This window comes from Ammospiza caudacuta, chromosome 1, assembly GCF_027887145.1.
Source record: "Ammospiza caudacuta isolate bAmmCau1 chromosome 1, bAmmCau1.pri, whole genome shotgun sequence".
NCBI lineage: Eukaryota > Metazoa > Chordata > Aves > Passeriformes > Passerellidae > Ammospiza > Ammospiza caudacuta.
In genome coordinates, this window is record NC_080593.1 from 64,550,717 (window position 1) to 64,657,146 (window position 106,430).

General features: G+C 38.7%; 1 protein-coding gene across 2 annotated transcripts; it reads left to right on the forward strand.

Annotated features, from left to right (window-relative positions):
- Nucleotides 1-1,505: 1,505 nt before the first annotated feature.
- KIF13A (kinesin family member 13A) lies at nt 1,506-104,959 on the forward strand. Of its 2 annotated transcripts, XM_058800499.1 has the most exons (40): nt 1,506-1,684; nt 1,901-1,991; nt 41,105-41,117; nt 47,141-47,201; nt 54,538-54,630; nt 55,119-55,299; nt 56,306-56,393; nt 57,619-57,753; nt 58,260-58,372; nt 63,335-63,446; nt 63,802-64,014; nt 65,570-65,680; nt 66,896-67,030; nt 68,197-68,327; nt 70,068-70,154; nt 70,263-70,429; nt 75,598-75,808; nt 80,282-80,444; nt 81,080-81,220; nt 82,846-82,995; nt 83,146-83,310; nt 83,886-84,059; nt 84,594-84,745; nt 84,859-84,991; nt 85,084-85,230; nt 86,203-86,241; nt 87,528-87,627; nt 87,719-87,845; nt 88,982-89,037; nt 90,154-90,278; nt 91,350-91,526; nt 91,927-92,019; nt 92,844-92,996; nt 93,428-93,505; nt 94,018-94,065; nt 94,531-94,642; nt 95,590-95,741; nt 96,311-96,394; nt 101,713-102,784; nt 103,668-104,959. In XM_058800499.1, exons 1-40 carry the CDS (start codon nt 1,630-1,632, stop codon nt 103,952-103,954), a joined length of 5,925 nt encoding a protein of 1,974 aa, XP_058656482.1. In that variant the 5' UTR covers nt 1,506-1,629; the 3' UTR covers nt 103,955-104,959. The 2 variants fall into 2 exon arrangements, with proteins under 2 accessions (XP_058656482.1, XP_058656472.1); XM_058800489.1 differs by lacking the exon at nt 96,311-96,394.
- Nucleotides 104,960-106,430: the final 1,471 nt, after the last annotated feature.

Here is a 106,430-nt window from a genome sequence, read left to right on the forward strand (position 1 = left end):
AGTCCATGTGCACCAGCTACTCCTGCTAACATTCTCCAGATGCCCGGCTCTATTTGGTAACCTTTCTCTTCTTCTGTGCTAAGTGTATGTCTCGTTTCCTTTCAGCATTCCTGCGAGTTGTGACCATTTGGGACAGCCAGGCCTCCTCCAGAAACAGTCCTCTCAGTGGCTTTGCAGGGCTCTTCTGCTTTGGTGTGCTGGCAGCTGGGAAGAGGTTGATCTTCTAAGCCTCCCTCCATTGTTTCCACCTCTGTTTGAAAGGTCTGCTCTTTCTCAGTGCAGCTATCTATTCATCACTGGTTGTTCAGCCCGTTCTCCCAACAGTGGTTTAGCCCCAGAGTAGACAGAGTAATCCCATTTGGGTTTGAGCCTGTCTTCCATAAAGAAAATGTTACACACATCACTCTTTTGCACTGGGATTCCTGCCAGTTAGCTGCATCGATAATAAGGATTGATTCTTTGGAAGATATTTTACTGAAGTTAAGGAAACACTTCTGGGGAGTAAAGGTTTTAACAAGACAATTTGAAAAGAGCCCTATTGCATTTTTAACTAAAAACCTTTCTTGGCTTGCCCACTGGAAGCTCAGCCATCCTTGGAGCTCTTGGTTGCTGGATAAAACACCATTGTTTGTAAGGCTTTCCCCGAATACTGAACTGGCCACCACCCTGTCCTGAGTGTTTGGGCCGGCATTCGTCAGTGGTGGCCAGTCGCTGCCTGGAAGAGCAGGACAGCGCGGGTGATCCCGGCACTTCACAGGTTGCCCTTCCTAGCCAAGGAGGCGAGGCTGGAGCCCGAGCAGGGCTCCTTCTCCATCACCTCGACGTGCTGCACCGCTTCCAGGCCTACGTTACACCCAGGTCATCTTGGCTTGTGCATATTTTGTCAAAAGAGCATCCCCTGACGCTATAACATTTTTTCCGTGGCAGATTGCGGCTGTTCCTTTCCTTGCCCCAAGGAAACTCGATGTGCAGTGGGGCAGGCCGGTGTCTCTGCGGTGGCGGCGTACACCTGCACAAGGCAGGACGTTGGCTGTCGGCAGGGCCCGCGGGCGGATCCCGCTCCCGGCGCATCCCCGCTCCCGCCGGCGCCGCCTTCCCGCGCAGCGCGCATCCCTCCGCGCCTGCGCCCTGGGAAGCAGCGGCCGGCCGAGGATGGGGCGGGGGCAGAGGGAGTCTCCCCACGCCCCCGCTCCGAAGGCGCTCGGGTATTTCCGTCGCTCTCCGGCGCCATCGCCTTTCCCCGCCCTCTCGCCGCCTGCCTGGGCGCCCGCACTCCCGGCGGCGCGGCGGGAGGAGGCGGAGGCGGAAGATGGCGGTGGGGATTGGCAGGGAGGTGGCGGCGGCGGCAGCGGTTCTGCGAGCGAGCCCGTCGGCAGCCAGCGCCGGCGCGGCCCGCGGCTGAGCGAGGAGGCGGCTGGGGCTGCGCCGCCACCGCCCTCCCCGGCGCCGGACCCTCCTCCTCCTCTCCGCTCCTTCCCTCCCTCGCTCCCTCCCTCTGTCGCCTTCCCCGCCTGCCCCGGCCCTCCGCCCTCGCGCCCGGCCCGGCATGGACGCTGGCGCTCCGCCGTGTCGCTGCCGCCGCCGGCGCTGAGCGGGGCCGCCCGCCCGCCGCCCCCGGGAGCGGGGAAGATGTCGGACACCAAGGTGAAAGTTGCCGTCAGGGTCCGGCCCATGAACAAGAGAGGTAACTGGGGTCTGGGGGCATCTCGGGGCGGGGGCGGCACCGGGGCGCGGCGTCCCCCCGCGTTCTGCCCGGGCTGGCGGAGGACGAGCCCCCTCGCCCGCCGGCCCGGCCCCTCGCTCCCGGGGAGCCGGCGGGGGCCGAGCTGCAGCGGCGTGCCGGCAGAAGGGGGGTGCGCTCGCTCGCCCTGGCTACAGACCCCGCCGTGTCGCCTTGCAGAGCTGGACCTGAATACCAAGTGCATCGTGGAGATGGAAGGGAACCAGACCGTGCTTCACCCGCCGCCTTCCAACGCCAAGCAAGGAGAAAGGTAAAACCCCGAGTCGCCGTGCCCCGAGTGGAAGCCCAGTCCCGGCTCCTCCGCCTCGCCCTCGCAGACGCCTCGCTTGGCTTTGTCAGGGCAGTGGCGGGGTCCCCAGGGTGTCGCTCGGTGCTTTTCGGGACTGCAGTGGGAAGGACAGGCGAGCGCTCACGGGGCTGCCGCGTTGGGATTGCATCCGTGGGAGGATAGGCTAGTTTCTTTACCTGGCTTCCTGGGGGAGTCGGAGGTACCCGGTATGGAGACAGAAGATCCCTGTTAGTCTCCTGGGTCTAGAAGTTGATTCTTGATTGACTGCTCAAAAAAGAAACTGTTGAGTAGGTAAGGATTTAGACTGTGTGTGCTGTTTTCAGAAATTTCCCTTGCGTGTAGGCTGTTAACAACTTGGTGTAACCTGTGGGGGAACAAAAAGCAGAATCTGATTTTTATGCTACTGATGTTTTTTTTTAATATGTAACTTTGTTTACTAGGCTTTAGCCTATTTGCATTTGAAAAGGCTGTAATTGCTAGATCCTTTATTAATTCAGTGTTGTTCTGTGAAGTAGCCTATGAGAATATGCTAAAATAATTTTGAAATCTGGCATTTAGTTGTGATGCCCCAGTAAAGAATACCCTTGGAAAAAATCCAAAATACCAATGCACTAGACTGTAAAAATAGATCAGAACAGGAAAAGATTTCTTTCCTTTGAGGGAGTGTGGGGAAAGACAGGGAGGTGCAAGGGGAATAGTTGTGTTGTATGCTCGTGTGTTCAGTTACCTTGTATTCTTATCTGCTCGGTTACCTGTTGACTGCTCAAGTTCAATTGACCTATTTAATGCCAAGGAGTGAGAAATCATTTGAATGGGGATAGAGATTTTCAACCTAGCACCTTCCTACTACTTAAGCCTTTTAAAAACATTAGTTTTTACTCAGTTCATAATAATTATGAAGAAAATGTAGTGTGAGAATATTAATTTTTTTGCAAAGGCAGAGTGTTATGCTTTTGTAGCTTTCCAGCAGAAAAGGCTGAGATGTTTTGTATTCTTTCATGTCCAAGGTGTGAAGGTGCTTCTCACATTAACCCATGTACTAGAATATAGCAGTAATCACACCAGTTTATTTTAGATCCAACTTGCATTGTCTTCAGAACCACTGTTGTAGCTAAAGTGCTGGTCTGCATCATGAAAGATCTGTGTTTGTTTCCTGCTTTTTTCAAAGATCTTTGTGTGATCTTCTATAAGTTGTGCTGCCTCTCTGGGTCTTAGCAGCTCATCTGTGAAATGGAAATCTTGGGGTTTTTTAAAAACTATTTTGTTTTAGAATGTATGTTTGTTTGTTTTTTCAATAAACAGGAGTTTATTGAAGAGTGTACATAGCTTCTATCACAACACTGGTGTGAAAAGATTCAAAGTGAATGGAATTGACAAGTATGAAACATAAAATATACATAGTTTTTAAAGCAAAACCAAAACTAAGATTAAAAAATCACTTTTTCAATAGACTCAAGAGACTAAGAGCCAGGTAGTTTAATGAAGATCTGGTAATGGGGCAATTTTGCTTGTTGTGCACATTGGCCTGCAGGTAATCAGTGAGAATGTGCAGTGACTGTCTTTTGACAGCTTGTGTGTCCTGTGTTTATCAGGCTTTAATATTTATAAAATATATAAATTTTCTTGTTGGGAACTGGCTTCTGTTTCTATGTCAGGAGCCTTATGGGTGAGCTGTGACGCTTGTGTGCGACCTCACTGTCGGCAGCTGTGCTGGCAAGGGATCGCTGTCCTGCCTGCAGCTCAGTGTGAGGTTGGAATTTGGCTGGCTGCTAACTTGTGTGTTTGAAACAACTGCCAGATGTGTTAGTGGAAAGAACAGGCCGAAATACTGATCAGAAGTAACTCTCATTAGTGCAAACACAGTTTGGGTGCCTGCTTAATGGCAGACGTTGTGTGTAACCTGTCAAGATGCCAAATGGGCTTTCCAGTGCCTCGTGAACATCCTCACCTTTCCTTCAGTGCTTAACTGCTGGTTTGTTTTTTTTACTCAATATAAATAGTTTAATTTCTCATGATGAGGAATGGATTCTGTTCTTCTGTGTGTACCCACCATAGAGTGTCTGTATAAACTGGCTCTGAATTGCTGAGTAGTTGCTGCTTGTACTTGGATTGATGCCTTGGCAGGGTTAGAGATGTCAAACGGATTTTTGGTTTTCTTTGTGTAGCTTGTTTTTATATAGCTTAACTGGATTTTTCTTTCAGAGCAACCATGTCATTGCAAAAATGATTTAATTTGTTAGGGTGATTAATTGGTCTTTCTCTATTCTATGCATTATTTTAATATTCTGTTTAGTCTTACCTTTTCTTTTTGCGTTTTATCTTTTTATATGGAAATTTCCCTTTTCTAGCTGAATGGAAGTACAAGTTTGTGCTGCATTTTGGAATAAGAATAAGTAGCCTTCTAAAGCAAATTTGGTTTCCAGGGCTGCTTTTTTTAATTCAGCTGAAGCCAAGAGACTATAGGGTGTAGGGAGTAGAATTCAGGACCATGCTCTTTATTTGCTTTGTTCTCTCAGATATAATTTAAAAGCTACTGACAAAATTTTCTAAAGTAAAATTAGGTAACTCTTTAATAACTATAAAATTATAAAAATTTGCTCTTGGAAGAGCATCCAAGGTTAGTTAAATCAGATTTTACTAGCTTTTTCTAGGCTGTACGGAGTTTTTGAATTAAATCTAAATTCAGTTGCATTATTTTAATTAATCTTTAGGCACTATTAAGGATAGTTCTGAAGGATTTTAGATGGGCAAGTAATGCTAGTTTTACAGGTGATGTAAAAGCCCTAAAATCCCAGACAGTGCTGTCATTTGTCCAACTTTCATTATGTATTAGAGGTAAAGTTGTAACCATAAATTAGAACAGGATTCTGACTGCGTCTTCTGCTAGACCACACAGCACTCACACGGTAACAAACACAGCTACAAAATAGTAATTGTTATTGAATGCAAGTGTTCTGTCTTTTTATAAGCAGCAGGCCTGCTGTTGCCCACAAGCACATGACTTCCAGTGTTCTAAACTAATGAAGGAGGAAAACCAGAACATAGTAAAACTGAACAGTCAGAGTCTGAAAGGCACAGGAAAATCTTTATCAACTGAAATAATAGGAGACAGAGTTCAAAAAGGAATGGTTTTCATTAACTGCTATCAGGTATAATCTCTGGTGCTGGCAGAGTATTGGAAGTTCGTTGTTGGACTTCATACCTTTAACCCATGTTTTGCTTTTACTGGTAGCAGTAGTTTCCTTTATATGTGAAGTGTACTTGTGTGTTCTTTTAGTTACCACTCATGTCTCTCAGGCATTTCCTTCCCAAACCAATATAGATTGCCATTTCTTCCCAAGAAGAAAGTTTCTGGGAGCTCTGATTTTTCTCCTGTCTTTACCTAGCAGCCTGAATTTCCTTTCTCAAAGTACTCTCTTCACAGAAAAAAAAACCTATTGTAACTTACAGTCTTTTAGAAATGGGTATTATGTTTCAAAGCCAATTGAATACATCCTGTTGTCCTGCTATAAATGTTTGTATTTGGTTGTTGGCAACAAGGTGCCGTATTAAAATGTAACTATGAGATAATTACAGAGCCACAGACAATCCTGCAAAATGATTGAGTAATTTTTTACAATAGAGATTTCACATCTCTATATCTACCAAAGATCTGACTTTACATTACGGATGTTATTTTTCAGTAGGACAAATGAGGTCTTGCTGGGTTGGTTTCTCCTCTGTTTCTGATTGTTAAAATATGTTTTCCTTCTTTCCTTCCTTTCCTTTCAGCTACACTTTCTAACACATAGGATCTGAAAAGTTTTATTTTAGCTCTCTGATAACAGTTCTTCATGACATGATTTTTCCTTTAGTAAGCAAAATATTTGTCTTGACAGAAATAAACAAGGAACCATGGAAACAGTAGAACTGAAATGCTATTTCATCTGTAGTTTTAACTGAAACACAAATTCGTTTATTGGGCAATTCATTCCATTAGAGCACAGTAGCCTGTTGCAAACTTTGCCTTAATAAAAATCTCAGAGCAGAAAATAAGAAATCCTCAGACTGTAGAGCTGAACTCAAAATCTTACTTTTTTCTGAAAGTATCTTTCTTGCCTGTCTTAACTCTTAAAAAAACCCCACCATTCTGTGACTTGTTTGTTCTGTCCTCTTCCATCCTCATTTTGATAAGACAAGTAGCACCAAAGCCCAATTCTACTTAAAAACCCCCTCTTCTTATAGTGCTAAATGACTGAAGATTCCACAATACATGGGGGCTTTCTTGTTTTTTTCATGGGTTTAAGCTCTTTAATAAAATAAATAGCTGGGAACAGATGTGTTTCTGAGTTTATCTAGTTTTTGTAGGTCATAATACTTTCAAAGATTAATATCTGAAGCACAGATTTCATCCCTAGGCAGCTTGTCCTAAAACTCTTGTTTCCAGAAAACAGCTGTTGCACCTTCTGCTTTGGAGAGAACGTGATTTTGGATGGTCTTTAATACACAGTCCTTCCCTTGGTGGTAGCAGTACTTCATGGTTTTTGATATCTTGCTTTGAGTAGCATCAGAGGTGAGAGAAAAGCGCTGTTGGAGGCCTTCATGATAATGGTAACTTTTTCAAACTGAAACTTCTGGAAGCTGAAATAGGACAGCTGCTAATTAGTTCTGTATCTGAAGGAATGACTAACCAGACCACGCCTTTGATGTGTGCACTTCAAATTATCACCTGTCAGAGGTGGATCATAAAATAGTAGAAGGCAGCAACTTTTATCTTTGCAGGAAATTGTAAAAGTAATCTGACTTTGACCTCTGTAACTTTCCTGTTAGACATCAGTGTTCAGGATGGGAACTGTTAGCTTTGAACCTTGGCAGAGAAGATGGATTTGAATTATGTGTGGTTGAAAAATGTCATTTTGGGAGCTACATTTGCATTGCTTTAATCCATTCATGCCTCAGATGCAACACTAGATGCAGTTCCTTGAAACTGCTGTTCTAAAATTCCATGTAATTTGGAACACAATGAGACACAGACTTGTAGCCCAAAATACTGTATGGTATGGTTCTTGGTTCTTCATGAGGTGGCCTGAACTGTGAGTAAATGCAACATCCATTATTTTAATATGTTTATAAAATCCAGACTGCTGATTGGACCTTGTGATTTGCTCTTTAAGTGTGATTCCTAGAGGAAACTACTGTTGAAAGCTGTTGGGATCACGGGTAAGCAGCCTGTAGTTTGTAGCTGGCAAAATTTCAGAATAAAAATAGATAGCACGTTTGAGGAGAAGGAAAACTGTTCTTTGAATGACCATGTTTAGGCAATTGTTGCTTTGTAGCTGTTCTGTACTTTTGGACTACTGAGTGTTATGTTCAAATATTTCTGAGTAGAACACAGTTGAATGAGGTGCAGCTTCAAACCTGCCCAGTTTTTCTCTTTTGCTATGTTTGAAGTACCTATGTTGTGGGACAGGAAAGTATGTGTAAAAAGATCAGTAGGCCTATGGATGTGCTTAGCTACTGTGTTTAGAAGGTACAGCTATGCGTGCATATGTTTATTTCTGCAGCCAGGGGTGTTTTTGAGCTCTGGATTACTAGTCACTACACCTTGAATATGTTGTCTATTGAAATGAAATGTGAATTTTAAAAAATTGCAGCTCTCTTAAAATGGAGGAGGATTTTTGTCCATTTTGGGGGGATGTAAGGCCTAAAGGAAAAAGTTTTATTTTTGCCTCCTTACCCTGTTAGTGTAAACAGTTGTCTTGTTTTGAAAACAAGATTCTCTGTTCTGTTGTGCGTCTAGTAGGTTTATTAAATGTGCACGTGGTAAGACTCCAGACTTCCAATTCACTGTACTTCGATAGTTAAAAAATTAGAGTTAAATGATGCTTGTAAACATGGTGTAACCCAGGTGTGGGTTAGATTCAAGGTACTTCAGGAAGTGCTTTAGAAGCGCTGGTGCTGCAGAACCTGAGCTCAGGGAGCAGCAGTGCACACCAGCTGCCCTTCCGTGCAGCTCTGTGTGCCAGCAGAGCTGGGGCGTGAATCTTGGCACAAAGCGTCAGGGACAAAGCGAATCCTTCTCAGTCTGATCAGGCCTGCAGGGCAGCATGTGCAGGCAGGCAGCTGCTGTTCAGGCATTCAGCATGGTGCTACTTCTAGTAGTAAGATTAGAGCTAAATCTTTAAATTGACAAATGCACTTGTTGCTGTTGTATTTGAGACTTTACCAGATTTAAACTCCTGTGCTCCTCTGTTGCAGACTGAGTAGTGGTGGCTGCCTCTGGCTGCAGTGCCAGTGTCTCCTGCACAGACACACTGTCCTTAATGATTAGAAAGTACTGCAGTGCCTTTGCTTATTTGGCCTGCCCTGGGCATGGTTTAAATCTATTAATGGAAACAATTACTGCCTGCTCTAGCGAGATGCCAACAGCTTGTGCAGGTGCTCTTGCTTAACTGAGTAATTTCTCTGGTTCTTTGATATTTGGGGAGATTTTCTGTTACTGGTGGCAGACTGAAGAAGGCTCTTTAAGGAAGTGTTAAGTGTTGGCTGGAGACAGTGAGTGCAGCCTACAACAAAAAGGTCCCTGCTGTGCAATGATGTGCACCACAGGACTCAACTCTTGAATTAACTTGTGACCCAAAGCACCAAGTTAACTAAAACAGTTGTGTCCTTGCCTGGAATTAATTTTGCTCTGTGTGTTACAAGAGGCAGTACAAGGGCCATAAGTTTGTCTAGCCAGTACCTGACTTTGTATGTTGATGTGAAATTGGTCATTAGAGTGTGAGGTCTGATGGAGCTTGATGGTGTGTGCCTTTGTGGTTCTTCTCTGTGAAGCTTGAGACTGGTGTTTGCTGAGGGCTGATAGAGAAGCTCAGTAAGTTGTCTTAGAAATGAAGGTCAACCAGAAAAATGCATTGCTGACAGGAGTTGAAAATCAATGACTTCAGCTCAAGATATCCATGTTGATGAAGAGCAGGAGTTACACAAGCTGTTTTCAATGCCAGAGGAGAGTGTCCCTTTATGTAATTTCTCATTTTGGGAGAAAAGTGAGTAAGTGGCTTTCTTATAATTTTGTGCTTGGTTAGTGTTATCATCTGTAATTCTGGCCTTTTTTTATGATAGTTGCCTTCTAATATAAAATTGTTAGTTAAAAAACCCAACCCTCAGCCATCAAAACATCTATAAATTCATAATCATATCCTTAACTAGTATATTTTGTAGTTACCAGCCACACCCTTAATTTGGCATTTTGTTACATCCTAAATAGTGACATCCTGTAGAAATATTCCTGCATCATCTTTGGATAATTTGAAGCTAATGGCTCGTAAGGTGGAACTTTTTCAATAGGAGGTAATTTGAATGTTTTGTTTCATTTCACTTGGATCACCATAGGGAAATCTGTAGTCACAGCCCCTCATGAAGTCCCTGGCAGCTTATCATCCTATAGTGACTTATTTCTTATTTAAGTGTTATAACTCAGGACAGAAATTTATACCACAACTTCTGTTTTGATGAGTTAACCCATGAATATATTTTGGTGTTTATTAATGGTACAGCGCTTATTTTGAAGTGCATCAGTCAGCAGAGCAGTGGAAAGATGTGCCTGAAACATTTCTGGGTGCTTGTGTTAGTGCATGGTACCTAGCATGGTTAATGATGATGCTGCAGTTGGGTGCTGAGAGGCCCACTGTGCACTAGCAGCAGGTTCTCTACTCAGCTGTTTCTTAAAAACTCTCTTGGTCTCCACCAAGCCTGTGCTGCTGCCTCTTCATGCTCAGTAACAGCATAGACAGCGGGCTAGTAGTGACTGGAGATTCATGGTGTCACTGCATCTTCTTTTTGCAGTGTGTATGTATATTCCAAGAATTTTAAGCATTTCATAAACATGAATCAAAGCAGCTGCTGTGGCTGGAATGGCATGCTTATCTCTGCATGTACTTAGGGAGATACTGCTCCATATGTTTCAAAAAGTGCCAGGGTGTATTGTGAACTGTAAACTTTCTATAAAGTAACTCGATGCTTTGTTTTTAAAACACATCGCTGAAAATGTCAACACTTGAATATTTTTTCCTGAAATTTCTTTGTATTAGAGAATGTTTTAGGCTTACAAATACAATGAAAAAAATACACATAATATTTTATTTATTGAGCTTACATTTCAGTTTATTCCACAGTCTCTTTTCAAACACAAATGTCAACCCAATTAAATAGTGTATGAAAGCCTCTCGCCAAGATTATATTTTCTTCTAGTGTAAGGCTTCAAAATTCTGAATCTGTCTCTTGAACTACTGCAATAACTTTTCTAGTGTTAAATACTAGTATGTGGAACAGTCTGTTTTGCTCAATAATTCTTGAATGATGACAAGGAACAGCAGATCTTAGGTAAGAAACTGGACGATTTGATACTTCTCATTTGGTTTCCACTTTCTGTCTGACTTCATTATTGAAATTATGTCCCATGTAGCTGAGGTGGACTTTCATAAACTTGATTCTTTCAGAGCTGAAGCAAAAAGGATTGGGTGAGGTTGAGGGGGCAATTTATCTGCCAAATAAATTGACTTGTATGCTTACTGGCACTGGCTGCAATGTAATTTTTAAAAGTTCAGAGTTCTTATTCTTGTTGAATATTTACTTTAAATTCAGTTTTACTTTGTGATTCAAAAGTGCAGACTTGTTTTACAGTTGACAAGCTTTTGCAAAAGATAAATCAACAGAGCATTCCAGTGGAGGCACAGAGCTGGTGGAAGTTCTCTACTGGCAAAGCTGCCTTATGGCCCTGAATGAGCAGCGTCCTGTTCTGCTTTGGAAAGTTTCTTTGTCAGCATCTATCAATGTGAGTTTTTAGATACACAGTGAGTCTGCAGTGCTCCAGACTTGTTTTGGCTCAGTAGTGCCACCTCCCTGAATGATGCAAGTCCTAAACATTTTGATGAGTTTTGGTATTTTTTCCTTCCAGTCATACTGTGTTGTCATTCTTTATTTTGAGATACTTCTCAATTTCTTTTGGACTTCAAATACACTTTCAGATAACTTTATCTAGCAAAATCAGACTGAAATAGAAACTGGCTATTTGGTAAAACAGAGAAACATTCATTTATTCACTACAGGTAGCTGGAGACATTAATGCATTACTTATGTATCCTCTGAATGCTCAGCAACAAGTAGTTGCGTTTGAATATGTTTTTTTAAGAGACCTCTGCAGTTATGTAAGGGAGTAAAAGCAAAATGTATTTGCAGACCTCCTGCACTTTGCTGTTTTATTACATTGAGATAAACATATGGTTCTGGAAGTTTTAAGTGTGTAATGGGCCATCATCCCAACACTTTGCTGTTTTGGAGCTTCTTTCTGGGTCCACAGCAGATATGCTATTCTGAAGCAAACTCTCTGGAAGACAAATACTTTTCATAGTGCCCATGACATTTAAAAAGAAGGAATTTTTGAATAGTTCTAATTCTTCCAGTGTAAAACTAATGCTTGTACATGCATTTTTGATAGGAGTGCCCTTGAGAATTGCTGCTTCAGGGTCTGCAGAGAAACTGACACATAAGGTAACCCAAGAGATGGCTTGCTAATGGATTTGCTGCTGATGTAGTTGAATATATAGGCAAAGGATACCTGGGAACCAGGACAGTGAAAAGCAAAAGAGAGCTGAAGAAATGTTTTCCAACAACATGATGAAACTCCTTAAAATACTTGTTGGAGAAAATCAAACCAACCAACAACCTCTCCTGCCTCCCCCCAGCCCCCTGGAAAAAAAAAAAAAGCTTCTTTTCATCCTCATGAAAACCTGGCATTCTCTGGGGTGGTACTAGTCTTCATGGGTGTTCTGGTTGAGATCCAAGTTGAAAACAAAAAGGAAAATCAGTTATTGTAAACAGACCATTGAACATTGGGTAGCTTGCATGTAGCTTCCTTGTCAAGAGCTTCCAAGTCCTTAGAATGTTTATTGTTTGAGGTGTTTATAACATTGTAGCTAAGTCCATGGCATGTTTTAGTGCATGGCTATAATCCATATTTTAACACTGAATTTTTACTGTTTATTACATTAAATGTCATGGATGAGAACCTTTTAAAATTGACTGTGAAGTAATCTAATGGGAGACAACTTGTGTGTCCATCAAAAGGATGATGAAGTGTGTTTGAGGATGAGCTTTCAAGTGCTCTCCTCAGGTTCCTTTCAATGGAGCAGTAACTTGAATCTTTTAATAAATTTGGTAGATTTCTGTCTCTCTTAGCATTGCAGTTCCATGATTGGATTCCTCTACTGTCAGAATTGCTGGGTGCTAGAAGAGGGAGATGTCCGACTTCCACATGGTGAAAGTTAGAAATTAGCTCTTGACAGTTCTATTTTCAAGTTCTCAGCAGGGTGTGGTGGATGAGTACTGAACCAGGATGGAAGTCAGTCTAATCTCTCCTTCTTTGTTTGCTCCTTGGGGCATCCTGCATCCTCTCAAGTTGTTCTTGAAGTTTCTGTTTTGCAGTTGTGAATGTGACAGTGGCACTCTTTTTGTCAGAAATGCTGATGCTGTCCTTGCTGCCATCTGCACTCACAGATAGAAGTTATGTGTGTGCTCTGAGGAATGTGGTGTACCTCTGTTTGGAATTTCAGGATGTCCTCTTGCAACTTTGGGCTAGTTGAAACCAAGAAATACAGATTGGCAGTGCTGAGCAGGCTGAATGCCCTTAGTATTTTGCAACATGTGTATTTTCTAGTTATGGTTCTTTTGACCTGTACTATTGGTGGCTATTTCAGAATTTCTTACCTGAATGAGGAAGAAATCCATGGCTCATGTGCAAGATAGATCAAATAGACTTTGAAAACACTCTTGTACTCACATAACCAAGATGTGAAACTAGTTTTATTTAAACCTGTTTAAATCAAATTGATCCTAATCTGTCATCCTTTGTCTAGGAGGTTGTTGTAGGATGACTCTGAAGGATCTCATGCTTCAAATGTTTTTCCCAAGGTATGGGCCTCTTCATCATGGTTCCAAAAAGAGAGGCAGATGAGCTTGCCTTTGCTCAGATGGAAAAGGGAAAGTAAATGCTGGGTCTTTGTGGACTCTGAAATGGGATATTATAAAAGGAATTGCAGAACTGAATTTTGAGTGAGGAATTTTTCATTAGCAATGTGTAGCAAGGAAAGAAAGTAGAAATACTGGCAATAAGCAGTTGTTGTGTAAGAAATGAAAGTCAATCGAGCTAATTTCATTAATTTCAAGAAATATTTGGAAGTGATGAGTCTGACAGCCTGTTGACTAGTGGCTGTAACAAGCAATGTCAGAGTTTAGTGAGCTCAAAGTAAGTGTTTGATTTGACTAGGAAACTTGCACATTTTTTCCCAAATAATGGTGGAAAAATTTAATATTTTAAATACTTTTGTAATTATCATTCTACTTTGCTTCCAAAATAGAAGTTATAAATTCCCTGCAGAACTTCTCCTCTTAACAGAAGGAGCAAAGGCTGCTTTGTGTTGGTCTCCTATGGCATTTTTCATTGGTTGGGGTTATTTTTGTAGTATTTTTCTCTTAAAGTACCGTTAATCGAAAATTGTTTGAAATAGGATACCTGCCTTAGCTGCTGCTTCTCTTGTAGCGTGCTCTTTCAGTTTCATGTCTCAGTTTGCAGGTGTAGTAGATGAAAATAAATTAGGCTAGTGTGGAATTACTGATCAAACAACATGTCTTAGCCTTTTTTTTTTTTAGTAGAATGGCTATTTAGGCAAAAAAGGAAACAGCTGATTCCTTATTATACTGAAAATTGAGGGTTGCTCTGACTTAAAATATTAGTGATGATGGTCGAAGTGGGAAAGCTACACTGAAGAATCAGTGTGATAAACGTTTAATTTTTGAGCTTAATGCTGTATTCAAACCTGAGTTTTGTTTGCAGTATTATTCCTTACCTACTTTGCTCCTTCACATTGTTATCCTAGTGTTACTAACCCAGAACTGCTGACCTCATTAATGCTGCTCCCTAATTAATGCAATCCTTATCAGAGCTCAGGACCTGTGTTCCCTTTCATATGACTTTTCAGGGTGTTTCAGACTGATCTGCTTCCTCAGAGCCTTTCTTGTTCCTTAATAAATGGCTTCTCATTCTCTTCTAAGAATTTTTGTCAACTTTTTGGGAGACCACGTGTAATTGTGCTTTATTTCTTGCTTGTTTTGTGTAACTCTATTCACTATGCAGGCAGATCCCTAGGTAGATCATTTAGGCCGTGGGTTATTTATGGCAGAGATAATTAGCTGAGTTGCAGCTCCTGAAACAGAAGAATTGCGGCTCAGTGTCGTGGAAGTTTAGCTGATAAGCTTTGTGGGGCCTCAGCTCCTCCCTGATGTGCAGAGTCACATCAGGAGACTCAGTGCTGCACTCCCACTGTCTGGGTGTCTAGCAAAGCTTCCACAGCCTGTGCTGCCCATTCTATACCTGGTGTTTGTGGCAGTCTTGGAGTCAAGAGCAATGCCAGGGACAGGAAAGGGCAAAAGGTAGCTGGGTGTGGGCCTCCACTGCTGCTCTCCTGGTTCAGGTGCAGTGCAGGATGAGCACGTGTGCAGGTAACAAGGCAGAACCAGTAAGGAGTCTCCTAAAACTCATGTGTGAGGACTGGCTGTTTAGAGATATCTAATGGACACCATGGTGTTGATTTGGTGTTTGGGAATACCTCAACATGCAATACCACAACATGCCTCTGAGTGTACACTCTGTTATCTGGGATTTTCTGTTTCCAGAGTGGTTCAGCCTACTCCCATCATGAATGGTAGAGCTGGGTGCAAATGCAACACAGATGGTACTAAATGGAACTATAAAGCTGTGTCAAGTAGTATTTAAAATATTTTGTTGAATACCAATGAAGTAGTTGAGATACTTTGCCAAAAAGTGGGGTAACACTCACAGATTGATTTAAATACACCTGTTGACCTTACTGCTTGAGCTGAATGTTAATTTTAAAGCACAGTCATTTGCAGTATCAGGAGGAAAACAACCATCAGGGTGGAATACATTTTTCATGGTTCTCTCTTTCTGTGAAGGAGACTTTCCATTGTGTAACTGCAGTACAGCATCACTGGCGAACACTTCATATCCTGGTGCAGAATCCCAGAATTCCCTTTTTAGCTGCCTCTGAGTGGGTGCCAGCACAGGCCATAGGCTCTCCTGCAGTCTCTGGGTCAGCATGCAGGGATCTGGGCCCAGTAGCCAGGCCTGACTTACCACCCTGCAGGCTCTTTAAACATACTCAGCTAAACTAGGTACTGTAATTTCTGTGCAAGCAGATCCATAGATAAAGTTTATGCTTTTTTCTGTTCTCCTCAAGTTTAACTTCTGCCTTTTTCTTCCCTTTATTCTCCTGACCTTTTACCTGCATTCTCCATGCTCTTTAAAGATACCATGTAAAATGTTATTTCCAGAAATGACGATGCTTCAGAATAGAGCTTGAATGCTGTTAGCAACTACCAGCAGCACGCTGCTGCTTACTCTAGATTGGAAGCTTTGATTACATTTAATCATCTGTAGTGATTATAGTAGAGTGTGTATGTCACTCATGTCTCAGCTCTTTTGTCTGCTTTCTGTGTCTCACTCCTCTGAGTAACTTCCCTTATAGCAAGTACTCATTGACAGGGATGGGGTTTTTTCATATTATTAACTGATTTGTATTTATATTTTTGTATGCTAATTGGTAAATATCCTTCTCCTGCTCTGAAACATGTCAGGCCTGACAGCTTGATTTGATTGTAAGATGTGTAATTTAGAGTTTGGTTGTTTTTTTTTTTTTTTTTTTTTTTTTTCCTGCTGCAATAAGACAAATCTTATAATGGAATAACTTTTTTCATGTTGCAGCTGTGCTTAGTATGCTGCTGCTGAGTGAAAAGGCCTCTGCCTTTCTGCAGGGTGGTACAGGCTCTCCCATTCTCGAACCCTCTCTCTCTTAATCTGGAGTGTTCCTTGGCTCACTGTATCAGTGCTGAAGCTGGGCCCTTTTTAGTACCTAATCAGGCACTTTCCTCTGCCTGAAAGGGTCCATGCACCTTCTCTATTTTTAGGCATTGATTTGTCTCTTTGCCACTTCTTTGCTTTGCTTTATGCCCTGAGTTAAAAAAAAAGAAAAAAACAAAAAAACAAAAAAAAAAAAAAAAAACAAAAAAAAAAAAAAAAAAAAAACCAACCAAAAAAACACCACCCCAAATCTGGCTGGACTCAGTGTCTGGGTGTTTTACCTGCACAATAAATCTGCAACATGGCTAAAATCCTCACAGGTAATGGCAGTGGGAAGATATTTCAAAAAAACTTCTGCCTTTCAGTGTGATAGCAGTGTTTCACTCTATGTAGACAAACATAAAAAGAGAAACCTGTCTCTGCAATCTGAGATCACAGCTCAAAATCATTTTGATGAGGTATTGTTAGGTGCAAGCCAATGAGGGGAAAAAAGATTCCAGTAGGAGTTAAAGAAGAACGAACAAGTTTTTAAGAAAGAAGAATTATCATATCTTTAAATATTTGAGCTGTATGTAGGCTTTGGGTAAAATTCCACTGGGAATACTGCATGTTGTTCGAGCATGTGTTTTTAAATGTCAAAGCGCGTGTAGAGAGAAACAAATTGTGTAAGGAAAGAAGTATTTTCTGACAGCAGCACGCTGTGCAGGCTGCCAGTCAGAGTTCCTGTGATGTCTGCTGTCAACAAATGTGAGAGTTGCACAGTGTAGGAAGTCAGTTTGGGAAGGTGATTATGATGACTGGCAGTCTTTGAGTAAACTGTGTCAGGAACTAGGTGGCAAAGTTGTTGATTTTGTCAGTACAACCTTTAAACTATGATAGAACCTGAAAAGATGTAGAATCAATTTTTGTTAATTATTATAGCCCTGTGGAATTTTAGGGGCTAGATTCTTTACCTCCCTATTTCTTGTTGTCAGTTCATTGTGTCTGTACTGCCTGTCACTGTATCTCTTGGAGCTTAACACCAGTTGCAGTGGTAGAAAAGAGTAGATGTATCCATCTTTCTTTTAGTGGCTTTGAATATGAGAATAGTAATTTTGCCAAAGCCAGCATGCCACTGCAAATTCACTGGACAAGTTCTGTGGAGAGAGAAGCTGTTAATCCTAGCTAGACATTTTTCAGAGCAAAACCTGCTAGGACTTGTTTCAAGCACATTGCAGTGTTTATGTGCAGAGCAACGTGTGGAAAAAATTGGTGATCAGAGGTTTGGTGAAGCATGTGACAGGAGTTACAGGAGTAGTTGGGCTGGGCATGCTTTTGTGAAATGTGGTTTTGGGGAATGGGACAGGCTTGATTCAAAATTAAAATAGATTTTTAATGTTTCTCTTAAATTTACATTTGAACTGGGTTTTGTTTTGTTGGGGTTTTTTTTTTTTGGTAACAAAGGCCGCAAAAGCTTAAATACTTATTTTCAGAGTTTTAAAGTTTACAAGTCAAAAACCAAAAGAAGAATCCAGATGTTTTAGTGAGCCAATGTAGTAATAAGTTGTAGATCTCTGTAGGTTGCATACCAGTTGTGATTTTAAAGTGCTGTAAAAACAGTGCATTACTGGTTTTAGTTTGGGCTTGATTTTTTTCTTTTTACATGATATTTGATGTAATGTTTTTAAAGTAGGCATCAAATAGCTCCTATTTTCCATCCCTTTGTCAGAATTGCCTTTTCTGAGCACTTAATTCTCTGGGACTTCAAAAACAGGTGAGTATTAATCACTTCTGAGCATGTTCTTGTTGTCAGAAGGATATTTTTCATCATGTTCCCAATTTTCTTGAACAAAGTGTTCCAGCTGTCTTCATTCAGTAAAGCTACCATCAATTACAAGTAATTAACAGGTCAAATCAGATTATGATCTGTGGGTTTTCTTTTTGAGAGGTAAGATGATTAAAATGTCTGTTGTGATCTAATAATTCTGCATATGGCAGATCCAACCTGAAGTAGTTTCTGAAGAGGAAATATGTATTGTGGATGCTTTTTCATATTGAACATTAAGAATTTAAAAGGTCAAGATATGAATGAATGCTGAAATTCAACAAATTGATGAGAGGCCAGATTACTTTGGTTTAGTAGTTAAATCTCTCCCATGCACCTTCTTACTTCTGGCTTTTTGAAATGAAGCACTGTATAAGTTACTGCTGAAAGTTGCAGAGCTTTTCCACAGAAAAGTGAGTGAAACTGTAGACCATTAACTTGAATTGGATGAACAACTGACCTTGAACTCAAGAGTGTGATCAGGTAGTGCCTTGCACATCAGGTGAGGTTTCATCAGAAGTTACTTTCCTTCAGCTGTTTAAAACTGTGCCCTGAGCCTGTCAGTATCAATGAGATCTTTCTATTTCAGTTAATTCTTTTTTCAGCTGTAATACTTAGGTTTTAAATAAAAAGAATAAAAATTAGGTATTTTACTATTGCTAATGGTAGATGGATAATTTCATACAAGGAACAGAAGGTTTCATAATGTGCTAAAGACTAATAGCAGAAAGCTCAGGTCCAGTGAAGGATTTGGGGTGGGGAAGGGGAGGACAGAAGTGCATTTACTTTGTTATTGGAAGAAGCTGCTAAAGGAAAGAAGGAACATATCTCCTGACTTGAGGAAACAAGATAGGTGTTTCCTTTTGCCTTTGATCACCCTGTGCTTCTCTTGTTTCTGGATTGTATGGTGGGTGAGACAAGTCAGTATCCTTCCTGAAGTGTGGAATACTTTGACCTCCTGCTGTTTGGACAAAGCTGGGATGGTGGTTACCATCTTCCAAGTTTCTGGTATCACAGAAAAATCTTCAGTCTTCAAGGCCTGCACTAAGAACTACACCTGCAAAATTTTCTTTAATACTGTGTCTCAGGTTGCTGGTGGGGTGGAATATTGGTCAATCAAGAGAATTATAGTAAGTAAGAAAACTTTTAAAATGTGAACAGTTTCTTCTAAGTCTCAGTATGGGATTTCCCAGGTTTGAGAGAAAGTTTGTGATAACACATTTTACTAAACATCAAATACATGGTGGCAATTAACTTCTTTTCATTGCCCATGCCTATCAGCTAGGAACACCTTTTAAAAATAACTTTTCCTTTGGTGTTTGTATGCCCTGTGTATTTGAGCACAGGAGTTGAATGAAAGATAAGAATTGGGGATGACTTTGAAATGTGTAAAATTGGAGTCACTTGAAGGCAGAGGGCTGACCACTGATATGAGTACAGCTTTGGACAGAAGCTGTAGGAGGACAAAGGATAAAGGAGCTTTGTGTATTATGAGCTGTGTCAAGAGGGCTTCTCACAAAATGTGTAGGTGAGAAAGAAAATTCTTGGGGAAGCATGATAAAATCAAAAGCCGGTAACAGTTCACAAGAGAATTTCTACTGCGTTTGTACATTTCATAAGATAAATTAAAACTGTTCAAGTTATGTTTCCTTGGTGCTGGTGCTTATTGATGCCTACAGTAAAGTTGCTGTGACTTCAGAGAGAAGGGAGAATGGAAAGCCCACTACAAGTGTTGTTAAATTTCATCCTTACTATCTCCCAGATTGTAGTCCCAAAATTCTGCAATTTGCAAGCAGAGGACCATAACATTTTCCAGTGTATATTTAAGATGACAGATTGCTTGAGCAATCCAGTAGTTTGTCTCCTCTGTTTAAATTATAAAATGACATATAAAGTCTGAATCATTGTGCAATTAAGTGATGGTTGAGTGATAAAAAATTGTTTCCTTAACACTTACTTCAGACATGCTCATTTTTCAGCTGCCCCTAATAGCATTAAAGAGGTCTCTGATTTTAGAAATTTATTTTGATTTGTATACAGGAAGCAGTATATTGCCTTGATGGAGCAGCTTTTCTTGATGGAGCAGCTTTTCTTTTTTTTTTTTTTTGAAGTAATTTTGGCTCATTTGATAGGCATATTTGAAAAAAACTCCAGCATGTAATTGTGAGGCTTTTTGTGATTGTTATTAAAAACAGGTGCCAAGTAAATAGTCATGGGGTTTTTTTCAATGGTGAAAAGGTTCATGGAGATGCTTAGTCGTCTCTCTGAGGTAAGCAGAAACTTTGCTATGCAAGACTGCTGTTAATGAGCTTGACTTTTATTATTGCCAGCTGAACAAGCAGCTCAGAGCAGCTAACAGAATTTTATATTAGTCCTATACCAGCTGGAGTCAGCACAGATGGCAGTAATAGTTTCCATCACAGTGCAAAGATAAATGGCTGCTCTGTTGTGCCACGGTGGAGTGTTAAATAGAGATCCCAAGTAATGCATTTACTAGTACTTATTAAGATATATTGAGTATCTGTAAGACCAAGTCCTGAATGTTGCATTTATCTGAACATTATTAACTGCTGTGATGTGAAGAGAAGCACCTTATTAATAAATAATAAACTTACTTCAAGAAGGAAGCGATGTATTTGTAAAGAGACAAGGTTTATGGATCAGATAGTGAATATGTGCAGTTACAGTAAATTAGAATCATCAATGGCTTGGATTTGGAGGACAGAATTGCTGGGAAATGTTTTCTTTTTCTTTAGCTAGTGGCAAAGGTGCAGAACAGAGGCAAGGTTTCACACAGGGGCTGCCGGAGGTTGTAAATAGAATGGTCAATGTTTAGCATTGAAAGGAAAATCCTGTGATACAAATTGAAGCTTAGATGAGGTGATTTAGTGGGAATTGGGTCAGAAGGCACTGGTGCTATTGGAAAGGGAAAATTGCTGTAAATCCCTTATCACAATTTTCTGAGATTATGGAAGTAATTTACAGTGATGAAGAATAGATGACTTTTAAAAGCTCTTCAGGAATTAGTTTGGAAAAAAAAAGTTCACAAAAGTAGTTGTCTGTTTTGACTTTCTGTGAATGCAAAAACATTTGAAACTTGTTCTCTGAAGAAACACATCTGTTGTTTGGGGTTTTTTTTAAAGCTTTTTTCCAGACTTAACTATTCTCTGGGTTATGGCATGGAGGAGACCAAACCATTAAATAATTGCTTTGACTGTGGAGCTCTTTGCAGGATGTGGGTAAAGCAAACAACTGAGCAAACCTGGAGGGCAGAGGGTTTTTTCATTGTTCCCTGCCAGGGTCACCAGGGCTCCCCTCACTGTAGGCAGCAGGCAGAATCTCCAGCATCTCACACAGTTTTACCTACAGGTAAAACAAAGTGAGCATGTCTTTGGAACAGCTTTGGATTACAGTTGCTCACATAAATTGGTTAATGGGGTGATATACTGGAAGAATATTTCTAAGCTTGAGGTATTTAAGAATTCTTAGTGCTTCTTCCACTGTTGCTGTTGGCAGCGAAAAAAGAGTGAAGGTAGGCTGGGTGTCGGTGTGTCTGCTGGTGTTGAGTACCAGAGACAGTCAAATGTTGCCATGCTGTGCCTCCCTTCTGGAGAAGAGCTACTGTCAAGGAATAACATTTTAACTTTGGTTTTATGTGAATGTGCCTGATTGCCAGTTTTTGATACCAAATTAAGATGTGTAAGAACAATAATCTTTCATTCATGGAAATCTGGGGTATATTTTATTGTGGTGAACAACTCAGGTCTGACCTTGAAAATACAATTGGCACTCGCAGATGGCTGAAGCATAGACAGTGCATAGAGTATAGTTTCTTCTTTTCATGTGATTTTTTTCCCTTTTTTCTTCATGTGTGAGGTGTGTTTTTGGAATATAGTTACTATTAAAAATGAATTTTTCTTAAGAAAAACTTTTTTGAGACAATTCTTAAAATCGGCCAAGATTAAGCTTAGTGAGATTTTAGGTATGCAAAATCTACTTTTAAGCTGCTGAGTTGGTTGGAAACAACCATTTCACCCAGATTTTCCTGTATTATTTTCCCTGCTATTGGCTCCCCCAATAAAAACATGCATTTCCAAAATCTCTCTAAGTTGTTTGCTTATTTGTCTCTCAGAAAGCTTAACTAGGAGATGGCTACTCATAATGCAGCAACAATTGTTTTACTTTGGTGTACTAAACTGCTTCCTGGGATTAGCATTACATGGATTTTATTCCTTTGGAAAATTACTAGGCAAAATACCAAGTTTACCAGGGGTGCTGTCATTAGTCCATTGTTGTTGTTTGTCCCAAAGCATGAAGTAGATAAAATGCAACTTTAAATTAAAGTTCTTGCTGTTTTGAGATCTGATGCAGACACCTTTGTGGTCCTGTGGTTTTACAGGTAGGTGTCTGTCTATGTTGGAATTACTCTTAGAAGCAGGAATGCTGTGTGCCAGCACTCATTGTACTACTCAGAACTTAGACCTTTTCCTGAAGTTCTCTGTTTGTTTCTCTACCTTTAAAACAGAGAAATTTACAATCTCCAGGGTTGTTTTTTTCTAGGCCTCTGATTAGCATAGTAAGTATTCTTGAGTTGTGTCACTTTTTTTTAACAGGTTTGCTGCATTTCCACGGAGCTTCCTTTTTACTGTAATTTAGTGTTATGTTTGACCTGAAATGTGAAACTCATGGGTACAAAAGATCTGGAAGACTGGTTCAAGGACTGGGCTGCTATTGAGGCAAGACTCCTGGTTAATTTTCATGCCAATAGTTAGAAAATACAAATAAGGAAGCAATTACTTTTGTTAGTAATTGTTCCTTCAAATGCTACTTTGAGGCTGTTCCTTCATGAGGAAGGCATGCGCTTTGATGGAGAATATTACAACATATTTTTACCACTGTTTTTCTGAGGAGAATCTTTGGAAAACTATAAATTACTGAAAAATATTAATACAGTGTAAGAAAGAAGAGCTCTTCTCCTGTGCCTCATGTATTCAAATGATGCTGAGTGTGCAGTTTTGCTGTTGTTTGTGCTGTGGGTTGAGCACTAATGTGCAGTATATACATGTAACATGCCCCAGGACACAGACACATGACTTGGTTAATCCATGGCATTTCAAGCACTCTGTTTTGAAAGATTGCAGACACACCTCGTGAAACCCCTAAAGGTGAATTTGTCTATAGAACTATGACTGTGTGTATCTCTGGATGGATTCAGGCTGCATTTCTCATGCTGAAGTTCCTGCTTTTCAAGGCACAGTCCTCTGTTTCTCCTATTTCTGACAGTGTCTGGTTGGCATACGCACCTGAGTTGATCTAAGGTTATTACTTACACCTTACCCTTTCTGCTCAGGATTCATAAAGCATTATTTCTCTAAGTTCCTGAGAAATCTTGTAGTCAAGTACTGAAGGGTGATGTGTCTAGCCAGCCATTGGATTATCATTCACATTATTGCAACTCTAAGTTCTCCCTGTAGAACAGACCAGCTGATTTAGACATTCTTTTCATGTATTTTGGAAAAACACCCATTCTCTCACCTTGTATTCTCTCACCTTGTATTTCTTTAATGTTGATCCTGTTATGTGAAGGCATTCTTGCAGACTATGAATTTCAGAATGATTTTTGCAGAATGCTGGGTTTCCCACCAAGATGACCAGTGAGTTGCAGAGCTCTCCCCACACACCCTTATCTTCTGTTCATCACATCTAACTGGACTGTTGCTTTGGAAACCGTTGTAATGTCACAAGTGACTTCATTATGATTAAATGAGGGGAAAAAAATAGAACAAAAGAGCACATTCCTGTTTCAACATGCAACTTGGAAACTAAAACTGTCTCACATACATTCTCTGTATTTCAGAGCACTTTTTGGTAATGGCAGAGATCTGTCCTGCTAGTCAGGAATAAAATCTATACTTTGAAATTCCTGTTATTTATTTCCTTTAAATAGAGTCAGTAATCAACTGATGTAGTTACAAGAATAATTGGCCGATACTCTATTAAAAGCTGTGCGTGGTTCTGTCAATGAACAAAACCATTTATTGTTTACACTTCTTTGTCTATCACAGAGACTTAATTAGTTGTCTTTAATACTGAGTTTCTTGCTCTGTCTGGGAATATTTTCTATTTATTTCTAGTATCTGTATAAATATTTAGGTTTCTGAAGCAGGTCTGTAACTGCAGCTAAACAGAAGATTATAAAATTGTGCCAGGATGCTGCAAATTTGACACTGTCTCAGCATTGTTACTGATCTAAAGCGATTTCCATGTATTTTGTGGTTATGTTGGAGGCTTTTTTCTCAGTTTACACTTAATAGCTTGTCTAATAAATTTAATCTTTAGTGCTATATGGTAAATAAATGAAACTTACTAATGACTGAAGAAGGAAAACCAGAGTTATGGTTTCCTTGACCTGCCCACTTCATGCTCTGGAAGCTGTTTGTGGAAGGTTGCATCTAGTTTTCTAAACACTGAGCTCTTCTTTCTGTGCAGCTTCCATTCAAAACCACAGAATGGTCAGGAGCCAGGTCAGTGATTATGGCTTGGAGGTGAGAGGGATGGGAACAGGAGGAGACTGCAGGAACTCCCACCCTCCTTGGCACTATGATGTGTGTGCAGTGCTGCTTGGATATCCTGCTGGTTGACTCTGGTCCTCAGCATTGTTACTGATCTAAAGAGATTTCCATGTATTTCGTGGTTATTTTGGAGGCTTTTTTCTCAGTTTACACATAATAGCTTGCTCTGGGCCTCACAGGGGAGGGGCTGGTGCTCAGAGCACTCCTTGCTATGCCTGCTCCTGTGCCAAGCTGAAATCACTAGCAGGTCTGCAGAAGTTTAAAGTGCTCAGCATGGGCAGCTTGATTAATGCCACAGCAAGTGAAGATAGTTTGGGATGTGTTTAAATCCAATTCTTTTCTTCATTGTTCTCCATTCAACTTTATTGTCACTGGTTTGTTACAGTGAATGAAGTGGTTGGTGTGTGAGACAGTGTTACAGAAGCTGGTGAAGTACAGAAAATAAGCAGGGTGTGCGACTTGCTGCAGAGACACCAGACCAGTATTTTTTTCTTTGGCTATATCCACATGAAGTGCTAAAATTAACATTTACAGTCACTGATAAACTTTTAAGTCATTAATACTTTCAAGTAACTTGTCATTTTTTTCCCAACACCTTCCTTTTTTGGCAAAGCAAAATGAATAAGCCTATCCTGAGTAATCCATTAATTATCTTTTCCATTATCTCTCAGGAAGTTCTGATTGTTTCTGAAACGCTGCGTACTACTGATGTGCTACCTGAGGAATGTGTCCACTCCCTCTATTGTATAACTACGTGGTGTAACCATTAGTATGAATCTGTTGTTCTCCTGTTCTGTCTGGAAAAATAATTAACGGTATTGAAATAATACGGTTTCTTGTACAAAAAATGAATTTTTTCTGAATATGTATTTCTATCATCTGTCTAGGTAGCTGCAGATGAGCATCTTATCCCTAAGATCTCTTCATAATTATGTCTTTTTGCTTGTGTGGCTGGAATCCTAAATTAATTACTGAATCATAAATTTTAATCTTGATGTTGATCAAGACAGCCTCTTAGTCATGATATTATCAAGGAAAGTAGGGATTTATCCAGAAATATATGCATATTCATGGGTAAATCAGATACTGGTAACATGGACATACAAAGTATGCACTTGTTCATTTAGATGTCCATCAGAGAAGTCCATTGTGAGTTATCATCAGCCAAATAAAAGAGATAGGATGTGTAAATAGGTACTTCACAAAATTCAGAGGGACCTACTGTACTGAACATATTTGGGTTTTTTTAGCAGATACATGTTGAACTGAGGCACAGTATTTGTGAGGCCAGTTCTTTCTGAATTCTATTTATACGCTGGCCTGGAATGCTCACATGATGATACTGTTTGTAATCTTGGGTATTTTTATTGCCAGTGATGCTATGGCAAAGAGCTTCTCAGTATTTCCATTATACAGTTATTTTCTAAGCTGTATACCTAGTGCCTAACATAAAGCTTGGCTTGGAGATTGAGGATGTGACTCCTCTGCAACTGGAATAAATCCTGTCTCTGCATTTTTTGAAGACTTATGTGATTGCAGTGACTTGTATACTTTTCATTATCATGTTGCTACAACAAATATTAAAACACATGGTAGTTAAAACAAGATCTGAAAAGTATCCATGGAAAAATGGTCAAAGAATAGACAGAAAACTGAAACTGCAATGCTGCAATGTTGTAATTTGTGAGTTCGCTCTGGTACAGTGGAGTTTAATCCAAAATGTTCAAGGCATAAATGATTTTAAGCTCAGTTAGTGAGACTCTGATAAGGATACTGGCCAAAATTAATGTTGGCAATATTCCAGATTTTTTGTTTCTATGTTCTTTGGTTTTATTAGGTTCACTCCAGTTCATTAGCACAGTGTTTAAAAAAACAAACCAAAAAACCCCAATCAAACCATTTCATCTGAGGAGAGTAAAAAAGGAGGAGCAGAAAATAATCGAACTGGCAGGAAAAGAATACCACTTATGTGTAGTTAAAATTAAAAAAGTCAAGGCAAAAAGGAAAAAAACCCAGTTTTTTGTTTACATTTTGTTTTGGTCAACTGCCTAAAGGGAATATTTCTGTCTTCCACCTGATGACCACTGATGATCATTTTCTTCTATAAGGAAAAAAAAAAATCTTTCTCTTCCACTTCCTACAGTCTCTCCCTCTTTCCTTCCCTCCTAGGTAGAATGTGATACTATTGCCTTTTCTTGACAAGGAGAGTTGCATTTAATTAAGTGTATACAATGGTATTTTCCCCAAGGATTTTCTTTTTTTGAGTGAGACAGGATTTAGAAAATGCTTGATACTTTTTGCAGCGCTGTAGAGTAATTACCATAGAGTCAAGAGTTATGGTACTCAGAGTAACTAAAGGAATTACCCTAAGTGCCTTTTGTGGATTAGTCTAAAAAAGTGCTATTTGGAAAAACTGGGTTTCTATTGAAAGGTTACCACTTTTATATATTATTATGTTGTGCAGTTAACTTACATTTGCCTGAGCTTGACAGTAATTTTTATGCAACTGATGCATTACTAAAGGAAATGTTGTATTGAGCTTTTGAGGTTTGGTTCACTTTGTTAAGGATAGGTTCCATTGCCTACAAAGAGGTTTTTTAATTAGGAAAGACACAGTAAATATGAAATTATTGCATTTCTTCTTTTGTATTGACTAGTTACCTACAGATGTTGCACAGAGGAGATGGTACATGTTTGTTCAGTAGGGCAAGCAAAGAACATCCATTTTTGTCAGAGGTAGCACAATGTACACTAAATAAAAACAAAATTGCAATCCCAGAATGTAGTCACTCAGTTTGTACTATAATAATAGATATGGAAAGATGTATTTGAAGAAAGCTTTTGTGTGTTTCGCTTGTGAGGAATAGAAAAGATAAGATGTTTGTATAATATTCTATTGCAACCTGTTGAGAAGAAAACTGAAAATAAAGCAAATACTTTTAGTCCCTTAGATATGCTGTCTCTAGCCTTGCTTTTTTTTCTCTTGGAATACAATTTCTTGGACGCAGCTTTTGTATTGGATGATGCCACATAATTTGTTTGCAATATATTTAAATTAAAAAAGAGTACTGACCATTGCTTCATGTCCCAAGCTTTAGATTTGATTGTATGTATAGGTCCAAAGGTAGAAGGATATTTTGCTTTTGAAGGTTATGTCAAAAACTCAGTATTGTCATTTTGATTTTGGACTTTTGTATCACTTTCTTTTCTAAGTGCTGCATGTTTTTAATCTGCATCTTTTTCTTCTGAAACAACAGCAAATGGTGTTCTACTTATGGCATCATTTCGGATAATTTGGAGGAGCTGACCAAGAGGTTCTGTAGTTAACTTATCAACACTTAATTTAGTGTAAAAACCTAGTGTCTAGCAAAAACATTTTTAAGATTCAAACTTATTTTCTACATTGCTTTTTGGCAATTCCTATATGAATGGTATTGGGTATAGTATAGTTTAGCCAAGGTTTTGTACATTGTTTTGCTCCATTTGGAAGGGATGTGCGAGTTTCCTTAGCCTGTTTTTATAAAGGCTTCTGGAAGATTCAATACTCAAAATAATTTTACAGTTCCAGTGATTTATTTTAAGCTATCAAGGCACCGATATTTGTGCTTAAAGTGTTTTGGAAGAAAAGAAGCCAGCCACAACCCACAGACTTGTGACTTTTAGCTTCTTCCACTTAATAAAAGTAACAGACTCAGCAGGCATGAGCCACGTATCCAACCAAAATCCTTTCTTTCACCCCTGAACATCTTGTGTGGAGTCTGAAGAGTCTCTGCTTGGTCTGGTATTTCTTCTTTTATAAACGAAAGGCAAAAGGGGTGGATATGGGTGTGATGGAATATATTGGCAAGACAGCGTTGATGTGGTTGCTGTTGGAGCGTGGCAGCCACAGAAAGCTGTGGGATGACCTTCAGGTGGGTTGTGGCTGAATGATAAAGGGATACATGAAACTCACTGTGAAACACAAAGCTCTTCTGACCTTATGTACCCAGCCATGGTTTCTGGGCTCCCTGTTCCCAGGCAAATTACTTTGGAGTTTTGCTCATTTGAGAGGAACCTCAGCTTAGTGCTCAGCAAGTGGGTGAGAAATGGCAAGAGACTGACATGACCTACTGGAAAAGCATGTTGGGAGAGAGCAGGGAATGAGGGAGGGAGTTTCATGTCTCTGGACAGCTGCAAAGGGCTCTTCACCATTGTGTTTTATTCTGGCCCTCCTGTCTCAAAAAGGTCTGCTGGAACTGGGAAGAGAGAGAGAATGGCAGTGAGGGTGGTGAGCTTACAGAGCACTTTTGCATGAAGAACCAATAATAAAGAAGTCTTTAGTCTAGAAGAAGACAGCTTGGGGAGGGAAAAAGGGATATGGTTACAGATCTCTACATCCATGAAAAACAGGAGAAAGGATTTACTGCCCGTTGCCTTACAAGAACTGTGGGACTTAAATTATCAGAAGGTGGATTCAGAGCAAGTACAAAGATATGTCTATAATTAAACTATGTGCTTTGCCACAGAATGTCAACTTTCAGAAATCTGATTAAAAGTAAATTAATATATAAAATCCCAGTCATTGAAGGCCATTAAGGTTAAACATACCAGTCAATTCCATCTGTAGTTTCTCACTGTCCATGGCTGGTGAGAACACCTGTGTTTTGTAGCTGCACTAAGCTGGTGCTGGGTTTTCTGCTGTGTTCATCAGGTGGCTTGATTAAAGGACCTGATGGCTGTCAGAGGCAGGATGTGCCCCTTCTGTGATATGGCAGTGGTCTAACAACCACTACAGCTTCACCCCCTCTCTCTGGGTTCCTTGCACATTGAAGCTTGCTGTGTACATTCCCTGCATTGGTACAGCTCGTTTCTGGTTCTGTAAAACCAGGATAATTTTTCAAATAAAAAAGCATCAAAGCAAATTAACTTTCCCCCAATCCTCTCATTGCCTTGCATTTTTCTGGCAGAAGTAGAGCAGAATGTGAGAGGCTGTGGCATGGAGCTAGGAACAAGAGGTTGGAGGAGAGCAGAAACTTCTTAAACTGGCTTTGCCTCTTGGGCAATTACATTGAGGTATTCTTAGAGCAACTGTTGCCAATGTCTTAGTTTGAAGCTTACTCATTCTGCCTCAGACCTAAAAGAGTGTACACACATGAAACCTTACCTGTTTTTCCTCCTCCCCCATCTCTTGCAGAGATAAAACTATTTCACCTGCAGCCTAATTAAAGATATAATCTCTGCTTTCAAAGTTTTCATTTGTCTGAGATATTCTCAGAAAAAAATTGCTAGCTAAATTTCCTAAAGTTTTTTTCTAGCTTCAGATTTCTAAAATACAGCAATTTCTGTAGTTCTCACCTCCTTTCTGGTCTCTAATGCAAAGCAAAATGTGTCATGATTCTTCCATTTGCAATTCACAGAAGAGTTAGGCAACAATTCTTCAAGAGTGCTGAAGGAATATAGCAAAGTCTGGAAAGAGTTATGCTTTCTGTGAAGGAAGATTTTTTTCCTGTATTTTCCCGTTTTTAAAAATGCAAATGTTCCTTCATGAACAGCTCTATAAATGTAGCATAGGAACAATGCCATTCTAAGAGACTCTTGGTAGTATTGGACTTGGTAATTTTTGGGCTTTTGCTGTATTCTCTGCATTTTAGGTTCACTATGCTTAAGAAGTATAAATTCAAACTGGTTTGGAGAGGAGAACTGCAAAACCTCCCTATGTAGAAATGTGTTTTGAGCTGCAAGGGAAGTGCAACATATGACAGCATGTGTAGAAAGCCAAGTTTGATTGAAGGGTTAAATTACAGGACAGTGTTGGTACAAGAACAGAATAAATGGATTCAATTTCTTCACTATCAACATTTGGGAAAGCTTTCTGGACAGCAGGAGAATGAGTCAAAATAATTCAAAGTCAATGCTGTTCTGCCTCATGGAAGGCTACTCAATCTCAAAAGACATTATGGCATCGTTCCCTGTGACAGTTATAGATTATATGACATGGAGATTCTTGCTCTCTGTTTTATTGCTTTATTCAGCCAGCTAATGTGTATTGGCAGATGTAAACTCACTCTTTAGCTGTAAGAATAGACACAAATATTTTTTGTTTCTGTCTTTTCAGGAAATACTGAAAATCCATTTTGGTTCCCAAGTGTCTGATCACATTAATGACTTGTGTACCATTATATTGTGACCTCTTTCTAGACTTTCTAAAAGCCATCAGTGTCTGTGAGGTCTGAAATGACTTCTTCTACTATCTTGTAAACTGCATTCTTGTTGTGCTTGTAATCCTGTGTGTTCACATTTACTCTTTGAAATCACCATTTCTTATATTGAAAACTGCATGTAATACTTAATCAGGAATTTTACTCTTGACCTACACTGTAGTATTGCTGTTGGTTTTCAAATGAATTGAAATTTTTATGGGACAGAAGCCAACTCTTTTGGGTATTGTAAAAGTGAAGTCTATTGTAACAAAACAAATAAATTATGCTGCTCTTCTGTTTTTGAGTTAAGCACTACAAATGCTGGCATTTAGCTGTGGACTCATTCTCCACTGAGGCACTTCAAAGCTGTAACTGTCTTCCCTCTATAGGAGAGTCTCTGTGTAAAGTCAGCAGTAAATCAGCTTTGTCTGTTTTACCCATTTACATTGCTGACTTGCACATGCAAATCTTTTAAGATTTATTCTAATTTGTATCTTATCCCTTCTCAGTCTTACTGAGTATTTTTTCAGAGTTTGTCTTTAGGCATTTCTTTTCCACTGCAGCTGTACTGTCACTTTCTTAGTAATGGCTGTGACCATCTGCTTAGAACTGGAGAATTTATTCTTCACAGAAGACTACTTGTATTTTTTAGAGATGTGGAAAAAATTTGGTCATAAAACCCAGGTATGAAACCCCCCTGAAGGTTGCTGAGCTGCCACAAATTTTATATTACGTTGACTTTTTTTTTTTGTGTGTGTGAAACTGCTATATATGGGTTGGTGCGGGAACACATGATTAAGGACTTTTAGAGGTGTTTTTTAATTGATTTCTTTAAAATTGGCACAAGTCTGGAATTATAGTAATGGTTAAAAGTTCCTGAGTATCAAGCCTTGCAGATTATAGTTTATACATTTATATTGTCATATATTTGTATATGTAGCATCTATGCTACTGCTGTGTACCACATCTTTAAAAAGTGATTTTAGCTTTTTTTACAGCTTTTTTTTCTTGTGATTTTATTATTCTTCATTCATATCAAGCCAGGTTTCTTTAAGAGCACGAATCCAACCATTTAGAATTCAATTAGATCTAGCAAAGGAGTTCTCTTAATATTGGATTGAAATATCATTTGGATCTTTTAATTTGTTATCTGTTAAGTTAATATATTTCAGTCATAAGATGATCCATGTTTCTTTAGCCCTGCAAAGATGTTAGACTTGTAGGGCTGCTACAAGTCTAAATATTTCCTATTTTGTTTTACAAAAGCAGTGTGTATTTCATTTTTCAGTACAGGAAGACTTAGGGATCTTGGCTTTTTTTTCTATGCTTGTTGTAGTGGTTGTTTAGAAGGGTGGTGTGTTTGTAACTCCTGTAATTTGTGATTTATTGTAAAGCATCTGACAAGGAGGTGGTTGTCATTTCCACCAAGTACATGTTACATACATCCCATAATGCCTGCTAGAGGGGCCTGGCCTATGAGCTTTGATGTAAAAAATTGAAATGCTTGTGGCTCAAAGTAACATAATATTTTTGGAAATTGTCACAAATTCACAGCTCACTGGAGACGGGGAGCCTGTTAAATACTTTTTTTCCTCACATTCCTTGTCATGTAGGATGTTCTCTTTTACGTTTCTGGTGTCTACTAGAAAGGCATCTAACCTCTGTCAGAGGTCCTCAGATGCAAAAAAAACCAAAACAACCTCTGAGTGCCATAGCAATTGCCACTCATCTGTGCTGGGAATTATCTATTCTCAGATTGTAGAAATGCTCTCAGGTTGTACCTTTCCATGATAGATTCAGTAACTTAGTGCTTGATGTCATCTCTCTGTAGAGGTGGTTACCTGCCTGATTTGTAACTGGTACACTTGGAGCTCACACCATGAAGAATTTTTCTAGCCTTTGGATTAATTGTGTGGTTCATTTCATGGGTGCTGTGTTGCTTCTTAAGCTTTGCAGAGCTCTGTGGAAAGATTTCTAGAGGTGTTGCTTGCACGAGTGCTATATAAAAATAAAGTCTCCTCACTACTTTTAGGTGTTTGTCCTGCAACAGCTCAGGAGATCTTACTATTTATGTAGAGTTGATTTGAGTTGACATTCTTGCTATATTGTTCCACACAATAGACCTTATTCATCCCATGAATCACCATCATCATCTTTCTCTGTATTATGTCCACTTTCTGGTAAATGGCAGCAGTTGTTAATGCTGGCTGTTAAAGCAAATAATGTCATCTCAAAGTTACCAAAACAGCTGGTGTTGCAGCCAGCTGAGATAGACTTTTTTTTTGCAAAATGCTTTTGCAAAAAAAATTTGGTGAATTTGCTGTGCTAAAGTGTATTGTCATCAGACCTTAGTTTTAATTATAAATTAATGAACAGTATTTTCCTTCTAATAAGTTCATTTAATATTCATGTCAATAAAAACACAGGCTAGGATGAAACAAAACCAGTAATCTGTGAGTTTTGCTGAATCTCAGATAACTTTTTCATACTGCAGCTGTTTGAAGAATGCTAACATAGGGTTGCAGAGCTGTGTGAAAGGATGAAGTGTCAAATCCAATTAGCATCTCTCCTGAAATCTCATTAGTAAAATAAAGTAGATGACAATTGAATGGTAGTTTTCCCTGTTATGACAAAGGAATGTGACAATGAAACCTGGGGGTTCTTGTCTATTGTCCCATCAGAATACATGGTCAGGACTGGTGCACATGCACTAACTTCTCAACAATATCCTTGTGCTGAGTATGAAAAATATGCTTCTCTTGCATTTAAAAGAGTGGATTCTTTTTTTTCCATGTGTTGAGGAAAGTAAGGTGTTACAACCAAAGTTCAGATCTAGTTACTTGATTTACACCTATGCTTTAGCTCTTTCTGGTACACAGTCTTTCCACTGACACAGATCTTCTGTTCTGCCTTGTCAGTGAAGCTGTTAATTGCTGTGTTTATGTCCTTTCAGCAAATTGTAATGCCTGAGTGTTGAACCAGCAAACTAACAAAGTTAAATTTCATTTATAAAATGTTGTGTTTCTTACCAAATTTTTTTCACATACCCTTGGAAGTCACCTGTCTTGGATTAAGAACTGTATATAGTGATAAAATTGCAGTATATTTTTCAAAAGCTTTAAGTGTTACTTCCACAAGGGGTATATCTTCACTGGTGTCTTGATGGTTGTTACAAGTAGCATTTCTGAAGGAATGCTAAAGGAATAGTAGTGTTGGAAGGGGACATTTTCCACTGATGTGGGAAACTTAAGAAGTAGTTAATAGCTGTCAGTAGCCAACTCCAGCGATGTGCTGGGTGTGAGAGCCTCCATAGCATTTGTGCACAGAGATGAAATGCCAGTTAGTGCTTGGGGTGTTTTCTCCTCAAGAGCACTGGTAATAAACACACTCCTTACAACAGGATAAGAATAACAGGTGCCTAATAAATGTCACTGCAATTTTATTAACACTCCTAGAATATGTTTCCACATACTTTCCAGACCTGTAGCATGTTTGCTCTGACAGGAGTTTCATTGCTTTCAGGCTAAGAATCATTCCTTGGAGACTGCCCTTAAGGGCTCATAGATCTTAGGGTTCTGAGATCAGATTCTTTTTCCCTTCCCTCATTTCCTTGTCCTGATTAGTTAAACCTGTTTAGGTGGTAAAAATCTATTTGTTTAGATTCTTGTACTTGCAGTTTTATTGAAATGAGGGGAAAAGAATGGGTTCTAAAAGGGACAGGACTACTTGGTAACGTACCTGGGAATATTAGGTAGACTTTCCTTTGCCTCTTTGTCATGAGGCTATAGCTGGATGTTAGTAAGAACAAGCTTGTTATCCCTGTGGTTATACTATATTTGTTATTGGTCTAGCAGGTTTTCATTACCATAACTAGAGTCTTGGATAAGTTTTGAATTAGTATGATTAAAGACTTGGTGAAAATAGATCATTAAACTTAGGGGGTTCTAGATGGGGTCCCAGCAGGATTGCATTAAAGCTCTTGAGTCTCAAAGCAGAGTGACAATTTTAGCTAGTTTTTGCCTTTTCAATGAAACTAAACAAATTAACTGAAATAGGTTGTTAAAACCCCAACTTATTTTGTGTGGGAGAGGATTCAGATTTTAGTTTTCTAGCAAATTTTCTAGCAGAGCAATAAATTGCTCTTTCCACTGAAGGGGTGGTGACTGCTCTCTTAAGGCAGTTGCTGTTTGCAGAGTGATGTGTGGTTGCATGCAGGCCAGGTCTTTCTGTCTTCTTTTGGGCTGTCAGTAGAAACTTGTTTTTACATGATATCAAGGCTTCTGTGTAAAGGTTAGAAACACTTGAACTTCGCATCAACAAATTGTTGGCCTTGGAATAATAATGCCTTGGGCAGCAAAAATACTCAGAATTTGGGAGTGAAGGCAAGTTAGCAACTAATGATGTTCCTGGAGAGCTGTCACTTTGTCTTCCATCTTGTAAATGTCAGAATATTATGCCTTTCACTCACTTTAATGAGCTTGGGTTGGTTTCATAACCTGCAGATTATGATTTGTTTCCTTGCTGTAGTGACTGAATTTCAGTGGAACCCTGTTATGGTGAAATATCCAAGCGTCTTTGTTTCCTTTGTGTCATGGAAGTCACTGTGCTACTGTAATGTCTGTTTTGTTTAACTTGCACTGCAGTATTTGTCGTTCTGATTTCAGTGGCTGACTTTTGTCTCTTTGCATGTGGTAGGTTTCCGTAAAGTGTGTGAGAACAACTTACTAGAGTATGCGTCTGTTTCTCATGGTGTTTCTGATTATGATCAGCTACCACCTTATTATGCAGGCACTTGCTCAAATTGCTTTACTTGTTAAAATGTTTGGGGTTTTTTTGCTGTTCTTCAAAGGATTGTTTTGTCTATAGAACAGGCTTTTGCTGGGTAGGAGGATTAAACAGGGCATGTGCTGCTCACCTTATGCAAGAATATAAAATAACTAATTATTTATATTTGTGTATGTATGTGTGCTCACACAGTATGTAAAGTGACTCTTCCAAGAATTGCACGAAGGAATTGTGATACCAGCCTCATTAGTCAGCTGTACAGGAGGTACCCCCCGGACAAGCACAAAGGTGGGATGCTGTTCCCTCTAAGGACATTGCCCCTGCCATTTACTTTACTCTGTGTTTAGAAAATTCATGGGAGAAATGAGCAAGTAACTGTCCTTTTTCTGCGTTCTTTGTAGAGAAAGTGGTGTACTATCAGTAGTATAATCACCTGAAACTCCTGCTGTGGCAGACTGTGATCTTTATCTGGGTGGTTTAGTACAATGCTCATCAATAATATAAAGCCACGCTTTTTAAGGTGCTTGGTATCAAGCCTGCAGGTAACAGCCTGCAGTGATAAACCAGGAGACAAGGAAGGGCCTAGAGCTGGGTGACCTTACTGTGAAAGATAGGAGAAACACGATCTCTCTGCTTCTGCATAATTGACACTGTTTGCAGTTAGGAGTGCGGAGTGCTTGCTGTCCCTGCTGCTGCCATTCTGAAGCTGCACGCACACGGATAAACAAACAGCGCAGTTACTTCTGTCCTGGATAGCGAGGCACACCCCTTACAACCTTCCTTCCTTCCATAGGTCTGCTCCCTTGCACTCTGCCATTGAGTGAGGCAAGCACACACTGCTGGTGACGGGCAGCCTGATTTTAAAAAACTAAACCAAATTTAAAACCACTCAAAAATACTATAATGCTTGTTTTGAACAGCTGGTCTTTAGACTCCAGAGATGCTGAAGCAGTGAAGTGTAAGAAATATTATTTTTTTGAGGATGATCTTTGCAATTTGATCATCTTTGTGCTTGCAGAGGAAAGGCTATTTTATATGGCAAATTGAAAAAAGGCCTGAAGACTTTTCTCCATTTTCATGTATATCAATAATTTCTTGTAATAATTTTCTTGACCAGTGACCCTGAAGAGTATGTCAATGACTGTGTAACCGCTAAATATAAACAATTACATATTTGGGAAATCAGTCAGTACCGTGAATTTGCTGTGGTTGCACATGTGATGAGAGCAAAAAGTTTTTTCAAACGCAGTGTCTCAGATGTTGACTTTCGGTGTAGTCAGCTGACAAGAGCTGCAAACTCATCTGGTTCCTTCATTTATAGATACTGTGTGTGGTTATTTAAAATAGCTAGTTATGGTTGCTTCATCTTGATTAACTAATGTGAGAAAGTATAGGAAAAAACCCCAAATACTTTCCAAAATGAGAAATAATTATAGTACAATTGTGACCTACTTGGCTGCTTAGAGCAGTTGAATTGGAGATGAATTGGGCTGTGTGCATGTTCCAAAGAATCTAAGACCTGTTTTTCAGAGACTCCTTGTTCCTCTGTGTCCTTTAATGTGGAGTAGCTGGTTTTACGCCTACCTGCTTGTTTTAGAATGTACCTTGTCCCTGTTGAAGGTGACTCTCTTGACTGAGGGCTGGGGTGGGTGGGGTGATGAAGCTTCATTGCATGAAATGAAAAAAATGGAAAAAAATAGTTCTTTCAAGGTTTTTTTTGATGTATAAAGTGTCTTTCCTTCTGGTGGAAGCAGTATTTGGTTGGGAATACTGACTGCAATCACTAAGGGTCAAAAAAAAAGTCTTGTTTTGAAAGTTACTAAGTCTTTAAGATGACCGTATCACATACTTCTGGATGCTCATAGTGCAAGAGTGTCCTCTGTTGCTTCCTATTGCATGGGACTAGTTTTCTAGTCAGAATATGCAATGTCATCTTGTATCAACTTTTTGTATGACAAAAGGAGACTCCTATGAGATAGGAGGATAGTTCAAAAAATGAAGAAAGAACCTTTGCTGCTGTTAAACTATTAGCAAAATGCACTCCTCTTGTGGTGTGCTGTCACAGACAATGGGCTGAGGTGCTAGAGAGAAAATGTGAGTGCAGTCAGGAAGACTTCTCATTCATGTGCTGACATAGAACATGAGAACTGGCATTTTGTGAGTCACTTCTCTTAGCAAATGTGGGAAGTATTGAGTTTAGTTTCTGCAAGAGATAACAGAATAAAAAGTTGACATTGGCACAAAACTCTCTGTAACCTATCTTTCTTTATCTAGCTTAAAGTTTGAGGTAGCTAAGCACTCTGAGATCTTGATGTGTGTTAGCCAAGCAGGGCAGGAGAGGCTTAGTACTGTTGTAAAACAAAAAGCCTGAGTAGATACTCACAGAAGACTCAGTAAAGTTAGAAAATCATTCTAGTGATATTTTACTAAAGTCATGAAGACTTAAGGACAAAGGCAGGAGGAATTCCAGAAGTTCAGTGGGCTTTGTGGTCATGAATTCCATACTTTTCCCTTGACCTGTGAGAATAGTTTTCAGACTCTGCTTGTAGTTGCTTGGGTTTTGAATGCCAGGCATGTTAAAAGAGTCTGTCTTCTGTCTGAGTGTGCAGATTGAAGATGCCCATCAGGTTAAACCAAAATCTGCTGTGATGCAGATGCATAGCAAGGTTAGGTAACTTTGATAATTTCCTGAAGTGTATACTAGCTGTCTGCTTTAGAGGAGATTTTGTTGTCACTCAAAAGGCATACATGTATCTTGTCACTGACACCATGGATGACTAGACATGGAATTAAAAATTCCTGGAAATAAACATTTGAGTTGCTGTGTCTCTGATCTGATGTCCATATGTGTGTGTCTCTGCTTCTCCAGCCCCAGTTGTGACATGGAATGACCACATTTGTGTGGTTACTGTTTGGTAAAAATTAAGACAGCTTCAATTATCTATGAAGCTGAAAAATGCTGGAAATGGCAAGAAGTAAGGAAGCACATATTTTTAAAAGAAAGACAGCAAAGCAAACAAAAAAATATATGTCAAAAGTTGGTTAGGCTAATGCAGGATTTTATAGCACATCTTTAAGCTGCCACAGATGTGTTTTCTGGTAAACTGTAAACAGTTCTTCAGTTATTAGTTTGAGTCCTTTGATTGAAGTATTTTGGAGTGTTTCCATCTGATTCACTGCCAGAACAATGGTTACACTGAGTTGATTAGCTGATATATCCAAATAGCTTAAAAATCTATCCTGTGAGTTAATATAGCTGACTTACTCCAGAGGCCTTTGATCATGTTGCTGTTGGTGATGCAGGGAGTTGCTGAAGTTGGTATTAAGAGTTTGGAGCATTTGGATGTGACATATGGTAGGAAGCTGCAGCTCCTTGTGCTTTGAAATCCCAGAGATCAATGATGCTACTGGGAAGCTCTGCCATCCACCAAGGGTTTAAAAAGTGACTATTACGCTTTTCTTGAAATAGACATCAAAGTAAAGCTAGAGGAGACTTCCAAAAAGGTAGTGGATTACACTGCTGAAGTAAATATCTTAAGAATCTTATGTCAAACCATTTCTTCGCTTCAGTGATGTTCTCTACCTTTTCTAATTTGGCCTTGCAAGAATTATTCTAGGAAGAAAAAGCAGTTGGTAAACTTTCTGTTGGATTTTACTCTCAAATAAACTGTTTAGGACTTCTGCTGAATCTGTACAGCAGTCTATCAGGAGTTCTCTAGTAAAGCTGATACAATCCTAAATTATTTTTCAAGGTATGAGTGTATTTTGAAGCATTCCAAAAAGCTTTGGATAACTTCTTTCAATAGGAACTTCTCTTGGAAGTTTAGAGATGGTGCTGGGTCTCTGTCTAGTTATCAGTGATCCTTTTGCCTGATGTCTGGGAGGAATGATGAGGAGGACTCCATCTTATCAGAAGGCTAATTAATTACTTTATTATACTATATATTCTATATTACATTACATCTAAACTGAATCTGCACAAAGCACTCAACTGCCCAGAATCTTGTGACTGTCAACTGACAGTCCCGACACACACACACACACACACATGGATTCAATTGGCCAATAAATCAAAACACTCAAACCAGAGTTCAATTACCAATTCCCTTCAGGTAAACAATCTTCCACAATGCATTCCACTTTGACACAACACAGGTGCAGCAAATGAGATACGAATTGTTTTGATCATTCTTTTTTCTTCTTCTCTCACTGCTTCTCTGAGGTTCAGAGAATGTGAATCCCACATCTAGACAAGCTGATAACATTGTAATTCCATCACATCTGAAAATGGATTAAAATTATAATATTCAGGGTAGAGCTAAATGTATTTTTCAGATAGATGAGAGTGCATTCTGCACGTGTTCTGAGCCACCTGTACATGAGCTAGCCATGGACTGAGCTGTGTAGCCACCACTAATGAAAGGGTAAAAACTGCAGCGACTGGTTTGGCTGGAGGCAAACGATGTTTACATTATACCAGTCCCGTGTCCCAGCTCTGTAACTTCTATTTCAGGCAGATGTGTCATCTGAGGTACGAGCTGAGAGCAGACAGAAAAGATTGTGCAAGAGGTGTTTGTGGATTTGCATCCCTTCAGAGTTTTTTGCTAAGCCCTTGTATTATGGGTTGCTAAGAAAACTGCTCAAAGTGCTCTGTGTCTTCCCTGCCCTTCTCCCAACTTGGTGGGGTTGGTATGTTCAGACTGGTGGATGATGGCATGGCTTGGTCCCAGGTGTTTCTGCACTGAGAGTGCAGAAGTATTTATTTGATATATTTGAATTTTGTGTCATGTGTCTGTTGCTATACCTTTCATCTGTGTCCTTATCTTATAAACCTTACTACATTCTCTATGTTGTTTGTCTATAGACTTTTCTCGTATTTTTTCCTCTTCATCCACATTTTCTTTTCTTTCCCTCATCCATCCTTTGTTCTCCCTTGATGTGAAGAGCGAGTGGCGATTTCTTATTTCCATATATAATTTAAACATATGGCTAGGGTTGTAGTTTTGGTGAATGGCCTAAGTCAGTGTAGCTCTGCACTGTATGTTCACTTCTTGTCTTGCATTGGCATCAGGGAGCAGAGGGCTGCACAGTGAGACAGGGCTGTGATGTCCCACCAGAAAAACCCAAGGTGATTGAATTTATAATGTGGCCATATACTGCCAGCAAAAGCATGAAAGCATTTAAGGACAATTTGAAGTACTCTAAGCTGTTGTCTTTAGACTGGGGGTTTGTCATCCCTGTGTTGTGATAGCACTCATTGGAGTTGGGCGTGAATGGTGATGGTGTCTTTGCACTGGTTTCTTGTGCACTGTGTGGAGAGCACAACCTACACAGGTTTCTTTTTCTTCCCTTCTGTAATCTCTGCAAGAAACATTTGCTTGACTCTTACCATGGTGATGTTTGTGTAGCACTGCTGAGCTCGGTGGGGCTTCACCCTGGCACTTTGCTCTGCCAGTTTGCAGGCTCGGTTTATTTGCCACCAGAGATGGGCTGTGTTTCATCTTTTATGACAAAACAGATACTTGTCTTTCTTCTGGAATACAGTTCTGTTAGATTTTTATATCTATAAGGAATCTGGCACTTTCTTTTTAATGTGGGAGAGTATTAGTAATTAAGTAATTACTGGTTAAAAGTATGTGGTATCTCATTTAAATATCTTCTGATCTGATTACTCTTAAATACATTGTGGATTAAAAAAAGCTCAAATTATAGTAATGACATACACTGACTTTGGTTTTTTTTTTATTTGTTCCCGTCTCTTTATGTGAATGGTGTATTCATGCTTCTCATCACTGTTGCTGGGTTCATTGCAAATCATCTAGAAAACCACCAAAGGTAAGTATTTTGTCTCTTTTTACATTTGTATCTGCTTGAAAATATTGAGCACTGCAGAATTATTGGGCATATTGCTGTAGTATGTGAACAACATGGCTTCAGAAAAGGAAAACATTAAAAATAATCTGTTCTTCAAACTTCCAAGTTAAAAGTTTCATAATTTCAGAAGAATATATTTTAATCCAAATGACATTCAGGCAAGGCACATGGCTTGTTAAAACTGTGACCAGGACAAGCCAAAATTTTAATACAGTCCTAAAAACATTTGGAAGACTGAATAAATAGTGTGTGTAAAACATTTCGTTACAAACAGTTCTGTTTAAAAGTTCAAATACTATTTTTAAAAGGCAACAAAAACCGTCTAGTAATAGATAAACCATTTTTGTTTTCACTTGACAATAGTCAGGAATTAGTAATTAGGGTAAAAGTTGCCAAAGTGCACTAGAAATTACACAGAAAAGATTGTCTGTGTTGTTGGTAGTGCAGGGGAAGGGCAGGAGAAATGGACTTGTTGGGACATTTATTAAAATTTTCTATCAGTTGATATGTATAATAAAAGAGAATTTGATCATTGTTAAACATTTTTTAAAAGGAAGAAAACTCTCATTTTTGTTGTTGTAATTCCTCCACAAACCATTGTTTTTACAAGAGCTTTCATTTTCTGTAGTGCATCATTTGTGTTCCATTATAGGCAGATAAAATTATTCTGGAATTATGTAAAAGCTTATGTATGACCTTGTGTTTCTTTGACAAAATCAGAACAGCTGCAGGCTTGTGCGTAAATGTCACATTATGGTTAGGTATAGTTGGATGGTCATTAATATCCTTAAGCTACAGTGCTGAAATTTGTGATGTTATGTGAAATATTTACCAGATTGAGACAGAAGAAGGTTAGTACCATCTGGGGAAAACTGGCATTGCTGAGTTTGTAAAGATGGGATGTGAGATTTCTTGATTTATACAGTTTTTTGACTACTGCACATAGTTGATTTTAAAATCAAAAATTTTTAAAATAAAATTTTGTAAATAATGGAAATCTCTTTGCCTTCAATGGCCTACTTTATCATCAGCCATGGATAAATTGTTTCCCCAAATCCACTTGGTAGCTCAGAGGCTGTGATAGAAAAAATATATATATAAGGATATTGGGATGCTATTTTGCTTTATATTTTGCCATTTCTGCAAACATTCCATTTTAGTGTAATTTTGTGGCAAAGGTAAAACAGTTGTTCTGAGCTGAGATCTGTGAGCTGTGTCCCAGGGTCCCTTCAAATTTTCTCTCCACACTTCTTCAGCCCTGTCACAGGTCTTGTGTTTGTCATAGTGACCAACTTTTTTTTTCAGTTCTTTAATTGCTTTCATGGACATTAAGTTGACTGGTGTAGACTGTGTCTACATTTCCTTGTGTATCTCCTGTATTACTTGTCTCCATCAGCAGTTGTAAGAGGGCTGTAGGAATAGCTGCCCAGTGAATGAAAATTTCCCTTCTTTAGTTGTCCCTTCCTTTCCTTTTTAGGGACCAGCTAGCACCCAACCTGTCAGACTGACTGCTTCTCAATGAAAGCAAAATGTTTGGCCAATTAATTGGCCATCTCTTGGTCAGATAGAAATGGCCATTAAGCATTGGTCATACAATTGGAACATTTTATAGCTGCACAATGTGTTAGGGATTATGTTCAATCTGGGTAGTGCATTGCTAAATGCTGGAAGCCCCAGACTCTGCCTAGCTTATACTGAGGATTAGACTTCATAAGAATTTAAACTTGTGAAATTAAACTAATTTTGAAACTAATTATGTAATTTGGCCTAAACTGGCAGGCAGTTAATATTGGGTATGTGCTCATTACCTGTAACTAATTTCCATAAGTATACTTACATGCATAAACCCTTAAAATTATTATTTCTGCAAGCCATTGATTAGGAACCTTAATGAAAATACATTGTAGAGAATGTTGTTTTGGCTTTTTAAAATGTGAGCACCTATTTGGCTCTCTTTTTAGGTTCTGTGACATGTAACTGCAGCACAGGCACAATGGCTCCTCTAGTTTAAAATCTAATTAAAATCTGCAATTTCATTTTAAAGCCACAGGTACAGGTGAATTTGAGACAAAACTCTAGATATTTCAATGACACATGTGATGGATGCATGGACCTGCATCCCAGTTTGCCTTGTTGAAGAAGCCATAACTTTTAGTTGTCTCCTTAGCAAAATAACCATCAGCTCTCTTAAACTGCTGCAGGTGTTTGCTGAAGCAATCAAAGCCCCATATCTTCTGTTTTTCTTAAGTGTTGTGGTTACCAGAACAAATATTTTGTACAATTTCTAAGAGTTGCTAACACTCCAAGTATAGTTCTCTATAACCTAGAAATGACCTACATAACTTTATTGGGCTAATGTGCACACTTACAATGATTCTGGATACAGTGCTACCAGGATCCAGCACTTCCCTGCTAGCTCTTTATCATAAATTTTCAATTTTATATTATTGTGCTGAGTGTACCCAGTTCATCCCTTCATGCAAAATCTTTGCTTTGTAACCTCCTACCCTAGTGTGGCAGGTTTCTGGCAGCTTCCTTTTATCTAACTTTCTCTTTCAGATGCTAGGATGAAGTATAAGATACAGAATCTTGCAGAAAATAAGAAAATTTTAAAGGCTTTTTTGTTAATTCCCTCTGTTGTTTAAAATCACAGAACAGTTAATGAAAATAAAGAATACTATTAAACATCTTCCAAAATGTAGTTAAAAACTAAGTCATATAAAGTGCTTGAAGTATAAAAAGTTCTGTTTGTGTCACAGATATCATTGTTCAAAAATACATTATAATAGTTTTGATATAGTTGGTAGATACACTTCTGGTACAAGTTGGTAAAGATTTTTTGCTAAAAATGCTTTTTCAGTGCCTGATAGTGCCCAATTTGAATATTGGCTATTGAGCCTGAGACTTAACCATTAACAGAACTTCTCATGGCTTTGATAGTTGTATTTACAGGCAGATTAATACCCTTTTCATGGATTCTGGGGAGAAAAAAATATTAGGAGAAAAATAATTATTCTGCACACTTCTATCAGAAAAAGGAGTAATACCCACCACTTCCATTTTAAGGAAGAATAATCAGTGAAGAGAGGAGAAAGAAGGGGGCACATAAGATAATATTTAGAATATTTAGTTGTTTCTTCATGGCATGTGTTCTGTGTCTTGACCCCAAGTATACTTCCATGCTCAACTTGGGATTGCTTATCCTGCCATTCCTGCACTGGGCATCAGAAAAATGTAAAATAGTTATCTTTTTTATCATCTTTTCTGTACAAGGGTTGCTTTTTTGGTAGAATGCTGTCCTACAGATATTTCCCATAAAATGCCTTCCTGATGTACATGTTGAAGAGCCTTGCTGATTGGGACCGTGTGTCTTGCTCCTGTGTGCCTTATTTTTACTCTGTTAATTCCTGTGTTTGCAATCTGTTTTCCCAAAGGTCTCAGTTGTCCATAAAATTGTTTTGGTTGGGTGAATCCTTAAGGTATGGTTGCTGGGAATGTTCAAGGTTGCTGTTTTGTCATCACGAATCAAAGTGGTGTTTAAATGTTCTGCCTGTTTAATGGAGAGGGGAATTCAGCTGCAGCTGCTCTGCATGTTTTGCAGATAGTGCATGCTCCAGCAGTTTCTGCCTTTTTGCCTGACAATTTTTTTTAAAAGTAATCTTGTTACTTCTGTTAGAAGGATTTGGCAATTTTCCAGAACAGAATTTATAAATAGACCAAATCCATGCCCCACCTTTTTTGTGTTTATTATGGAAACAAACTAAAATGCTATATTTACATTTGTTTTATCTGAAGGCAGAATTTTTCTCTTCTTATTGCATAATCATTTTTTGACCTTTTGAAAACCAGTCTGACCAATTTTACCATTTTAAAAACATCCCGATAAAATCTGCTTTTCTAGAAGAAACACTTGGCTGCAAGCCCATATTTTAGTTTTAAGAGTCTCTTTGCAAGGCCAGTGTTTAAATTAGAAGTCATTGAATGATCCTGTCATCATTTTCCGTGTTAACCAAGGGGAAAATGTGTAGGACAATAGATTAAATTGGTCTATAGTAGTGCTGTATTGACATTTCAGTCATTACACATAAGCATGTATAGCCAAGTAACCTTTTTAACTGGTCTGTGTGATCCACTGCAGATAACACTTAGTTTTAAGGGGGGAAGAATGGTCAGTTTTGAGTCCTTACAGTAGGGTCTGGGGTTTTTTTTGTGATTTAATTGCTTGCCATTTGGTCAGTGGGGAGACCAGATATTGTTAGCAAGTCCTGTGCTGAAAATTCCCATAGAATTTGAGAAGAGGAACAGTAGTTCTTGGACTGTAGAAGTTAGGAAAAGGGTTTGTGTTCCTACTGATGACATAGTTTTTGCCTAGATTTGATGATCAAATGCACAAAATGTAATTTAAAATGCCCCCAATTTATGTCTGAAGACAAGGTGGAGTAACTGCTGCATTTTACTTGCAGTTCAGTGGCCAAATGACGTTTTTGACTCAGTCACATCAGGGATCATTCTGATTCATGATGATGTCTGATTCTATTTGTGCTGCAGTGACTCAGGCCTCCCTGTTAGATTATTATGGGTTTGTTTGTTTTTTCTTCAGAAGGGAATTCCAGAACTCTTCACTCTTACAGACTAAGTGTTGTCTCAGTATTGAGTCTTCTCTCAGGCCTTTTGATGTGTTTTGCTTTAAGCTGGAGGAAAGGGAAGGAGGTGAAGTTGTTGTGCTAACCTGGTGTTACCTTCTGTATATTTGCAGTAATAGATGTTTTGGGAAGGGTTAGATTGCAGCATAGCTGTAGATTGTGTTGTGTAGTAACTCTGAATAGCTGGGACTTCAACATGTTCTTCATCCCCAAAAGTCAGATGAAAATGATCCATCTTTGTCCTCCCCTCAGGATTTGGTTCTAGGGAATTTGCATATTTCAGCTGACAGAGCCTGTGGCTCTTGCTCTACACTGACGTGCATGGGTTGTCCCACAAAGGAGATCATCTGTTGGATGACCAGGAAAAGGCAATCTTGACCCAGGCAAAGTTTTATTAAAAAGGTGGTTTGAGATTTTCCCCACCTCTTGTGCTTCCCCCCAAAAAACCCCAATAACAAAACCAGAATCTATGTTGTTAACTCATCCACAGTCAGTTTATCATGGCAACATGTGGAAAACACACTGCAGCTTAAGGTGTGTTTGCAGCAACCTAAACCTGTGAAAAAAAGGTTAAATGTCCGTCATGATGTTCTGGAATGCGCAGGAAAATAAACTTGGATCAAATCCCAGCATGTTAAGTGGTTTTACAGGACTCTGTTCCATGTTTGCAAGCCCTCTGAGCAAAGTATTGAATCTCATTCAGTTTCTCACTGCAGCTCTTGACTGAAGTGATACTAAGTCTTTTCACTGGAGCAGGCTCTGATAGCTTGTTTCTCTAAGAGAGCTACATCTTCTATTTGTAGTTTCTGAGCTTCCTCTACTGAGATGCAGTACTGTCCTCTTTGTTTAGATGGATAATCTAATAGTATTTATTTGTTCTTTAAGAGTAATGCTCTTCTAAATATCAGAAGTGCATCCCAAGGTAAAAATTGTGTGTATTGTGCTGATGTCTGCTAAATAGTCATCTCACCAAATTCTGTGTATTGAGTGCTTGTGTTGCTGTTCTGTTACTAATAATAGAAACATTTGTCACTGTTGGTGCCTGGAGAAGAGTGGAGTTAATTATGAGTTTTTGTCTGTGTTTTGTAATCTGTATTAGGGGATAGAGTAAGGAGTAATCTGTATAGTGTATCATACAGATGGAAAAGAAGTATTGAGCTTTGTTTCTCTCATGATTACACAAAAGTATTTCTGCCAATTATGCCTTATTACAGTTCTGATTTAGGATCTGCAGAAATAGTAGAGCCCAACTGCAATTACACTGTCATGGGTATGTACTGCTTTAAAACAAAAGTCTTATAGCCAGAGCTCCTAATTTGTCTTTTTTATGTGCTTCTACAGGTGTTTGCCTTTGATCACTGCTTCTGGTCCATGGATGAATCAAACACCACAAAATATGCAGGTAAACTATTTTCTATACAATGGACAGTGTAAATAATTCAAGAAAGGTCCAAACTGCCATATGTTATTTTGTGAAGTTGTTTTGGGGTTGTTTGTGGTTTTTTGTGCATTTTGCACTATGATGCTCAAGTGACTTCTTCACAGAGGCAGACTTACGATTTTTACAGGGATTCAGTCATCTGGTACTAGCTCCTCAACTGAGAAGGAATGCAAGTTTTAAGGTGCCTGGGATGCTGTTCAGGAGAGATGTTTTTACATTTAAGCTATAACTTTTTTTAAAAAATCACCTGGAACTGCCTTTTGTCGTTTCTGTCACTTACAATTTCATTTCTGCATCAGCAATTACTTCTGACTGATGCTAGTGATGAATATGCATGCTTTCAGTGCTCTGCATCTCTGTGCATAAGAGGGGGGAATAAAGCATGTTCTCCTCAGACAGTGTGATTATCTCAGGTCTTTCAAGTGATTCATATTCTGACTGTTCAGATCCCTAATGTGTTTTGAGTGATCAGCTTTGTGACTCCTTCCTACCAAAAGCTGGCTAATCCACATAAGATTGTAATCCTAGCAGTTTTCTCATAACTGGATTTGTCTATTAGTATATTCATATTTTATAAGAGGACTTGTTTTGGTAGAGAAATCTCTGAACACTGGAATTCAAAGGCTGTGGTCCATGGAAAAGGAAAAGCCCCAAGCTTAGATATTCATATTATGAAATTTTTTGGCCCATACGAAATCTTGAAAGCTGGTGGGGTTCATTTCCTCAAAGTTTAAGATCAGTGATCTCATAAATGAACTGCCATATACTGCCATGTGTTAAAAATATATTTCTGACTACTGTAGGCCCTGGTATGAAATCCCAAATCTTAAGGACTGCACTATATTTCTTAATTGCCTAAGCAAAGAGAAGCTTCTTCAGGAAAAAATCTTTTTCACTTGTTCAGCCTTCAAGAGCTGTGTTTGCACTCAACAGGTGCACTGCACAGTATTTCTAGCTCAGGCTGGGAGAGCCTTTGGAGCCCGCAGCACCTCCTTATGTGCCTGCACACCCCTGTTTCCTATAAAAGGAAGGAGGTGATGGTGTGTGCCCATACCTTGGCCCCATGTGCACGTGGGAGCTACACCTGTTGGGTACACTGTGGCACTAACCCACAGCAGAGATGGGATAGACCCAAGAAACACTCCTAACCAGTTGGACTTGTCTTTGTCGTGGTTTAACTCATCTCCAGGTGAATTCAGTGGGCTTCTAGTTCTGTTTGTTTTTCATTTGAGTGAAAGCTAGATCTCTCTAGTGTGTTTCAGAGGTTGTAAGTGGATTTGCCCTATCTAAGAAATTAAGTTTTATTATCTGTATGTAGATTAACCTCTTGTGGGACTGGTTGCTAGAAAATGGTGCCTTGCATCTCTTCCACTTTCTTACTGGCTAGTAAGTTATGAGGTGTTATTTTGCCTATTCCAGTCAATACTCCTGCCTGGGAAAAAAGAAAACCAAAACTTGTTTTTGGCTTTGGTTTTTTTCCTTGTTTTGTTGGGGGGAAGTGGGAGGGGCGGTATTTTCTTGGAGCTTCTTTCTTGGTGGAAGCCTATGTGGGAGGCTTTGGTGGTTTTTTCTTTTTTCTTTTCAGAAACATGATAAGAATGTGGGCTTGAAGACTTGCACACAAAAACAATGGTTTCACTGTTTTGTTGTTGTGTTTGTTGCATGGTCTTGAAGCTATCTTATGACTGCCCAGCCCTAAGTTCTAGAACATAATGAAAATGATACAATATTGAAACAAAAGTAATTAAAAAACAAGTTCCAAGTGTTTCAGGTGTAAGTTACTCTGTTGTTCACCTGCTTGGGCATGAGCTGATGCTATCCTATACAACAGTAGCATTTCTTGGTTTAGGTCCAAAAATCAAATGCTGATATGGCAATATTTCTGATTTATGTATTGTTAATATTAAGGCTCCTTAAGTCTGTTTTCACAGCTTGGCCTCAATGTGCATATCTATTAACAAAAAAATTACAGTAACTGGATTTTGTTGGGATTTCTGTTAACTTCTTTGACTCATAGAACAAACCTCCATTGTCCTAGGCACCTTGTAAATAGCCATCTTGTCTTGCATCCAGAGGCTGTTAATGCTGTAACAGTCTTTGCTGCAATCTTAGATTCCAAACGAGCCATCTGACCACCTGACTTTTGGAGCTAAACAGGTATCTCTTGGATGCTGGGCTACAGAAGGAATGCTCATCTGGAAGCTAGGTGCATTCAACACTCCTGCCCAAAGTGGCTCTCTGTGGATGTGTAAATTTAATGTCATTGCCAGGGGTGAGTTGCAGAATTAAAAGGAAACATATAAAGCTTTATATGTTTCCTTTAAATTGTGCAACTCACACCTAAGTCCAGACTGCTTAAAAATATAAGTTGTGTATGAGCTTTAGGCTGAAAGTAATATTCTTAGAAAAGGCATATGCAACAAATGCATTTCCTTGAAAAACCCTTTTACCTGTATCACAGAAATACAATGGAAGATGATACAGTGTAAGGTTTAACAAGTACTAGGCCACCCCATCAGTCACTGCTCTCTGTGCAAAACCAAATGTGCTCATTTTGCATTATGTTGAATGGATATATAGTTGTGTATTTCACAGTGTATTAAAGATTTAGCTGATTGACAGGTGGGCCATGAGAACACACAGAATGGTGTGCACCACAGACAGCATACGTGGATAACTCTTCCTTGCCATTTTTGTTTTAATGCCCACAAACCCAGTGTTTGTCCACTCCTGGCAATGCACATTTGTCACAGGATCTTTAAAACTATTACACATGATCAGACTGACTTTATTTCTCACTTTATTGATCAATCTATGCTACTATCAGCACTTACTAATATTGTTCACTCAAGAGCGAGATTCCCATTTGGATAAACTTAATTGTGGGTAATTGAAAACAGTTCCCAGGCTCTGGGGGTGTAGGGCTGACCCTAAAATGGTATAAGCCAATTTTGTTTTATGAGAGATCTTCAATTTATTTGGCTGAAACATAGGCTTATTTTTTTTGTACTAATTTTCTTTCTGTACTCATGTTCGGGAAGTACCTACCTTATCTTTCCAGCACTTGAAAACATGGATATTGTTGCTGTTGGCAGCAGAATTGCTTTTTTAGCAATTTTTTTCCTGTTGAAATGGAAACTGCAGTCTTAAATTCTAAATGATCCAGTGATATCACCAACAGAAATAGTGAAGGTAACCTTCAGGTGACAAAAAACTTGTAGAGGGCATCTTTGCAGCTCTCCTTGCAGGACTGGCTCTCATAAAGACAGCAGGGAGTCTGGAGTACAGAAGAGAAGTAAACTCTTTACAAGCCTTTGTGGAACTGGTGCTCTGATTTCTGCCCTCCAGGATAAGGGGGCTCTTTAGCAACTTGATATATTGTGTTAGAGAGAGCCCCATCCAACCTGTCCTGGAACACTTCCAGGGATGGGACCTCCACAGCTTCTCTGGGCAACCTGTGCCAGTGCCTCATCACCTTCACAGTAAAGAAGTTTTTCCATATTTCTCATCTAAGAATATATTCTTTCACTAATAATCTAGATTCTTTCAGTTTGGGGGGCTTTTTATTTGTCTTTGTTCGTTTGGTTTTTACACTGAATATTGATGCTGTGCATTTCTGAACAGTTTGTGTCTGTGTCATTCCAAGCAAGGAATGGTTTGTGCTGATCATCACGTGCTAGCTCCTGCACCTTTTTTCTGATTATTTTTTTCTGAAAGCCATAGTTAGGTGTTTGGTGAAAATATGGATTTCTCATTGGGAAGGGGTGAAAAAGAAGTCAGTGAAGTAGTTTTTGAGGAGGGGGGGAATTTGGTTATAGGACAGAATGAGTTTGCCTTGATCTGGAAGAGGGATGAGCTTTGTCTATAGGCTGCAGTAGAGGTGTTTTGAGAGTGAACAAAATAGCTTATTGCCATTTATTCATGACTTGAATGGGTCAGAAGTCAGTTTGTGGATAATGGACACACCTGCTTGCCTTGGAAAGCTCACAGAGACAAATAACTGCTCAGCATTTTGGTGAAGAGGAAGATATTGAGAAATTCACAGAGATGTGAACAAAGGATTCTTTTTACAAGCCTGGATGACAGTAAGAGCCTATTGAAGTCTGCAATGAAGTGGATTTTTAAAAGGAAGAAAAGAAACCCTTCTGTTTGGGAAGGATTCAGGAGATGGCATAAATAACTGCTGCAGCACTTAGGCAGGTTCATTCCTAGGACCCCACACTGTATTGACTTGCCTGGGTTTTTCATAAACTCCCTAACCTCCATCATGTCTGGCCTGAAATCTCAGCTCTGTGTTTCTGCAGGCTCCTGAGAGGCTATACACATGACTTGGAGCTAAACTGTAATTTTATAGGAAAGATGTATGCTGACTGCAACATTTTCCTTTTAAAAAGGAAGTAAACCAGGCAATTGGCTGAAAGAATTCTACCCTTCTACCCTCACAAGAGACAATGACTTGTGGATTTTGAGCAGACACAAGTGTCTTGTTTATTTGTAGTTTTGACTTAACATTGAAGCTGTTCCTGGTCTGCAAGAAAAATTCACCAGACTTTATTTCCCTTTCCTCAAAAGGATGGGCAGAAGGGAGTTCCTGGTGTGTGAGAGCTGGCAGCTCATTTCTTTACCCTGGGCTCCCTGGCAGCCTTGGGCATGTTCTCCCAAGCTTGTCCCTCCCAAGCTTCTCCCAGCTCTGAGCAAAAGCTGGAAGAGGGGATGGATGTCTATGGCCTTTGGTTGCCTCTAAGGTGCTGAATTGTCTTAGTCAGCTGGAAGATTGGGAATTCCCTTCTTAAAGACTATAGAGGAAATCCTCCTGTTAGGGGTTTGTTTTTTTTTCATTTCTCCTATTTGCTGAAAATTAAGTCATAAGTTAAAACCCCTCCGCTAACTTCCTTAAATGCTAGGCATCTGTGGAAGAAAAGTCATGTAAATAAGAAAAAGTATGAATTACAGGCAATATTGACTTATTTAGCAAAACAGATGCAGCAGTGTTGACACTGGATCTATATTATTTCTTTTGACTGTAAACACACATGGACATAATTTTGTATGATACAGAGTTTGTAAGCAGTTTGCAGACCCACTAATAAAATTCAAGGGGGAAGCAGTGTGGTTTCTTAATAAAAAATAGCAAAATATCATGGATGATATATTGCTACTCTCAGTGCCCTGCATTTGCAAGTTGATAAAATATCCATATTTGAATTTCAGCATTTTGTGCTCTTTTCTGTGAGTGCACTTAAGACCAAATCTAATTTTATCCCACGATCATTTGACTGGTTACTATAAACAATACTTTTTAATGACCCATTTGTCTGCGTTAGTATTGCTGAGCTCTTCAAATATGTAATAAAAATGCCATTTTAGAGTTTTATATCAGTGTCTCATTGATTTTCTGTTTGTGATGACAGTTTGAAAATTAAGTATCTCCTGAAAAATAAGCTCAGCTTTGCCAGTGAAATTTCAAGTGGATTCCTTCCCTGATATTTATCAGTGCAGTAATCTGTAGGTCATCCTATGGTCATATGACCAGGCACAATTTTAAAACACTTTGGTATTTGCCTTTTTTTTCCTTAGGAAACGTGGAGGAGGTTACTGGTTTATTACTTGTCAGAAGTGGGTGATAAAAGTTTTTTCTCCTTCTGACAAATGGTTTTGTCTTCCACTCACAATCACTGTGTAATGTATATATATTTTATTTTTCTTTTAATATTTATATTCAGCTTCAGTCTTTGCTTGATTTTTTGTTCTTGCTCAGCTTAGGAGTTGGTTAGAAAGCAAAATTTTGTTTATTTGACATTCTTATTAAAATCTTCTGCTGATATATTTCGTTCATCAGTAGTTGAGCACTCTCTGTTCCAGGTTGTTGAGCAGCGCTTTCTCAGCCGTAGATATTCTAAAATGACCAAATGACCCCCTAGTTGAAGGAGTCAACTAGCACTGAATGTGCATGGTGAAGGAAATGGAGTCACTCCAGAATACAGTGGATTTTCCTCTGATTTTAGTTCCTATATTCAGCATTTCTGAACTGTGTTAATGCAAGTCCAGTGACACTTTGGAATTTTAGAAATTCAGCTAGAAAGGGACACATAGACCATTTCATTGTGCATCACTGCACTAGTTTTTTCTTTATAGGAGAAAAGAAATTAGGTTATAATAAAAGGAAAATGAAAGTGATGTACTTTCTTGTCCTATTCTTCTAAAACCTTCTGCAGTCATTCCAGAGGTGGTTCTGCAGGAATTCTCTGGGCTATGGAATGTGGGTGTTCTCATAAGTAATTATGTAGCAAGATTTATGCTAGTATGCCATTTTGAGAGTATGAAGTCACTATTGCATCCACAGTAAGAAATAATTTCTCCCAACTGATAATTGCTGAAACTCCCATACCAAGATGAGAGAGGCAGCTGATCACAGGTGTTCAGAAAGTCACCAGGCAGTGAATCTAAGTTTAAAACCATACACCTGAAGGTGAACAAATACTGTCCTTAGCTCAGCTCTCCTTGTTTTGGGTGTACACACAGCTGGTGTAATTGTCTGATCAGAACTCAAAGCAGACAGCACATTAACCCTCTTTGTGGTGTAAAAATTCTGGGCTTTCCTATTAAAAAAACAAACAAACAATACAACTGTTTTCATCTTCTACACCTGAAAGATTGAAGTGCATCTAAAATCTGCCTGGCTCGGGGAGTCAATTTTCAAACTATCAGATTCTGCAGCTGATGTTTCAAGTTATGGATTTGGCAGAATATGTCCTCAAACGACTCTGTTGAGGTCTCACAGCCTCCTAATACACATTTTCTTCCTGAATGTCATTGGAATGCTTTTATCTTGTTCCAACATCACCTTGCTACAGGGGGAATTGTAATGGCTTGTAGTGAAACTTGAGGCAAGTTCCCAAGAGAACAGCTACTTGTTCCTGTGTGCCCCTAATGTCCTGATTCACCAATGGGTTTCATTGAAATTTCTTTTGACTCTTTTTGTTACAGGACTCTGTGATTAAACAATACATATTAATTGCAGAAATACTCTGAAATAATAAAAAATTTAGACATCTGTGTTATTTTCTAAGCATTCAACTTCTATGACAACTTTTGGAAAACTGCTCACTTTACAGATAATCAGCAATATATTTAAATGCAGGTAGCAACAGTTTTGATCCTATCACTCAGTTGTACATGAATAATGTTTCCATCAGTGCTCTTAATCATAAAAAATAATGTGCAAACCTTTTTTATTCTTGTTCTCATTTAATTTTAGCATGTTATACCATTTAAAATAAGCCAAATTATTTTCTAGGTCAAGAAGTGGTGTTCAAGTGCCTTGGGGAAGGAATTCTGGAAAAGGCCTTTCAGGGATATAATGCTTGTATTTTTGCCTATGGACAGACAGGTGAGTGCCCTAAGGGAGAGAACACTTTGTGCACATGGGAAATGAGAACAACAAAACATAAAGGAGATAACATTTAAAAATTGTACTTTGAAATATCATGATATTTCATAAATGTCTAGTACAAGCAGTGATAAGTAAATTCCTAAAAGCAGCTCTGTCAGGATGATCCTGGTTGTTGCCTGTTGGGGCCTCTTTCAAAGCCTGAAAGGAGTAGTGAGTAGTCTCCTACTGGAGACTTACTCAGTTTCTAGTGTTTAAGTGTGTTCCAAGGAGCCCCAAGTAATGTCCCTACTGAAAGAAACCTTCAGGATAATTTCTCTTTTTGTTTACTTATACCTTGTCCAAAGAATTAGCTGTCTGGAATAGAATGTCATGTTGTGCTAATACATGCTCCTGGAGCAATGAAAAGAGAATTAAAATGTGCTTGAATGAACGAATAATTAAGAAATTATATTCTAAAGCATTTTCTTCTCCTTTTTTTCTTTTAGGTTCAGGAAAATCCTTTTCCATGATGGGCAATGCAGAGCAGCTGGGTCTGATCCCACGGCTCTGTTGTGCTTTATTTCAGAGAATCTCTGTAGAAGAAAATGAATCTCATACTTTTAAAGTAGAAGTGTCCTATATGGAAATCTACAATGAGAAAGTCAGAGATCTGCTTGACCCAAAAGGGTGAGTAGCTTCACTTTCCCCTACAGCCTTCTGTATTTTTCTCTAAACTCTAAAAAGAGGAATTGGTTTTGGAAGTCCCTGAGGAGGTTTTTTCAGAATGTATGTTTATATGACTTCTTTAGAGAGGATTAGATACCAAACACAAGAATGAATATTCATGTGTGTTCAAATAATCACTGGTGTGATTAATTTAAACATTAGGATACCATCCTACTGATGCAGGCAAATACTGTATGAAGTACTTTACCACCACAAAGCAAGACCACATACGAGTGAGTTCTGGGGTATTTTGCCAGATGATCCAGGCAGTATTTGTGTAGGAATTTTCATCAGCTAGGAGAAATTTGAAGCTTATTTACAGCTAGGTCCTTGTGGTTTAGATATTGAACTTTTTTGAATGTGGAAAGGTGACACCTTAGCATTTACTTAGGAATTCTTTCTTCTATTTTGTCTACACAGAAATAGTGATTAGGCACTCTGGCTTGGAGATGTGTGTACAGGAAGTAGTTTGACAACACTTGTTCAACTGAGCATTGATATATGTGATTTATATTTCAATTCTTGAATATAATTGCTGAAGGTGTTGTGTGCAAGTTAGTTAACAAGATAGATTTCAGACCTCGGTATGTGTCTATATAAAGTATAGAAAATGTGAGAAGAAATGAAAGCTTTAGCAAATTGCTAGAGGGAGGGTTTTTAGTCTCCTTTTTTTTAGTTCGGTATTCTTTCTGCCAATTAAGGCATTTCAGGTTTTGTTCCAGCCACAAATACTGGGGTGGGAAGATGCATGAAAAATAATTTATGTATGTAGATCAAAACTAGTTAGATTGGTTTGACTCTTTATTGTTTGAGTTACAAATTCTCGAATACTTTCTTCTTCCTTTTACAATTAAAAAAGACATAAATTGACTTCTGCTATATAAAAGGTACTTATTTCATGTTAGGGTAATAGTTGGCTCTCCATGCTAATGAGTAGATGGTGCATGAGTTGTACTTTATTCCACAGGAGCCGGCAGTCCCTCAAGGTCCGGGAGCACAAGGTGCTGGGTCCGTATGTCGATGGCCTGTCTCAGCTGGCTGTTACAAACTTTGAGGTAAATCTGAACCAGGGACAAGTTTATTAATAACACCTATGTACACGAGCAGTAGGAGTCTCAGAAGAGGTAAACTAATGTCTGTCTAGATATTTTCTAGATATTTATTTCATGTGGAAGCACTGGGTTTGTCCTTGTGTTAGTTACAAATATAGTAGTGGTATCTCATTAATTTGCAGTTTCACTGCATGTAATATATGCCATGAACACAATATTTGCTTGACACAGGAAATATGAGGATTCTAAGATAATTATATTAGTCTTTCAGCATGAATTTGACTTTGTTGTTGAGTACTACATTCTGTTTTATATAGGTAATTCATAACTTAAATCACAGCAGCATCTAAGCCTACTTGATTTATCAAAACACATTCAAATAAATTAGTATTGTAGAAGCCAATGAACCACTGTAGGCACAATGGAAATAATTAAAGCAGTGCAGTTTTAGGAGTTGTGTGGGAATTTCTTTTTATGAAGAAACCGATTTGGAAATCTGATTCAGAAGTGTTTTTTAGAAAAATGTTAATTATTTGTGTAGTGTTATGTCCTTCTTTTTATGTTTTGAGGTTTTAAATTTTTTCTGCAGCATCTGTGTGTATTATACATTTTAAAAACTGCTTTTGCAGCTTCTATAGTGAATTGCTTAGTTTGAAAGCTCACCTCCTTTGTGCAAATTCTAGTACGTGTTGTTTATGCTTAAGTTTTGGCTGATGACTTCTGAAACGGTTTTGGAAGACTCAGTAAGCACATATCTCAGGCTCTGCGTAGTCATCTTTGTCTTGCACATGTGGGAAGGTAGAGGTTGAAGTGAGGTAATGTTTTGAGCCAATTAAGTGAAGATAGCATTAGTGCAGGTCAGTAAAGAGATGCCCTGTGTTCACTTGTGTAAGTGAATCTGTGCTGGCCTGATTCCTGGCATTAAACAATATGCTTTGTAATGTGGGTGTCACCAACATAGTTCAGCAGAAGATAAGGAAAAGGCAAAGTGACTGTAGTTGCTGGGCTTTAAGTGCAGCACTTAAAAAGAGATATGATTTAACATTGTTCTGTGGATTTATATGCCTCTGTAGCAATACATCTCAAAATGTGCAAAGAATTTTCTCATTACTTCTACCTTCCTTTCTTCCTCTCTCCCACACACTCTTCCATCTAGATGGGCATTTTTTTTAGCAAGCACGATACTTTGCTTTTATCCTAGCATCCCTTTTTACTCTTTTTGCTCTAGGATATTGAGTCACTGATGTCAGAGGGAAACAAATCACGAACAGTTGCTGCAACCAACATGAATGAAGAAAGCAGCCGCTCTCATGCCGTGTTCAATATTATAGTGACTCAGACACTTTATGACCTGCAGTCTGGTGTATGTATTTCTGTTGATTAATTTATGAAGTTGAGGTGGATTCTTCTTCCTTTCTCATACACTTAAATCATCTATTTAACTGTGTTTTGACTTTTGATACCATGGAGTCCAGTAATCAAGACTGAGAGAACCCTGGAAGAGCGAGGAAGCGCACCACATAAAACAAACAGTTGGATCACTTTTTAAGATTATGTTGACACCATGAATCTTTCTTAGGTCTTAACTGTTGCTGGAGTTAATGTATTTTAATGGCCTACTCTGCTATAAGGTGATTGATGTTACCACATGGGTGGTTCTGGTTCCTTGGTGCTTCAGGCCTTTACTAGAAAATATATGGGTGACTTTCAAAGATCTGTAAGACTTCTGACAATTCCTTCTTCTCTCAAATGTGATACTTTAATCCACATTATTATGAAGGCCAGTGTTTCATGGTGCCAGTGTCAAGCATGTTGGTGCTTCATGCCAATGTTTCTTAGCTGTTGTTCTCCCATGTCCCATCTGTGCAGAATTCTGGAGAGAAGGTCAGCAAGGTCAGCCTGGTGGATTTGGCTGGGAGCGAGAGGGTGTCCAAAACGGGAGCTGCAGGAGAGCGCCTGAAGGAGGGCAGCAACATAAACAAGTAAGGCATTGGCATACACAGGCTGTGAGCCCTTGAAGAAATCACTGTTGCTTCCCTGGCCTCCTCTTGGTGTGCTTGTCACAAGACAGCTCAAATGAGCTTCATCAGAAGCAGTTCAATATGGCTCTTTCAGCTGCTCAGTGCTGAGCAGCATGTGTTTCCTGACATTGGCATAGGCATCGTGATTCATACTTGACTCAAATGAAGGCTATATGAATTTTATCTGGAAAAAGTGACAGCAGTGCTCTTTAATTAAGCATATACCTTTTGTGATTCATTTATACACCCTGTCCCCAGGCTCATGTGTTTGCCTCATCATCTGCTTAAGGAAGAGTGCAAAGTTGCAGAGTTGAATGGCTTTGTTCCAACATGAATTAAATTATGTGAGGGTATAATGCACAGTTTGAGAAAATCGGATCAGAACGAAGCTGTGTTGGTTTAGCATTGCCTTGGGCATTTGTGCTCAAGCAATGACAAGTTTCAAAGCACTTTTTTTAGCCATAATTACTGTGTTATTGTCCAAAACCAAGAATGTAGCACACTATTACTGCTGTCTTAAATATACTAATTTTTTTGGAAAAAAAGAGTGTAACTGTTGCATTAAAAGCTACTGCTTTTTCAGTTTGTTTCCAAATGTTACAAAATGTTTTGTATTTTATGTTAACAATGGCAGCACAATGTGTGTATGAGCAGCATGCATACTTATGATTCAAATTTACCTCTTGGACATTTTTTCCTCTTTCTAGCTTAGTTTCTAATCTGCTTTGTGTCTAATGCATCATATTGGTACCACGTTGGCATAGTTCTTATGAAACAAAACGATATGGCTGTCTTTGCCTAATGGCAGATACTGTAACCTTACCCCACAGGTTCCCAGTTAAATTCAGATAGTTTTTACTGGAAACTGTATTTGTATTTTGCATAAACAAAGGTGAAATTAAATGTTTCTTTCTAATTTTTGAGAAACAATTCAAATGCCCCCTCTCCCAACAGCAATTAACAAATTGCAAATGTATCTATGGATGCAGAAAGACTTGGATTTTGTTTTTTCCTTTTAGGATCTTTATTCAGTGTTAAACTTGTATGGTATCAATGCAATAGGAGAGGGTGTTTTTTACCTATGCTGACCCTCTGACAATACAGAACTTCAGATAAAAGCACCAAACATTTCTGTAAAAGGTATTCTAAAAGAAAACTGGATGGCTCTACATTTTCCATTCAATTAAATTCTTATATGATACAAATCTGTAATACTTAGTCCATTTATTTAACATTCTCTATTTGAAATGTCTTTTGGAACTCATAGGCAAGAGAGAATTCTTAGTGCTTGGTGTCTTCTGTTAGAGTTTTGCTGTTGGAGCTTTAATGAAGTCTGACTTTTTTAAGCCTAAAAATAGATGTACATGTTTAGTCAGACTGGTTCTTTGGAGGACATTTTGTGCAATCTTCTTTAGGGTACGATGCAACTTACTCATTAGGGAAAGGTAATACTCTTTTTCTGGAGTGATAGAGTATATTTAAACCATATACCTTACTATGTCAGCTCCTTTTCTTATTATATTTCTTTTATAAAAAACCCCAGTAACATATATCAGTGGCATGTGTTATGTTTAATGAGATAAAAAAATGGAGCTGCTGACAAGTAAACTTGCTGCTAGTTTTATGGTTTATTGCCTTCAAGAAGAATGTGGAAATGATGTGCCTGTTTATTCAGTGTCTGTACCATTTGTTTCTTATGAAAACTGGCTAGAGCTGTGGCTAGATGCCACCTTGGTCCCACAACTTTTCCTTTTGGAAACATTATTTCCTTCTTGGAGACAGCATGTTGCAGAGAGGGGCTGCTGTCCCACTTACTGAAGCAACTGAGAGTTGTGTAATTTTGTGTCAACATCTCCCTCAAGTTGTAATAGAGATGACTTCTTTTTTTTTTTTTTTTCTCTCACAGAGCTGGTGCAGAGTTAGTAAAGGAGGTTTTGGGGAGATTTGCCATACCAGATAGGAAAGCTGGATTTGCTTGTTCCTCCCCAGGATGTGCTAGTTCACATACCCAGTGCAGAAAAGGAGGTGCTTAACAACTCTTTGTGGTGTAGTCAAAGAACATCTTGAACACAGTGATAGGAGGAAGCAGAATAAACAATCTGTCAATTAGTGGCTACAAAAGAAAAATTCTTTCTGTGAGCAGTCTGCAGTTTTACCTCTGATTAGTAAAATCATAACTGTTGTCATTTTAACTTTTGAATGCAAAAAGATGATGTAGGCGGGGGCAGGGAATGGGTTGGGACAGGTCTGGCTCCAAGCTGATTTGAGGGAAGGTTTTAGTATTCAGAGTTAACTGCTAGAAAAATGAGTTCTGCTCATTGAGGTATTTGGTTCTAAATTGTACAGAAGTAGCTTGAATGGGTGTCACTGAGGGACAGAGTTGTTTCCCTGTGATGAGGAAGTGCCACTTCCTTTTGAATGCTCCTGGCTCAGGCCTGTGGTGTGAGCGTGCAAGCTTCCCACTGCCCTCTAGCAAGGACAGCCTGGTGCCTGAGGAACATGGACAGGCAGATAAGACACTGTGCAGAAATGGCACTTTGCTGTAATCTTGCAGCAAGTCCACTCTGCTTCTTCTGCAGTGACTCAGTCTGCTGTGTGCTGTGGGCTTAGGACTTCTAGTTGATTCATTATGTAAGTACCGTGAGATAGGATCAGAGTAATGACAGATCTCTGAGGCATCATCCAGCAAAAAGCAAAGCTGATGATGAGTCCTGTAATTATTGTGTTGGGCAGCCATTCCTTTTGCTGCTTCCCTTAAAGTCTTTAAACAGATTTGTATTATGAAATCTCAAGCAAATTACATAAATGATTGCAGTTTGGCTTTTATTGTAAATGTTACTCTTAAAATAAGATCAGTATTTGTAAGGAGCAGTAATATTATCACATTTTTTAATCCCATGGTAATAAACTGTACCTTGTAATTTCCTGTTCATTAAAATGCAGTACCCATAACTCAGACTGGTGTTGCAGCCCAGTTGGGAAATACTTTTCAATCACAGATCTTTTTGAATCTCTGTTCTTCCCACTTCCCTTCTGACTGTCCATTTCTTCCCCCTGCTCAGGGTTTGGCTTTGGTTTTCATATTTCCTCTCATTTAAAGGAGGAAGGTAGTCTAGGTAGTTTTTTAGTTTTGTGCTTCATTGGGAGTGTGCTGATGGTGATTTTCAGTTGTGCTGGAGGAGGTTGCTATAGAGCAGCATGGAGCATCCTGCTGTTTGCTCTTGTATATTTAGCAGACTGTCATCTCTCTCTCTGGAGGTCAGAGGCTAGAGGCAAGAATTAGTTCTCTTTTTTCCTATTCTCCTCTCACAAAACATTCAGAGGTTATTAGGCTTTTCTTTAGGCCACAAAACTAAACTTAACTTTCTATTTTTGCTATGAATTTTTCAGAGGTGAATCAGAAAGTTATCCTACAGGCAAATTTACAAAATAGACTGCTCTCTTGGGAGTTCAGATTACCTACCTAGCCTTTCCCTAAATTTCTTTTGATTTTTCTCCCAGGTCTATGCTGTGTTTATATGCAATATGGGATACCTTTTGTGGCACTTGTTATGGTTCTTGTTAACTTACCTTTGGATATCTTCCTTAAAATCCTCTTCTGCTACATTTTTCTCATTTTCTAAGTGCTATTTCTAAACCAGTGGCGGTTTCAAGCAGCACTGAGGCTCTGTTATAAATATGTGCAAATGCTGCCTATAAACCAAAATAGTAGTACTTCTTTGAAAAGAAAATGCAAGAGGGTGAAGTGGAACAGTAAAATTAAAGATTTATTGGACTATCTAATTGCAATGCTTCTGAAGCTTTTTCCTTGGTACTTATAGAGAGTAGCTGCATATTTGAGCAGGAGTGTGACAAACCCACAATTCTCTTGGGCTTCAGCAGTGTGTCCTTTAAAACCCTTTAGGCATCTGTTTAATGTTCTCAGGCTCCTCAACAAGCTCATTATCTTAAACATACTCACCCCAAGAGCCCTAATGTCACTTAAAATTTACACAGGGTTGTATAAGGATTGCATAATATAGCTCACATATGCTTTGGCTGGATTGCTGACACAGTTACCCCAGTTGGTAGAAGCTGTACATGTACCAAAATGCATGAGTTGGCTATTTTCCTCACGTTTCTGGAGTGTTGTTCGGGATTCAGCTGTCTGCTAAGCAATTTGAGGGCTTTTCTCTTTCACACTTGTGCAGCACCTTTGTAAGTAGGAGATCATTTGGTCTGGGCCCCCCAGCAGAAGCTGCTGAGGCTCTACCTCAGTTATAACCCAGTCCATTTGTCAGGGGACCTCCTAACCTGCCTCTTCTGATCAGCAGCCTTCTATGGCTGGTCACTGCCTCACCAGGCAGATGAGTACTCCTGGGTCAGAGCTGGACTTGTTCTGAGGCTGCCTTCTTATGGCTGGAGAATTGTTTCATTTTAGTTGGCATTTGAGTCAGCGTTCTTAAACAGCATTCTCAAACATTTCCCAGCACAGGGGTTCTTGCTGTGCTGCCAACACTGACTTGTAACACTGTCATGAGACTGCAAATCAGAAAGATTTTTATCCTCTGAGAAAAGGTAGATGTCTAATCAAGGGCAGGGATTTTTCATATACTGAAGCAGTCTATTTTAGACTTTTCAAACTATTCTAAATATTTCAACATAGTCTCAGTCTCTCTGAAATATGATCATAGTACCACCTATGATGAAACACTGTTGATACCATATTTTTCCTCCAAATATGAAACTTTAAAGAAATATTCTGCCTTGTTTGGAGCAGGGCAATGGGCTAGCTGATCTCTTGTGGTCATTTCCAACTTAAATTATTCTATGATTTTTTAAAATTGGATGTGAAGTTCTGCAGAGCAATCCCTATTTTCTGTGTTTTATTTAATCTGCGTTTAGAATATATGTTAAAGCTGTTCTGCTGTTTTGCATTTATAGATCACTTTCAACACTGGGATTGGTTATATCATCACTTGCTGACCAGGCAGCAGGGAAGGGGAAAAACAAGTTTGTGCCTTACAGAGACTCTGTACTCACTTGGCTTCTCAAGGTAATTTTTATTTTCTGTTCACCATGTTCAGAAGATGTCAGCTTACTCATTTGTAGGATCATTGCAGTATGCCTCATAGCTATGTTATTCCAAGTGAAATGGACAGCTAAGTGTATCTTGTGTTAATTCAATGTAAAATCCTACTTGACTGTTTTCAGTTGTAATGGAATCAAAGGTGGTAGAGGTAGCTAGAAATGTTTATGGAACACACAGATTAGTTTATATCCGGAGGACATTTCAGTGCCTAAATAGTACTTTCAGTGCCTTTATTAAGTATTTTAGGTCTATTTGTGAAGACACTGTGTAGTCTCAGAACAATTTTTTAACTGTTGAACTTTCTGTGGCTGCACTACAGGACAACTTGGGAGGAAACAGCCAAACTGCCATGATAGCCACAATTAGTCCAGCAGCAGACAACTATGAAGAAACTCTCTCAACTCTGAGATATGCAGACAGAGCCAAAAGGATAGTTAATCATGCTGTGGTGAACGAAGATCCAAATGCTAGGGTCATCAGAGAATTACGTGAAGAAGTTGAAAAACTGAAAGAACAACTCTCACAAGCTGAGGTAACCTTATACATAGTAATGTAAAATGAGTTTCTCAAGGAGCTGTCACATTCTGTGTGAAAGACTAGCTTTCTTACAAAACGTGGAAAGGAAGAGTCTTGCACCCATTCTTTGTTCTTTCCTTTTTTAACAAAATAGTTCATATTTTCCAGCATAATGTATGCTTATCTTTAATAACTTTTAAATGAGGACAACATTGTACTGATGGTGACCCTTTTCAGTTCTTGAGGAACTTAAGGCCAAGCAATAATTGATGCAAACAGATAAGGACTAGATTACATCTTCATTGTGTAGACTCATGTATTAGCAGAATTTTTTTTTTGACAAAAAATGTCAGATGGAACAGCGTGAAAAGTCATAAATACGTTATTGGACAACAAAATTCAGGGGGCATTTCTCTCTGACATTTGTGCAAATCTACTAAAAATTGTCAGAAATGGAACACTGAAAACCATCAACCATTTGCTTCACTGCCTTAATAGCTGACACTATGAGATTAATGATTATCTTAGATTTATATTTCTGCTTGAAGAATAAAGTATCCAGGTAGGATAGTTTATTTGGTATCCAGGATATGTGAACAAATTAGGTACTTAATAGATTTGAAAATATTTTTGATCTTTTCAGGAAGGACATAAAATACTGATGGAAAAGGAACAGAATTGTGCTTGAGGGTAAATTTGTGTGGTGCTTAAATTTCATCATTATTTAAGGAATAGTGTTATTCACGTGAACATTTCCTTATAGACTGAAGTGGGAAAATCTTTAAGGAAAAGAAGCCATTCACTTTTTTCATAAATAAAAACCTGTTCTAAGCTCTTATTTAATTCGGAAAATGTTATTGTAGCATGTTGGCAGGCTGCAGCTGAACACAATCAGTAGGAAGGTGTCCAAAATCTTACTAATTATTTTGTTAAGTGTTTTCTCTTCTACCTTCTGTTAAAAAGAGTTATATAGGGTTATAGGCCAGCCTGTTCAGTTGTTACTTGGCACTGGACATATTCAAGCCCTTTGCTTTTGTTTCCTGTTGTGAAATGAGAAGCCTGTGTTAGCTCCAGAACACGCCTTCCTTTGAAGGTAATCAGCAGGGTCAGTCTGAAAGCTTTAATGCAACTCTAAGAACACTAACAAAACCAGGATGGAATGGAAGGCTAAATGACTAGAAGAATTTGTGTTTGAAACTACTGTTGGAAGAAAGACATTGCACTTGAACTACAGACAGCTAGGAATTAAAGTTTTTAAATACTCACATACTTTTATGCAGACAGTGAAGTCTGAGTGGGCAGGCCCAGAGATTTTTGTTCCTTCCATTAACTCTGGAGCTATGTAATTCTTCAGCTATTTCAGATCTGGATCCAATAGAGGTGATTTCTGTCCTCCTCCTCCTTTGCAAGTTTCCTGTTTCCTCAACTTCTACCTTGAAAAACCTGGCAACATAGTAACAAACCTATACTTGTTGCATTTGATAATATGTTGCTGTGTTGAGTTTCCTTGTGCAAGCTGAAGTTGCCGTGGTAAGAGTAGCTGAGTGTTTTTGCGAACTTCTACCTTTTAGGCCATGAAGGCACCAGAACTGAAGGAAAAATTGGAAGAATCAGAAAAACTAATAAAAGAGTTGACAGTCACCTGGGAAGAAAAGCTAAGGAAAACAGAAGAAATTGCACAGGTACTTCAGAAAATTTTAGGAGGAAAGCCAGATACTCATATAGTACTAGTCAGCTGAACTTCATGAACTTTAGTGGACTATGCTGTTTTCCCACCACCTATTTGAAATGTCTTTTAATTTTTGTCTTTTCCCCTTGTTTCTGGTTTTGGGGTGGCTTTGTTTGTTGGTTTTTTAAACCAACAAATGTTCATTTGTTTGTTGGGTTTTTGTATTTTTTTAAAGTCTAGATTTTATTAGCATAAATCTAGCGGTGTCATGATATAGCATTGATAAAAGCCAGTATTTGATTTTAAAATAAAACATCAAAATATATTTGGGCAGCTTGTTTATTTATAAAACCACAGTGAGACTGTGGACATGTTTCCCTTGAAGTAACTAAGGAAGTGAAGAATTACAAAAGGACCAGAATTGTGAGTGGTATTTGTTGCTTTTGCTTTTAGTGATTTCTAACCAGAAAAGGAAAATGTGTACATGTAGTCACTAATGTTTATTATAATTTTTGTACATTAAAAAAACTCCTTTCTGGCTTCTAGTGTATACTTCCATCATTCCTTCATCCATAGCTTGAAGAATAAATGGTGTTTGCTTCCCTTTCTAGTCCTAATGTTGCAGAAGCATGTTATGGTGCAACCACTGTTAAAATAAATTAAAAAAAAAAAAAAAAAAAGGGCAAGGGGAAAATCCAAACCTAACCAGCCAAACAAAAAACTCCAACACCCAAACTGTAGCCAAAAAAACAAAAAGACTGAAAAAGACTCATGTGATCAAGTAAGTGCTTTAGCTGAATTAATAATAAAACAGCAAATGAATAAGCCTAAACTGTGGCATGCTATTTCCTAAATCATCTATGACTGTGATTATCTTTGAAGTAATTGAAACTGAGTTTCATTTTTTACTAACATAAAGACTCAAAGCCACATATTGTCTCTTAGCTCTATTCAGTTTATTAAACCTATATATGTGTAGGTAAGCCTAATAAATTTAATAGGACTGCTTAATTAAGCTCTACTTTGGGGAGGTAGGTGTTTGAGGATTACATCTAACTTTTTATGGTTAGTGTGCAAATATAAATTCTACTGACCTTATGGTGCCTGACCAGTGTCTGGTGGTGACATACAGTGTGCATACTCAGCATGTGCATCTTTAGCTTAAGTTGCTCTGTGCTTGTCCCTACATATTGCAGCAGGCAAGATTAATTTATTTTTGTGCTTGCAGGAGAGGCAAAGACAGCTGGAGAGCATGGGAATCTCCCTCGAGTCTTCAGGTATCAAGGTTGGGGATGACAAGTGTTACCTGGTGAACCTGAATGCAGACCCTGCACTCAATGAGCTTCTGGTTTACTATTTAAAGGTAAGGATGTGAACAGGATATTTACACAGAATGAAAGCACACTTGCTTTGAATTTCTAGCTCTGATTTACTCAGAAGAGAGATGTAGGTTTTTTGCTGCAGCAAAATAGGATAAGCCTCCTCCTACTGTTTAGGCTTTTGTTTTCCCTTTGCAGCTCAGCTTCACTATTTTCCTATTTGATCTCCTGATTGCCAACAGGAGGAGAAATGCTCAGTGTGGACCAGTGTTGAGATCAATTCTAGCTTTTCCAGGCAGGATGTGCCTGACCAGTGGTCTTCTGGCCTGAACTTCAAGCAGGAACTTCATGGTAGATGCTTGTTTTTGTTAGGGAGCTGGGAGTTGCTTTAAATATATGAAGAGTTAATAATAAAGAGATAATGATCAGTAGTAATCAGTAAGAATAACATAACCTTCAATGACAGGAAAGCTTATGAGAGAGGGGGTTAAAAAGGCACTGTTAAAATTTTACAGAAATGTATTTTCCCAGTGTCATTAGCTTTCATACCATTCTGTTTTGCATTTCCCATGCCAGAGTGAAGAAGTGTCAAGTTCAAACCTAGAAGGTTTGTAGGGAAGTGTGAGCTGCTTGTCAATAAGATATGAAAGAGTATTGTGTCTGTATTTTTAGCTACTCTTCTGCTTTGGTAGCTGAAGGAAGACTTGTGTATTTGAACAGTAGCAAATAAAACACAACCTCTCAAACACTAACAAAATAAACTGTTTCAGCAGAACTTAAAATATGACTTGGAATTATGTAGAGCTTAGTATGTTTAGCTGAGTTGCTGTACAGCTGTTTTCTGAAAAGCAGAGAACTCTGCACCTTGTTTTACTATCTATGCTGTTCTCTTAATTATGCCTATATGACATGACTGGTTTTCTTCTGGTTTTTGTGTTTATTGTATGCCTGCAGGCATAGTGTGAGAATACTTTTTAATCAGAATTTGTGTGTCAACTGCTTCATTTTGCTTTAGCTAAAACTGTGTGAAGATGAAGTTCAGGGCAGAACAACAGTTTGTGTGTGTCTGTTGCAGTCTTCAGATGTGCTGTGGCACCATTTCTGCTCGACAGACACACAAACTGTGCAGTCTCAGCACTTTAGCTAATATTTTCTTAGTTATGTCAACAATGGTAGTTTGCTTGTCTCTTAGTAACAGCTTGTTTTCTAGGATCACACAAGAGTTGGTGCGGATACCTCTCAGGATATTCAGCTCTTTGGTATAGGAATCCAACCAGAACACTGTGAGATTAATATTGCTTTAGATGGAGAAGTTACACTCACACCAAAAGAAAATGCAAGGTAAGGAAGATCAGCAGCACTTTCCATTGAAGTGGAAATTTGGGTTTTTTTTGACAGATAGTGACTTTCATGCATTTTTATTTTACACAGACAGAAGTATCTTATGTTCTGACCAATGAGTATTTTCAATGCAGTTGACTTAAAGAGATACTTAGAGGGAAATTCAGCAATTAAAACTAAGATTTCCCTGCACATGTGAACACTCAGCCTGTTGCCCTGCAGAGTGGGGGGGTGTCAGTGGTTTGGCTTGGAATAAGCCACCTAAAGAAGGTACTTGGTAGGAGAGAGGGGCCATTGCCTGTCTCTATCTTGGGTAGCAATGAGATCCCTGAGATGCTGCTGGCTGTTCTGGCCTGTGTGATGGGATAGTAGCATCTTGATGGCAGAGAATAAATGGTGCCTGGTGAGTAGTTCCTGTTGTAAAGCTCAATATTTTGTGAGGAAAAGGTGCTTCAAAGGTCTGAATTCTTTTCTAAATCCTTAATTACTGTTTTGTCTAGTTAATATGCAGTGTAAAGTAATGCTTCACCTTTTGTTTCTACTTCTGTATTTTAATAATTTTTCATTCCTGGGGGACTGTGGCTCCTTGGGTGGAATTGTAAATGTCTTTGTCACTTGATCTCCAATAGCATGTGATAAAGCAGTACCTTTGTCCTAGTTAATAGTCATGTGCTTGTCTGAAATTTTAATATCTAAATAATGTACAGATTAGTATCAGAATGAGAAACTGAAGTTTGAGAGACACGTAAAAATCTGATTTCTTTCAGTCTTCCTTTAGTGAAATGCATTTGTATTTTCTTCTGCAGCCTACAGTACAAAATTTCAAACAGATGGCATTCAGGCTTGTGGTGATAAAGTTACTGTACTGGAAATCAGTCATTTTGACTGGCAGGAACAAGGGCACATGTCAGTGGAAAAAAACATATTTTGTTTTACTCATGGCTGATCTGTGATGCTTAAGTAACTGTTCTTAAGATATAAGTATCAACAGAAATTTAGCTACCAGAATTTCATTGAAAAAAGTTTTAAAAAAATCTGATTTAAAATGAAATACTTGTGTTTGTGTTGACTTACATGAGGCTGCTGAAATGAGAGTGCTGCATCTGAAAAGCCTTTTTCATTTCACTGAAGTTTTTTCCCCTTTCAAATAAAATGCTCTGCTTTGTGACTCACACATGCAAAAGTTCAAGAGCTCAATTTTTCTCATTTTGTGATTGAAACTTAAATACAAAGAAATACACTAGTATACCAGATGTTCACAAAAATAGACCCTTGTTAATAATAGAGACTCTATTTGTTGAAAGAATAAAACTTGGATCTAAGAATCTTCTCTTATGCATGAATGCCAAATCTGTTAACAACGTTTTACAACTCAGTATTGACTAAGTTGTATCTTTGAGAGTTCTATTAGTAGGATTTGCATACATTTATGTTTGGATTTTATAAGTTTTTAAGAAACAGGCAGTGACCCAGTTTGAGAAACAGCCATTTAAAGAAAGCTTTGCAAACAAAATCAACCCTGTCTGTATGTTACTGAAGAGTTGTACCAGCCAAAGGCAGAGGGGAAAGGTGCTAATTCTGACAATAGAGATCAGACCAGTAACTTTCCCAGTGATCCTTTCATAAGAACCTAGCTGATTTGTTAACGTATGATACAAGTGACTGTCAGTAGGTGGGAGAAAATGCAACTCTTTAATCTTTTATTTTCAGGATTTCACTGGAGTTGTATTTTTTTTTCAGATCCTGTGTAAATGGTGCACTGGTATGTTCTGCCACTCAGTTGTGGCATGGAGATAGAATATTATGGGGAAACAACCACTTTTTTAGGTAATAGTTGATGTTTATATTCCACCCATTTTATATTCAGCCTATTTTTTTTCCTGTCATTATTTTAGATAATTTTTTTTTATAAACTGAATTTCCATTTTTGCTCAGAATCAATTTACCAAAGAGGAAACGTCGAGATTGGCTGAAAGATCTTGAGAAAGAAACTTCCCTAGGAGAGCATGATCTGGATGCAGCTAGTGAAGCTTCTTCAGAACCAGACTACAACTATGAGTTTGCACAAATGGAAGTTATTATGAAGACACTGAATAGTAATGGTAAGGCAACTGCCAGATAAAAACATTTTCTTGGATTGTCTAACAAATTCAGCCTGGAACTCAATTTCTGGGTAAAACAAGGAATACACTTGTTCCAGGGGCTTTGGAAGATTTTTGGGATAAGATATTTTACAGAAACAATGTGTGTGCAAATATATATATGAAACATATATATATATATATATATATATATATATATATATATGTATATATGTATATATATGTATGTAAAAAAATATGTGCACCTAGGTATAAATACACACACAGGATAGTAGTTGGTTTGTGCCCTGACACAATTTTATTTGTACCTCTACTCTCTTTTATAGTGCAGCTGAGTTGTAACCATATGCCTGTCAAATTATCATCCAAGTTTACTAAGTTCTTGTTTTTGTGAGTTACTGTAGAAAGAAGAGGTGCACCGTATATGGCTCAGTTATTTCATCCTCCTTTTTGTATCAAATGTTACTGACACCATTTTAACCTTATTAAAAAAACATTGAAATGATAACAAAGCAAAAGGCAAATGCCAGCTTGTTTTTCAGCTCTTAATCACTCTTAATATTTCATTTAGTCTTTGTTAAAACAAATTGGTTTTTTGGAACAACACTATGAGATATAATATAGATAAAATAACGGTATGGTGTATGTAAAACAATATGGCTTTTTCATGATTTCCAGAAGGCAAGTCATAGTTCATGTGATATAATAGAGTATAAAGACATGCTGAAAAACTTAGTAAACTACAGAATGCTTTGTACAGGTTTTAAATACACAAAATCAGAGAGGCAAATACCTTGGGATTTGGTCCCTGATCAAGAAGACAGAGTAGACAGTGGTTCATTGCTTTCTTTTCTCCTTTCTTCATCTCTTCACAGTGTTTCCATGGTTTGCTGTGGTTTGCATGTTGCATTTACTTTTTATTTCATCTCCTCTTCTTGTTTTACTTTTGTCTGTTTTGCCATTGAGCACAGCATGATGGTTTCATATGTTTGAAACTGCAATACTTTGCAGGTTTTTTTACAGTTTAATTTTTAATGAGGTTGCTTGTGTGAGTTACAGGATCAGGTCACTTAAATTGATATGAAATTGCTGTTTGGTAACAGAAATATTCTCATTACAATTCACCCATACCAGGAGATGAATTTCAGAGGAATCTGCCATCCTGGTGGTCTTCAGTGTTGTCATCCCTTGTGAAGATTCTGTTGCCCGTTTTAAGGCCTCAAACCATCTCATATCTGTGCCAAAACTGGGACAAAGGTTTTGAACTCAATTGGCTTGTGCATGAGGCTGCTGGAAAAGTCTGAAAGCATTAATTGATGCTTGATCTGCTTGTTACTAACTGGAGATTTGACTGAAGTGTATCAGTCTATAATGAGTCAGTGTTCTTTGAACAAGGAGTCACATTTTTTGGTTATCATGTGTTGTTATCCAGCTGATTGAAACAATTCTTCACAACATTCCAAGTGTCTTTACATTTTAGTTCAGTAAGCTTTTCTGATTGTGGTCCAGGCCAGTCTTTGTTTTGGTTGGTTGCTTTCTGTGTCTTGGTCAAGAACAGTTTTGGACCTTGCTATTCCTTAAAGCTCTTCCTTCCCTACTGCAGAGCAAGTGTTTGCAGCCATACATGTCACACTATTTCAGAAGGGTCATATCCCAATTTCTGCTGCTTCTGCCCACTCCCACATAGGTGTTGCTTAACTAAATTGGAGTAGTTAGTGATAATAGAATGCTGACAAAACAAGTGACTGTGAGGATCATAGCCTGCTCTTTTGATTTGAAGTTAGATAAACAGAACTTAGCAGCACTTTCTCAATGCTAAAATACCTTTTTTCTGATGGGCTTCCAGTTTGTTGTGTAAGAAGTGAAGCAGCTTTGTTACAGTACCATTTATTTATTCTTCCTTAAAATGAAAAATAAGTATGGGTAAGGAGGAAGAAATAACTAAATGACTGAAGACTGTTAATTCTATTACACATATTTTCTGGAGAAGCCCTAAGAGGGGAATGAAGAGCTATTTAAAAAATTTGATTAGATAATTATTTTATAATCTTGTACAGATACAGCCCAAAAGCAAGAGGGTTTGGTTTTCCTTTGTTTTGGTTTTTTGGATTCCTCCCTCCTGCTGGATTTGTTTGAGAATTATAATCCTCTTTAAATAAATATCCTGGCTTCTCCAGGGTGCAAACACATTTGTTTTTATGGCATGTAACCAGTGCAACAGTGTCACAGACTCCATCCGGCTCCAGAGAACCTCTGAGGAAAATGTGTAACTTTGAAAACTGCTGTAAAGAAAACATCCCAATTCTTTCCTTCCTTCAGCATGTTAACTTTCTTTGTGGGATTCTGTCAGATCAGCTTTGTACTGCTAATTTGTGATGCTGGTCAAACACAGACTGCATCAAAGAAGTTTACTTTATTCTTGTATACTATGCAGTGGTTAAGTAAACAATGTGATTAGGTTAGGCAGCTTCTCATTTTAGCAAACAAAACTGTTGCAGCTCAGGGAGAGGATTTTCATAAAACTTAGCAAAGCAGCCTGTGTCATAACCCTCTTCTAGCTTGCTTAGACAAATATACTTGCAAGAAATGTTAGGGAATTTATTTAGCATCAGTGTGACTCGATTAACAGATTCCACATGTGAATTCAGTAACATTGTAGCAAGGTAATAAACGCTGCTCATCCTGTGAAGAAAATACATCTTTGTGTTCTGTGTTAGTAGTCTATGATTTTGCAGGGGATTAACTGCATATGAATATTTTTTTCAGGGTCATTGAACTCTTGTCACATAAATATGTAAAGGATTGGGACTTGGAACTTCTAACGCTGTATGGAATTTGCTGTGTATTTGGCAGGCACTGGGTAGAATCTTCCTTAATTTATTTGACTTTGCATGAGGAATCCAAAATTGTAGAACATGGTGTTTAAATTTAATTTAAACACTGTTGTAGTTCTTTTGAACTGTAAAAAATCTTGACTGTTTATTTCTTCAAATTTTACCTAGATAGTTTATAACTCACTCCATATTTTACTTTTTTCCTATGACAGCCTTAAGGTTTTCTCAGTAAACTCTTTCCAAAGCTAAATTAAGAACTTTTCTAAGACTGTGAATTTACCTTTTGCATTACAAGACAAGCATAATCCACCTTTTTTTCTTTTTTTTCCCAAGCAGTACAGGATTATGTTGCAATTGGAAAGTTTTATACTATGTTCTTCCATCTTGTTCCAAATATTTATCATGGTGTAATTTGATCCTATGGTTGTTGTGATCCTGTAAATCTAGGTGGCTGAAAAGTTTACTTTTATTAAAAAAATCTGTTTCTTGAACTCATACTGCTCTTTGAGCGGTTTAGGAAAGTCTCATCTTAATGAGTCAGCCTTAGATTAATTTCCTGTGTTTGCAAACACAATGGAGGGATTTTAATTGCTTCCATGTCTCTACTCTGTCATCTGCATAATACCTGATTTTCTCAAATATTCTTCTATATTACTAAAATTTATTTGGGGAATTATGCAGCAAAGCCCATGTATTTTAAGATAGTTCTGGTGTTATCTGGAGGAGTTAGAAGGATCATGATGGTGGAGATGAACATTAATAACTTGGTTTGTAGTCCAGAATTTTAGAACTTGGTTCAGTCTGGGTTTTGTTTTGTTTTTTTTTTTTTTTTTTGCACTGTTTAAAAGCTAATAATAGCTAACTTCTTTCTGAGAATGTCATGTACTAAAAAGTAATATTTCTAGTTATTTTAAGGCACTTTTATGAATCAGTAGTTTGCTATTTGGTTGCTATTTGGTTGCTATTTATACTGACTGATTTTTAACTTTGTGCTTTATAATTACCATTGTGGTGGTATTTGTGATGCCTTTGTGTGAAGCCAGTGATTTCTTCCCTGAATAATGCCAGGGCCACAGAAGCAGCCTGCAGAAGTGTTTGTTAAAACCAAAGGGAAGATGGTTTATAACTAAATCACACAGATGTATTTTTTGGTTTTGTTCAGTTTTTTTTGAGTGGCACACCTCTAGTTCCAAAATGGGACAGTGTAATTAAATCTAGGTTTATTTTTCTCCCTCCTTTGTAATAGACTGGCATCCTTAAAAACTGCAGCAACTCTTTTTTAGTTTAATAATGAAATAGAAGGGGTATCACAAACAGTTATTTTAAAGCTGAAGTTCTTTGCATTTGAAAATCCTGCCCTATCATAGAGCTGCAGTATTGCTTCCTGTAGCAGTCGACCACTCCAGCTTTGGAACTCCTCTCTCTTCCTCTTGTGTACAGAATCAGCAATCTCTTGGGTGGTGTGCTGTCACTCAGTTGTCTAAATTGGTCCTCTTGCAAACCACTTTTTTTTGCTGTATTTGAGCTTTCAGAGATGTGTGCATGAACCAGGTATATAGACTGGTGGTACATAGAGCTTGCTCTATTAAATGGCTCTTTCAGAGGCACAGGCATGGGACCTAACCCTGGGAACAGACAGAGTAATGTTTCATTCCTTTGAGTGCACTTCAGATTTATCCCTAGCTGACTGACACAAGCAGTTTTTTCAGTATTGAATATCCAAACGGATATTTGTTCTGTGTTGATACCAAGATGAAATGAGGTTTGTAAAGCTAAATGCAGAAGGCCCCCCAGGACATATTTTGTCTGCCTCAGTGCTGTGCAGCACATTAGTGCAGTGTAATGTGTGACCAGTCAGACCATTTGTTTGTCTAGGTTTTCATCTGCAGCTCTCCAATGTGTTTCATTCTCTGCCAAAACAGAGAAAGTACATTGCTTTTTACTTCCTTAAGTCGTTTCCTCCTCTGGTTAACATCATCTTCCCTTGTGTTTTGCTTTGTTTTCTTATTAATGTGTTTCCTTTTCCATCCTTTATTTTTTTCCTACTGGGATTCTGGAATATATTATAAATACACAGCACTTAAATGTGCAATAGACAAGAGTCTTAACCATTGTTCTAGCCTTTTGCATGCCACTTGTTTTTTAATTTTACTGTGGATTTATCTATTTAATGCAATATTTAGTAAATTGGTGTGCAATTTGTGTTTGCAGACTCTGGGGTATGTTGATTCCTGTTACCAACTAAATAATGAGCGTCCTGTAATGCTGAAATGGCATTTTTCTCATGTTTTCTGGGGGGGGGTGTTCTCTTTTTTTTTCCTTCCCTTCTTTCAGACCCAGTACAAAATGTGGTGCAGATCTTGGAGAAGCAGTACCTGGAGGAGAAGCGGAGCGCTCTGGAGGAGCAGCGGCTGATGTACGAGCGCGAGCTGGAGCTGCTGCGGCAGCAGCTCTCCCCAGAGAGGCAGCACCAGCACGGCAGCGACAGGCTCTCCTACACTGCCCAGGCTGCACAGCAGAAAGTCAACCTCTGGACAGAGGAGAGGTGAGAATACTGGAGTTAAAACAAAGTAGTAAGAACTACAAAGGGTGAAAGATGTGGCTGGAACCTTGCATCCAAAATCAGTAACTCTTTCTGTGGAGTAGATGTGCAGAATAAGATCTGCGCTTCCACCACAGCGTTAGCAGTTTGTTTAGGGCTGAGTTGGGATGTTTAACATGTGCAAGATTTAACTCACAAAAGACATAAAAATTCCGTTTTTTTGAGCAGTATTATAGGTCGGTCTTCTGTGTGGTTTTTTGGTTCATTTCTTTATTTTTTTTTTTACTTGAAAACTGCTTATTGAAACATTTGGCTTAGCAAGTATTGTTTTAGTTCATGAAAGAAAGGAAAGAATTGTGCTGAAAGGTAAATTTGTCAACTAAGACTAAAGAGTACAGTAAAGAGTATTGTGTTTTGCAAGTATACAATGAGAGCAGTAATACTTTGCAATCAAAGAACCATAAAAAGTACAGAGAACGGGGATCCGTATATGTTTGTACATTTGTGTTTCTAAACATAAGTCCAGCTTTAGGAGACAGTTGCTCTGGTTGAGCTGCTTAGGAAGTTAAAGGCTTGCCATGAGGTGAATTGGCCTCTTTGCAAAGGAATAACAGGCACCTGAATGCAGCCTTGGTGAAAGACCATCATGAGGTTGGGAACAGTTAAAATGCACTCTAGGAAGATGTGAGCAGAGCACTTTTGACAATGGAAGAAGTTTGTTCTTGGTGTGATTGAGGAGAGAAGGATGCCAGCTCCACGGAGAGAAGTTCAAGGGGCAGCAACTGAGATGATTTAAGTTTTCTGAATACCAGTGAGTATTCTGTCATTGGGCTTATTCATCAGGAAGAATGTCTAGATGTTCTAACAGGTTTCTTGTAAATTTATTTCATCCGTTTCTTTTAAAACAGAAGCTTCCTTATTCACTCAGTGGGGTTTTTTTCTATATGTAGTGAGTTTGAGTGCTCTTTGTTAATGTAATTATTTTTGCTTTATTCTTCACCATTAAAAAACCAAATCAATTTACAAGAGGGATCTAAACCAAGATAGTCAACATTGGTTTGCAGCTTTCAATTGAGAATGCTAGAAATAGAACAGAACAGATCTTGGTTTAGTTTTTGTGCAAGATTTTGTTTTGTAATTTCTGCCCAGTTGAGCCTGGGAAAAAAACCTAAACAAATAGCTAATTGTTGACCAGCAATGACTAGAATGTTTTTCATGGCAAGTGTAGGGAGAAGTATTTCTATGATTCAGCATTAAATTAAATAATTGTTTGCCCCAGTAAAAGCTAAAAACGGAGTCATTGGGAACTGAAATGTAAAATGTCACAGAGTTATGGTTGGGATTTGCAGACCCCTTTAGGGCTGCACAAGAGTGAGAAATGTGTTAGCTAGAGGCCTTTCTGTTCAGAACTGCTTTGAGCACAGCAAGGCCATCCAGAAATCATTGATAATGCAGTGCAGTAGCAGAGAAGAGAACTGGGCTTACTGGCAGGGGAGGCAGTACCTCTGAAAAGATGCAGCAGAAGGGAAAAGGCAGTAGCAAAAAACTTGCCTGTCCTTGAGAGCTGTGACGAGAAGATGGCAATTGATTCTCTTAAAATTACCCACCATAACCACGTAATCACAAAAAAGAGAATCTGGGGTCATATCAAGGCTAGGTGTTCCATCAGCTTTCACTTCTCAGTAGTTGTTAGCTGTTTCTAAGGAGGAGCTGTGCTTTGAATGAGAAGGTTTGCCTCTGAATTTCATGGGTGAATGCTCTACTCTGTATAACTGCTGACCTGTTTGAAGCCTGTACTTTGCTGCATTGTAAAGAAAAGGAGAATGGATTCTCTTTGGAGAAATCCATGAGGAACCTGATAATGTTTTGGTGGCACTGCCATTGAATAAGCAGTTTTCTGGAAGAACTCATTATCGTTTTCCTGTCCTCCAGAAGACATTTGATATACTTAGATATACTTTTTATTTATTTGTAGTTCTAGAAGAGGTTTCGGCTGCTGAAAAATGGGGGGAAAATGAATCATCTTAAATAAGAAACCAGAAAAAAGTCTTTGAGTGGTTTCTGCTGGGAAAGCATGGCGACATGTTGCTGAGAGGATGTTTACCAGCCAGCTGGCCAGAGGGCAAAAAATCCTGGGAAGAATGGATGTGAAAAATGTGCAAAAGTTCCAAGAGTCTGGGTTGCAGGGGGATTTGATTGGTGCAGTTTTAGCTGCCTCTCTGTTCCTGTTGCAAATAAAGCTGGGCTCTACTGGATTAGGCAGCAAAATTAATTTGATAGGTATCAAATGTGGACATGAGGCTGTATCTGTCAGATCAGCTGGAACACATTGCACAGAGGTTATTCCCACTTTCTGCTGACTGTGGAAGGCCAGGTGATACCTGGCCTGGTTTTAAATCCTGTTGGCATAAAGTTAACCCATTGTAACTTCAAACAAATTTTATTTGTTGAGGTGGCAGTGAGTGTCAGTTGTTTCTCCTTGTCTGGCTTAAATGATTATTTCAAGATTTCATGTTCAATGAGTATTTGCTCCAGTTAATACCCTAGTGGAGCTTATGTAACCCTAGTGGTCATATGTTTAATGTAGTGAAAATTAAGAAATCCTGTCTCAAGTGCTTTTTTTCCCTTAACTTTCTGGAAGGATTCTGGCACAGCTGTATGCAGAAAAACGTAACTGTTATAAGAACTGCCCATAATAATTGGCTGAGTTACTTGTAAGGTTGCCTTACAGTCTTAAACCATTCCTTTCTCAAGAATCTAGCTAAGACTGGTGTGGGAGCCTCCCAAAAAACTTCCAAGATGCTGATGTCCCAGAGCTGGTGTCCCAGATTAAGGAAGTGACTGGCTGTAGCTAGATCCAATGGCTCTTACAGCACTTACATACAGATAAAAGCTGCCTGCTGTTTCCCAAGTTAGGCAGTTGCTTTACAGTGGTTGTGGGTGTGGTACACTCTCAATATCAAATACTTTCTTGGGATTTAAGTTTTCACTACCTTAATTTGCCATGTGAATCCGGAATTATGACTCTCTGTGGAATGTGTCACTCTTGTGGTCTTGAATTGCTTATTTAATTTTGATAGTCTGGATAACAGAAGCAAGAGGCAGAGAGAAAGGAATTTTTCCATCTAATGCTGGGAGGAGATATGGAGGAAGTTACTAAAAATCCACCTACAATAGTAGCTATTTAAGACCCAATAAAACCCACCACTATTGCAAACCCAGGCTGGGTAGGGGAGAGAGCCAAAGCTGCATGTTTTAGCATGTTGAAGGCACTAAAATTCAGGGCTTCTTGCTAACACTGCTGGATGTTTACCACTTTGGTTGTGGTATCAGAGGACTGTCAGAATGTGGTTTGAATTAGCCATTCCTAATGGATTTTTTAGAAAAAGATAACCACTCAACTAGAATTCTATTGGTGACTGAGGCGTGTTAGCAGCAGGCAAACTTTGCCTGTGTTCATAGGAAGGCCTTTATTCCTCCTACAGTTGTGTATAATTTAATGTGTTTAATAGAAATGAGAAGTGTATTGCTCAACATGTACCATATTTCGGTAGGACTTTGCATAGAAAAGCTAAAAAATCATCCAGGGGAGAGCTGGTGACTGAAATATCCAAAGTTTGATCTTGAATTTTATAAAGGTGGTGAGACACAGCAAGTGCTGTTGAGATTACAAAGAAGGCTGAATGAGGTTTGCTCAGAGGATAATCATGATAATTTAATAATTTAAAGATGAGAATCCCAGGTGAGGGCATATCTTGGTACACAGGTGTATGTATGTGTCATAGCAGGTTTGCCAGGTGTTGCGTTAGAGTAGATTTGCTCAGACAGGCCTGAGAAACCTCTATGGAATTTGTCCAGAAACTGAGTGCACAGGCTTTAATCTGTGCTCATTCATCTGTTACTTAAAAGATACCTTGAGTAAATAGGATTTAAGTTTTTTATTTATATTTTTTTAATGTCTATGCTTGAGTAAGTGGCAAGAGGTCTGTGGTCACTGCCAAGCCCTTGGAGTGATACAAAGCTGTGGCCTGCAGTGAATGCATATTCTAACATTATGGTCTGGGGAAGAGCAGGTTTTATCAGGATGAAATCTCACATGTGGGGACTGGTATATTCTTTGGAACAAGACTCCAGATTAAAGGCAAAGACAGCTGCAATTATTTCATTTCTTGAAAATTTGAAATGTCCTCAAGGCTTTAAACAAATCATCACTGTACCAGCTCCCATATTACTGTGACCTTTTATTTGGGCATCACCGTACTAGACGTGCCTCAGCAGTAATTTGTTTGTTTAATATGTGATCACTGCTTTCCCCCAATAAAATTGTGTGAGTGTTTTATGTTCACTGACACAGTGCTACTCAGCATTTCCTCTTAAACTTGTTTCAGAAAAGCCTTTGTTAGCATCTCTATTTGCAGCTTTCCAATAATAGAAATAGGTTTCTGTGTATTTTTCATGTTACCTACTGCACCACAGGGATGAATTGTTTCGACAGAGCCTGGCTAAACTTCGAGAGCAAATAGTAAAAGCAAATACTCTGGTGAGAGAAGCAAATTTCTTAGCAGAAGAAATGAGTAAGCTAACAGATTATCAAGTAACACTTCAGATCCCTGCTGAAAACCTCAGTGCCAACAAAAAGGTAATGCTAACAAAGAGTGCTGGAAAATGTAGCTTTGTGGCTAAACTTTGTAGACATATGTAACATTCATCCAGCTTGAGCCAATAAAATGTTAGTTTTGTTAGATTATGCATAGGCAAAATAGAAGTGCTACCTGATTAATATACTGAAAGTGAGTAATTAAGTAAAAATGGCAACAGAGCATTAAGTATGGCTCTTGCTGTTTTCAAGTGTGTGATCAACATATGTGCAATGCAAATGAAGAGACATTTGTGTTCTGTTGCTGCAGAACCTGCATTTTAGTTTTATCTGCAGAAGTTAACGGGTTTTGTTATAGTTTCCTACAATTTTGTGTCTTAAAGGGTTTTACAGTGCTGCTGTAAATATGATAGCAGTTAGGAAAATATACTTGTTCTAAGGGCTTTGATTGAGTGTGTTAATGTTCCTGTGGGAATGGTCATGTTTGAGAAGGATAAAGAGATGTGTATGCTCAGAGATGTGTATAGGCCATACTGTGTCTGAGGACAGAAGTAGCATGACTGGCATGCAGAGAAGCTGCATGTTCTGTATTTTATTCCTTTCTAGGAATGCAGTTTGAGTGAAGAGTTAAACTACTACATGCACATTTCCTGCACTGATTGTTTTTTCTGATTTAGAGGGGTGCAATAGTAAGCGAGCCTGCAATTCAAGTGAGAAGAAAAGGAAAAGGTACTCAAGTGTGGACTATTGAGAAACTAGAGAACAAATTGATTGACATGAGAGACCTCTATCAAGAATGGAAGGAGAAAATTCCTGAGGTAATTTATGTATTCTTGAAATGGATCAAAGATTGAGTTTGTTTTCTTTAAACCCCTTTTAATACGTAATAGACAGCAAGAGCAATGACTTTGTATATGAAAGGATAGGGTACTATGGTTTGTTTTTTTTTAAAAAAAACCAAAACAAACAAAAACCCAGAACAAAACCAGTATATAATACTAAATATTCAGAATCCTCACACATAATAAAACACAGGTATGTCCTATCTCACTTATGTTTTCAGATGTTAAGTGTGCTGATGTCAGATATAATTGTGCTGAGGTAGTGACTCACAATGCCACTAAAAGCATATGTTTACCTGGCATGCAGATGACCACCAGTTCTGAATGGAAGCAGCAAGCTCCATTAGAAATACAGTTATTTAGTGTGTCAAAGCTAACAAGGATGCTGCTTAAGGTGCAGAACATAGGAGTGGGATAAAACTTGATTTTAAATTATGAAATATTCTGTAATTTCATTTGTATATTTCCTAGCCTTAAAGCAGGGAAGAAATCAATTGGAGATACTTGGTCTCATCAGCATTTCTGTCAAAACCCAGTGAGGTTTTGTGAGAATTTAAGTAGCACATTAGCCTTGGCAGATAAGCGTGAGATTTGCCAAAAACTTGCTTTTTTACTAGAAAGAGATTTGATATTTGGTATTCCAGAAGGCATCATCTAAGTATCCAGGTAGAATTGCATAGGAAATATATCTTACTGTCTACTGGCTGTTAGGAAGCACCTAAATTACTTGTATCAAGAATCATTCTTAAATATGTTTGAACAACTCTTGTGCCTTTGTTACATGCTTTGGACGGGACAATGGGAATCTCTAAAATCATAACACAGGGGAGGTCAAGCACTTCATCTGTGCCCATTGAAGACAACGATGATTTTGCTGCTGACTTTAGTAAGAACTGATAGCACATATTTGAATACATTATGTCTGCCTGAGCCAGGATCATTCTTTCCATGACCTATGTCGTCCATAATGCATGTGTTCTATGTGCTACATAGAAACACGTAGGTCAAATGCATGTGTTGAAGACAAAAGAGGAGAAGAAGGGAAGGAACTAACAAATTCACTGAGGAGTGCATATTGTGCTAGGAATCTGCATGAATTCTTTGTGGCTGTATGGGGAATGCTGCAGGTGTGATCTCAGCTCTATAGGAGTCATAAGAACACTTGTTGACTTAAGTAGGAATCATCCTGCACCTTCCCTTTGCCCTTGTGCTGGTAGCAGCCAGACCAGCACAACATGAGGATGGTTTGACTTCTTGTTTAGGAAGTATAAACAGAGCAGAAAAGGTGAAACATCTTGAAATCAATGACTACTGTGACTGCTCATGGTAAAGTCTGCTTTGCCTTGAAATTGCTAAAATATGCAGGCTATCATATTATTATATCCCTTAGTAAAGAAAGGATTGTATAATGTCTCATCTCGAAGATTTCATTTCAAATTTGTAATATGATTCTAGTCTCTTTCTGCCTGTGTAACAGGAAGGAACAAAGATGGGTAGTGGAGTCATTTTTGTGCCACGATCTTTTAATACTATGAGGTTATTTGATCTCCTGTTCCCACACTGGTGGTTTTGTGACATCTCTTTCATTATCTCTAAAACAGATAAGGAAGCTGATTGGCAAGAGAGGTGATCCTTTCTACGAAGCGCAGGAGAACCACAACTTGATTGGCGTCGCCAACGTGTTTCTGGAGTGCCTTTTCTACGACGTGAAGCTGCAGTACGCCGTGCCCATCATCAGCCAGCAGGGCGAGGTAGGGCCGGGCTGGGTGTGCTGAGAGCTCCTGCAGGACTCTTTGTGCTCCTTAGGGCTTTAGCAAGCAAATGGTGCCTGCTGTCTTGTCCCCCAGTGAATTGAGTGTTTTTCAAGGGGCCTTGTATGTTCTCTGTGTAATTGCCTTCAGGTGGCAGGGCGGCTGCATGTTGAAGTAATGCGTGTCACCGGGTCTGTCCCAGAACGTGTGGTGGAAGGAGATGACTCATCTGAGAACTCCAGTGAGAGTGGGAGTCTGGAAGTCATGGATAACAACGGAGAAATTATTCACAGAGCGAAAAAGCTCTCCTGTAGGGTGAGTGACAACACCTGATGAAGTGTACAGTTTCAAGCCTCTGTGACTATGTAGTCAGTCTGATGTAAAGTACTAGGCTATGTAGACTACTATTGCTGGCTCAAAAGCCCCTGAAAGGACTCCTCTTGTTCCAGCTCAGGGTAGGCCAGTCAGTGGTTTCCAGTGGCTCATGTAATTTGTTTTAGTTTCCAGTAGATGCTGATCTGCACCATAAATACTGGTGTTACAAGGACAATCCTTTACAGACACAGAAGGGGAAACAGTTTTTCCCTGTCACTATCTCCTGTAGTTTGATCATCTAATGTAGTATCTATGGGTGGTGTATGAATTTAATTTCTTCTGTGATAAAGTATTTCATTCTCCACTCGAGCTTATCAGCTTCCCCCAATGAAACATGTACATGGGTAAGGTCCTTATGTCTACATTTCTGTATATACAAAATCATATTTTTAAGCATGTTCCTAAATGGGAGCATCCTTACTATCCTTTAAACCTTCTTCTTGGCTGTTGGTCTTCAATTTGCAGTTGAAGAGGAAACAATCATATTCATGACAATATCTATTTTGTCTCCTCAGGTAAAAATAAAAGAGGCAACTGGACTGCCACCCAATCTCTCCAATTTTGTCTTTTGTCAATACACATTTTGGGATCAATGTGAGTCAACAGTAGCAGCACCAGTAGTAGATCCAGATGTGCCTTCACCTCAGAGCAAAGATGCTCATTTTACAGTGACCTTCTCTCACTGTAAGGTAAGTATTTTTATTATGAAACAGCGTTACCAGGAGGATCATATGTTTGAGAGAAACTGTTTAGGGTCTGAGCCTTGTTTTGCTGGGGAAAGAAGGAGGGAGTCAAGTCATATGACTAATGACTTTTAGCTATTCTTCAGAATGCCGTAATATTTCACTTCATCACTTCTTCAAAATGTAGCAAAAGGAAAAGATCTTTTGATTAGGGATCTTTTAAATTCGGATGTGAATTTAATGTATGGAGAAATCTATCATTTATATAATGACAGCTGATTATATACTTGTTCGATAAGCTCAGTAGCTTAAAAGAGATCACTGGAGCTGAGACATCACTTTTATGATAAAATGTGGTATGCAGGAGCACGAATTGCTGAGATGATGAGGTTTTACAACTTTCATGTTCACAGTGAAGCTTTGTGGTGCAAACTGTATGGTTGATCAGGCAGGAAGTTAATTGTTTGTGTCCTTACAAGAAAGTTCAAGAGATACAATTATTTAATATGGTTGAATGTGATTTGTTTTTCTCATTGCTAGGACTATGTGGTGAATGTCACTGAGGAGTTTTTGGAGTTCATTTCAGAAGGAGCTCTTGCTATTGAGGTGTGGGGTCACAGATGTACTGGCAATGGCAGCTCTGTTTGGGAAGTTGATTCTCTTCATGCAAAAACTAGGACACTGAGAGACAGGTACAAATGAATTACAAATGAATGCTTCCATCAACTTGTTGTAAGTTTTGTAATACCTGCAGTGCACAAATACTTTGAGGCAACCATGAGTTTTTATGGGGATATCTTTTTAGATGGAATGAAGTAACTCGAAGAATAGAAATGTGGATTTCCATACAAGAATTGAATGAGATGGGTGAATACACTGCTGTTGAACTCCATCAGGCAAAAGATGTAAACACAGGGGGAATTTTCCAGCTTAGGCAGGTATGTATCTTTTCCTTGCCATCTTATTCATGCTTAAGTTAATTTTTAAATTTTATTCTCAGTTTTTCTCTCCCTCTCAATTTCCTGCTTAGGGTCATTCTCGCAGAGTTCAGGTGACAGTGAAACCCGTGCAGCATTCAGGAACGTTGCCTCTCATGGTAGAAGCAATTCTTTCAGTCTCTGTAGGTGGGGTGACTGCCAGATCAACCAAACTGCAAAGGGGCTTGGACAGTTACCAGGTAAGGCAGTTAATGTCTCAGTTTGGTGTAGTTCTACTGTTCTAGACCCAGCTCAACACAATTCCAAAAGGGACCTTAGCACACTGGTACATGATATGCAGTTTTACATGTGCTTGAGGTTAGTACAAGTAATGTGAGCCTGTGGTGCTAAACCTGCCTTTTTTTGCTTATAACTCAATTTATGACTGATAAAGTACCAAGTATGGCAGGACAGAAGGAATATGGGAGTTGTTTTTACCTTTGTGTAAAGAGGTGATTAATACTAAATTCCTAGTGCTATTAGTTTTCCTCCCTTCCATTGAGGAGGGGAAAAGCAACAAAAAAGAAAGGAAATTTATTAGAGAAAATTTAGTGAGATACTATTTAGCTTCTCAAAAAGCACCAAGTTGTTATTTGATGAGAATCAAAACCAGTTGTGAAAGGGTTATTTGATAAGAATCAAAGCACTGAATGTGAAAGGACTATTCAACGTAGCCAAGGAAGTCCTTAAGAAGCATAAATTATTTCAGCTCATACTGGACAAATTCATATTGGAAATAAACCATGATTTTAACAGTGATGGCAAAGAACAAGTGGAATGGGCCACCCAGGGAAGCAGGGTGCCTTTTGAAGAAGGTTTGCATTCAGTTCCACAAATAATTCTAACCTTGGATACAGATGAAACTGTAAAACTTGAGATTAGTGATCTGCTTGCTCAATCATTTTTCTGGCACTGGATTCTGTGACGATTTTAATTATTTTATTTTTAAAATAAACATATTCACTAATACTCAAATCATTGCTGACCTGCTACAGTGTAATAATTTTTTTTTTCTACTTTTAATAAGACTAGCTATTTGAGTGTTGTGATTTTAACATTTTACAAGTTTGTGGCAGAAATGTTGGTATTCGTGTTTTCAGTTATTTGTGTTAATTTCTGTTGAGTGAAATGCATGGGTTTAATGTTTTACAAAATGTATTTTCTCCTACCAGAAGGAGGAGGATGATGGTGGTGATATGGATAGTTACCAGGTATTGCTGCTCTTGCTGTCAATCCTGCGGCATGGGGCACAGCTAATGCTAATGGGCCAGCAATTCTCAAATGAGCAAGCAAAAGCGGCTTTGAATACACACGTGCTGTGCATTGTAGAGGCTATCTGGGCTATAAAGCACTGCTATTTCAGTTTACCTTGTGACTTTATACTCTTACAGTGTCCTCTCTTCTCTAGTACTCTGCAGTCAGCTCTCCTAACTGGCTACATGAATTGCTATGGGAATAAAAGCTTCCAAACTTACTTAGAATGAAAGCAGTTTCTGATGAATATCACAGGGAAAAGAACCAGCAGCTGCAGGCATCTTTTCCAGGCAAATTATGCAGCATAAGATATTTTGTTTTCTGTAAAAATACCATAGCCCTTTATGTTGTGCAGTTTTCTGAAATGCTTGAGTGAGAGTGGAGGATGTGAATGGGGGTAGATACAGAAGCCTCAGTGAAGCAATTTTCTTTTATCTGCACAAAACCCAACCTCGACCCTGTTTTCCTGTGTGATAAGGCACAATTTATACAGTGTAACAGAAGACTCATTTTAAAAGGTGACAAAGAGCAGAAGAGGAAATCCCCCCCCCCCCCCCCCCCAGTAAAATAAATTTTAGATTTCTACACAGCAGACTTCTTTTTAATAGGCAGTCCAACAGAAGTAAAACCAGTTAGGTGAGAATGCTGACATCCCTTAAAATGATGTGTTAAGCTTCCTAGCAATCTCAAAAATATAATTTAAGGTACTAACTTCTTGCGGGCTGTTTATGCGCTTCCTGACATGTCACAGAGAAGAACCAACCGGATTTTCTGTGATACCACAAAGCATGATTGCATGATGGGTTTTGTTTGCATGAGAAATCTTTTAATTGCACTGATAGCAGCTGCTAGCAATGGAATTTTGTGCAGATTTGAGGGCGTACTGACCAGTCTAATCTTCAGGAGAGCTTATGATCAACTGATGATACTGGGTTTTCCTCTTCCATATGCTATTCAAAAGTTTGATTGCCACTTCTTTGAGTAATTAGAGGTTTGTAATCTGGTCAGCAGCAGAGGCAGTCACATTTTCTTTTCTCCTGTTGAAATCTGAAACTTGAAAGTAAATAAACTTCCTTTCATGGGCGATGAGGTACTTAATCAGTGTGCATGTCATTTGGGGGAAAAGAGTTTTCTGCATTGTGCAAGCCATTTAATATAAATTCTGGTTAAATTACCACAAAATTCGCTGCCCTTTATTCTTACCCACATAGTCTCATGACCTTCTTCTCTATTTCCATGTTAGGAAGAAGATTTGAACTGTGTACGAGAAAGGTGGTCTGAGGCATTAATAAAACGCAGAGAATACTTAGATGAGCAGATCCAAAAGATCAGCAATAAACAAGGTTTGCAGCTTGAAGTCTCTATCATAAGTGCTTTATGCCCTATACCACAAAAAGTGTGCCTCATCTGTAATCCTAATCTCTCTCACCATAGAAAAATCAGAGGATGATATAGAGCGAGAAGCCCGGCTGGTGGAGCAGTGGGTGGGGCTGACGGAAGAGAGGAATGCAGTGTTTGTTCCAGCACCAGGCAGTGGAATTCCCGGTGCCCCCGCAAATTGGTATGTTCAGAAAAGCCACTGGAGTTGCCGACTTTTTGTACATAAACTGTGCATTCTGCAAGGTACAAATCTAAGGATGTTCTGGAGTGTTCGCCTGTGATACTACAAACTACATTCAGCTGACAGAAAGTTTAGAAGGTCAGGTGCTGTTCTGAATGTAAGAAAGATTTGCTTAGCTAAGATATTACATGAGGTAGCTTTGAAATAGCATTCAAGGTTTGAAAATCACCTTTGAATATAATATAGTATTTTGCAATTTTATACAATTGGGAAAATTATCCAGTAGTTTGATTCCTTTCAGAAAAGGAATGATTGAAAGATGAATGGTAGAACACGTGATGATGTCATTGATAAAGGGTAGAGAGGGAAGAAACTGATTTCAACGGATGTGTTCTCTGTTTCATCTGAATTTGTAACATATTTCTCTTTAGTTCTAGAACTAGAGCTAAAGAGAACTAAAGAGAACTGTAGTGTTGTAATATAGTTCTCTTTAGTTCTTGTTCTAGAACTAGAACTAAACTAGCTCATCTTAGTTTAAAACACATTAAAATTTGTGTTTTAACTAAGATCTTTGCAGCTGACATGCAAAAATGACAAATACAGCATGTCAGGTTTGGGAAAGAAGGGACAAGAAATACTCCTCTAATTAAGTGTACACTAATGTCTCCAATAGTATTCAGGGAATAATGTAGCAATACTCTTTTCTTGCCATTTTCCCCCTTATCCACCTGAAGCATGCTGTGAACATACAGCTGAAAGTGTGTTTATGGATATAAAGACTGCCAGTAGTTACATATCCAGTTGTTTGGAGGGTGCTGAACTTTATGTATGTGAGATGACTGCAACCAGTTAACTTGGTAAGGAGCAGAACAGGATGTTTAAAACTCTGGTCCTCACAGCAACTGCCACATGCTGTGTGGTGTGAAATGAGTTTTGGCAAAGCTCTAGGTGTAGCTCTGTGTGTGTAGATAAACAAAATGCTGTTTGTGCCACACAGGCATTCAGAGTAGCCATCAGAATGTTAACAGCTTTAGCCATTGGTTACTCTTAATGAATATTGCATGGAGATCTGTTTGCCCAAATTAGCTTAGGTATGAATTTGCCTTCTTTGTTGTCAGCAGTTTGTTTTGTTTCAGGATTCCACCTGCAGGAATGGAAACACATATCCCTGTCCTCTTCCTTGATCTGAACGGTATGTTGTAAAAGCAGATCAAAAAACTTGTGGAGGGATAAATGGGGCTTAGTTTGGGTCAATAAATGGTTAAATGGAAGAATGAACTTGAAAGGTGTAAGAAATCAAACAAGTCCTGGCAATGACGTTGTCTGATATGGCTTTTAAGGTGCTTTTGGTTTTTTCTGGTTATGTATGTTGGCATAATTAAGTACAACTATTTTAGAGTAAGGACTAAAGTCAGGGAACACAGTATCACTGTACTCGGTGATAGGCTGTATGACAGAAATTATGGAAGAAAGCAAGCTTAGTTTGAATCAAACAGCAGATGAAGTAGTCCTGTAAGTGTTTTGCCATACAAATTCACATGTCATTAAAGCACTGATAGAGAATTTCCCAATGCTTTCAGAGATTCGTCCACTGATATTCATGTAGACTTTTAAACAGCTCATTTAATGAACACTGTGTTAGGGCTATAATGAGCTTTTTTAAGTCTCCTCCCTTTCAAGGTATTTAGTTCTAAATGCAAGAAGAGTACTGATATGTATTCTTAAGACACAGATACGCAGTGTAAGTAACAAGAAACTAGAGGTAGCTCCACATTTAAGGACTGTTTAGGAAGCAAGTCTAATTAAAAACCTGAACATAAAGCACAAGAGGATCTATAGACCTTATCACATCCAGCACTGGAATGGTGCCTATTACACATATTTATATAGGCAATGTGTCAATAACCTGCTTTAGCTGATACTTTTGGAAAGTGGAATACACTCTTCCTTCATCTGTGCTGACAAGGAATGGTTTGTTGCAGTGTGGTTTGTGGGTTATTTGGTTTTCTTTTTTGTTTTTTTTACTATCAGTAGAGATTAGCAGACAAAAATCAAACAGGATATTTAAACAGGTTCATTGTGTCATTGCACACCTTTTGTTTGTTTAGCTGAAAGTGTGATGTAGCCAGAACTGCTATTCTCCATTTCTTTTGTATGCTGAAATCATCTGCAAATGCTGCATAGTAATAAATTAAGTAGGATTAAATGTATTATGAAATATGGATAGGCCTTTATTACAATTTTGCCTCTATATATTCATATCCTGTGATATAAAACTATTTCATTCTTTGCACATTTGTTTCATTAGCTGATGACCTCAGTGCCAATGAACAACTTATAGGTCCCCATGCATCAGGAGTTAACTCAATCCTACCAAAGGAGCATGGGAGCCCATTCTTTTATCTGCCGATCATAAAACACAGTGATGATGAGGTAAATTGTTAGCAAGCCTCCTTTTTGACAACTGCATCTTGTGTAAATGCTTTCTTCTTATGTTTTTTTCCTACTTCTATGTATTTAATAATTATTATTATTATTACTTTTTTGTCTTAGAAGTACCATCTGTATCTAGTGCTGCCTTTATTTTCCAGCCTAATTATTTAGAATTTAAGAGGATATGACTGGTTAGCTCTTTTGCCTTAATTCAGAGATGACAAGTCTTAGCTCTTGGCAAACAATTATTCAACTGCCTGACTCAAAATCCCTTTTCCTGCTTTCCTCACTCCTTCTTCATTCCTCTTGCAGGCTCTTAACTCTTCAGAGAAAATGACTCGTTTTATTGTGTGCACTAGGCAAAGCTTAATACTTAAATAAGAATTCTTTCATTTGTAGTTATTAGTACAAATTACTACAAATTATTGTAGTTATTACTACAAATTACTACTAGTAATTACTGGTTTTTAAATATATGGTTTGGGAATTGTTGGAAATTAATGGTTCTGAATCCATTTTGGAATTTCTTAACTGACACTTTCCATGTCCTGCAACCACTCAGGCCATTGTTTAAGAGACTGTTTCCATAATAAAGAGGGCACCAAAGTTGGGGGGAAGACAGAGGGAAGGAAAAAAAAGTTCTGCAGAACGGGTACAGGTTTATTCTGTCTGGGCTGTTAACCTAATCCAACATAGATGAAAGATTTTACATTGAAATTAATATACTTCTAATGTAGTAGCAGTAGGATCTGTATTCCTTCATCCAGTCTTTCTTCTGCTTTTCTTTCTGTCTCCAGACATGTGAAAACTTCCTTTTGGGACAGGGTTTGCATAGTGCAGAGATTGTGGTCATAATTATTTTCCCCAGTATCTTAACACCTATTTTATGATTTTTCTGATAAATTCTTTACTATGAAAGGAGATTTGATTCCACTTTGTTCAATTAGAGTGATTTTTCTCTCATTAAGGAATTATTCTACTTCATGTTACATCATTGTAAATGATACCTGTTTTTAGAATAATATAATCTTTGATTATCCTTTCCTTCTTCCATGTAATTTGTCTGCATAGGTTTCAGCCACTGCTGCCTGGGACTCTTCTGTCCATGACTCAGTGCACCTCAATAGGGTAACTCCTCAAAATGAGAGAATTTACTTAATAGTGAAGACCACTGTGCAGCTCAGTCACCCTGCTGCAATGGAACTGGTATTACGCAAAAGGATTGCAGCCAACATCTATAACAAGCAGGTAATAAGTTTATATATTCTTTTATTCTTTGTTTTGTTTCATATTCTTAATTTAATGAATGTGTTTTCTTAGCTGCTTACTTAATTTTGTGAGTCTGGTCTCCCCAGTTCTTATGAGAGAGAAATGAAAACCAGATTTTTATAGGTTGCACTGAAGTGTGTACTGATGTATTTCTTTGAACTGTCCATTTTTTAGCTGATTGAACTAAGTAGCATTGTGTACTGAGCACAATGTTGCAAAGAGTGCTTAAAATATAAATGCTAAAAAAAGTAATTTAATAAATGGTAATTTATGGTTCTGATTTGTTTTATAATCAGATTTTTCATTGCACCTTTTTATTTCTTAGGATGTCATAAATAATAATTATTAAAACAGTAACTGAAAATTACTTTCTTTCTAGAGTTTTACCCAGAGCCTGAAAAGGAGAATATCCCTGAAAAATATATATTATGCCTGTGGAGTGACTTATGAAATAGTATCCAATATACCAAAGGTAAATCATAGCCTATTTCTCTGGCAAATTCACAGAAACCAACAGAATTGACCTACTGCAGTGGGTGATACTGATTAGAAAGTAAATGTCCTGCTTTGCTGCTATGGGGCAGGTTGCCAAAGTGGATAATACTGAGGTTCAGTGTGAGATTGTATTTATCTTTAAACAGTTGAAAACTGTGGGGATTTTATTTTCTCTTCTACTGTATTTAACTGAGTTTTTGTAGTAAAGTTATTTTTGAAAGCCTGTTAGTGCCTGAAAGGAAATATAGAGGGTACTCAGAGGAATGTTCAGGTTTGTGGAAACAGAATAACTGGGAATCTGAGTTTCACAAGAGTATAAATTACTTTTTACAGAAAAAAAGTTTGTACAAGTTGTAAATGTACTATAAAATTTATTTTAAAAGTAAACAAACTGGACAAATGAAAACATAGTCTTGAAACCCTGTAATTGTCACTTTGTTGCACCACTTAAATTTTAAACTCTAGGGAAATCACAGCATATTTTAAGGGAGGAAATTACATTTCCTTGCCTAGGAAGTTGTCATTAGTTGTGCCTTTACATACACAATTTCAGGTTATATATGCATTTTTTCTAGAAGTTATTTGATACAGCAAATGCTCAAAACTTCTCCTAAGCTTGATCTCTTCGGCATCATTTGCATTTCTATGGAACAACCCTGGATCATTCACTGTAATTAGGTTTGCTGGTTAAGTTTAAGATGCCCAATTCAAATTAATTTCTGGATTGAACTGGTTAAAAAAGTGAGCTAAAACAATTGGCTTTCCTTTTTGAAACATTGAATGGTGTAACTTGTACTTTAGGCTACAGAAGAAATTGAGGATCGTGAGACCTTAGCGCTGATGGCTGCAAGGAGTGAGAACGAGGGCACATCTGATGGCGAAACTTACATCGAGAAATACACACGTGGTGTGCTGCAAGTGGAGAACATTCTGAGCCTTGAACGGCTAAGACAGGCAAGGAAAAGGCATTTCTTGCAACCTTTGCACTGGGTTATGAGAATTCCAGAGGAGATTATGAGAATTCAAGAGGAGATGACTGATCTTTTAAAAATACTGTGTGGCTTTTTTTGTTTCAGTTGTTTTGTTTTTTAGAGATCATTGGACAGATAGATGTAAGATGAAGTTCTGTGAAATACAAATTTCCAGGGGTGGTGGATGTAGGAACAAAAGTTGGCAACGATGTAGTACTCAGAACCTGAACAAGCAAAGGCCAAAGAATGAATTTCAGACAGAAGCGTTGGTGGCTGTGTGTGCAAATTAAGATTTGTGAATGCAAGCCCTGGTTGCTGCTGTTAGCTACACTGAAAAAAAGTTGCTATCCTGCTTGCTCAGTTCTCCTGAGGAGACCATGGCATTGCTGTTAGTGTTTTGTTCTGTTTTCACAGGCAGTCACTGTCAAAGAGGCTCTCTCCACCAAAGCCAGGAACATCCGCAGGAGCATCAGCACTCCGAACGTGCACAATGTAAGGAGCCTTTGTCATTAGCATGGATGGGGCAGGGGGTGCTGGCTCTGTGCTGATGTAATGCTTGCACATGGAGATATGGTAATGACTACTCTGTGCTGGGACTAACCAGCCTGTGGGGAAGTGGACATGAAGTGAAATCCCATCCCCAAAATTGTCTGTCCTAGGAGATAACAAAGTTATCAGGAAAGAGGGGAGGGTTGGTTGAAACTCTTCTGCTTTTACAAGGATATCAATTTGGGAAGTAGTTCAGGATGACAACTGCCCTGATTCATATTACTCTTGCCTCCAAATCCCTTTAACTTTTTTCATGGTATAAGGGGTAGTTTCCATTTTATGTGTTCTCTCATTCACTCATACAGCAGAAATGTAGATGTCTTTATACATAATCTGGTCTGAAAAGAGAAAGCAAAACAGTTATTAGGACTAAATGATCATAGTGTTTCTCAAGGTATTACATCTCGCAAATAAGGGGTAGGCATTTGGTCATTCTGTCTGTTGGTGTTCCATAGGTGTCCTGTAGTCGACTGGACCTTTCTGCTTGCGATGAAGATGACAAGGTCGGGAAACATAGCAACAAACAGCTCACATTCCCAGATTTCCCACCCCCACCAGAAGCAAGATGTGTTTGAGAATTGGGGGAAAAAAAAAGGAAAATAGAAATAGTATTTCCTTTTAATAGTATTGAAAGCAGTTGATTTACGTAATGTATCTTTGAAGTTCTGCACCCATTACATATAATTTCGCATTAAACCTTATTGCTTCTCGGCCTTTCATATTAGAATTACATAAACTGATATGTAAGAAGCAGAGTGAAACTCTAACTACTTCTCTGACCGGCTAATTGCCTTTAAAACAATGCATTTCTGTGTGATAGGAAAATTGTCTGAAGTCAGTAATTGACATACCTTTGGTTTGTGGGATTTGGTTGACTCTTAAAAAAAACCACCTGAGTTTACCTATTGATTTTTTCCATATTTGCCTGCATCATCATAATACAGATTTATGTGTTTTTATTTTTTTAGGGTTGGTCTGAAAGTCACCTAGATATGTCTGACTGTTGTTCCAGTTATCAAGATGTATCATGCTATGGTACTTTACCCAGGGAGTCACCTCGCAAGAGCAAAGATGGCACTGGTGAGATTTCATACATGTAATGACAGTGCTGGTGGATTCTTATTTACTGCATTTAACTGAAAGTTAAATTCCCAGTGCTCTTTTCCTAATAATTGTGTTACTCAGCTTCTACTTAAACAACTAAACATAAGCTGGAAATAGGGGAGAAAAGGAGAAATGTATAAGACATCCGGGAAAGGCAGTAAAAGAGGTGGACAGAATGTGCTAAATATAAATCAGAACTGTAGAAGAAAAAAAAAAAGAAAAAATCCCACCCAAAACAAAACAAAACACTGCACACATACACACAAAAGAACAGAATGCAGCTGCTGTTATTTTATGAATTTAAAGATGAAGATGCTTTTATTAAAGTGGGAAGTGTCCTTAGACAGGTTCTTTACATGATATGTGGATATTGTGTGTGCCTCCCTGTCAGTGTGTCACAAGTGCCTTGTTTCCTTCAGGTCACATTGAACAGGCAGTGGAGGTAGAAATATTGCTGTGATAAAGTGGGACTGGGGGTTTATTAATTTCTTCCTTGCTTATAATTTTCTTTTTGATCATGCTGCCTGTTCTGGATGGCTGGTTTGGTTACAGGGCAGATTTGCAGTCTTGTGGGCAGAGGTCAGGTGAGACACAGGAAGCAAAGAGCTTCTCAGTTCTATTTTCAAGGACACTTCCCACTGCTTTTATGACCAAGATAAAAAGGAGAAATGTTGGTGCCTCAGAATGGAAGGGGCAGATACTGCTCTTCTCTGCTTTCCTTCTGTTTCCAGATTTCTCTGAGGATCTCACTGAGCTGTACATTATTTCATGCCTAGGCCAGTGGTTAAATACTTAAATACTGAGATTTTTCTGTGGCCAGCAACTTTGTCAATTAGCATGGCTTAACCTTCAGTTGTTTTGAAATATGATCTCACAGTCAGGATAAGAAGAACTGAAATACACTTTTTTGCTTTTTTACCTAGGTGTTGTAGCAGAGAATTCCCATACTTTAATGACCAGCCCTTTTAAAGCATTTTCTCCCCAGCCACCAAAGTTTTTCAAGCCCTTAATGCCAGTGAAAGAGGAACATAAAAGGAAGACCCCACTTGAAAGCCGACCTCTACTTAGTCAAGAGGTAATCTTTGAAAACCACCTGCTTTTTTTATAGGAGAAGGAGTGATTTTGTGTACTTGGCAAATCATTTGCATCTGTTGCAACAGAATTTTGTAATTCTCTGGTGAAAGTATTCGGGTCACTCTTTATATCTGGTGGAGTTTTGCTTTTTGGAGTTTTGTTTTTTACCTGAATACAGGGTTTGTGGATTTTGGTTTTTTTTTTACTTCTTGGTATATATTCTCCATTACAGGATACATCTATTGTAAAGTATCAGTAACTACTTTATTACCTTTACACCTTTTTTTTTTTATTCTTCAGTAAGATGTTGGTGTGGTTTTTTTAATAGATGAAATGTAATTCTGTGAAACTGTTCCGGGGTGGCTATAATTCTGGCCTTTATTCCTACCCTCACACTCTGGGAGGAGTGCATGAGTTCCCCTACCCAATAACTTGAATTTTGATGTCTGTATGGCCAGCATGGGTGTTTCACCTTCATCACATTTTCACACCTTTCTGACTTGGCACCCAGTTAGCACCGTGGTCAGAGCTGTGGTTTGTGTGATGTGTTGCGTGTCTCAACCTTTGCAGAGCATGCCTCCATCTCAGGTGCACTGTGCTGGCTGTGCTGTGCCTGCAGGAAGCAGGGCCAGCAGCATGCCTGAGGAGAAGATTGTAAGTTTTGTACCACTTTCTGTCTCGAGGCCTGGTGGTGGGCTTGAGGCACTCACGCTACTCCAGCAGGAAAAAGTAGTTGTGAGGTGGAAATAACCACTTGTGACTGATTGTAGGTTATGGTTGTAACAGTTGCTTGCCTGGCTTGCAAATGCATTCTGTCATTGGAACTAACTCTACTGGGGTTTGGTGTTCTGTTTTCGTTTTGTTTTGGGTTTTAATGTTTATATGTCATATGTCTTGTGGGGTTGGGGGAGAGGGGAGGCTGTGGTATTTACAGGGCACAAATGATCAAGTAAAGGATGGGTTAGTGAGCTGTGCTGTTGTCACTCTAATATGCCTTGTATGTTACCTAGATTTTGTGACTATACCCCAGAGTAAATGGAATGATCCCATTTGGTGTAAGTAACCGTGCATTTAGGTGTGGGTACACTATAAAAGCTTATCATTGCCTGACATGGAAGTAATATGACTAAAATAAGATTGCCGCTTTTAATTAACCTGCAGCCTGTCTTCATCATGATTCAGGTGGAAATTGAGGTGGAGGGCTTTTGTTTTAATCTTCACTTGCTAAATCCTCTTCTCACTGCTGCTTCAACAAAAGGTGTATCATCATTTCTGCTGTATGATGGTTTTGGTTTTGGGGCTGTGGAACATGGCTGCAAATACTTGCTTTAATCAGAGCTTTAGATTTAAAATTCAGAACCTTCAAATTATTTCCTGTAAGTCCTATGGGACACTTTTCCACAAAATTCTAGTGATGGGTTCTTCTATTCAGCAGTTATCTTCATTCCTATCACATAGCCAAGCCATTAAAAAACCTGTTCTGGATTTCTAATGCTGTTTTGTCAGTTGTTAGACCAAAGTATCCTGAGTGTTCTGCTTATATATTTGATGCTTGGCTGCTGGGTTTGGGTGGCAGCTGTTTTATTCTTGATCATGTTAATTTTCCATTAGGTAGCTGACGTGCTGACTCGCACTGAGTCACTGATACAAATAGCATGAAGGTATTTGGAAGAAAAAAATCTTCTAGTGGGTTGAAAAGACATCCCTTGGAAAATAAATTGTTACAAAACTTTCCATAGCAACTTGAGGGCAGTTCTAATCCCTTGGGTGAAAACAAATGCATGCCCTGAATTAACCCAGGCACTGCCTGTGCTGCTTTCCACAGATACACAGAAGCTTTCAGAGCTAGGAAAGGGCAACATCCTGCCACCAGGCTTTGCCAGCTAGAGGGGAACTAATTCACTGAACACTCTAAACCTGCTGTAGCAAACAGGGCCATAGAAATAGGTGTTCTTTCAGTTCTCAGCTGCTTGACTCCTACTGACTTTTCCCTTGTATCAACACAGCTTTTTGTTTGGTTGCATAGGAAGTCAGATCAAGAGAACTGATCCACCCAGCTGACAGCTTGACTACCATGGGGTTTTCCATTTGGATCTATTCCTCTGTCTGATGGCTTTTTAGACCCTTGAGGGTCCTGGGAAGACAGGCAAGAAGGAGCATCTGCTAGTGGGGAGGAGGTTGACAAAGCTGGTTGTGTAGCCCAGACAGCCTAGGGTGTTGTGTTTAGCAAGTGATGCTGCTGGAGGTTTTATTGCTTTAGGAAAGAAGCCTTTGTAGGCTGTAGGCTTCCCAGGCTACCCCATTTTTCAGAGCTGCAGTGAGTCCTATATTTTAACTAGACTGAAGTATTCCAATATTCAAAACACATCTGCCAAAGGAAGGGGCGGGGGGGGGGGGGGAAAGCAGTTAACAAAAATATTTTTGATTGGCCTGAAATAGAGCATTCAATCTGAAATTTCAGAGAGTAGTTACACATGTTTGATATTGCAGCTGTATCCAAACAGCATGATATATATAGGGGCATGTTCTCTATAATATAGGAATACAATGACTTATGTTAAGGTCAGATTAAGTGTTCTCATATTAAGTGTATCTAAATACTACCAGTAATTAACATGTTTAAGAGAGGGTTTGCTAAGAGGAAGCCCTTCTAGCAGCAATAAAAATTGAGGCACCTGTGGTACAACCACTAGATAAGTATTACTGATTTTTAGATTAGTAAAATGGGAACTAACTTGTTGAGGTTACTCGAGAAGTGTAATTTAGGGATTTGAAAATGCAGATGCAAAACAGGTGTAAGGAAGCTGCTCTGTGCTCTTGCTTATTTTGCTTCTTTACTGCTAGAACTTGATGCATAGTCTTGTCTCATTAGTTCTTACTGCTGTGGGCTTTCTGTTACCAGTTCTTAAATCTGCTTTTCATTATAGTCATTCTGTTACATCCCAGGGAAGTTGCTGAAATTTCTTGACCAGTTTTTCAAAGATTTTATCTTTATTTATACCAATAGCCTGAGCTGTACAAGGCAACTTCTTTCTTTTTTCCCCCATCTCACATCCACAGAAATTTGAAAAACTCTAATATTGCTTTGTTTCTGGAATTTCCCCATCAGGAAACTTAAGATGAGCTCTGAAAGGAACTATGTCTTGTCCCCACCAGGGGCATCTTTTTGTTTGTCACAAGGTGGTGTCTCCTCACCTATTCACAGTGTTCTTCAGAGCCCATGTTCTAGTAAGAGGGCTGGTTCTCTGTAGCTGAGCTTTTGTACTTGTGATGACAGATAACCCTGAAATGGCACATGACTGACACTGTGGTTACTTGTTTGGCCTTTCCTCATCACTCACCAGTGTCTGTATGTCTGTAGAACCATTTCTCAGTTACAGCCTCTTATCCAGTCTGATTCTGGACAGGGACACCACCAAGGTGAGGTTTTTTCAGTCAAATGAGGAATCTTATAAGTTTCAAAGGAGGCACAAAGAACTCTTACAAAAATACATTTTGGTCTCAAGGAGATGTTTAGCTAATATCAACTAGAAATACTTTCCTAATTAAATGTTTATTAGTTTGGAGTTCATACATAATCTTCAACTTTATATTTGATAAATTCTTAGTTTTTAATGTTTAAAAAAAAACAAACACCCAAACTATAAGGTTCAGCATAGAACAAAACTTGCTAGTTTTGAACAAATAAAATTGGTAAAAGGGAAGAAGTAAGCAGAATGATTGAGAAAACATCCCTCAGAGATGAGCAACTGGTATCCTGCAATATGCAAAAAAGATACTTTGCATAAGGCTTTGGAAGGATATTTGTAGTCTCAATAAAGTAGGTATTAATTTGTTCCTTTACTTCTAAAGGAGCTGTGCATTTCAGATGTAAGTAGCAAGATTTTCAAGAGTATAAATAATACTCAGTAGTCTTACATGACATTTTATAACACTATTGCTCCTCTTCAGAGAAATAAATAATTGCAAACTAAAGCCTTCATCCAAATTCTGTATTAAATACTCTGGAAGAGTGCCATGAAAACTAGAAAGCAAAGGATACCAAGCCTTTACTTGATCAAATATTAATAATCTGAAATTGGTTGGATTTGTCAGATATACTTAGACAAGTAGAGACATCCTGTTGAGATACTGATAGCTGTACTAACAAAAAACTTAATATTATTGAAAATATTGAGTCATCTTAAGAGGCTATTTTGCATGGGCAATACTGAATTATATTTGCTATGAGTTTGAACTTGCTAAGAATGGACATGAGACCTTTTTACAGATACAGGCTGTCTGACAAATGGGGAGAGGCTGGAATATCTGGTGCTGTTCAGCCTTAAGGAGACCAGTCACAGGGGCATCTTATCAATATATAAAAACACCCAATGGGCCAAGGCAGACTCTTCTCAGCAGTGTCCAGTGGCAGGACATGAGCAAATCAAAACTCATGAGATTCCATCTGACCACAAGATGGAACAAGAAAACACTTTGTCTGCTGTGAGGGGGGTCAATCACTGGAATGAGTTGTGCTGGAAGGTTGTAGAGATCTCAAAACCCACCCAATTGGACTCTGTCTTGGACAACCTGCTCTGGCTGACCCAGCTTGAGCAGAGGGAGATTGGGCTAATTGACCTCAAGAGGTGCCTTCCAGTCCTAACAATTCTGTGATTATTCTGACATGGGCAAACTGAGCAAATCTGTTCCCTGTCTGGGCATTGGAAGCTTTGTTATACAAAGTTATTTGAGCAGTCTTGGCTACTTTGAAGTGAGGAAACATTTTCAAGAGGATATTTAAACTGATGTATTGGTACTCTGTTAACTGTTGGTTAACTGTTCTGCTTTTCCTTTGACATTGGTGAATCACAGCAGGTATCTGAAAGCATCCAGGCACTTCAGATATCACACAGGATCTGCCTTGATCAGAGTTTGAAATCTGTGATGCAGATAAAGGAACTGAGAAACAATGGGTGCTACAGTTTCTTTAAAGGACATCAGCCTTTTTTATTTTTCCTAAAATACAATTATTTGTAGTAGAAATTTCCTATAAACTAACCATTTTTACTATATATATGTGTGTATACATACACCTATTTTTATACCTGCATATATATGTGTAATTAAAGATATATATGTATATAATGAAGGAAGTACTTAAAGAAGCACCCATGTAGAGTCCTGCCTGCAGTATTTTATCTTGGGGGAGCAGCCCTACCATGTTGCCAGATTCAGATTCATCTTTACGGACTGAAGTTCTCAGCTTCATATGGACTCTGTGAAAGCCACATCTGTGGTCTAGCCATGGTGCATCCCCACACATCCCCACACATCAGAGAGGCACCTCCAAATTCTGCTAGGATGATTAGTGTCAATTATTTCCCTCCAAACACATACATGTCTGCATAAAAATGCTTCCTTGAAGATCTGCTGTAATATTTGATCTTTTTGCTTGTATATTCAAACATCCTGAACATATTCAGCTGTGATAGCCAGGGGTAAGCAAAATTATTTAGCCTTGCTGATATCAGGTTAATAGAAAATCCCACTGTACAAAGTTTTTAATAATCCCAGAGTTTTAAATAACCTGTATTGCAGCAGGGACTCTTTAAGGCTGTTACCATCCATTTTTGTGTTTATCTTGTTAGGTAGTGAATTAACTCTATAAAATACCTTCAGTAGGTTTAATTAGTCTAAATCATGGGGAAAAAAATTTGTGTATGAAAATATGTAACTTTCCTTTAATTGGTTTATATTTTCTGAACTATTCGGAATTTATTTTCTAAAAATTGAATAGCTCAGTGTACTCGGTGTAGATTGGACATGTTCCCAGCAGCTCTTTTCAATGGTGTCCTCCATTCTTCAGAATAAAGACTATTAAAGGTACATATTTCTCCATGCTCAGAAAGGAAAAAATCAAGGATGGTTAGTTTATTTTGGGAACCTCACTGTCACAGGTTCCTAATCCTAATTCCTCTTCTCATTTGCAGGACTCTGAGGAAGAAGACAGTGAGTTGGAGGCCATTAATAAGAAACTGATAAGTCCACAAAGTTTTCAAAATTTCCGGCCTTATGTACCGGAGGAGTTTGCTGACTTCAGTATTTACAATGCCAGCCTGGAGAACAGGGAGTGGTTTTCCTCTAAATCAGACTTCATGAGCTCACGTGTTCTTGAGAAAGAGGTGTCCCGCAGCCCCACCACTAGCAGCATCACTAGTGGCTACTTTTCCCACAGTGCCTCTAATGCCACCCTGTCTGACATGCTTGTTCCCTGTAGTGATAGCACAGACCAGCTAGCCAGTCACTCCAAGGAGCTGGACTCTAGTGATCCCTTGGGATCATCCCTTGCACAAGATTTAAGATCTTCCTTAAACAAGGAATGTCGAGAGTCAGAAAAGGAGTTAGTGAGAGAGAAGTTACCTGTGGTACCACTGAAAGAAAACAGTGCCTTAACAGAGCAAGTACCACTGTCACTCAGTGCCACTGACAGAGACTCTCAGCAGTTACCCAGAGCTGGATCCCTCTCAGCCCTGAGTTCCTTGGATGGGAAAAACACCATCGAATTTTCAGCACACGAGGTGACGGTTGAGCACACAACGGACATTGTGGAAGATCACTCCTTTACTGAGTTCATGGGCGTTGAAGATGGGAAGGACTTTGACCATTCAACAGCTCCACAGTTGTGTTCCCTTCTGTCCTCTAACGGAGCGAGCGCCTCGGAGTCACCCCGGGGCCCTGGCAAGGGGCAGAGCTCTGCAGCCGGTGACAGCTGGCTTGTGGATGCTGGGGAAAGCCCTTTTTGTTCTGGACTGCTGAAAGACTCTTCAGAGCCTGAGACTTATCCCGACACTTCCATGGACGATTTTATTACGAAGGACCGCTTGGATGGTTCTGACTGTGAAGAAGGTGCTTCTGCAGATCCAGCCCACGTCTTGCCCAGCTGGGTGGCCGTGGGCGAGCAAGTCTGTGTTGGAAGTAATAAGATGGGCACAGTGAGATACGTTGGAACGGTCGACTTTTCAGCTGGAATTTGGGTTGGAGTTGAACTCAATGTTCAGCTGGGTAAGACTAAATGTGTTCTGGGTTATCTATGCAGCTAGTGTGACCAATTTTTAAAGTCACAGTACAATCATTTTGTCCAGTTCAGTCCTGGGAAGTACTTCCCGTTTCCTGAAGCTTGGTATCTATCCCATTTCCTGAAGATTGGTACCCAATCATCAGCTTTCTGGTTATAGGGATGCTCTCATCCACTTTTAACTGTCTGAAAGCCCTGCTTTTGCAAGTTGTAGTAGTTCCCCATTGGTACCTATCTGTTTTCACAGGTCAGAGGAACAAGCAAAACCTGAAGTTGACATGTTATTTTAAAATCATTGTGTACACATTCATGAACAGTATCAACAGTGTGCTTCACTTGTCAGATAGGTTTGGTGTCAGTGACTTTTAGAGATGTATTGTTGTTTTCCACTGGGGAAAGATGAATTCCAGAGCACAGGTTTTCTGTTACTTCAGAGGGGTTGGAAAAAGTCAGTGCTCTGCGAGTGTTAAGAAACTTCTATAGAAATGCTTCAGGTAATTTAAAAATATGTTTTTAGTAGTTTAACAGGTAACATCACTTATGCCAGAAGTTTGTCTCCAGCTAAATTTTAAGCTTTGCAAGCAAATGGTTTTGAGGACAGTTTATTTTGCAATATGAACACAAGCTTGGCTTTTTAAACTGTTAGTTAACAAAGCAATATTTTAGAAAATCATCTTTTTGGTCACATTTTAAGCCCTCCTTTCCAAGTTTTGCTCTCCCTAGTGTATGGCGAGCATCTGGCTCTGTCACTCAGCAGGAACAATCTTGACTATTTGACAGATAACCAAAGCTATTCACACTTCAGCGCCTCAATTGTATGTGCTAATGGCAGCACCAGCGTTTAATCCTGTGCATTTCTTTCCATTGAAGGGAAGCACGATGGAATAGTGAAAGGCAGAGAGTACTTCCACTGCAAACCACGGCACGGTGTGTTCGTTCGTCCCGGGCGCCTCAGCAAAGCACCAGCTCCCGCAAGGAAATGGAATAGCACTTCCCGGTCTCAGGCATCTTCCACTTCAGAGAAACGGAAGAGTTCTGTGCTTCAAGGCTCATCAGCCACTCCCAAGACAGGAGGAGACGTCCTCTGCCATTCAGGAGATGCAGCGGCTTCTGCTTTTTCTAGGAAACAGGAAAACAGGAAATCTTGGATTAACTAAACCGCAGTATTTTTGCACTTACTACACGCATCACTGTGTAGAAAACTCTACGGATTTTTGAAGCTATTGTACATTTTAACCTGTCCATATGGAATGTGTATTCTCTAGAGTCCTTGACTTAATGCTCTAATTTTTTATAAATAATATATATATTATATATATATATATGAATGTGTATCTATAGTTTGTCTGCCAGTGGGCAGATATGGCTGCACACTAAAACACAGTTAAAGCTGATTGTAGATAACTGAGGTACTGGACTATTTGTTACACAACAACTTGGGAGATATATTTTAAACAACAAAAGATATTTTATTGAGGAAAAACCAGGATGTGAATCCGTATTCTTTAAAAAAAAAAACCCAACCGCTGTTCTTAATTACCAAAGAACTTGTTTTAGACTGACATATTTGCTGTTTATATCTTTCTATTGTAAATGTTTTAACTGGTAACTTGGTGCCATGTTCCTTTCAGTCACTGGGCACCGTGCAGCCTTCCGTGTTTAAGCACACTGAGATATCCAACTGCTTCATATGTTTTGTCTTCCTTGAGGCCTGCCACTGTGCTGACTTGGCATGGGAATGACTGACGATGCCTGAAGCTATGAGTCTGGCATTTCACATGTTAGCAAAAGCCAGCTGGGCAGTTTGACTGCAGAAACAGTATTACTGCAAGGGTGTGAGAGGACAACATTCTGGGTTTTTTAGGGGGTTTTGGGTTTTTTTGGGTGTGGGGTGGGGAGAAATGGGAAATAAAGAAGCAGTAAATGGATCATGACTGCAAACTTTGCACTTGTTACTTGCTGGTTTATTATCAAGATGAAATAGAACCTGCTAAAGTAATTTTAATCTGTAAAGTTTATTTTAATAATGGGAATGATGGAGGGATTTATGTCTGGTGCTCATGAATTCCTAAGAAGGTTGTTCCACATGTAGATACTGTAGATGCCTGTACAAGTGTTCTGGATATTTGTAAAGCGACATGGTAAAAACTGAGTGAAGTGAATGGCCTGCTGTATCTTTTCTTTGTTCCTTAGCAAGTGGATGATTGAGATACCTGGGACCTTACTGAAAGCTGCTGTTCTTTCTTTGATTGTTGTGTACAGTAAGCGGACTCTCGTATTTTACTATTTACTGTAAAGAACTGTAATTTATATACTGCCATACTGTATTTAATTGGTGCAGACCTGTTGTGTGTTAGAATACAGACTGTTTACTTGGGATTTAAAAAAAAATGTTTTTCTTGTGTTTGGTACAATTAGGCTTCATGCTCAAAGAGGGAGCTGTTTCTAGCTGGTGCTGCTCAGATGTAAAGGACTTGGTAAAAATGCTGAAGGATAATGTGGTTGGAGTGGATGACTGGATGGTATGAATCCATCTTAGCAATGAGCCTCAGAGGAGAATAGCAGCCCCTGTGGATACACATTCCTCACTTTCTGCTTTCCCCATCCCTCCCAGGAGAGGGAGTGAAGCCAGGAAACTCCTGCCACAGAACAGAATCCTGTGGGTCAAGGGGAGATGGGACAAGTTCCTGGAAGACAGACAAGAGAGGATCATTGCTAAATATATAAAGGCCTCAGCTGCTGGCAGCTGGGAGGGCAGTGTGCTGGAGGAGGCAGTGAGAGATTGTGAAGTGCAGTGCACTTGCCCTTGACATGGCTTTTGTCCCTTTTAAGACTGCAGAATTCTTAAGTGTCAATTGATTTTGAAATGTATATCTTTGCAGAACAGTTCATGCTTCTGGTGTCCACAGTGAGTTGCTCTCACTGCATTAATGACACTGCTGCTGGAGGAAACTACTGTAGTAGAAAAAGATTTTATGCAGAATTATTTTATCGGGCACAGATGACTGTGGAACACTACCAGGTGTCAACGCCAAACACTCCAGTGTCTTGAAGTTAAGTTTAGATGTCACTTCAATTCTTTATAAACATTTTAGGAAATCTACTTACACATTGGCATTAACATATTTGTCCAGGACCAGTACAAACAATTTTGAAAATGAGTGTGGCCATTTTCTTATGGCACACATTCAGTAGTTACACCAGGTTACCATCAACCAGCATCAGCTGGGCTCTTCATTGTTTCAGACCACTGAGAATACAGAATGCATGATTGATTGCTTCAGAAACACTGGGGTAATTGTGCTCTTGGAGTAGGCAATCTGTATATGCCAAAGAGACCAAAGCAAGCCAACCTTGTGTCCTTCTGTACCCATTTCACATAACCTATGCCATTGTGAGTTCTGTTGTTGTTTAAAGACCTGTACTTTTGCAAATTTTGCACATTAACATGCCCTGCCCTGGGCTGGTGTAAAGTTAGAAGGAGCACAGCTAACGGGTGCAATGATGTGATAGGAAGATGAAAGCTCCTTGGTTGATGCACTCCTCAAAACTCTGGTACATAAACAGAACTATTTGTTTCCTGTTAGCAATATTAAACTAGGATTTTGCTGTCTTGAGCTTTGGATTCCAAGT

Bases quoted from the DNA above. Each gene is read 5' to 3' on its own strand.
- KIF13A (XM_058800499.1), top strand. From the start codon at position 1,630: ATGTCGGACACCAAGGTGAAAGTTGCCGTCAGGGTCCGGCCCATGAAC. The intron at 75,809-80,281 runs GTGAGAATACTG...ACTGCACCACAG, and splicing joins AACCTCTGGACAGAGGAGAG to GGATGAATTGTTTCGACAGA. The intron at 90,279-91,349 runs GTAAATTGTTAG...TTGTCTGCATAG, and splicing joins TAAAACACAGTGATGATGAG to GTTTCAGCCACTGCTGCCTG.